The following is a 144,179-nucleotide window of genomic DNA, read 5'->3' on the forward strand; positions in this document are numbered from 1 at the left end:
GACCCGCATACAATTCCAAAAACTTCGTGACGATCCGATCAAAATTGCGACCTGTAGCGTGATTACAAAAAAAAAAAAAAAAATCGGAAAATGGGATGCATTACCGACTATTGCGATATCTCTGTTGTTTGAACAGCTACGACAACCTACTTTACATCATTGTAAAGGTGATATTACCTACTTTCCTTGCCAGGTTTTGCTTTTGATACACCTCTTAAAGAAACAGAGATATTGGCTTTGAGATCAAACGTTGACCATTCTCCAAATAAGTTTTGCCCATCCCGACCCCTTAATATTATCCGACCATCATTAAAATCAGTAGGCTTCTTCCTCTGTGGGACCCCCATTAACCCCCAAAATTTCGTGACGATCCGATCAAAATTGCGACCTGTAGCGTGATTACAAACAAATCAGAAAATGGGATGCATTATCGACTATTGCCATATCTCTGCTATTTGACCACCTACGACAACCTACTTTACATGCTTGTAAAGGTGATATTTTCTACTTTCCTTGCCAGGTTTTGCTTTTGATATACCTCTTAAAGAAACAGAGATATTGGCTTTGAAATAAAACGTTGACTTTCTCCAAATAAGTGTTTGCCCATTCCGACCCCTGAACATTATCCGACCATCATCAAAATCGATAGGCTTCTTTCTCTTTGCGACCCCCGTTAACCCCCAAAATTTCGTGACGATCCGATCAAAATTGCGACCTGTAGCGTGATTACAAAAAAATCGGAAAATGGGATGCATTATCGACTATTGCCATATCTCTGCTATTTGACCACCTACGACAACCTGCTTTACATGGTTGTAAAGGTGATATTTTCTATTTTCCTTGTCAGGTTTTGCTTTTGATATACCTCTTAAAGAAAAAGAGATATTGGCTTTGAAATAAAATGTTGACTTTTCTCCAAAAAACTTTTTTGCCCATTCCGACCCCTAAATATTATCCGACCATCACCAAAATCAATAGGCTTCTTCCTCTGTGAGACCCCCATTAACCCTCAAAATTTCGTGACGATTCGATCAAAATTGGGACCTGTAGCGTGATTTCCAAAAAAATGGATAAATGGGATGTATTGCCGACTATTGCGATATCTCCGTTATTTGGTTACCTACGCCGATCTAGTTTACATCATTGTAAAGACGGGATCTTCTACTTTCATAGTCAGGCTTTGCTTTTGGAAAGTTTCTAACCAAAGCTGTAATATTCGTCAATATAATTAAAATCGCAAAAATTAAAATTGGGGTTTTATTTGCTAGTATTGTGATATCTTTGTTGTTTGATCACCTACGAGCACCAACTTTACATCATTAGCAAGGTTATATTTTCTACTTTCATTGTCAGGTTTTGCTTTTCGTATACCCCATATAGAAGCTGAGATATTCGCTTTGGAAAAAAACTTTGTCTTTTTATCCACCTAAGTTTTTTGCCCTTTCCGACCCCTAAATATTATCCGACCATCACCAAAATCAATAGGCTTCTTCCCCTCCGGGACCCCCATCAATATCCAAAATTTCGTGACGATCCGATCAAAACTGCGACCTGTAGCGTGATTACAAGGTTTAGATGGACAGACGGACAGACGGACAGACGGACGGACGGACGGACTGACGGACGGACACACACAGCCAGATCGACTCAGCTCGTCGAGACATTCATTTTGGTATATATAAGTATGGGTCTACGACCATTATTTCGATGCGTTACAAACTTTTTGGCCAAAACCAACTTATAATACCCTCCCCACATAGTGGTGTAGGGTATAATAATACCCTCCCCACATAGTGGTGTAGGGTATAATCATCAACATCTACCTCGAAAGGGACGAAGGAATGCAGGTCTCACAAGAATATCTAAGTGCTCCAAAATATAATATTAACAGTGAGAGGAAATTTTGTTTTTAAAAGCTAAGTTAGCCCAAAGTAGTGTATGGATTAGGGCTACGACTTTTCGAAATTAAAAAAAAAGAAAAAAATCCTGTATCACGGATGAATGAACTTTTGCCTATTAATCACTAATATAACGTTTACTCCATTGAAATATAAATAAAAGTTCACCCACAAATCGATTTAAAGAAATTCTTTTTTTAAAAAATGTATGAAATGACAAAAAATTTTGTTCTAAAAAATTATTTCCTGTTGCACGAATGAATAAACTTAAGCTTACTAATAACTAAAATAACAAATATTGAAAAAGGCCACACACAAACCGCTTTGAAAAAAATGTTTATATTCTTTTTTATATCTTTGAAAAAAAAAACGTTCACGACATTTTTGTGATTCTCAGAATTAAAGAAAATTAGTGAGAAGCAAATTTTATATCATGTGGCTCTTTTTTCAATTATATATCTCTAGTGCGATTCTGTAACTTTTTTAATAACGAACCGACATCGGTAGTTAACGAAAATATTCGGTTGAGTTAACGAATGTGCTTCGGTTGTGGTTACCCCTGCGCCGATTTAATTGATGCTACATAAAGATCGTCCAAGGAAAAGTTACGAGTTAATCGAAGATCCACAACTTTCTCCTTTATGCAGCTTTAATAAAATCGGCGCCGGGGTAACCACAACTGTGGCGAAGCTGCCCCATGTTATCTTACATAGTTAACACTTATGTAAATTCCTTAAGAAGATTTTTTCTCAAAAGGGCGGAATTTACCTTGAGTGCCCTCTTTGTTATCTTTATATATGTTCATATAAAAACGCCGTTTTTTTAAAGAAATCAGCAAAATATTGCAATAATGTACTGTCGTTAAGACTTAACGACAACTTTTTTGTCGTTGTTAACTTAACAATAATTTTCGGTAATTAACGACAAAATTTACCGACAAAAATCGTTAAAACTGCTATACAGAATAGCACTCACCGAAAATTATCGTTAACTACCGACATTCGTCGTTAATTCTGTCGTTACGGAGTTACAGAATCGCACTACTGCAATTAAAATTTTGAAACAAGTAAGAACGGTGTTATGTTCGGCCTTTACATACACTCCACCATGAGTTGTATTGAAATGAAATGGAAACAAGTAGAAAAGTATCAGTCGACTTTGCCCACAGAGATATACCCTCAGCTTTTGATACACCTCTTAAAGAAACAGAGATATTGGCTTTGAGATCAAACGTTGACCATTCTCCAAATAAGTTTTGCCCATCCCGACCCCTTAATATTATCCGACCATCATTAAAATCAGTAGGCTTCTTCCTCTGTGGGACCCCCATTAACCCCCAAAATTTCGTGACGATCCGATCAAAATTGCGACCTGTAGCGTGATTACAAACAAATCAGAAAATGGGATGCATTATCGACTATTGCCATATCTCTGCTATTTGACCACCTACGACAACCTACTTTACATGCTTGTAAAGGTGATATTTTCTACTTTCCTTGCCAGGTTTTGCTTTTGATATACCTCTTAAAGAAACAGAGATATTGGCTTTGAAATAAAACGTTGACTTTCTCCAAATAAGTGTTTGCCCATTCCGACCCCTGAACATTATCCGACCATCATCAAAATCGATAGGCTTCTTTCTCTTTGCGACCCCCGTTAACCCCCAAAATTTCGTGACGATCCGATCAAAATTGCGACCTGTAGCGTGATTACAAAAAAATCGGAAAATGGGATGCATTATCGACTATTGCCATATCTCTGCTATTTGACCACCTACGACAACCTGCTTTACATGGTTGTAAAGGTGATATTTTCTATTTTCCTTGTCAGGTTTTGCTTTTGATATACCTCTTAAAGAAAAAGAGATATTGGCTTTGAAATAAAATGTTGACTTTTCTCCAAAAAACTTTTTTGCCCATTCCGACCCCTAAATATTATCCGACCATCACCAAAATCAATAGGCTTCTTCCTCTGTGAGACCCCCATTAACCCTCAAAATTTCGTGACGATTCGATCAAAATTGGGACCTGTAGCGTGATTTCCAAAAAAATGGATAAATGGGATGTATTGCCGACTATTGCGATATCTCCGTTATTTGGTTACCTACGCCGATCTAGTTTACATCATTGTAAAGACGGGATCTTCTACTTTCATAGTCAGGCTTTGCTTTTGGAAAGTTTCTAACCAAAGCTGTAATATTCGTCAATATAATTAAAATCGCAAAAATTAAAATTGGGGTTTTATTTGCTAGTATTGTGATATCTTTGTTGTTTGATCACCTACGAGCACCAACTTTACATCATTAGCAAGGTTATATTTTCTACTTTCATTGTCAGGTTTTGCTTTTCGTATACCCCATATAGAAGCTGAGATATTCGCTTTGGAAAAAAACTTTGTCTTTTTATCCACCTAAGTTTTTTGCCCTTTCCGACCCCTAAATATTATCCGACCATCACCAAAATCAATAGGCTTCTTCCCCTCCGGGACCCCCATCAATATCCAAAATTTCGTGACGATCCGATCAAAACTGCGACCTGTAGCGTGATTACAAGGTTTAGATGGACAGACGGACAGACGGACAGACGGACGGACGGACGGACTGACGGACGGACACACACAGCCAGATCGACTCAGCTCGTCGAGACATTCATTTTGGTATATATAAGTATGGGTCTACGACCATTATTTCGATGCGTTACAAACTTTTTGGCCAAAACCAACTTATAATACCCTCCCCACATAGTGGTGTAGGGTATAATAATAACCTCCCCACATAGTGGTGTAGGGTATAATCATCAACATCTACCTCGAAAGGGACGAAGGAATGCAGGTCTCACAAGAATATCTAAGTGCTCCAAAATATAATATTAACAGTGAGAGGAAATTTTGTTTTTAAAAGCTAAGTTAGCCCAAAGTAGTGTATGGATTAGGGCTACGACTTTTCGAAATTAAAAAAAAAGAAAAAAATCCTGTATCACGGATGAATGAACTTTTGCCTATTAATCACTAATATAACGTTTACTCCATTGAAATATAAATAAAAGTTCACCCACAAATCGATTTAAAGAAATTCTTTTTTTAAAAAATGTATGAAATGACAAAAAATTTTGTTCTAAAAAATTATTTCCTGTTGCACGAATGAATAAACTTAAGCTTACTAATAACTAAAATAACAAATATTGAAAAAGGCCACACACAAACCGCTTTGAAAAAAATGTTTATATTCTTTTTTATATCTTTGAAAAAAAAAACGTTCACGACATTTTTGTGATTCTCAGAATTAAAGAAAATTAGTGAGAAGCAAATTTTATATCATGTGGCTCTTTTTTCAATTATATATCTCTAGTGCGATTCTGTAACTTTTTTAATAACGAACCGACATCGGTAGTTAACGAAAATATTCGGTTGAGTTAACGAATGTGCTTCGGTTGTGGTTACCCCTGCGCCGATTTAATTGATGCTACATAAAGATCGTCCAAGGAAAAGTTACGAGTTAATCGAAGATCCACAACTTTCTCCTTTATGCAGCTTTAATAAAATCGGCGCCGGGGTAACCACAACTGTGGCGAAGCTGCCCCATGTTATCTTACATAGTTAACACTTATGTAAATTCCTTAAGAAGATTTTTTCTCAAAAGGGCGGAATTTACCTTGAGTGCCCTCTTTGTTATCTTTATATATGTTCATATAAAAACGCCGTTTTTTTAAAGAAATCAGCAAAATATTGCAATAATGTACTGTCGTTAAGACTTAACGACAACTTTTTTGTCGTTGTTAACTTAACAATAATTTTCGGTAATTAACGACAAAATTTACCGACAAAAATCGTTAAAACTGCTATACAGAATAGCACTCACCGAAAATTATCGTTAACTACCGACATTCGTCGTTAATTCTGTCGTTACGGAGTTACAGAATCGCACTACTGCAATTAAAATTTTGAAACAAGTAAGAACGGTGTTATGTTCGGCCTTTACATACACTCCACCATGAGTTGTATTGAAATGAAATGGAAACAAGTAGAAAAGTATCAGTCGACTTTGCCCACAGAGATATACCCTCAGCCTATGTGAACTGAAAATTCCATCCATGGTCAGATCGAATGTCTTTAGTGTCTTTTCAGTATTTTGTGGCCTTTTTGGACATTTTAACTCGCCGACGAAAATGTGGATTAGGATTAAAGTTCAAAAGTGTTGCAGAGGAGGTACCCAAAGGAATGGACCGCCATAGTCCATTATGGAAGTGAATCTTATTTCTTATTTTGGGAGTCATATCTTTTCGATAGATATCGCGCCGTGTAGTCATTTCAGTGGGTCATCGTATAACTTTTGGGCCAGTATGCCAGGAAGCATGGACCACCACAACGAACAGCATCGGTATACATTTCCAAAGGATCTTCGAACAGACTCTAAACCGCACTTAGACACAAATGTTGAATTTTTGTGGAGGAGGTACCCTAAAGTACCTCCATTTTAGAAGTTAAACTAAATTTGGACAAAACATTAGGAGATCCAAAGTTTTGACCAAATTTCTTCAAGAGATAACGTGCTTACCATTTGAGTGACTTTTTATACCCTACACCACTATGTGGGGAGGGTATTATAAGTTGGTTTTGGCCAAAAAGTTTGTAACGCATCGAAATAATGGTCGTAGACCCATACTTATATATACCAAAATGAATGTCTCGACGAGCTGAGTCGATCTGGCTATGTGTGTCCGTCCGTCAGTCCGTCCGTCCGTCCGTCTGTCCGTCTGTCCGTCTGTCCATCTAAACCTTGTAATCACGCTACAGGTCGCAATTTTGATCGGATCGTCACGAAATTTTGGATGTTGATGGGGGTCCCGGAGGGGAAGAAGCCTATTGATTTTGGTGATGGTCGGATAATATTTAGGGGTCGGAATGGGCAAAAAACTTATGTGGATAAAAATACAACGTTTTTTTCCAAAGCGAATATCTCAGCTTCAATATGGGGTATACCAAAAGCTGAACCTGGCCATGAAAGTAGAAAATATCGCCTTTCTAATGATGTAAAGTAGGTTCTCGTAGGTGATCAAACAACGAATATATCGCAATAGCCGCTAATAGAACCCAACTTTTTATTTTTGCGATTTTAATAATAATGACGAATATCACAGCTTCGGTTGGGGATCTTCCAAAAACAAAGTCTGACTATGAAAGTAGAAAATCCCATCTTTACAGTGATGCAAAGTAGGTTGGCGTAGATGGCCACATAACGGAGATATCACAATAGTCGGCAATACATCCAATTTTTTCATTTTTTTGTAATCACGCTACAGGTCGCAATTTTAATCGGATCGTCACGAAATGTTGGGGGCTAATGGGGATCCTACAGAGAAAGAAGCCTATTGATTTTGGTCATGGTCGGATAATATTCAGAGGTCGGAATGGGCAAAAAACTTATTTGGAGAAAAAGTCAACGTTTTATTTCAATGCGAATATCTCTGCTTCTAAAAGGGGTATATCAAAAGCAAAACCTGCTGATGAAAGTAGAAAATATCACCTTTGCAACGATGTTACGTAGGTTGTCGTAGGTGGTCAAACAACGAAGATATCGCAAAAGCCGCTAATAGAACACAACTTTTCATTTTTGCGATTTTAATAATAATGACGAATATCACAGCTTTTGTTCCGGACCTTCCAAAAGCAAAGTCTGACAATGAAAGTAAAAAATCCCATCACTACAATGATGTAAAGCAGGTTGGCGTAGGTATCCAAATAACGGAGATATCGCAATAGTCGGTAATACATCCCATTTTTCCACTTTTTTGGAAATCACGCTACAGGTCGCAATTTTATTTGGATCGTCACGAAATTTTGGGTGTTATTGGGGGTCCCACAGAGAAAACAAACCTTTTGATTTTTGATAATGGTCGGATATTATTCAGGGGTCGGAATGTGACAAAAAAAAAAAAAAAATATTTGGAAAAAAGGCCAACTTTTTATTTCAAAGTTAATATCTCCCTTCTGTAGGAGGTATATCGAAAGCAAAACCTGGCAAGGAAAGTAGAAAATATCACCTTTACAACGATGTGAAGTAGGTTGTCATAGGTGGTCAAAAAACAGAGATATCGCAATAGTCGGTAATGCATCCCTTTTTCCATTTTTGTGCAATCACACAACGAAATTTTGATCGGATCCTCACGAAATTTTGGGGGTTGATGGGGGTCTAACACAGAAAGAAGCCTATTGATGGTTGGCATACATCCCACTTTTCCATTTTTTATTTGGACCTGTGTTAATGAAGACATTCAGAGCAAAGGCGCTAAGCTATCGCAATTTTAATATTTTGAATTTTATTAGTCAAAAGCTTATGAACAGGGGTAGTGGTGTAGGGTATCACATAGTCGGCCCCGACCCGACTATAGCCTTGGCTCACTTGTTTAAATATTCGGGGGAAGTAATGGAAGTTGAGGACCGGTATTTCCTATCATCGAACTGAAACTATGACAAAATATGACGAAGTCCAAATGTTGGACCAAATCGGTTGGTCAGTTCGAGAGTTATCGTGCTCTCCTGCCACTACATATGGTGCCATAGTGGGTTTTTTATATCTTTCGGGCTGTTTTATCAAGAAGTATGGATTGGCCCTGAAAAAATTGTTACAGTCGTAATTGAGGCAGCGAATTCAAGTTGCTTCAACAAAAATCAAAGTGATTCGAAAGCAGGCCTTAAAGTGAACTTATCCGAAATTTTGTGTGGTACCGATCACATCGAAGGAGTGGACAAATATAATCCATATCTGATCTATATCTGGTAGACATATTAGGATATGTAAAGTATGGACGGTCACTCCTTTCAAGAGCTATCGTGCGAACAATTGTTGCGAACATTTTTGAACTTTTGTGGGAGGTAACTGACAGGGTGGACCGATACGGCTTATTTTCGAACTTAAACAAGTTTGGACAAAATATTACGAACTCCAAATTTTGGACTGAATCGGCACATCCGTTCAAAAGTTATCTTGCGCTCCGAACACTACACACTGTGTCATAAGGGGTTTTTTGTACCTTTTACGCGATTCGAGAACAGGTCCTAAAGTGAACTTTTCCGACATTTTGTGTAGCAGGTACCCGAAGGTGTGGAGCGATTGAGTCCATACTAGAACCTCAACTAAGTTAAGTAAAAATTTCACAATGTGCAAAGTATGGACCAAATCGGTTACTCCCTTCAAGATTTATCGTACGCACAAATTTTCCAAACATTTTCGAACTTTTGTGGAGGAGTACCGGAAGGTGTGGACCGATATAACCCATCTTCGAACTTGAACTAAGTTTGTACAAAATATTACTAAAGCCAAATTTTGGACTTAATTTGGTCATCCGTTCGAGAGTTATGATGCGAACCAGCCAGACAGACAGACGGACGGACATTACTAAATCGACTCCAAATTGTCTGAAATGGATTTCGTCCAAACCTACTTGGGGTCTAATGCCAAGTTTACACTTGCGCTCCAAAATCCACTGGATTTCACGAAATCCTGAAATTCACCCCGGTGTTTACACTTATTTTTTGTTGATTTCAAACATATCACAATGATCAAGGTAGATGCAAATGCGCAGCTGATCGAACATGAATTTTCAAAACAAGTTGTTGTAAATTGAATTAATCATCAAAAATATACGACAATATAGAACTTTACAACTTTATTTGGAAAATTATCTTTATATCGTATTAATTGTGTATAGTACTAACAAATGAAAAAATAAAAAAATGATTTTATCGTTGAGATGTCTTAATAATAAATTTTGATAGATAAAAGTTGTGCTCACAGAGCCTGCACAATGTTAGTACTTGCAGTAGTTTTCCCATTTAGTGCTAAAAATGCGTTCCCGTACTCCGAAATCTTGCAAGACTTGCACTTGGTCTTTAAACAAAAATAGCGCCGAATAACACCCTCTTCTCCTGTTTTCTGCAATGCAATTTTGGCCTAGTAGAAACTAGCAGCAAGCATGTTCATTGGCATCTAATATGATATCTGATACGTTGATTTTGATATTTATGCTGGAGTTTTTGCCATTTCCGTCATTTTTCCGTTTCCGTATTTTTTTAGAAATTTGTATGGGGAAGCAATTTTTGACAATTCGCTCTTTTTTCTAACATTACCATTAAAAAAGTACGGGAACACAATGAAAAATAGCATTGTAACAAAGTAATATAATAATTTTTTCACATTGTTTACAAATTTTGATACTAAAATTTTTGTTGCAGCAATTGACCATCTACCTTGTTTATCGTGAAAAGTTTTGCAACTTTTGGTACTTTTTTAGGCAAAAACAGGGTTGTATATCATGTGTACTGTGATTTCGATGTTGATTTTGCTGAAATCACCAAATGAGATGATTTTATTTTTGTATGCGAAATCATGATATATTTTGCTTGATTCCGCGCGAAATCACGAAACGCCTTCGAAATCACGAAACAACGCCGAATGTAAACCAAGCATAAAACCATTATTTCGATGAAGCAAATATTGCCCGTATGAAAAAGTATACACCCTCGTTAGCATAAATGCTGAGGGTATAAAAACTATATTCCTTTCGTTTATGAAAGTACTAAATTCTGCGCCACGTCAAGGCTTATCCCACAAGAAGTGGAATATGCCAACTTTCTTTTTAATAACGTTTAATACCAATAAGACATCGATGTTTTATACACATTTAAAACCGGAAATGCTATGTTACAGTCATTCCAATTCGACGATGCGTGCACAAACTTAAAATATGTAAACTCAGCAGGTACCTGCGTACATACCTGACATAATTATTTTGACAAAATCTACATTTGTCTTATAAGGCATATAATTATTGTCAGCATTCATAAAACGTGATATTAACAGATTATGGATTTTCTTTGACCTCTCAGCTAATCAAAATGAATCGATCAAAGAAATTCCAGCTTCATTACTGATTAGATAGGCGAATGTTAAAAAAGGGAGGCAAAAGTAGAACGGCATAAGTATTTTGACACGTCATAATTATGTTACTTTTGGTACTTAATCGTACCTTTTGATACCAAAATTAATTGCTTTAGCTAAATTATTAAAATTTAAGTAAAAATGTACTTGACAGTCATAGATTTTAAATTAGAATAGGAACTGTTGGTGTCAAAAGTTGTAACGAAATTTAAAATGACAGTTTCGGTGAAAAGTATAGCTAATGGTTAGATATTGCTGCAGTTATCTATTTATTTTGTAACGAATTAATATCAAAATACTGAAAACGCTGTAAATATGCACGATCTAGGCAGAAAATGTGAAATTACAGAAGTTGGTCTCCTGTAAATAGAACAGAATTACAAATCTTATCTTACTTATGCACACAAATAGTCATCTGCTGAGCAATTTCGATGTGAAAGCAAGTTCTCTATTAAGACTAGACCCTCTAGACATTAGAAAAAATTATTTGAAGTCATATTTTGCTATTCCACTCGGTTGATAAGGCATAGCTAAAAAAATTTTCAATTAGATTTTTAATAAAAATCATTTGCACCCCACAATCATTGTGGCAGAGCATATTGTGGACTGATAAAAATATAGTTGAACATAATTCATATTAAAATACAAATTTCAGTTAGCTTGAGTAAAAAAAGGCAAAAAGTTGTGTATCTTTGTGAAATAAATGTCCTTCTGATGCTATTTCCATGCCCAAACGCTCCCAGGAATCAGAATAGTCGGATCCACCATTTACAATACTGCGATATTTAATTTTTATCGTTAATGCAGTGGACTATAATGAATATTTTGGCGCTTTGAACGATCTTTCATAACATCATGGTAGCAAACTGATCAAAGTGGGTCCATATTGGTACAGGTGTGTGTGAAATATATTATTTTAACCGTAACTGACAATAATCAAAAATATAAATAAGACATTTTTATTTGTTGAGGTCTAAAAATCGTATATTTGAATTGATAAAATTTATTATAAAGGATTATCCAGAATATTTTTTCATATTGTTGTAGAAGACTAATCCGGTAAAAATCCAAACACATTAATTTTTCAAACTTGTCAAAATAATTATGCCAGGCACTGTATTAACCTATACTGATTATTTTCTGAGTGGAGGTTTCCTACCCATTTCTAAGAACCCTAAATATCTCAGATATATCAAAACGTGCATCTTTACCCAAAATTCTATATATGCATGTTTTATACCCATGTCGAATACTATGTGCCGAATTTCATACATTTTGGTTAGATATTAAGGCCAAAACCTTCAAAATACCGAAAATTTGGAAGTACCGCTCTATGGGGCTATATGAAGACGTTGACCTACATCGAAAATTTTCAGATGGAAAGTTTATTACCCTCAACGAGGACCAAATTCGAATTTTCAGCCATTTCTGGGTGGGGAGGGGGGTGATATTGAGGCCACAGTTTTCGAAAATCGGAAAGTACCGGTACCATTAAACTACGAAAATCGGGAGGGGCTATATGAAGACGTTGAACTATACCGAGTAACATCAGATGAATATTTTACTACCCTAACGAAGACTAAATTCAAAATTTCTGCCATTTCGGTGGGATATTGAGGCCACAACCTTCAAAATACCTAAAATCGGGAGATGCCGCTCTACGGGGGTTATATGAAGGCTTGGACCTCTACTGACAAAAATTTCAGGTGGATTCTAAATACCAAAGTCCAGTCATTTCAGTTGTATATTGAGGGTAAAACCTTGAAAATACCGCAAATGGGGAGGTACCGTTCTATTTGGGCAATATGAAGACGTGAACCAAAATTTGAGGTGGAACGTTTAATATATCCCCAACGTAAACGTTGGATATTGAGGCCACAACCTTCAAAATAGCGGAAAGGGGGGTACCGTTCTATGGGGGCTATATAAAGACGTGGACCTATAGAGATAAAATTCAGGTGGAAAGTTTTATACCCACAACGAATACTAAAAATCAAATTTCTGCCATTTCGGTTGGATGTTGAGTACCGTTCCATGGGGGGGCTATATTAAGGCGTGGACCTTTACAGACAAATTTCCGGTAGAAAGTTTAATACCCCCAACGAAAACTAAATACATTATTATTTTAGGCATTTCGCTGAGATATTGAGGCCGCTACCTTCAGAATACCAAAAATCGGGAGGTACCTTTCTATGGGGGCTATATGAAGGTGTGGACCTATACCAAGAACTTTCAGATTGAGTGTTCTATACCCTCCAGGAAGACTAACTACCAATTTTCAGCCAGTTCGGTGGGATATGGAGGTCCCAACCTTATATTCACCGAAAATCGGAGGTATTGTTCTATGGGGGCTATATAAAGCGTGTACCGACAAATTTAAGGTGAAAAGTTTTATACCTCCAACGAAGACTAAAACCAAATTTTAGCCATTTCGGTGTGATAATAAGGCTAAAACCTCTAAAATACCGAGGTACCGTTCCATGGGGGCAATATCAAAACTTGGACCGATATAGCTTATTTTCAATACCAAAGATCCTAGGAGTAATAGAAACTTCCATACGAAATTATAAAGCTCTATTTTAAAAATTGCGAGCTGTATCTTGGTTTCAACAGATGGACGAACGAAAAGACGAACATAGTTAAATCGCCTTAGAATTTTATGCTGACCAAGAATATAAATACAGTTGAACCTCGATTATCCGTGAATCGATTATCCGGGAACCTCCATTATCCGTGACAGAAAAGAAATTTTGGACTTTTTTCCATTTCTTCTATTTTTCGTTATAAACTTCACTACCCGGGAGCAAAAACACACTTTCCAATTAATTTGATTAAGCAAACAAAAGGTAAACAAACGAAATCTGGAAATTCTTCCCGTATTACACAATTTGTGTATTTATGGTATCACCAAAACCATGGGACAAAGCCAATTAAGATGAATCTGATGATGATAATATTATGCATCGTTCTAAAATTTGGTGGATTACCGTAATAAATTTAATAAAAATTGCAGATTTTCATATTTTACAATATTATGCCATTTTTACTTAAAAATATGTTCAATAACTGCATAAAAGCATTGCCTCCATTGTCCGGGAAAATCGATTATCCGTAATGCGTCCGGTCCCGACCATCACGGATAATCGAGGTCCGACTGTACTTTATAGGCTCTCCGATGAATATTTCGATGTGTTACAAACTTAATAACAAATTTAATTATACCCTCCATATTATGATGGAGGGTATAATAAACGGCAAGCGTTTTATTTGAGAGATTCATCATGATAAGGAATATGCTTATTGAGGCTAAAAGAAAAATTATTTTCTAGTTTTTAGTGCATTTATAAATTAAACACTGTAACTTATTTTTTTAAATATTTTTCAAATCAAATATCATAAAACTTTGTGCTAGTTTTTTTAATCATATAAAATTCTTTGTCTATTTAGATGATAGTGAGTCACTTATGGCAGCAGTAAATTGTGGTAATCATCAGAGTTCAATTTTGGCGCCGTACTTCTATAATATTTACATTTTTTTATCAATTCACAATTTACGATTTTTCATCAATTCCGCGAATGCCAGGGCATTCTATATGCAGAAGTAGTATTACTTTATACACATGATGAGTCACATATCAAAGCCTTGATCACTATAAATGTTCGGAAATGTCAGGCAATTTTTCTAAGGAATGCATCCGGTAAGTGCAAGTACTTTGTAGTTCCCCTGATTTAGAATCTATATTTATTCTTGAATGGTCAGGATATTCTATTCACAGATAGTTTTAAGTATTTGGTTAGTATGGGTAGTAAGTATTTTGGTATTAACTTTTCAAAACTGATGAAGTTTAACCAACACGCTCGGCTTGTTCTCGGAAAAGCCTGTGGTGTTAAAGCTGCATTTCATGTCTATTTAATAATAAGTATCTTCCAGCAGAGACAAAACTTTTGGTATAAAAAGTAAGCATTCGTCCTCTCTTATTGTATGCTTTTCCGATTTAGTTTGGAATTTCTCCAATAGTTATTAACGAATTTCCAGAAAATACTTCGTTTGTGCATCAATCGTAATTTCCAACCTTTTAATAATAGTTATTCCAATCGCTACATTTACGACAAAGCGAACCTTGTGCCTCTGGCTTCTTATGCTATGAACGGAGTGAGTGCATTTACTTCGCGTTTATCTCATTCACCTAATCCCCTAATACAAAGGCTCTGTTAAGTCAATCCTCGTATAATTATATCTCACCACTCGGCTTTAATGAAAATTAAAGCAGCTTGTAAGCGTAGCTGATATGGCTTCATACGAAAGAACAACACAAGATTTCTTTTGAATGAATACTTTTACTCTTTGTTTAGTGTTTATTTCTAGCTTATGAATCTATATCCATCAACTTGGGCAAGCGTGGTAGATTATAAACTTTCAATGTTGGCTAAACAAGTTAGAGTGACTTTATTGAAATTTGGGATCGTTTAAGTACTCAACGTGAGAAGCGAGTAAGTCAACTAGTATTGGTTGTATACAAGAGGTATTAGGATCAAAGATGTAAATTAATAGTAATGTTTACAAAATATGTACATGGTTGTATTTTAACTGTTAAATTCTAATATTTAAATCAGGGTTGTATTCTTAATAGGTAAATGCTAAATGAAAAAGTAAGTGTTTAGACTATCATAAATAAAATATGTACATAAGTGGAATTCAGTGAAAAGTAAACATATGAAATAAGGTAAAAATAAAATAGTTCATGGTATTTTAAGGTTGGTATTTTAAGTGGAATTCAGTGAAAAGTAAACATATGAAATAAGGTAAAAATAAAATAGTTCATGGTATTTTAAGGTTGATCCGCTTCAGTCTCCCCCTTCTGATGCTCCAATCGTCCCGATTAAGCATCAGATTACTTCTTCTTCGGCCGTCCTCTACGTCTTAGAATTCGTACTGGTTGGGCTTCTTCGTTAGTTTCTCCAACGACTGGTGTAAGAGCAGATGCATGGTAAGTTCCCAACGGCAATGTGAGGTCATCTTCATGGGCTATAACATAAGATGTTGTACCCTTACGTTCAATGATAGTGTATGGGCCATCACGTTTGGGAACAAATTTCGATGTTAGTCCTTTATCGCTGTTGCTTAGCACGTGTGTGGTGACAAACACTTTATCACCGACATCTAGTTCAGGTTGTGGTCTTCTATGGATGTTGATGTTTCTTTTATTATTGTCTTGCTGTCGGTGTACGTCCTCCTTAACTTCCTTAAAGACATTGGCTAAATTTTGGAGATGTGGTGTAACTTCCGGGATAAAGTTTTCCGACTGCACGACGGATTTTAAGTCATGCTGTACATCATCAACAGTTCGGAGTTCTCGGCCAAACGTTAAGTAAGCTGGCGTATACTCAGTACTTTGACAAAACGCTGTGTTCATTGCAAAACGTATACTAGGGAGTTTCTCGTCCCAAGACTGGTGCTCATTTCCAACTAAAATAGATAGCTGTGCTTTCAGGTCTCGATTCTTTCGCTCAACTGGGTTAGCTTCTGGATGGTAAACAGGCGTCAGAATATGTTGAATGTTTAGGCAGAAGACAACCTGTTGCATGACGGCGGAAACAAACTGGACTCCGTTACCGCTAATTACCTTCCGCGGTATACCATACCTTAAGAACACTTCGTCAATTAATGTTTTGGCACAGTTTTGGGCTGTAGCAACTCGTAATGGGAATAGTTCAACCCATCTGCTTGCAAGATCTTCAGTGATAAAGACCCATTGGAATCCATTAGGTGTGACGGGTAGTGGGTCAAACAGGTCAATTGCAACTACTTCGAATCGTTGATTGCTGGCAACAGTCTGGTAAAATCCAGCTGGTTTCAGATTGGTGGCTTTGTACCTTTGACATTCGATGCATTCCCTAACAAATTTGGCAATATCCCGACGTAATCCAGGCCATTAATAGCGGTTCGCAATTTTCTGGGTTGTTCTTTGGATCCCATAATGACCTCCAGTGTCACTGCTGTGGTAAAATTTTAAGATTTCCGTTCGCTCCTCTTTTGGTACTACTAGCTGCGGTTCTTCCGTTTCACCATCATTATAGCAGTATAATACACCTTCGTTGATAAAATAACCTCTCTTGGACCAATGTGATTCGTCTTCTTCCTTTTTATCCAAACACTCGATGATGGTTTTGAGTTTTGCGTCACTTAGTTGACTTTCTCTAATCTCTTTAGAATTTCTCCTGGGCATATCAATGGAGAAGGCACATACTTCGCATGGTTCTTTTTCTTCATGGATATCTGGACATGGAGGGCGAGACAAAGTATCTGCGACTACGTTTGTCCTTCCAGGCTTATACTCGATTTGAATATTAAACGGTTGCAGGAGAAGTGCCCATCTGGCCAGACGTCCTGTTGGTGACTTAATGGACATTAACCATTTTAAGGGCTGATGGTCAGTTATCAATTTTACTTGAGAGCCTTCAACATAACCTCGGAATTTTTGCATTGCCCTTACAATGGCCAGGGCTTCTCTTTCAATTGTTGAATAGTTCCGTTCTGCATTTGTAAGTAATCTGCTTGCGTATTCGATTGGATGCTCATCAGGACCCTCCCCCTGGAGTAAAACTGCACCAAGAGCATAGCCACTAGCATCAGTTTTCAGCACAAACATTTCATTATCCACAGCTTGCTTGAGAATGGGAGCTGTCGTTAATACTTCTTAAGTTGATCAAACGCATTCTGTTGTTCCGACGTCCATTTCCATGTGGCATTTTTCTTTGTAAGTGACGATAGTGGTTTTGATATGTCAGCAAAAGATGGTATGAAGCGGCGGTACCAGGAACATGCTTGTAGAAATGACATCAGCTCTTTAACATTGCGGGGTTCTCTTCGCTGAGTAATAGCTTCCACTTTACTAGGGTTTGTCATTATGCCTTTTGGGGTTAAAACGTGTCCCAGGTAGTGAACTTCAGCACACGCAAAACGACATTTCTCCAAGTTAGCCTTCAGACCGAATTCCCGAAGTCGCTGAAATAGTTGACGTAAATCATCCAAATGCTGCTGAAACGTGGGTGAACAAACAATAATGTCATCAAGGCATGCTAACAATATTATTTCACTGAGCGTTGTCTTCAAACGATCGATCAAGCGCTGGAACGTTGCAGGAGCGTTTCGTAACCCAAATGGCATGCGGACAAACTTATACATACCAAATGGAGTTATGAAAGCTGTCTTCTCTTGATCATCTCGGTGAACGCCAATTTGCCAATATCCGCTTTGAAGATCAATGGTGGACATAAAACTTGTTGCTTTTGCTTCATGAAGAATATCATCCATCCTCGGTAGAGGATAACGGTCGGGAATGGTAATGGCATTCAATTCTCTGTAGTCAATACATACACGAATATCCCCCCTTTTCTTTGGAACCATTACAACTGGAGCAGCCCAAGCTGACTGTCACTCTACAATGACTCCCAATTTTAACATTCGATCTACTTCTGCTTTGAGGACGTTTTTTCTGGACGGCGACAGACGATATGGAGGGCTCGCAATAGGATCACTTTCCTTAGTGTAAATACGATGAACTGCAAATGGTGTGGTACTTGTAGGTTCGGAAAAAATGTCATCGTTATTTACCAACAACCTGTTGAGATCTTCCCTTTGTTCTTCACTGAGCAAAACTCCATCATTTTCTTTCAGCATGCTTATTTCAATACTGTATAGTGGCATGAATATGCTATCTAAGTACTCATCGTCTTCTTTTTGCCTTGCTTTACCGGTGGTCCAAACAGCCTTGACGTATCACCTGGAGTTGTTTGATCAGCTGGGATGGCACCACGAAATATGTTTTGGATGGAATGAGGCGAGTATTCATTGTTTTGCTGCATAATGGCCATTGATGATACTGCAGCAGCAGGAGCATTGCCTGCGAGAGGAGAAGGGTGAAGATTCTGAGTTTCTCGCAATACTCTTGGTGTTGGTGGTATTGGAGAAATCTTCTTCTGCCCTTCCACGAACTCGATGAATTTCGAAATGCCAGCAACGGCTTTAGTTGTTGGTGAGTCTTCATGGCCCTGGACATCCAATGAAAAGACTTGCATCTCCAATGGATTGGTAAACGAATATCTTGTCTTCGGCTCATCTTCGAAATACCAATATCGTTGCGCCATATTCAGTGTGATGCCGGATTGCTCCATAAAATCTGCACCAAGGAGTGTTCTGTTTTTTGTGGCATTGGGTAAACAGACAAATCTAATTCTTCGTGTCCTCTTTCCAATACGTATGTCGCATATTGTAGATTCGACGTTTTCAGTTGTTGATGAACCTTTTGGAAATTGCAACCATTTTCTCTCAGTATATTTCTTAAATTCATGCTGGCAACACTAATTTTTGCGCCGGTGTCGAAAACAGCTTCTCCCAATAAACCAAACACCTCGACATGAGTTGTAGGAAGAGCGCGACCAATAGTACCAGCGGCAATGGTGTTGAATGAAAGTGGCTGAGGGCTGTCCTTGTTGTTGTTGCTACATGTAGTGCAATTCGCTCTGTATACACCAGGCGCACCACATCCATAACAAGCAACTGTTGGTTTTCTCTGCTACACACTTTGAGCTGACGTCTGCGGACGTTGTTGCTGATCTTGCTGCGAGTACTGTTGTTGTTGTTTCTGCTCTTGCCGTTTCTTCAATTTCACACAAGCATTCACTGTATGGCCTTTTTCTCGACAGAAATTGCAACGGGTAGATTTTGTTTCGCTTTTCTGCTTCTCTTCTTTCGTGTGCGCTTCTAATAACATTAATTCTGCTTCTCTGCAGGCAGACAACAATTCTTCAAATGTTTTCACATTTTCTCGACGCACACGCTCTCGCATATTCGTGTTGAGCAAACCAAACACGATATTCAATTGGACTTCTTCGGCGATAGACACTTTCAATTGCGAAAACAACAACCTTTTCTTGCAAATGAATGTGTCTGTGTGCTCTTTTGCTTGTTGTCTGGTCTCATAAATCGACGAAAATATGCGCCAGTCAGGTAGTGGCGGAGAAAATGTGTTTTTTATGAGTTTTATTGCTTCGCTAAATGTGGTCACTGTGTTTTTCACTCCTATCCACCAGTTAGCAGCATAATCCTCAAAAAGCAACTGCAACCCTTTTACTGCGTCAGCGTCAGAGATCGATTCAATTTCTTTGTAAACCGATATGGCTGTTATAAACTCCTCAACTGCGGCGGCATCTCTCTGCCCCCGAAAACGCGAAATACAATGCGAAAACGAACCCGTCCGGTTATTGTTTTGCATTGCCTGGATCAGTTGTTTGAATTGGCTGTCTGTAAACTGCGCCATCTCTGCTTCTTCGCCTGACACGTACTCGTCGCTATCTGCTTTGGTTTTTTCTTCGTCTTCAATCTTTGTGTCGTTGTTCGTGGTCACTTAGTTGGGCGTCAATAAAGCAGCTTGTGAGCGTAGCTGATATGGCTTCATACGAAAGAACAACACAAGATTTCTTTTGAATGAATACTTTTACTCTTTGTTTAGTGTTTATTTCCAGCTTATGAATCTATATCCATCAACTTGGGCAAGCGTGGTAGATTATAAACTTTCAATGTTGGCTAAACAAGTTAGAGTGACTTTATTGAAATTTGGGATCGTTTAAGTACTCAACGTGAGAAGCGAGTAAGTCAACAAGTATTGATTGTATACAAAAGGTATTAGGATCAAAGATGTAAATTAATAGTAATGTTTACAAAATATGTACATTGTTGTATTTTAACTGTTAAATTCTAATATTTAAATCAGGGTTGTATTCTTAATAGGTAAATGCTAAATGAAAACGTAAGTGTTTAGACTATCATAAATAAAATATGTACATAAGTGGAATTCAGTGAAAAGTAAACATATGAAATAAGGTAAAAATAAAATAGTTCATGATATTTTAAGGTTGATCCGCTTCAAAATTAAATAGATGCAAATTTCCTTTCATTTATTCCAAATTTGTACACAAGCACTTTGGCTGGCACACAATTGTTTTATTAAATTTGGATATATGTAAGTTTTAGTTTGAAGGTTTTAGTTTTAAGATACATTTTTTGGAGAACAACCCTCCATGGTATGTTAAACCCGGGAGCAAGCGTGTCTTCTTTAACATAACACATACATACGTTTGTATACTTTTTATCTACGTATAATATAAACAAAAGCTGTGTCTTTTTACGTGATAATTAGTAATAATTATTACTAATGTTGCAGATTTTGACAGTTGTATAAAGGAAAAGTTGCTGAAAAAATGTTTCAGCAACATTTAGTAACAACATTTAGTAAGTAAAAAGACACACCTAATAAGTGTTGATGACAGCATATGGGTAGGTTGCCAAACACAAGACAACAATGTTTATCAACAGTTACATATCGAGTCGCACACATAACAAAGAAATAAAAACGGGAAAGGTACATAACAGAAACATCAAGAAACTCCACAAAAAACTGTTTTTTGCCACTATCGTAGAAACTATCGTCGTTCATTCGCTAATAATATTTTTGCCGATATTCGAAATCGAAGGTTTTCCTGCCACTAACTGAGCGGCGAATGAATCGTTTTCAATTCATTCTCGTGTGTCGTTCTCGAACAAAATATCCGCAAGACTATCAAGAAACATTCGAAAACGATATCGTTTTTGATAGCAATGGTATGGTGGGAAACTTGAATTGATAACTATTTACTGTTATTGAAATAATAGTTTTAAGTTCTTCATTGTAAGGTTTTTAATTCTTTAATCGTTATACAAGTCTAAATAAAACTTGAACTTAATTTTCTAGTAAATAGATGTTATTATTCCGTACATTCTCCTCCTCCTCCGAACCTCCTCCGAACTTCCCCCTCTCAACTTGCCCTTTCCACCTTCAACGGAACAACATAACCAAATTACAGCCACTATAGGCCGAAAATGTAGATAAAAACTTCAAAATACCTGAAATCGGGTGGTACCGCCGAACTTTTTATTCCCCACACCACGAACTGTATTGAACTGAATAGGTACAATTAGTTTAATTTCGTGTATGAAAGTACTAAACTCTTCTATTTATTGCAGGAGTAGTACATATATCTCAACTGATAATACTCCCTTTCCAAAACGTGGACCAATATTTACAATTTTCCGATTTGAGCGAAATATTCTGTAATATTTTATACACACATGGCCGTTTAAATACTAAATTTCAGTCATATCGGTGGTATATTGAGGCCACAACTTTCAAAATACCGTCTGGAGGCACGGTCCTATGGGCGCTATTTGAGGACGTCAACCGGCACATTTCGGGTGGAATGTTTCATACCCCTATCAAAAACTTAATACCAAATATCAGCTATTTCGGTGGGGAACGAAGACTAACTACCAAATGACAGTCATTTCGATGGGATATTAAGCAGAAACCTTCAGCATACCGCAAATCGGCAAGTACTTATGAGGGCTACATGTAGACATGGACCTATACCGACAATTTCAGGTGGAACATTTTGCACCCCCACCTAACACTGAATACCAAATTTCACAAACTTCGATGGGATATTGAGGACACGACCTTCAAAATAGTGAAAATTGGGAGGTACCGTTCTATGGGGGCTATATGAAGACATGGACCTATACAGACAGATTTCAGGTGGAAAGTTTTATACCCTCAACGAAGACTAAATACCAACTTGCAGCAATTTCGGTGTTATAATGAGGCTAAAACCTTCAATATACCGAAAATTGGGATATGGGAAGTACATCAAAACATGGACGTATACCGAAAAATTTCTGAGGGAAATTTTTGTAACCCAGAACAAGATAGAATACCAAATTTCAGCCACTTCGGTGAAATAATGAGGCTAAACCTTTTAAAACACAGATAATCGGGAGGTGTTTTATCAAAACGTTGACCTATACCAACAAATTTCTGAGAGAAATTTGTGTTGCCCAGAAAAAGACTAAATACCAAATTTTAGCCATTTCGGTGTTATAATGAGGCTAAACCCTTCAAAATACTGAAAATTGGACCTATACCGACAAATTTTAGGTGGAAAGTTGTATACCCTTAACGAAGACAAACTACTAACTACAATTTCAGGTGGAAAGTTGTATACACCCAACGACGACTAACTACCGAATTTCAGTCATTTCGGTGGGATTTTTAGATCACAATCTTCTAAATAGCGAAAATCGGGAGGTACAGCTTTATGGGGGCTATGTGAAGACGTGACCTGTACCGACACATTTCATATGCGTTTAATACCCCAAATTGATACCAAATACGAAATTTCAGCCATTTCGGTGGAATATTAAGGCCACAACCTTCAAAATACCGAAAATAGGGAACTACCTTTCTATGGGGGCTATACTAAGGCGTGGACCTGTACCAAAAAGTTTCTGGGGGAGTTTTATACCCACAACGAAGACTAAATACCAAATTTCAGCCATTTCGGTCTGATAATGAGGCTAAAACCTTCAAAATACCGAAAATCGGGAGATATCGTCCTATGGGGGCTATATCAAAACGTGGACCTATACAAACATTTTATGGTAGAAGTGATTCTTAGCCTCTGGAAACACAAAATACAAAGTTACAACCGATTCTGTGGTCAAATGGGACTAATATATTCAAAATATCTTAAAGTGAAGCGTACTATATATGTGGCGTTATATGGGGGCTCTACCAAAACGTGGACCTTTATAAACAAACATTGGCAGAAATATTTTATAGCCTCTGGAGACACAAAATACCAAATTACAAGCAATTCGGTGGTAAAATTGGACAAATATCTTCAAAATTCCTTAAAACGACAACGCGTCAGGCGTCACTTTGTATGGGGCTATACGAAAACGTGGGCCTACATAGCCCGCTTTCAATACCAAAAGTTGTATGTACATATAATAGATTTTACCAAAATTTCATCCACCTACATTAATCCGTTCGGACGCTAGAGTGATTTCCACAGACGGACAGACGAACGGGCATGGCTATATCGATGTAGAATATATATATAGTTTGTGGGGTCTACAATTATTACTTCGAGTAGTTACAAACGGAATTACAAATGGATAAAAATGGACTCATATTGGTTTTGGTTTAATATTCATGTATTGTCATCTAAATCTGAAAAGTGTTCAAAGTTAGAGTTCGATTGGTCAAGTTAAAGTTAAATATTGTAATTTTTTATTTATTTCTAACGGTACAATTCTAAATGTCACAGCTGTCTACTTTATATACATACCTTTACGATATACTCCTTTGTGTACCTCCCACACAAAAATTGGAATTGCTCGCATCAAATTTTTCTTGCGGATCCTGTTAAAGTGTCACATTATTTTTTCGGGAGCAAATCCATACTTCCTGAGATAGTGGCCCAAAAGCTCTAAAAATGCCTGCAGATACCAGCTAATCTGAGAACATCGGACCATTCTTTTGGGTACATCGAATACAAAGTTTGGAAGGAATGCAGTATAAGGACTCATCAGGGACAGTTTTTAAATTTTTGACAACATGTTGTTTATGCAGCCCTAGTTACGTATTGTGCAGCCCTAGAAGTATTGTGCTTACATAAATACTTTCTGTAGGTTCGAGACTGAGAGTATAACTCTGTCGGCACAGTTGACTGACTCTTTCTAACTTGTTTTACTTTCCATTTAATAGACTTCTTATTGGGAATTTAAACAAGTAAACCCGATTTTTGTAATGGATGAAAATTTAAAACTAACACAGCAAAACGTGAACCTGTCGTTACATTGGCTGCTGCAATATTTTATAACCCAGAGAAGACCAAATTTCAGCTCTTTCGGTTGAATAATGTGGATAAAACTTTCATAATTCTAAAATGGGGAAGTGCCGTTCTATAAGGGCTTTATACGTGGACATACACTGGCAATAATTCACAGGAATATTAATATTTTTTGCCCTCAAAGGATACCAAATACAGCATTTTCGTCATTTCGAACCGAAAATCCGCCGGTGGCGTTCTAAGAGTCTATATAAACACATGGACCTGCACCGACAATTTTCATACGAAAAACGAACGCAGACAAAACACTAATTACCAGCCCATTTCGGTGGGACAATGAGGATAAAACCACAAAATTCAAGTACTTTGACTTTTACATTTTCCGACCGAATTAGTAAGAAATTGGCATTTGGGGTTACCAGGGATCAAAAAATTCTCCACCAAAATTATGGACATAAGTTCACGTTTTGTAGTAGGCGACATTTTTTGGTAAGCGATTTAAAAAAAATGCTTGTTCAAAACATATTATTTGCACTTTTAACGAAATAAGGAATAATAGGAATCCGTTGAGGGAAAAGAAAGTTTTACCCAGTTTTTCAGTACATTTACCGTTATAAATTCAAAAAATTAAGTACCCCAAAGAAGCCTATCCAAAAAACAAAACGGCAAAAGCCTATGGTCAATGAAATAATTGGGCAATATAAATTCCACTTTAGACCGGGCAAATGCACCATTGCTCAGATCTTCAATATACGGTTCATTTGTGGAAAAGACTCTTGAAATGCATCGACACCTATCATTATATAGTCGATTAGAAGGCATCCTTAGAACACACTATACATTCAAATGCTCATAAGGGTTTTGCAGATGGCATTAACTGGCAAAACCCTTATGAGCCTATGAAGAACACAATTATAGTGTTGTAATAGAGACTGCACTTTTGTGGCGCTTGGGAAATATTGCATATTGGAATTTTAATTTTAACGTGATGCGATGTTGTTTTTCGGAGTCTTGTTCTAGGTTTCGGGGTCACTCCTTTCGATAGCTACAGTGGCCACCAGGAATTTTATAATTGTTGGGAACCGTAAAATGTTTTACAACTTTTGTGTCGTTATCTTAGGTAGTACAAACTTGTCCACGAAAAACAAGTAAAAACGACGCTAACTTCGACCGAGACGAACTTTTTATATCCATAAATTATATTGAAACCACAGTTCAGCCATTTCGGTTGAATAATTTTGCTATAATCTTAAAAATACCGAAAATCAGGAAGTACCGTTCCATGGTATCCGTGGACCCGTACTAAAAAAGTTTCTAAGGGAATGTTGTGTAACCCCACAACAAAGTCGGTATACAAAATTTTAGTCATTTCGGTTTAATAATGTGGCTATAAATTTCAAAATACCGAAAATCATGAGGAACCTATCTATATGAAAACGTGGACCTATATCTCCAATTCCCAAAATCAGTAGGTACCGTTTGGCGGGGACAATTCTCTGTTGAAATATTTCATACTCTCAACGAGGACTATATGCTACTTTAAACCATATCGTTAGGATAGTGCGGCTAGACTACAAGAACTACTTTCGGCGGAAACTACAAAGTCATCCTCGAATAGCCTTTAAACAGAAAATAAACAAACATTTTCGAAGGGAAGGTACGTGAAAGAGAATTTCAAGAAATATTGTAATGAACAAAGTTTCGCTAATACTCTACGAAAGTTATCGGTTTAAGCAGACAGACAACAAATGGTCTCAAACGGATTTTGTCTTGATATAAGTGAGTTCTAAACCATCATTTCAATGAGGCACATGCCTGATCCTGACAAACTGTATCCAAAAGACTGAGGGTATAAACATCTTCTCATATTTTCATTGATTAATCTTAACCCACTCTAAGGTTCATTCATATTCAATCTGTGATATTAATTCAAAATTTTGTATCAAATACGATTATTTAATGCACTGTGTATGAATATTATTTTCATTGACACATATTTTTTCTGAAAAACAAAAAACATCCTTTTAAACAAATTGTTTTTCCTTTTCAGCAAATTATTTCAAAACTGACCACAACATATCTATCACTTCTTTGTTTTCCGAGACTAAAGAATTTCTATTGACATAGATTTTCAGCATCATAAAGGCGTTGAACAAATTCAAAATAGTTTGAGCATCTGGTTTCAAAACAATTAAAAGCATATTCATCTGAAGATGTGCCCTATGGCATTCATGTGTGTCAATTAAATGTCAGAGTCCATTGTCTTAATATTTACTTGTGTCTCAAATAGTAGTTTCTGATCTCTAAATACATATGTATGAATGTATGTATGTACATAAATTCTTTCGGTAAACTAAACTGCAACGTTTCAAATAAATAGGTCATCATACTAAGATGTGTGTAAGTGTTTATGGTTGGTATACGTACATTTATCTGCATATTTGTCATTCTAACGTAGGCCCAATTAAAAATGGGGGTGCAAAAGACATACTTCCGTGCGTAAACATGTTTCTATGTCCTTTTCCTGCAATGTCCAAAATGCATTTATTTTAAATCTAAAAGAGAATTTTTTAAAATGTTGCATGTATATAATTTGCGAATGCAATAAATAAACGAATTTAAGTTTAAAAACACATACATTTACTTAACTGCAATGAAAAAATTTATTTTATAAATCCTCGCTTATTGCTCCGATTTTCCTTCAAAAATATAATTTTATAAATCCTCGCTAATTGGCCCGATGGTCCTTAAAAAATATAAATAACAAAAATATAAAAAAAAATAAATAAATAAAATCCGGATTTATTGGCAAATTGTCCTCAAAAATATTATTTTATAAATCCTCTTAAAAATACTTGTTTATTGGCCCGATGGTCGTTAAAATTTTATTTTAGAAATCCCTGCTCGTTGCCCCGCTGATCCTTGGAAATACTATTTTTAAAATTCACGCTTTGGTCCAATGGTCCTTGACAAATATTTAAAAAGCCACGTTTATTTTCCCAATGGTTCTTGCAGAATATTATTTTAAAACCCATGTCTATTGGCCCGATGGCCGTTGAAAAATATTATTTTAGAAATCCGTGCTTATTGGCCCGATGGCCAATATATTTTAAACATTACTTTAAAAATCCTGACTTATTGGCCAAAAAATCCAAGCCTAGCGGTCAAATGGTGCTTGAAAAATATTATCTTAAAAATCCACGCTTATTGGTATAATGGTATTTAAAGAATATTATCTTAAAAATCCACGCTATTGGTTCGGTGGTTCTTGAAAATTTTTATTTAAAAAAATATTTTTTCAAAATCCATGCTTGTTTGCCCAATGGTCTTTGCAGAATATTATTTTAAAAATCGACGCTTATTGGTCCAATGGTTCTTGAAAAATATTATTTAAAGTATCCAAGCTTATTAGCCCAATGGTCCTTGAAAACTATTATTTTAATAATCCACGCTTCCAATTGTGTTACCGGATATAAATAAAGTATCAAGATCTACTTCCTGGCAATAATTGCCCGAAATTAATGGCATGTTTCACTAAGACGATTCGAATTCAAATTTGTTCGAACTACTACAAAACTTTTGTTGGTTTGAAAAATATTTCGTTCATTTGTTGTTTTCAATTAAACAAATATACAAACAAGTGAGCCAAGGCTATAGTCGGGTCTGAGCCGACTATGTGATACCCTACACCACATCCCCTGTGCATAAGCTTTTGACTGGTAAAATTCACAATATTAAAATTGGGATAACTTAGCGCCTTTTCTCTGAATGTCTTCATTAATACAGGTCAATTTTATTGAAACGCGTTTAAGTGCATCGTCAGAATAACTCAAATAAAACAAGTGAGCCAAGGCTATAGTCGGGTCTGAGCCGACTATGTGATACCCTACACCACATCCCCTGTGCATAAGCTTTTGACTGGTAAAATTCACAATATTAAAATTGGGATAACTTAGCGCCTTTTCTCTGAATGTCTTCATTAATACAGGTCAATTTTATTGAAACGCGTTTAAGTGCATCGTCAGAATAACTCAAATAAAAAAATAGAAAAGTGGGATGTATGCCAACCATCAACCATCACATTCCGACCCCTGAATAATATGCGACCATTACCAAAATCACTAGGTTTATTCCTTTGTGGGACCCCCATTAACACCCAAAATTTCGTGACGACCCAATCAAAACTACGACGTGTAGCGTGATTACAAAAAATTAAAAAATAGGACGTATTATCCTATATCTCCGTTATTTGGCCACATACGCCAACATGCTTTACATCATTGTAAAGATGGGATTTTCTACTTTCATAGTCGGACTTTGCTTTTGGACGGTCCCCAGCCAATGCTGTGCTATTCGTCATTATTATTAAAATCGCAAAAATGAGAAGTTGTGGTTTAATAGCGGCTATTGCGATATCTTCATTGTTTTACCACCTACGACAACCTACGTTACATCGTTGCAAAGGTGATATTTTCTACTTCAGCAGGTTTTGCTTTTGATATATCCCTTATAGAAGCGGAGATATTCGCTTTGAAATAAAACGTTGACTTTTTCTCCAAATAAGTTGTTTGCCCATTCCGACCCCTGAATATTATCCGACCATCACTAAAATCAATAGGCTTCGTCCTCTGCAGGACTCCCATTAACCTCCAAAATTTCGTGACTATCCGACCAAATTGGACCTGAAGCGTGATTACAAAGAAATGGAAAAATGGGATGTATTAACGACTAATGCGATATCTCCGTTATTTGGTCACCTACGCCAACCTACTTTGCATCATTGTAAAGATGAGATTTTCTACTTTCATCGCCAGACTTTGTTTTTGGAAGGTCCCCAACCAAAGCTGTCATATTCGTCATTATTATTAAAATCGCAAAAATGAAAAGTTGTGTTTTATTAGCGGCTATTGCGATATCTTCGTTGTTTGACCACCTACAACAACCTACTTTACATCGTTGCAAAGGCGATATTTTCTACTTTCATTAGCAGGTTTTGCTTTTGGCATACTCCCTATAGAAGCTGAGATATTCGGTTTGGAAAAAACATTGTCTTTTTCTCCAAAAAAGTTTTTTGCCTATTCCGACCCCTAAATATTATCCTACCATCACCAAAATAAATAGGCTTTTTCCCCTGCGGGACCCCCATCAACACCCAAAATTGGGTGACGATCCGATCAAAATTACGACCTGTAGCGTGATTTCTTTAAAAGTGGAAAAATGGGATGTATTACCGACTATTGTGATATCTCCGTTATTTGGCCACCTACGCCAACCTACTTTGCATCATTGTAAAGACAGGATTTTCTACTTTCATAGCCAGATTTTGTTTTTGGAAAGTATCCAACAAAAGCCGTGTTATTCGTCATTAGAATTAAAATCGAATAAATGAAAAGTTGGGTTCTATAAGCGACTATTGCGATATCTTCGTTGTTTGAACACCTACGACAACCTACCATACATCGCTGTAAAGGCGATATTTTCTGCTTTCATTAACAGGCTTTGCCTTTAATATACCCCTTATAGATACGGAGATATTCGCTTTGAAATAAAACGTTGATTTTTTCCGCAAATAAGTTTTTTGCCCATTCCGACCCCTAAATATTATCGGACCATCACCAAAATCAATAGGCTTCTTCCCCTCCGGGACCCTCATCAACTTCCAAATTTTGGTGACGATCCGATCAAAATTGCGACCTGTAGCGTGATTACAAGGTTTAGATGGACAGACGGACAGACGGACAGACGGACGGACGGACGGACTGACGGACGGACACACATAGCCAGATCGACTCAGCTCGTCGAGACATTCATTTTGGTATATATAAGTATGGGTCTACGACCATTATTTCGATGCGTTACAAACTTTTTGGCCAAAACCAACTTATAATACCCTCCCCACATAGTGGTGTAGGGTATAAAAATAGAAAAGTGGGATGTATGCCAACCATCAACCATCACATTCCGACCCCTGAATAATATGCGACCATTACCAAAATCACTAGGTTTATTCCTTTGTGGGACCCCCATTAACACCCAAAATTTCGTGACGACCCAATCAAAACTACGACGTGTAGCGTGATTACAAAAAATTAAAAAATAGGACGTATTATCCTATATCTCCGTTATTTGGCCACATACGCCAACATGCTTTACATCATTGTAAAGATGGGATTTTCTACTTTCATAGTCGGACTTTGCTTTTGGACGGTCCCCAGCCAATGCTGTGCTATTCGTCATTATTATTAAAATCGCAAAAATGAGAAGTTGTGGTTTAATAGCGGCTATTGCGATATCTTCATTGTTTTACCACCTACGACAACCTACGTTACATCGTTGCAAAGGTGATATTTTCTACTTCAGCAGGTTTTGCTTTTGATATATCCCTTATAGAAGCGGAGATATTCGCTTTGAAATAAAACGTTGACTTTTTCTCCAAATAAGTTGTTTGCCCATTCCGACCCCTGAATATTATCCGACCATCACTAAAATCAATAGGCTTCGTCCTCTGCAGGACTCCCATTAACCCCCAAAATTTCGTGACTATCCGACCAAATTGGACCTGAAGCGTGATTACAAAGAAATGGAAAAATGGGATGTATTAACGACTAATGCGATATCTCCGTTATTTGGTCACCTACGCCAACCTACTTTGCATCATTGTAAAGATGAGATTTTCTACTTTCATCGCCAGACTTTGTTTTTGGAAGGTCCCCAACCAAAGCTGTCATATTCGTCATTATTATTAAAATCGCAAAAATGAAAAGTTGTGTTTTATTAGCGGCTATTGCGATATCTTCGTTGTTTGACCACCTACAACAACCTACTTTACATCGTTGCAAAGGCGATATTTTCTACTTTCATTAGCAGGTTTTGCTTTTGGCATACTCCCTATAGAAGCTGAGATATTCGGTTTGGAAAAAACATTGTCTTTTTCTCCAAAAAAGTTTTTTGCCTATTCCGACCCCTAAATATTATCCTACCATCACCAAAATAAATAGGCTTTTTCCCCTGCGGGACCCCCATCAACACCCAAAATTGGGTGACGATCCGATCAAAATTACGACCTGTAGCGTGATTTCTTTAAAAGTGGAAAAATGGGATGTATTACCGACTATTGTGATATCTCCGTTATTTGGCCACCTACGCCAACCTACTTTGCATCATTGTAAAGACAGGATTTTCTACTTTCATAGCCAGATTTTGTTTTTGGAAAGTATCCAACAAAAGCCGTGTTATTCGTCATTAGAATTAAAATCGAATAAATGAAAAGTTGGGTTCTATAAGCGACTATTGCGATATCTTCGTTGTTTGAACACCTACGACAACCTACCATACATCGCTGTAAAGGCGATACGGAGATATTCGCTTTGAAATAAAACGTTGATTTTTTCCGCAAATAAGTTTTTTGCCCATTCCGACCCCTAAATATTATCGGACCATCACCAAAATCAATAGGCTTCTTCCCCTCCGGGACCCTCATCAACTTCCAAATTTTGGTGACGATCCGATCAAAATTGCGACCTGTAGCGTGATTACAAGGTTTAGATGGACAGACGGACAGACGGACAGACGGACGGACGGACGGACTGACGGACGGACACACATAGCCAGATCGACTCAGCTCGTCGAGACATTCATTTTGGTATATATAAGTATGGGTCTACGACCATTATTTCGATGCGTTACAAACTTTTTGGCCAAAACCAACTTATAATACCCTCCCCACATAGTGGTGTAGGGTATAAAAAATATTATATGTACAAATTATATATCGTCTGCTCCGTCGGAAAAGGTCGTAAGTCCCTCTCAATAAATTTTTCAGGAGGAAGAAAAAACATTCCAGCGCTTTCTGTATTAAAGATTTTATTATGGTGGTAAAGGCAGCATTTTTCGTTCATTTATTCCGCTTCAATACCTGTACTTTATTTGATAAAATTCCGTCGCGTTTGGGAGATAATTGGTTGTCGTTGGACTTACGACCTTTTCCTTGTACAGTTTTGTATTTTTGTAGGGACTTACGACATTTTCCTACCATTTACGGACGTTTTTAAAATAAAATATTTATACTTTACAAAACAATGTGAAAAGGGTATTATAAGTTTGTTTTGTCCAATGTTCGTGTAACAACGCGAAGTATTCATCGTAGACCTCCTCCCCTTGCCATTTTTTCATATCTTGAGAGATAAAGCGATTTAGCTATGTGTGTCTGTCCATCCATTAACAATTGTAATAAAACTCCAGGCCTCAATTTTCCACCGATCGTCACGAAATTTTGTGGAGAGGTCGGGTTCCGACATTAGCTGTTGGTTATGATCGAAAGCTGTGAAATGGACCAAACCAACAATTTGTACCCGACTTTGTAGTTGTCCTGTAGATCGCAGTAATATTCCGATCGGAGCGAAATTTTAAGAATGATTTGAGTTTAAGACAATGAATAAGCTTGCAATTTAACATGGTGATGAGATAATTATTAGCGGGTTTAATGGACCAAAAATTTTGTGTGAAATCTTATATATGAAATACAATGTGTGTATGTTTGTATGTTCCGCATAGAATCAAAAACGGCTGAACCGATTTTTTTGAACATTTCAGAGAAAATAGGCTATATATTTTGTTGAATTTCGGAGGCGAGGTGTAACCTGTGCCCTATTTTTTAAAAAACTTACGAACGATTCCGTTTCCCTAATCCTGGGTAAAATTCTAAGTAGGTAAAACAATGACCGTCTGTCCGTCTTTTGAAATTAAGATACAGCTCGCAATTTTTAAGATAGATCTTCGTAATTTGGTATAGAAGTTTATATTACTTCTAGGATGTTTGGTATTGACGCCTTCGTATAGCGCCCATAGGACGGTACCTCCCGATTTCCGGTATTTTGAAGGTGTGGCCTCAATATTCCTCCGAAATGGCTAAAATTTGGTATTTATTCTTCGTTTCGGGTATAAAACTTTCTCCCATAAATTTGTCTATATAGGTCCACGCCTTCATATAGCCCCGTAGAACGGTGCCTCTCGAATTTCGGTATTTTGAAGGTTAGCAACATTGTGGAGGGTATAACAAGTTTGGCCTGGCCCAATTTAAGGACGTTCTTACTTGTTATTGATATTCACTTGCATATCCCAACTAATTTGCAATGCAAAAAAATTTAAATGACATAAGAAAAGGTAACATAAACTGTTTCAAGGGTCAGCAACGTGGACCGGTTCCGCTAATATTTAATATAAAACATGACACTTTGTACTTACGACCTTGTACTTTTGCCTTACGACCTTTTCCTTCAATTAAATTTCATGATTAATTCCCTTAATTTACGTGGTTTCTTAGCTACATTGTAATCCCAAATAGTGTCCTTTTTTGTCTTAGCGAGTATTTCTGCCCCAGCTTCCTGCATCTTTTGTTTTTGTCTGCAAACCATGTAGAATCTTCAGCATGTAATGTCTTCCTGTGTTTAGGAAGTTTATCATCAGAGCTTTCAGAATCGCTATGAACCATAGGGAATTCGACCCATGACACCGACGTCTAATTCCATTCCAAATTCATACTGCTCTCTGTTAGCAAAAACCATGATAACATTTAATAACATTTCAGTCAATTATTATTTTAGAATCATTTAATAACATAAACATTGAACTTACACGTCCGTTAGAAGGTATTACATTATTTAATTCAGAATACAAACTTATTTCGTTATGTGAATACATGTCCCTAGAGAAACCATAAATTACCAGTTGATAAAGTTAAGTAAGATATACGACAGTAAAACCAGTAAAAATTTTGATTTTTTTACAAATTTTTCAATATATGAGGTATTTGAACACATACAGCATCCCAAGTTGTATCAATGAAAAGGCCAGAAGTCCATCTTTCATAATCAGTTCGCTTATAGGGAAATAGATTTCAAATGTAAATTTTCGTTGTAATATAGAAATTATCACATTTTTGTTCAAAAGTTTGGTCCAAAGGCTCCGCCAAATATCATCCGATTATCATCCAAAGGTGTAGGCTAGTTCTTTACATTGTACCCCAACCATGGAAGACATTAAACATTATATCTGAACTACATTAGATGTAGCATTCTTTAAAGTATACATTTTCCTGTGGACTTACGACCTTTTCGTACTCAAATTTGTACGTTTTGTGGACTTACGACCTTTTCCGACAAGGGCAAAACATATAGAAAAACGCGACATACTACCATTTTCTTTGTATCATACGACGTGTTTTGACTTGTACTATCATCCTGTAACAAAAACGCGGTTTCCAAAAAAAAGTGGACTTACGACCTTTTCCGACGGAGCAGACGATATATGTATATATACATATGTGTTAATTGTACAATATTTTTCTTGAATCATGCATATTCAGCCATTGTTGTAATTGTTACATGTTGTTCTGTCAATCTCTAATCTCTGACTTAGCCATAACAACGAACAAATCCTCAAAGACCATGTCGTTGTGGTTCCTGTGACAAGTAATCCTTCTGAGTGTAACATAGCATTTAGTGATGGATGATTGTGGTTTTTACAAATATAAGAATGCATGTATTTATGTAAGTAGATGTTTGTTGTCACCAAAATGTAAATCATTCCAAAATAGAAAAATATTATCTTGTATTTTAACCGCAAGTTCTTTTTAAAATGGGAAAATAAAAACAATTTCTTTTTTGGCACATAAATGCGTAATATATCAAATGGATTTATATTTTCATGTTGTCGTAGAAATTGCAGCATCTTTTGTGGATATGTCCATGTGTAAACTAGAATTAAACTGAAATATATTATTTTTTTGTGCAACATTACATAGATGTAGAATATATTTTATTCACCATAATATTTATAAAATTCGAAAATAATGTTTATACCCTACACCACTATGTGGGGAGGGTATTATAAGTTGGTTTTGGCCAAAAAGTTTGTAACGCATCGAAATAATGGTCGTAGACCCATACTTATATATACCAAAATGAATGTCTCGACGAGCTGAGTCGATCTGGCTATGTGTGTCCGTCCGTCAGTCCGTCCGTCCGTCCGTCTGTCCGTCTGTCCGTCTGTCCATCTAAACCTTGTAATCACGCTACAGGTCGCAATTTTGATCGGATCGTCACCAAAATTTGGAAGTTGATGAGGGTCCCGGAGGGGAAGAAGCCTATTGATTTTGGTGATGGTCCGATAATATTTAGGGGTCGGAATGGGCAAAAAACTTATTTGCGGAAAAAATCAACGTTTTATTTCAAAGCGAATATCTCCGTATCTATAAGGGGTATATTAAAGGCAAAGCCTGTTAATGAAAGCAGAAAATATCGCCTTTACAGCGATGTATGGTAGGTTGTCGTAGGTGTTCAAACAACGAAGATATCGCAATAGTCGCTTATAGAACCCAACTTTTCATTTATTCGATTTTAATTCTAATGACGAATAACACGGCTTTTGTTGGATACTTTCCAAAAACAAAATCTGGCTATGAAAGTAGAAAATCCTGTCTTTACAATGATGCAAAGTAGGTTGGCGTAGGTGGCCAAATAACGGAGATATCACAATAGTCGGTAATACATCCCATTTTTCCACTTTTAAAGAAATCACGCTACAGGTCGTAATTTTGATCGGATCGTCACCCAATTTTGGGTGTTGATGGGGGTCCCGCAGGGGAAAAAGCCTATTTATTTTGGTGATGGTAGGATAATATTTAGGGGTCGGAATAGGCAAAAAACTTTTTTGGAGAAAAAGACAATGTTTTTTCCAAACCGAATATCTCAGCTTCTATAGGGAGTATGCCAAAAGCAAAACCTGCTAATGAAAGTAGAAAATATCGCCTTTGCAACGATGTAAAGTAGGTTGTTGTAGGTGGTCAAACAACGAAGATATCGCAATAGCCGCTAATAAAACACAACTTTTCATTTTTGCGATTTTAATAATAATGACGAATATGACAGCTTTGGTTGGGGACCTTCCAAAAACAAAGTCTGGCGATGAAAGTAGAAAATCTCATCTTTACAATGATGCAAAGTAGGTTGGCGTAGGTGACCAAATAACGGAGATATCGCATTAGTCGTTAATACATCCCATTTTTCCATTTCTTTGTAATCACGCTTCAGGTCCAATTTGGTCGGATAGTCACGAAATTTTGGGGGTTAATGGGAGTCCTGCAGAGGACGAAGCCTATTGATTTTAGTGATGGTCGGATAATATTCAGGGGTCGGAATGGGCAAACAACTTATTTGGAGAAAAAGTCAACGTTTTATTTCAAAGCGAATATCTCCGCTTCTATAAGGGATATATCAAAAGCAAAACCTGCTGAAGTAGAAAATATCACCTTTGCAACGATGTAACGTAGGTTGTCGTAGGTGGTAAAACAATGAAGATATCGCAATAGCCGCTATTAAACCACAACTTCTCATTTTTGCGATTTTAATAATAATGACGAATAGCACAGCATTGGCTGGGGACCGTCCAAAAGCAAAGTCCGACTATGAAAGTAGAAAATCCCATCTTTACAATGATGTAAAGCATGTTGGCGTATGTGGCCAAATAACGGAGATATAGGATAATACGTCCTATTTTTTAATTTTTTGTAATCACGCTACACGTCGTAGTTTTGATTGGGTCGTCACGAAATTTTGGGTGTTAATGGGGGTCCCACAAAGGAATAAACCTAGTGATTTTGGTAATGGTCGCATATTATTCAGGGGTCGGAATGTGATGGTTGATGGTTGGCATACATCCCACTTTTCTATTTTTATACCCTACACCACTATGTGGGGAGGGTATTATAAGTTGGTTTTGGCCAAAAAGTTTGTAACGCATCGAAATAATGGTCGTAGACCCATACTTATATATACCAAAATGAATGTCTCGACGAGCTGAGTCGATCTGGCTATGTGTGTCCGTCCGTCAGTCCGTCCGTCCGTCCGTCTGTCCGTCTGTCCGTCTGTCCATCTAAACCTTGTAATCACGCTACAGGTCGCAATTTTGATCGGATCGTCACCAAAATTTGGAAGTTGATGAGGGTCCCGGAGGGGAAGAAGCCTATTGATTTTGGTGATGGTCCGATAATATTTAGGGGTCGGAATGGGCAAAAAACTTATTTGCGGAAAAAATCAACGTTTTATTTCAAAGCGAATATCTCCGTATCTATAAGGGGTATATTAAAGGCAAAGCCTGTTAATGAAAGCAGAAAATATCGCCTTTACAGCGATGTATGGTAGGTTGTCGTAGGTGTTCAAACAACGAAGATATCGCAATAGTCGCTTATAGAACCCAACTTTTCATTTATTCGATTTTAATTCTAATGACGAATAACACGGCTTTTGTTGGATACTTTCCAAAAACAAAATCTGGCTATGAAAGTAGAAAATCCTGTCTTTACAATGATGCAAAGTAGGTTGGCGTAGGTGGCCAAATAACGGAGATATCACAATAGTCGGTAATACATCCCATTTTTCCACTTTTAAAGAAATCACGCTACAGGTCGTAATTTTGATCGGATCGTCACCCAATTTTGGGTGTTGATGGGGGTCCCGCAGGGGAAAAAGCCTATTTATTTTGGTGATGGTAGGATAATATTTAGGGGTCGGAATAGGCAAAAAACTTTTTTGGAGAAAAAGACAATGTTTTTTCCAAACCGAATATCTCAGCTTCTATAGGGAGTATGCCAAAAGCAAAACCTGCTAATGAAAGTAGAAAATATCGCCTTTGCAACGATGTAAAGTAGGTTGTTGTAGGTGGTCAAACAACGAAGATATCGCAATAGCCGCTAATAAAACACAACTTTTCATTTTTGCGATTTTAATAATAATGACGAATATGACAGCTTTGGTTGGGGACCTTCCAAAAACAAAGTCTGGCGATGAAAGTAGAAAATCTCATCTTTACAATGATGCAAAGTAGGTTGGCGTAGGTGACCAAATAACGGAGATATCGCATTAGTCGTTAATACATCCCATTTTTCCATTTCTTTGTAATCACGCTTCAGGTCCAATTTGGTCGGATAGTCACGAAATTTTGGGGGTTAATGGGAGTCCTGCAGAGGACGAAGCCTATTGATTTTAGTGATGGTCGGATAATATTCAGGGGTCGGAATGGGCAAACAACTTATTTGGAGAAAAGTCAACGTTTTATTTCAAAGCGAATATCTCCGCTTCTATAAGGGATATATCAAAAGCAAACCTGCTGAAGTAGAAAATATCACCTTTGCAACGATGTAACGTAGGTTGTCGTAGGTGGTAAAACAATGAAGATATCGCAATAGCCGCTATTAAACCACAACTTCTCATTTTTGCGATTTTAATAATAATGACGAATAGCACAGCATTGGCTGGGGACCGTCCAAAAGCAAAGTCCGACTATGAAAGTAGAAAATCCCATCTTTACAATGATGTAAAGCATGTTGGCGTATGTGGCCAAATAACGGAGATATAGGATAATACGTCCTATTTTTTAATTTTTTGTAATCACGCTACACGTCGTAGTTTTGATTGGGTCGTCACGAAATTTTGGGTGTTAATGGGGGTCCCACAAAGGAATAAACCTAGTGATTTTGGTAATGGTCGCATATTATTCAGGGGTCGGAATGTGATGGTTGATGGTTGGCATACATCCCACTTTTCTATTTTTTTATTTGAGTTATTCTGACGATGCACTTAAACGCGTTTCAATAAAATTGACCTGTATTAATGAAGACATTCAGAGAAAAGGCGCTAAGTTATCCCAATTTTAATATTGTGAATTTTACCAGTCAAAAGCTTATGCACAGGGGATGTGGTGTAGGGTATCACATAGTCGGCTCAGACCCGACTATAGCCTTGGCTCACTTGTTTTATTTTGCTTTAGTTGTTAAGCATTGATTTTAATGTTTTTTATAGATAATAACTGTAGATACTTGAAGTAGGAAACCGCTCATTTGGTTAGGTTCTTCGACTAGATGCCACCTGATTAAGGTTTTCCTATCACGAATCTCTCATTTTTGCAATATTAGTGTGTCATAGGATGTATAGAATTCATCTTCTATTATTAAACAAGTAAGAAAAGCGTTAAGTTCGGTCGGGCCGAACTTTTTATACCCTCCACCACAAATTTCAGCCATTTCGGTGGATTAATGTGGCCACAACCTTCAAAATACCGAAATTCGGAAGGTACCGTTCTATGGGGGCTATATGATGGTGCGGACCTATACCTACAAATTTCTGGGGGAAAGTTTTATACGCCTAAAGAAGACTAAATACCAAATTTCAGCCATCTCGGTGTGATAATGAGGCTAAAACGTTAAAAATATCGAAAATCGGGAGATATTGTATTATGGGGGCTATATCAACACGTGGACCTATATAAACATTTTATGGTAGAAATGTTTCTTAGCCTCTGGAAACACAAAATACACAGTTACAACCGATTCTGTGGTCAAATGGGTCTAATACATTCAAAATATATTAAAATGACGCGTACTTTATAAGGGGCCTTATGTGGGGGCTATACCAAAACGTGGACCTATATAACCCAACTTTGGTACGAATGTTTTCTAGCCTCTGAAGACACAAAATACCAAATTACAACCAATTCTGTGGTCAAATAGGTCTAATACATTCAAAATATATTAAAATGACGCGTACTTTATATGGGGCCTTATATGGGGGCTATACCAAAACGTGGACCTATATAACCCAACTTTGGTAGGAATATTTTTTGGCCTTTGGAGACACAAAGTACCAAATTACAACCAATTCGGTGGTAAAATGGGCCAAATATCTTAAAAATTCCTTAAAACGACGACGCGTCACGCGTCATTTTGTATGGGGGCTATACGAAAGCGTGGACCTACATAGCCCGCTTTCAATACCAAAAGTCCTACGTAAATAAAACATATTTTCCCAAAATTTCATCAACCTACGTCAATCCGTTCGGACGCTAGAGTGATTTCCACAGACGGACTGACGGACAGACGGACAGACGGACGGACATGGCTATATCGATGTAGAATTGCACGCTGATCAAGAATATATATACTTTGTGGGGTCTACAATGATTATTTCGAGTAGTTACAAACGTAGTGACAAACTTAATATACCCCCATCCTATGGTGGAGGGTATAAAAATGACAAGAGGAATTTGATCCAGAGTAATTTAGGCGAAGTTTGTGGTAGGAATTACTCTAGTGTCAATACATTTTCAGTGGCATTCTCACATCCCTCAGTCACATGTGGTACAAACAGTGTTGGGAAGATTAACTAGCGAATATATCCATATTTCTCTAGCAGACGAAAACAGTATGACGAATTTCTGTTAATATTAGAATTTGAATGTAATGCAAATTTCCATTAATCAGTTAGTTCATTTAAATCAAATTTACAACAACAATTACTTTATATAATTCCAATCACTACTTTTCTTTGTTTTGCTATTGTTCTAGTTGTACATTTTCAGTTCTCTATTTCCCTCTTTCTATTTTGCAACAAAAACTGCACGCAGAAAAATATATGTTACAAATATGTTTGGATCCAAACATAATTTGTTTGTGTCCAAACAAATATATGTTTGCAACATTTTGTAACATATCTCAATTTTATTTGCTTGGGTACCAACATATTTTTTATCTTAGAACATATTTTTTATGGGTGGAGATAGGATTTTTGTCAAAGAGAGTAACAACAGGGCTCTCGCGGCTGCGGTACCGAAAATCGGGAGGTACCGTTCTATGGGGGCTATATGAAGGTGTGGACCGATACCGACAAAATTCTGGGAGAAAGTTTTATACCCCTAATGAAGATTAGGTACCAAATTTCAGCCATTTTGGTAGGATAATAAAGCTAAAACCTTAAAAATACCGAAAATCGGGAGGTACCGTTCTATGGGGGCTATATGAAGGTGTGGACCGATACCGACAAAATTCTGGGGGAAAGTTTTATACCCCTAAAGAAGACTACGTACCAAATTTCAGCCATTCTGGTAGGATAATGAAGCTAAAATCTAAAAAATACCGAAAATCGGGAGGTACCGTTCTATGGGGGCTATATCAAAACGTGGACCGATATATCCCATTTTCAATACCAACCATCCTGCAAGTAGTAAAAAATTCTGTACCAAATTTTGACTCTCTATCTTTAAAATTGCGAGCTGTATCTTGATTTCAACAGACAGACAGACGGACGGACTGACGGACGGACGGACAGACGGACATGATCAAATCGACATAGAATTTTATATACATATATACTTTATAGGGTCTCCGACGAATATTTCGATGTGTTACAAACGGAATGACAAATTTAATTATACCCTCCATATGGTGGAGGGTATAATTACAAAGAAATTCAAGACAGACTTTAATAAAAGAAAAACAGAATGAAATAATTTATAAAAATTCGAACTTTTAAAAAAGAAAAAATTATATAGAAACTTCGTTGAAGGCTTCTCCTTAGTTGTGAAATAAAACACATTTTCCTAAAAGTTGAAATCATCAGCGGGAAATCGGCATCTGGAATCAAATGATTATATAATGTAACAAGTAGGTACATCCATATTTCAAATATACATACCTATGTATGTATGTATGTATATGAAAAATGTATTGATGTAATTACCAATATGAAATGCGATTTTTCCTTGTCCATTAAAATATTTCCATTCACCTTTTTGATTTAATTATAAAATGAAAGACAAGAAAAGACAAAACACTGATTTATTCACTCACTTTACCGTCTTTACCCAGCGATTGTATTTAGACAACTGAAGAAAAAATAACAAAATAATTAATGTCATGTTTTCTTTTTCTCTTCGCTTGCTACGTTGGTTAACAGCAACAAAGCACGAAACACACGTGATTTACCACATACACACTACCAAAGCTTCTGCGTCTCCTATTGCACCATACACTCAGCTCTTTATTATACACCACCCAGTGGGAAAATTGGGAACATATTACATTGAAAATATATATATTAACGCATTATAAGCAATACGTTCCAAAACGTATCCGAAAGAATCGAGAAAAGAATATAATTGGACAAAAAGTTAAATAATTAAATATAGTATAAAAGATACGTTATATAATATACCGTGAAGAATCGAACGAGTAATTCCACTTGACAAAAAATTCATATTAATTACCTCTTACATTCCCACTGAATACGACAAGGGAATGCAATGTTTCTTTTTGTATTATTTTTTTTAATCCCGTTATCTGCCGACGCATTTAAGTGCAGCCAAAATTTGCCAGTTTTGTTTGTGTCGTGTAACAATAAAGACGTAATTTTGTAAAAAAAATGTAATAAACTATTTGAATTTCTGTTTTTAATGAATGAATATTCTTTTTTTGTATTCTATGAATACGATTTTAACTAAATAAAATCCTTATATTTCTAAATATAATGTCCAATTAACATTAGCAACTTTTTCGTCATTTAGAGCTGTTTCGTCATTTATTTGCTAAAACAGGCAATATTTTGCGTCATTTACCATACAAAAATAAATGACGATAGCTACGTCATTTATTCTAAACAACGCACGAAAACACCATACTTTTATACGCAACCCTGCTTTTTCGTCATAAGCTACCAAAAAATTCAACTGTTTTATGATGTCTTTTTTTGTTTGTGTGTGTTGTAGAAAAACAAAAATACTCAAACGATGACAAAAGTGAAAATAAATGGTTAAAAAAACTTGCAAAAATTATGTTTTTTTTGTTTTTTGGAATTAATTTAAGTTATTTGATACACATTTGTGTTGTGAAATTCCTATTTTTCTGAATAAATATATTGAGTGCGTGTGTTATTGTATAAGTGTGTATGTGCGATTGTGTGCGTAAGCAAATGACGCAAAAAGCAGATGTAAATATACTTCATTTGATTCTAGGATTTCGTAAAACGAAATCATTTAATATGCATATGTAAATTGGACTTAAATAAAAAATGAATTAAAATTAATGGTTTTTTATTTTAATCCAATATATTACTTAAGGCATACGGGGGAATAAATTATTTATAACAAGTAAAAAAGCATTAAGTTCGGCCTGGCCGAACTTTTCATACCCTCCACCATAAAATATTCATTCCTGTCCCCAACTTTAAGTGAGTACGTTAAAATGTCAGTTAATGTACATAAAATGCTTCATTCGGGAGGTCCTTTTTTATGGTGCCTATATCTAACTGTTGACAATTTTTGGTGGGCTAGAAATTGGGAGGTACTGTTATATAGGGGTTATAATAAAACATGGGCCTATGTTGACAGTTTTTGATGGGAGCCTTTAATGTCAAATAGCTCCTAATTCGGTTTAAAAATTTAGCTAGAATCCTCAAAATATCGAAAATCGGTACATAACGTGGGAACTTCAAATGTCATTAACAGCTAGTTCGGAGGTATCTGGGCTATACGAAAATATGAACTTAAATGAACAAATTACAGAAAGTTCGTCCAAAAAATAAAGCTAAGGTACGGAAAATCGGGCGGTTTGTTTTGTGGCTATACAAAAACATGGACCTACGTTCGGTTAAAAATTTTAGGTAAAATCCTCAAAGTACCGAAAATCGGGAAGTATCGTTATATTGGGGCTATGTTGAAAATTTTTGATGCAGATGTGTGGTGACCACTACGAATGTCAAATTACAGTTAGTTCTGTTAAAAATTGTAGCTAAAATTGCCAAATTACTGAAAATTGGGAGGTACCGTTACATGGGAGCTATATCCGAACATGGACCTATGTTGACAATTTTTGATGGAGAGGTGTTGTGACCACTAAGAACTTCAAATGCCAAATTACTGCTAGTTCGGTTTTATATTGTAGGTAAAATCATCAAATTACTGAAAATCGGAAGGTACCGTTATATGGGGGCTTTCTTGACAATTTTTAGTGGAGAGGTGTGGTGACCACTAAGAATTTCAAATGTCAAATGTTCGAATTACAGATAATTCGGTTAAAACTTGTAGGTAAAATTCTCAAAATACCTGAAATCGGGCGGTAACGTTATATGGGGGCTATTCCAAAACATGGACCACTAGTTATAAATGTTTATTGGCATTTAAGAACTCTAAATGTCAATTGATAGCTAAATCGGTCTGAAAATGTAGCTAAAAACGTCAAACTACCGTAAATCGGGGGGTACCGTTATATGGGGCTATACCAAAACGTGGACCTATGTCCACAAGTTTTGTCACAGAAGTTTATTGACATTTAAGAACTTCAAATGTCAAATTATAGCTTCATCGGTCTGAAAATGTAGCTAAAAACGTCAAAATACCGTAAATCGGGGGGTACCATTACATGGGGGCTATACCAAAACGTGGACCTATGTCCACAACTTTAGTTGTATAAGTTTATTGACATTTAAGAACCCTAAATGTCAAATTATAGCTACATCGGTCTGAAAATACAGCTAAAAACGTCAAAATACCGTAAATCGGGGGCTATACCAAAACGTGGACCTATGTCCACAACTTTGGTTATATAAGTTTATTGACATTTAAGAACCCTAAATGTCAAATTATAGCTAAATCAGTCTGAAAATGTAGCTACAAACATCAAAATACCGCAAATCGGGGGGTACCGTTATATGGGGGCTATACCAAAACGTGGACCTATGTCTACAAGTTTTGTTAAATAAGTTTATTGACACTTAAGAACCCCAAATGTCAAAATATAGCTAAATCGGTCTGAAAATGTAGCTAAAACCGTCAAAATACCGTAAATCGGGGGGTACCGTTATATGGGGGCTATACCAAAACGTGGACCTATGTCCACAACTTTTGTTATATAAGTTTATTGATACTTAAGAACCCTAAATGTCAAATTATAGCTAAATCGGTCTAAAAATGTAGCTAAAAACGTCAAAATACCGCAAATCGGGGGGTACCGTTATATGGGGGCTATACCAAAACGTGGACCTATGTCCACAAGTTTTGTTATATATGTTTATTGACACTTAAGAACCCTAAATGTCAAATTATAGCTAAATCGGTCTGAAAATGTAGCTACAAACGTCAAAATACCGCAAATCGGGGGGTACCGTTATATGGGGGCTATACCAAAACGTGGACCGATATAGCCCATCATCGAACTTGACCTGCCTGCAAACAAAAGACGCATTTTTCCAAAATTTCAGCGTCCTATCTCCATTTTTGTGGATGCTAGAGTGATTACCACAGACGGACGGACGGACGTGCTCAGATCGACTTAGAATTTTACCCTGATCAAGAATATATATACTTTATAGGGTCGCAAATGAGTATTTCAATGCGTTACAAACGGAAAAACAAACTTAATATACCCTCCATATTATGGTGGAGGGTATAAAAAGAGAATACATACATAATACGATACATTCCAGTATATGAATTCCATTATATATTACTAAAGAACTAAAAGAATATACCCATTGATTACACGGTGCTTTCTATGGATACTATAAAGGAATATATTATTTCCCTAGGACATGCACCGTGTTACGAATAATGTATTCGGTAATCAATAAAACATAGTGGCTCTGTATTACCCGTTCGATTCCCATCGATTACGTTTTCCCACTGGGTCTGTATTACCCGTTCGATTCCCATCGATTACATTTTCCCACTGGGCAGCATTCCGCAGCCGCGAGAGCCCTGTTGTTACTCTCTTTGACAAAAATCCTATCTCCACCCATAAAAAATATGTTCTAAGATAAAAAATATGTTGGTACCCAAGCAAATAAAATTGATTTATTATAAATAAATAATTTATTCCCCCGTATGCCTTAAGTAATATATTGGATTAAATAGAAAACCATTAATTTTAATTCATTTTTATACCCTCCACCATAGGATGGGGGTATATTAAGTTTGTCACTACGTTTGTAACTACTCGAAATAATCATTGTAGACCCCACAAAGTATATATATTCTTGATCAGCGTGCAATTCTACATCGATATAGCCATGTCCGTCCGTCTGTCCGTCTGTCCGTCTGTCCGTCTGTGGAAATCACTCTAGCGTCCGAACGGATTGACGTAGGTTGATGAAATTTTGGGAAAATATATTATTTGTACGTAGGACTTTTGGTATTGAAAGCGGGCTATGTAGGTCCACGCTTTCGTATAGCCCCCATACAAAATGACGCGTGACGCGTCGTCGTTTTAAGGAATTTTTAAGATATTTGTCCCATTCTACCACCGAATTGGTTGTAGTTTGGTACTTTGTGTCTCCAGAGGCCAAAAAACATTCCTACCAAAGTTGAGTTATATAGGTCCACGTTTTGGTATAGCCCCCATATAAGGCCCCATATAAAGTACGCGTCATTTTAAATTATTTTGAATGTATCAGACCCATTTGACCACAGAATTGGTTGTAATTTGGTATTTTGTGTAGCCAGAGGCCAAAAAACATGCCTACCGAAGTTGGTTTATATAGGTCCACGTTTTGGTATAGCCCCCATATAACGCCCCATATAAAGTACGCGTCATTTTAATATATTTTGAATGTATTAGACCCACTTGACCAAAGAATCGGTTGTAACTTTGTATTTTGTGTTTCCAGAGGCTAAGAAACATTTCTACCATAAAATGTTTGTATAGGTCCACGTGTTGATATAGCACCCATAATACGATATCTCCCGATTTTCGATATTTTGAAGGTTTTAGCCTCATTATCACACCGAAATGGCTGAAATTTGGTATTTAGTCTTCTTTAGGCTTATAAAACTTTCCCCCAGAAATTTGTAGGTATAGGTCCACGCCATCATATAGCCCCCATAGAACGGTACCTTCCGAATTTCGTTTTTTTAAGGTTGTGGTCACATTAATCCACCGAAATGGCTGAAATTTGTGGTGGAGGGTATAAAAAGTTCGGCCCGGCCGAACTTAACGCTTTTCTTACTTGTTTATTTATATTTAGAAACATAAGGATTTTATTTAGTTAAAAAAGTATTCATAGAATACAAAAAAAGAATATTCATTCATTAAAAACATGAATTCAAATAGTTCATTACATTTTTTTTACAAAATTACGTCTTTATTGTTACACGACTAACAAAACTGGCAAATTTAGGCTGCACTTAAATGCGTCGGCAGATAACGGGATTAAAAAAAAATAATACAAAAAGAAACATTGCATTCCCTTGTCGTATTCAGTGGGAATGTAAGAGGTAATTAATATGAATTTTTTGTCAAGTGGAATTACTCGTTCGATTCTTTACGGTATATTATATAACGTATCTTCTATACTATATTTAATAATTTAACTTTTTGTCCAATTATATTCTTTTCTCGATTCTTACGGATACGTTTTGGAACGTATTGCTTATAATGCGTTAATAAATATATTTTCAATGTAATATGTTCCCAATTTTCCCACTGGGTGGTTTATAATAAAGAGCTGAGTGCATGGTGCAATAGGAGACGCAGGAGCTTTGGTAGTGTGTATGTGGTAAATCACGTGTGTTTCGTGCTTTGTTGCTGTTAACCAACGTAGCAAGCGAAGAGAAAAAGAAAACATGACATTAATTATTTTTTTATTTTTTTCTTCAGTTGTCTAAATACAATCGCTGGGTAAAGACGGTAAAGTGAGTCTTTTCTTGTCTTTCATTTTATAATTAAATCAAAAAGGTGAATGGAAATATTTTAATGGACAAGGAAAAATCGCATTTCATATTGGTAATTACATCAATACATTTTTCATATACATACATACATACATACATACATACATAGGTATGTATATTTGAAATATGGATGTACCTACCCAGTTGTTCGGGTAACTAGGGAATAACTAGCAATTTTGCTGGCTACTGGTAAACACCCCTAGTTACCACCCAATCTACTCGCTATGTTATAGACTGGTGAATTTAACATGGGGATGTCATAGGAAGGGGTCTATTGTCCCCTCACTGCATTACCAGTAACCACCCAATTCGACAGTCATGTGAAAGGCAATTGTCCCCTCACTGCATTACCAGTAACCACCCAATTCGATAGTCGTCTGAAAGGCAATTGTCTCCTCAGTGCATTACGAGTAACCAGTCAGTTCGGTAGTCAGAAATGATAGCCAAAAATACTAGTAACTTGAAGTCAGATAAATGGGTTAATGCCTTTATGCATTAGCCACACTTTATTTTAATACAGGGAGTGCAAATATTTTACAAAGGACAATATAATCTTGTATAGATATAGATCTTGATCCTTGATTCTGGAACCAGTGTATGACTACTTGATACAGCGTCTTATGTTTATTTGGTCCTTGGAAAGTTTTTCTCGTGGGTCCTTCAGAACATTCAAAAGTTCCTGAAGTAAAATGTATAGAAGTTTAATGAAATGACGCGATAATGAATTGTGACAAGATATGTATCAATACTTACCACATATATATTATACATATTCTTCTTAAATTATTCATCCTTCTTATGATTTAGCTGGTACCACGTTCTTTGCATCTTAAATTTTTTCACAACAAACACATCAATAAGTTTTTTTTTTTTAATTATGAATAAACAAACAAAATGACAGAATATTTTTTCTATTTTGTTAAAAAAAAGAAATTATGTTGAAAAGAGATTACAAGAGAGAAACATTGTCTATTACACTATCCATCGGTAGTCTATAAAATAGTCAATATATTACACGCCGCATTACCTGTAACTAGTGAATTGACACGATAGGCAAGGAAGCCCATTTCCAGTGACAAAAGTGGGCTATGGGCTATTTTGTGTGCCATTTTTGGGTGTAAAGTAACTAGGATCAATGAGTAACTAGTTACATGCCCATGTCGAAGTAGACAATTGCTATTTATTGAACAACTGGGTACTTATTACATTATATAATCATTTGATTCCAGATGCCGATTTCCCGCTGATGATTTCAACTTTTAGGAAAATGTGTTTTATTTCACAACTAAGGAGAAGCCTTCAACGAAGTTTCTATATAATTTTTTCTTTTTTAAAAGTTCGAATTTTTATAAATTACTAGCTGACCCGGTCCGCGTTGCTGCCCCGTTTTTGAGGTCCCGGTATAAACATTTACAACTACAACTTTTTTCTACAACGGATTTCTACTACCAACACAACAACTAATGATGTAGACCACAATACCAATGTCATGTTTACCAATGGTCAAAACAGCTGTGGGGGAGGTCACCCGAGACCACTTCTTCCCGTTATACTATGAGAATTTGCATTGAAAGCTGTTATTTCGATATTTTGAAGAACTTTGGCTGATTTCCCAATCGATTGTTTTGGAATTTTGGTCAAGTGCCATTTCAAATTATCGGAATTTTACTGTGAAAATTGTGAAGTTGACCGCAATGTCTAACTTATTGAAGCCAGTGTTTATAGCGCTTTTAAAGACACGTGTACTAACATTAAGGATATTATCTGCAATTATACATTTTTGAAAAAAAAATTGTGGACCGCGATATTTCACTTCCGCGATGACCATTCAGGGTCAGGGCAATAATTACCATAGCATTGCAAACAATTTTTAAACAATAGGTTGAAAAATATCTTCGATTTCACGTTTTATTAAAAAAATTTGTGTGGGAGGTACTCTGGTCACTCCACTGACCACCATAAAAAGTAGTTAAAAACCTATTCTCAGACCTACAAATTCCATATACAAAATTTCATCAAATTCGGTCCAGCCGTTTCGGAGGAGTTCAAAGCCGAACACCGTGACAGGAGAATTTTATATATGTATATATAGATTTCATTCTGTTTTTCTTTTATTAAAGTCTGTCTTGAATTTCTTTGTAATTATACCCTCCACCATATGGAGGGTATAATTAAATTTGTCATTCCGTTTGTAACACATCGAAATATTCGTCGGAGACCCTATAAAGTATATATATTATTTATCAGCATAAAATTCTATGTCGATTTGATCATGTCCGTCTGTCCGTCAGTCTGTCCGTCTGTCTGTTGAAATCAAGATACAGCTCGCAATTTTAAAGATAGAGAGTCAAAATTTGGTACAGAATTTTTTACTACTTGCAGGATGGTTGGTATTGAAAATGGGATATATCGGTCCACGTTTTGATATAGCCCCCATAGAACGGTACCTCAAGATTTTCGGTATTTTTTAGGTTTTAGCTTCATTATCCTACCAGAATGGCTGAAATTTGGTACGTAGTCTTCCTTAGGGGTATTAAACTTTCCCCCAGAATTTTGTCGGTATCGGTCCACACCTTCATATAGCCCCCATAGAACGGTACCTCCCGATTTTCGATATTTTTAAGGTTTTAGCTTTATTATCCTACCAAAATGGCTGAAATTTGGTACCTAATCTTCATTAGGGGTATAAAACTTTCTCCCAGAATTTTGTCGGTATCGGTCCACACCTTCATATAGCCCCCATAGAACGGTACCTCCCGATTTTCGGTATTTTGAAGGTTTTAGCTTCATTATCTTACCAAAATGGCTGAAATTTGATACGTAGTCTTCTCTAGGGGTACAAAACTTTCTCCCAGGATTTTGTCGGTATCGGTCCACACCTTCATATAGCCCCCATAGAACGGTACCTCCCGATTTTCGGTATTTTGAAGGTTTTCGCTTCATTATCACGCCGAAATGGCTGAAACTTGGTACTTAGTCTACGTTGGTGGTATAAAACTTTCCCTCAGAACTTTGTCGGTATCGGTCCACGCCTTCATATAGCCCCCATAGAACGGTACCTCCCGATTTTCGGTATTTTGAACGTTGTGGCCTCAATATTCCACCGAAATGGCTGAAATTTGGTATTTAGACTTCGTTGGGGGTACTCAAACTTCCCCTTTAAATTTGTCGGTATAGGTTCACGCCTTCATATAGCCTCCATGGAAAGGCACCTCCCGATTTTTCGTATTTTGAAGGTTGTGTCTTCAATATTCCACCAAAATGGCTAAAATTTGGTATTTAGTCTTCACTGTGATATAAAACTGTTCGACAGAAATATGTCTGTACAGGTCCACGCTTTCATATAGCCCCCATAGAACGGTACCTCCCGATTTTCGTAATACTGAAGATTGCGACGTCAATTTCCAACCGAAATGGCTGAAATCCTTTATTTCGTCTTCCAAGAGTTATAAAATATTCCAGAAGAGTATTATCAGTATAGGTCCACGTCTTACTATATCCCCATAGAAGCGTACTTCTTGATTTTCGGTATTTTTTAAGTTTTAGCCACATTCTCTTACCGAAATATAGGAAATTTGGTATTTAGTCTTTTTTGAGCCTACAAACTTTCCGTAAGAAATTTGTCGGTATAGATCGACGTTTTGAAATAGCCTCCATAGAATGGTGCCTCACATTGTTTTACCGAAATTGCTGAAATTTAGTATTAAGTCTTCTTCATACACGAAAGGAAACAAATTATTCCATTTTACTTCAATACAACTTGTGGTGGAGGGTATAACAAGTTCGGCCCGGCCGAACTTAACTCCGTTCTTACTTGTTTTTAATGTACCTATGTGTTTGTTGTTGCTTTTCAATAAACCACCACAGTTTATAAATGTGTGTATATGATAAAGGTAACCAGTGAGCGCTTACTGAGAGCAAGTGAACATATATTTCAATGTGTTTTGCATTGAAATTTACGCTCCCTGGCTCTCAGAAAGCACCCACTGGTGCATGTGTTTGTTTTTTTAGTGGCTTTAAGGTTTGTATTTGTTTGCACCCAAACATATAATTTGTTTGCACCCAAACATATAATTTGTTTGCACCCAAACATATATTTGTTTGCAGGACCCAAACATATGTTATTTTATTTATTTTTATTTTATTTATTCATTTATACCAAATTATAATACAATTATAAATGATATATAGGGAAGAAGCTATGACAACTAAGGTCTTAAGCTTCCACATATGTTATATTTGGGACTGATTGCAAACAAATATATGTTTGCTGCAAAATGTGTTTGGGACATATGTTAGAGAGGCGTTTTTTTTCTGCGTGTGTACGGAGTTTACTACAATTATGAATTTATCGCTTGGTCTTAATTTGCAATCCAAAAATACCATCTTTTGCTCCAAACATAAAAGACAAAAACAACTTTCGAACTATCATAATCTAGAATTTAAAAAATATATATATTGTCATTTAAAAAAATTGCTTTTGTTGTAGTTTTGTATATGTATTGTTATTGTTATTGTTTTTTTTTTTTTTGTCAGTTTATACACAATTTTTGATTGAAAATATCTATTATTAGTTCAAAAATACATTTTTGACTATAGTCTCTCCTCTTAACTTGTTGAGTATTTGCTCTGGATTCTAATAGGTGCATTCTTGTTTTGCTCTCTTTAGTTTATGTGTGGCAGCCGATGAAGTTATTTGTGTTTGTGCATTCTTTGTCCCTAATTAGTTTTTGTTTGACAGTCAAAGAAGGTGTATCAAAAGAAGTAAAACATGAGTGACTATAAACTAGGCCTTCTCATACACATACAAATACATTTTGTTATTGTGTTGGTTTTGAAATACACAAATTTCAATGTTTTCATTTTGCCTCTGTAGACTGTGAGAAATATTGTACAAGTTGCAGCCTTGCTATAAACTTATAAAGACAACATTCCAAGACAAAAATGCAAGAAATCTAATAGTAAAAGTGTCATATATTATTACATCTATTGAATTCTTTATTATTTTAAAACTGTCAGTATTTTCTCTTGTTTGTATGGCCTTATGTACTATCAAAATAGAATGCTTTTGTTTTTCTCATGTGTTTTTTGTGAAGCGCTAAATATAAAAGTGATGGTTGAAGCAGACTTGGCGTTGCAAGGAGATATTAAAGAAGAATTCCGATAATTCATACATCTTTGACACAATAAATTAAATTTTCTTGGAAACGCCGATACCTTTCGGGTTCTTATTATACTGAATAATTTTTACAACACGTGTTTGTCGTTTTGACCAAAACTATTGTAAATTTAGTTAATTTAACCCCAACTATTCTGAATTCTAACAATATATATGGTCCATTTGAACAAAACTATTATAAATTGTTACATCTGACCAAAACTCTTATTTTTATTTATTGTCCATTTTTTGTTTGAAACCACCTCATTTGAATATCTTCTTCTACTAACGTGTGTAACTTGTTAATTGTGTGCGTGTTTTTGTTTTGAGCTAAAAACAAAAAAGATGGCTGAAACTTATTATACGAAGAGAAAATAGAAATAGTTTTTTTTTCAAATTTGTGTTTTTGTGCACGAATTGTCGGAATTCTATTTTATTTTAAAATATAAAGAGCGCGTTGCCACAGCCTAATAATTATTGCAAGGCATGCTCAATGAGAACCAAAGAAACGATTACTGCTGACCCTTGGATTTTATTCCGTAGTTTTGTGTTTCCTCTTGTGTGTCTGTTTTTAACTAACTGATACTCTTTTGTAATTAATCGGGTTAAGGACTGTTTGGCTGCAGGCTTTTTAAATTTGTTAACAAAACATAAAACTAATCACTGACAGCTGAAGTGGAAATTTATAATAAGAATTCTCTCTAAAACCAATTATATTCAGTAATTTGGTACAACAATACATTTCTTCAACCGATTTTGTTTTGGTCATAAAATTAATTAGTAAGTATCATATTTTTCTATTTTTACTAAGCGATATTTCTCACACATTTTCTTTTTCTAATTTAGCTTCAAATTCTTCTAATGACTTGAAATCACAATTTTCCTGGCCGAATAAATCACAAGAAATGCTTTATTTACACATCAAAAGACGACTCTTTGTTAAACTAAATAAAATTAGCTTCAGTTGAAATTAAAATTATTTTACAGGTATTAAATCAGTGTTATTTTTATATGAAATAAATAATAAAATGAATTTTTTTATATATAATAATTTTTTAATGTAACACATTAAAAAGGTTGGTATACAAATTGTTCATTTTGACCAAAACTATTGTGAATTGCAACAATAAATTTTGCTACTTCGGACCAAAACTATTGTAGTTTCTAACAATATTTATTGTCATTTTGACCAAAACTATTGTAAATTGCAAAAATAAATATTGTTACTTCTGACCAAAAGTGTTGTAAGTTCTAACAATATTTATTGTCATTTTGACCAAAACTATTGTGAATTGCAACAATAAATATTGCTACTTCGGACCAAAACTATTGTAGTTTCTAACAATATTTATTATCATTTTGACCAAAACTATTGTAAATCGCAAAAATAAATATTGTTACTTCTGACCAAAACGATTGTAAGTTCTAAAAATATTGTCCATTTTGACCAAAACTTTTGTGAATGGCAAAAAGAAATAATGTTACTTCTGAACAAAACTACGGGGCCGACTATATGTTGGGTTTAATTTGCGGCTATTGCGATATGTTCGTTGTTTGACCACCTACCAACCTTAACATCGTTAGAAAGGTGATATTTTCTACTTTAATTAACAGGTTTTGCTTTTGGTACACCTCTTATGGATGCTGAGATATTTGCTTTGGAAAAAAACGTTGACTTTTTCTCTAAATAAGTTTTTTGCCCATTCCGACCCCTAAATATTATCCGACCATCTCAAAATCAATAGGCTTCTTCCCCTTCGGGACCCTCATCGAGACAATAATTTTGGTATACATAAGTATGGGTCTACGACCATTATTTTCACTCGTTCTTAAGCTGTTGAACTGTGCACATCTAGTGATAGTGAAATAAAAAGCTAAAAGTGTGAAAGTGATAGCAATACTAAAGTGCTTATATTATTGACATTTTGAATTTCGTGCTCGAAGTGATTAGCCAATCATAAGAGAGTAAATTCTTTTCACAATTTGGGCCTGGCATTTTGCCAAGGTACCTAAAAACTTTGAGAAGCGCATAGTAGTCGCTAAACTACAATAATGGAAAATAAAGAGACTTTAAGTGATGGTAGCACAACCGCTACGGATGTGCGTAAACGAAATAAAAAGAAAAGGAAATCTAAAAATAATGCAAGTGGCACTGATTCAGATTACAAAGATGAAATCTTAAAATTAAAGAATATGATACAAGAACTTGTCAATGATCGGGAAAAATGCTATGCCCGAATAAATGAACTTGAAAATGAACTTACAATTTTTAAAACCCAAAACTGTGACAACACTAAACAAACAAGTGATACAAATAAAACAACTGATAGGGCTGCCGAAGCAAGCAGGGGCTTCGGTACGGCGGTACCCAAAACTATTCCAAAAGCGAGACGTAGAGTAAAAGTGTGCATGGTCACCAATACAAACGAAGACAACATGGAAGTCCAAAGTGGAGAATTACCAGAAAACCAAAATGCTGATAAGCTTATATCGCCTGTGGTTCCAGAAATGATCGAAACTACTGCAGCACCTGAAAAACAAATAAATTTGAAAAATGCTAAGGTCAGCCCACCACCTATTTTTAAAGTATATAATATTGATTCTAAGGAAATTTACAATAAAGTTAGAGGTTTGTTAGGTCATACTCTATTTACTACTAATATTATCAACAAAAATATGGACATTCTGAAGCTTGAAAAAAATGAAGACCACATTAAAGTAAAAACGATGTTCAATGAATTAAAATATTCTTTCTACACTTACTCTCCTAAACATGAAAAACTTATTACTATGTACGTTAGAAATTTGTCAAGTGCATACGAGGAAGATGAAATCAAAGCTTACTACTACTAATATTATCAACAAAAACATGGACATTCTGAAGCTTGAAAAAAATGAAGACCACATTAAAGTAAAAACGATGTTCAATGAATTAAAATATTCTTTCTACACTTACTCTCCTAAACATGAAAAACTTATTACTATGTACGTTAGAAATTTGTCAAGTGCATACGAGGAAGATGAAATCAAAGCTTACTTTGATGGAACAGACTTGAACGTTGTTATTCAAAAAGCTATAAAATTAAAAAAGAACAGATGGATTTTACGACTTTCAAATGATTCAGATGTTAGAGCTTTAATAAGACAAAAATATATATACGGTGGTAGAGTATATATAGAATATTATCGTAGAGATGACATTATTCAATGCAAAAAATGCCAAAGATTTGGGCATGTTGCTATTAATTGCAACATGCCTTATAGGTGTGTAAAGTATGGCAAATCTCATGAGCCAAAAACTTGCACAATTCCCCAAGGGAGGAGAATACAATGGAAAACATGACCACTGACTCAGTCACAGGTAAAGTCGTTAGACAAATTGGTCTACCAGTATACTGTGCTAACTGTAATGTCGATGGGCATGTAGCTAGCGACAAAAAATGTCCAACAAGAGCAAGGCTAGTTGAAAGACTTACAAAAAAAAATGAACCAGTTTCATATTTAATTACTGATATGGCACCCGTTGTTAATGCTATTGTATCATATGCAGGAGCATCTAGACGAAACCAAGTTACATTACCAAGTCAAAAAAAACATATAATGGAGTTACATTAACAAAGCAAAACACATCAAACAATGGTGTTAAAGCTTTTGAAATATTCAATAATGATTGCAAGAAATATATGGGGAAGGACATGTTGACCACCCTACAAAAGATAGACGAGTATGCCAAAACTCGCAAAAATCTAGTAAGCGACGAAGAAAGAGACCAGGCTATTTTATGTTTATTATTAGAACTAAGATTAAATGACTAATTTAAAAATTATTTTCATCAATATTAATTCTGCTGTCTCTCGTCAGAAGAGACATTACTTAAATTTGTTTATTCAAAAATATAATCCTGACGTAATGCTATTAGCTGAGCATAAGCTATCTAATAGACACAAACTCCAAATAAAACATTACACCATATTTAGGCAAAATAGGATGGATGGTCGCGGAGGGGGAACAGCGGTGTTGGTAAGGGACTGGATTATGGCCGAACGTATCGAAGCCAACATAGGAGAGATAGAGGTAACCGTAGTTGAACTTTGGGGGGGAATCAAATACAATGCAAGTGGCAGGGTATTGGCTGAATGGCTCGACACATCACCCCATATCTTAATAAGACCTACAAATCAACCAACTAGATGTACATTTAATACTCAATCATTTATAGATATATTCATGACAACAACTAATATAGGAATATCGGCTAATGACCCAACGAGATGTGTCGAGACGCTGGAATATAATTCGGATCATAAGGCCATAATGATAAATGTTGTATCTAGTACACTAGAAAGGAGAATAAAAGAAGAATTCTTTGACTTTAAAAGCTTTAATAAAAATTTATTCAATAATTCAATGGACGAACATAAGCATAGACAATGTCTTCCTACAAATAGAAATGCAACTTTGGAAGAAATTGATAATGATGTAGATATATTGTCAGAAATAATAATGGGTGTTATGACATGGTATGTTTGCAGAATTACCTCAAGACATATTGGAATTAATTCTGCAAGCAGAAAAAAAAACTTTGAGAAGAAGAAGATATAGAGTCCTTGACATAAATGAATACAACACTCTTAATACTATTTTAAGGTGTTTGGATAAAATAATACAGGCAAATATCAGTATTTTCGAAGAAAGATATTATACAGACAAGTTGGTCAGTATTCGATGCAATGGTGACATGTATAAAAAGGTAAAACAATGTTGCAGTTCAGAAAGAAGAAAGATGCATGATTTAGTGTATGAACATGGTGTCAATAAAACAAATAATTTAGACAAGGCCTGCCTAATAGCTGATGAATTTTCCAAGGTACAAGCGAATTGTAACTTACCTGAAATAGAAATCAACTCAGAACAGCAAACGCCGATCTATAATTTTAGTGACTACATTTTAGCTGATGGTAGTTCGTCATACATCCAAAGAGAAGGTACCAAATTAATAACAAGTAATGATATAGGTTCAGCCTTAAAGAATCTAAAAAATAAAAAAAATAGTGGTGGCGATGGCATACCAAATTTTATTCTCAAGAAAATTAATAGCAATTTTTGGAATAGGATTGCTATTATTTTTAACCAGTGTATCAACATAGGTTATTTTCCAAGAAAATGGAAGCATGCTAGGGTTGTACCCGTGCTAAAACCTGGAAAGATCCTACGAATCCAAATAGCTACAGACCAATATCACTGTTAGCAAATTTAGGCAAATTATTAGAAATATTTATCTTAGAAAAAAAAAGAACATACATATAATAATAATGTATTAAGAGAATGTTAGTTTGGTCTCCACAAGGGACATTCAACGACGCATGCACTTATTGCATTATCCAATAAAATTTCAAATGGTTTTAATAATAGAAGCGCCACCATTGCGGTAAGCCTGGATTTTCAAAAGGCTTTTGACACCGTATGGCAAGCCGGCATAATAACAAAAATGACTGACAAATTTGGATTCAATCCAACTATAGTTAGACTAATAAAGAATTATTTATGTAACAGAACATTTTCAGTTTCCATAGAAAATGCAAATTCTAGTATACATAATATATGTTCAGGAGTTCCGCATGGCTCGGTACTTGGACCGGTCCTTTATAACCTTTACTTAGCTGACATCCCTCAGCCAGAAAATGACATATTACTATTGATATTTGCTGATGATATATTAATAGCGGCCACCCATCCTAAGGCAAAACTTGCACAAACTAAATTAAATAATTACTTAGAAGAACTTAATGTATATTTTATGACGTGGAAGCTTAATCTAAATATAAATAAATGTAAAACAATAATAATTAAAGGTAAAAAATCTAGTTTATATAATAATGGTAGAAAATTTGCTCCAAAAGTTAAAATTAATAATAACCAAAATGAAAACGTAAAAGAACTAAAATATTTGGGGGTAACATTTGATGAAAAATATTCATTTATCACACATGTAGATAACACATTAAGAAAAGCAAAAGTGGCATGCAAGTTTTAAGTCGTAAAAGAGGCTTGAGCACTAAAATAAAGCTGTGTCTATATGAACAATTAATACGACCGATAATGGCTTACTACTACTACTTACATTCCCTATCTGGTATGGCATATCTTCCCGACAAATGGAAAGATTTAGAGTGTTCGAACGAAGAATGCTTGGGTATTGTCTAAACATGAGAACTAAAACGACAGAGGACGGAAGATTTAAATCGCCATTCAGAAGAGCATTATATCTTGCCAGTAAACTTGAACGGATAGACAAGTTCATGATGAATTTAGCACTTAAATTCATAGAAAGTTGTACAACTCATATCAATACATTAGTTGAAAGCTGTAAAATTGAAGAAACAGACTTTGTGCGTTATATACAAAATGATGGACATCTTTCTCCTATGTGCTTGATGCATTTATAAAATAATGAAATGATTTTTAATAATAATGGAAAAATTGTCTTCTATAACCGAAGATATGGAACAATAAATATGGATGAAAATAATTTAGTATATAGTACTGAACAATATTAATGTAGTAAAAATGACTTTATTTAAAACCTTGGTAAATATGTATATATGTACATAGTAGACTGTAAGATTATATTTGAATTCTTTTAGTTTTCTTAGTTTGTAAGATCCATAACCAAAACAGCATAGAAAGTTTTTATTCCCTTTTCTTTCTAAATTAAAACGAAAATGAATGACAGAGTCAAATTTGAATTGATTAAATATATGGGCTGACCTACCTTAAATTTCAAGTAATATTCCTAGAAAAAGATTAAATCTGTTAGGAGCAAATATTATAATAAGATAGTCTTAAGTTACTAAACTTTGTAAAGAATTATATGGGAAATAAAATCTTGAAACCATTATTTCGATGCAATACTTTTTGGGCAAAACCAACAACTATTGTGAATTGCAACAACAAATATTGTTACCTCGGACCAAAACTATAGTAATTACATGTTTGGTCCAAAACGTTATAGTGTCAAAGTGACAATGCCTTTTTTTATATATAGAACACATAATATAGTTCAGTGTGACAATAATGATTGTTGGATTGACAATACTACATAAGGAATGCAACAATATGTTAACAATATATATTTCGCTCTTGAAATATGGTTGGATCAAACATATTTTTTTCTCTGCGTGTACTCGTCGTGCAACACGTAACGAACGAAAGCGATGAACTCGAAACTCTTGGTTTTGTATACGAACACACGCACTCTGTGTCGCCATTAGTAATTACATAGTAATGAGTAACAAAAGTGGTTTTGAGTACATATTATAATTTTAAAGACATTTTTGCAACACCTGCAATGCATACAAAAGTTTGCTTACATTACTTTGTAATGCGGTTTTCGGTGTCTTTATTGGAAAAATCATTAAGATACCTACATTTTAATATTTTGAATTGTTTATTGTAATGACAAAAATATTTTGAAATCAAGGCCCAGCTCGCAATATTAAGTTAAGTTTTATTAAAAGTTTCTATTACTCCTAGGTTGTTTTGAAGGTTTTGGTATCAATTTCCAACTAAAAGGGCTGAAATTTGGCATTTAGTCTTCATTGGTGACTAAACTTTCTTTCCACCTGAAATTTGTCGGTATAAGTCCACGCCTTTATGTAGCCAAATAACGGCATCTCTTCTAGTTTCGGTATTTTAAAGGTGGTGGCGTCAATATCACAAGGAAATAGTTTAAATTTGTTGTTTTGTTTTCGTTGGAAGTATGCATACAACTTTCCACCAGATATTTGTTGGTATATTTCACGTCTTCATATAGCGCGCATTAGCCACATTATTCCACCGGAATAACTGAAATTGGGTATTTAGTCTTCGCTAAAGGCACAGAACATTTATGCAGGTAAAAAACGTCCTTGCAAAAAATCAGACAGTATAGTCCACGTTTTGGTACAACACTCATATAAGCGTGGCCACCACTTAAGGCTTTTTGACGATTTTTGCCACCTTTTTCTACCGAATTGGCTGTAAATTCGAATTTTTAAATATAGGTCCATGTTTTGGAAAGAACAACGATGACACCCCATGATACTCTTTTAAAGGGAGTATTTATTATCAGTTGAGATATTCTGTTCCTTTCCTTTCATAAACGAAAAGAAACTATTACTTACTTCAATACACTTCTTGATGGAGTGTATAAATATTTCGGCCCGGACGAACTCAACGCCGTTATTACTTGTTATTTATGTCAATTTTTGTATGTGTCTCTAAACAAAAACAAAACATCACTTGCAAAGAAAGGGTTAACATCGTCATACTGATAGGCGCATGCCTCTTATGTTAATACTTTTTACCCAATCCTACTTCTATAGAATTTTAAAATCGAATAAACCAAACACAAAAGTACTCTCAAGCTATTCACGTTTTTCCCTACTGATCAACTTAGACGTAAATGATACTAAAACAGCACAGAATTCTATCAAGAATTTTGCGAACTTTGTTAACCACTAATTCCTATTTTGTGCGTGTGTGTATGTTTGCTTCCTATCATCAGCCATTCAGCCATAATCCTCTCATGGATACTTTATAATTTAAGTTCAAACGAAAACCTCTAAATGTATTACCCTTCCGACTAATCTCATTTGCTTGTGAAAATTCAATTAGACCAGATCAAACATGCATTGTGTTCATTTAAATACTAATTTACGGTTTCATTTCAATCTCTTTCTGTTTCCATGTTTTCGATTTTGTTTTTGTGAAAAATACAAACACGTTTTGCTCATGTCATTGTTTTCAAAAGCTTATGTTCGTTCTTTCGCCTAACATCAGTTGAGCGGTATTAAAATTACAGCATATTTGCGATTCGCACTACAGTGGCGGCGTTGCACAGTGTTGCCGCTTCCATACAAAAGTGGACAAAAATAGAAGGCGTTTACCTAAGCTGATGAATTTTGCACACGTACTTATGAGGGCACAAGAATGTAAACTATCGACTTTGGTCTATATCGGTTCAGATTAAGATATAGCCCCCATATATATCTTTCCCCGATTTTGCTATAAATCGGTCAATTTTAATTGAATAGCCTTCAAATTTTATCTGTGGTATTTTCTTAGGCCCCTGAGTGGTCAATTTTTGATGAATAACCTTTAAATTTAACATGGGATGTTTCCTCAGGCCCCTATTCAGTTTTACCTATTTTAATTTGATTTCGCAAAAATCGGTACAGATTTGGATATAACCTACATATATATCGTTCACCGATTTTGCTATAAATCGGCCAATTTTTGAAAAATAGCCTTCAAATTTAACAATAGATGTTTTCTTAGGCCCTTTTTCAGTTTCACCGATTTTGACAAAAATCGCTTTAGATTTGAATATAGCTCTCATATATATTTTCGACCGATTTGTTCACGTAATGTATGTGAAATATTGATTCAATTAGGAAAATATGACGTAATTATTCGTAATTGAGTGAAATCTGGCGAAATTATATATGGAAGCTATATTCAAACCTGAACCGATATGGACCAAAGTGGATATTTTTCATTCCTATGCCCTCGTAAGTACGTTTGCAAAAATTCATCAACCTAGGTCAGCGGTAAAACTGAACAGGGGCCCATGTTAAATTTGAAGGCTATTCATCAAATATTGCGCGAATTATAGCAAATCGGGGAAAGATATATATGGGGGCTATATCCAAATCTGAACCGATATATCTCAGAAGGTTGCAGGGATGAGCAGAAAGTTCAGATGGGATGTCCAATTAACGCAAATCAAGAGCCAAGGTGGCTATAGGTGGCAATCAAAAGATATACTCTACGAAATATTTATATATTTACTAGCTGACCCGGTCCGCGTTGCTGGCCCGTTTTTAGTTTTCCGTGTAAACATTCCCAGTAAGTCGTGAAGGATCCGATCTTTTCATAAACATTTGAACCCATTCCATCGATCCAATAAAGATGAATTTTGTGTTTTTATTTATACACATTTTTAAAATATATAAGATTAATTATTTACAATAGGTTTGATGTTGTCGGAGACTCGAAATCACAACCAACGTTGTTAAAACTCTCGTCTTAATCATTGCCATTGCAAAGGGTTGGTGGAAATGACATGCCAAAGCATTGGTGAAAATGACATGTCAAAGCATGGGTGCAAATGACATGCTTTGAATCCAAAATTGAATAGCATCTTTTGGGGTCCACGCTCATATAAAATTCATCGATGAAGATGCTAAAAAGATGACATGCCAGATCACTTTCACCCATAATTGAATAGCATCTTTGGCATCGAACATTTTGCTGGGTTTATAACCCATCTACATATTTATATATCTACACCTTTTCAGATTCAATTCGAATCATTTTAGTTGTAATCCGAGAATTGCATTTGTAATTCGAAACATTTCAATTGTAGTTCGAATTATTCCATTTGTAATTCGAATTTATCTGTTTGTAATTTGAATTATTATATTTGTAATTCGAATTATTCCATTCGAATTTACTTGTAATTCGAACTATTTTATTTGTAATCCGAATTATTCCATTTGTTCCTTTCCTTTTTATAAATGGAATAATTCAAATTACAAATGGAATAATTTAAATTACAAATAGAATAGTCGAATTACAAATGGAATAAATTGAATTACAAATAAAATAATCGAATTACGAATGAAATGTTGCGATTTTCGAACCGAATTGACGTAACTATGCATTTTTCTTGAAACTTCATAAAATAAAATTGTTAGCAGATTTAAAATAGAAAATTCTTTTAATTATACCCTCCACCATAAGATGAAGGGTATAGCTAACTTTTTGTTTCCGTTTGTAACACTTCGATTTTTTTTTTTTTTTTTTTTTTTTTTTTTTTTTTTTGATCGGAATAAGAATGAGTTAATGTAGCGATGTTCTTCAGCTGAAATCAAGATGCAGCCCACAAACATTGAACTTTCTCCTAGGATGTTTGGTATTGAAAATGGACTATACCGGTCCACGTTTTGATATAATCCCCATGGAACTGTACCACCCGATTTTCGGTATGCGCCATTAAATGGGATTTATTCTTAGTCCGATGTTTGGTATTTTCAATTTTTGAGCCAAATTATTAAACTGGTTTGGTTTGTTGGTGTCCGTTGGGGGTCGTAAATACTCCTGCAGAGAATTTTCGCTACAGGTCCACTTTTTGATAAAATTCCCATAGAACGGTACCTCATGATTTTCTATAGTAAAGAGGTTTTGCCTAATTTTCCCACCGAAATGGTTGTTGTTGGTCTCCGTCGGGCGTCGTAAACATACCTGCAGATTCTTGTCGGTATAAGTTCACGTTCTGATATAGCTACCATGGAACAGTTTGGAGATTTCCCACCGTCATGGCTACAGTTTGGTATTTAGTCTTCGTTGCGGATAGAAGACATTCCCACATAGACTATTCGGTACATGTTTAGGTTTTTATATAGACTACATAGAACGGTACCTCCCGATTTTCAGTATATGCCAGGTTTTAGCCGCATTATTCAACCGATATGGCTATATTTGGTAATTAGTCGCCCTTGGAGGTTTCAACCACATTATCCAACCGAAATGGCTAAAATCTGGTTTCAATATAAATTGTGGTGAGTGGTAAAAAATTGGCGCGGTCGAACTTAACGCAGTTTTTACTTCTTGTTAACAAAGTGCTGATTCACTGAATACGTTATTATTTTAAGCTCCTAAACATGAAAACATCAGTGACTCATGAAAAATGAATTCAAAATGCTAGTTGAATTTATTTAGACTTTGCTGTATAAAAAACGTGATCTTGATCGATTTATTCCAAGCACTGATGTCAACGTTCATGGCGTGTTTGGAATAAGAATAAAGTTTTCAAAAATTGGACGTAATCACGGCATTCAGCTTTCAAAACACCCATTAATGGCAGAGGCCACCATTACTGATGTATTGAATACTAATATGTCTAATAATCTCTGAGATTTCGCGATTTCGGTATTCTCCCACCTTATGAACCTACACACAAAATTTCATCAAATTCGGTCCAGCCGATTCGGAAGTTTAAAGAACTTGACATACTTTTCGATTGTTTGAGTGGAGTATTCCCCCATTGGCTCAACTTCATTTATTACCCTCTATTACAGAGAGTAATGTTTTTCAAAACGAACTGACACAGTGTTGCAAAATTTTACTGATCGCTACCAATATCATGATTTCATCCCGGCGAAGGGAATTATCAATTGGCTTCTCAGTTTTTGAAATGATGCCTTTTTAGCGAAAAACCGAACTCTTTAAGTGTCTAGTATTCTCATATGAATGAGAATCACACTCACTTTTCGGCTTTTCCAAAGAAACACCAAAATCAAAATATTTTGCAACATGTCAGCACGTATCAACTAAGAATTCTTCGAATTCTGTGAGTTGAAAAGAACACCACCGAAAAACCGAACTCTTTAAGTGTCTAGTATTCTCATATGAATGAGAATCACACTCACTTTTCGGCTTTTCCAAAGAAACACCAAAATCAAAATATTTTGCAACATGTCAGCACGTATCAACTAAGAATTCTTCGAATTCTGTGAGTTGAAAAGAACACCAACACAGTTGCCTGTGAGGTTGTTATTGGAATTTTGTTTTTATGTTTTTAACAAAGCTCCATTCATTCGCCCGTGCCTCGGCTGTTTTTTGTTTGTTTTGTTTATTGCTGAAGTTCAATCTCATTTTCGATTGTTTGAATACTCCACTCAAACAATCGAAAATGAGATTGAACTTCAACAATAAACAAAACAAACTTGACATACATTTAGATAGGTTATAGATACACCGCAGTATTGGCCCGTCGTTTCAGTGACCAATGCTAATTTTTTAGACGTTCTAGTTATTTAACCATCTTTAAAATTAGGTTTTGTTTGATTTCTCAATCGATTTTTTTGGAACTTCGGTGAAGCGACATTTAACATTATCGGGGTTGTACTGTATACCAAAATGTGGGGTTGATCGCGCATTCCCACTTATTGAAGCCAGTGTTTATTGCATTTTTGTTGTCACGCTTACTAAAATTAGGTATATTATCTACAATTATACAATTTTGAAAAATTGGGCTGACCGCGATATTCCCCTTCCGAGATGACCATTCAGGATCAAGACAATTATTACCGTAGTATTGCAAGCAATTTTTAAACAATACGTTCAAAAATATCTTTGATTTCACGTTTTCTTAAAAAAATTTGTGGGGAAGGTACCCTGGTCACTCAACTGACCAGTATAAAAAATAGCTAAAAACCTATTCTCAGACCTAAAAACTCCACATCCAGCCGTTTCGGAGGAGTTTAATTTCGAACATCATGGCAAACTCGAAGAATTTTATATATATATATATATATATATATATATATATATATATATATATAGATATATAGATAGATAGATATTTTTTATCAAAATTATATTTTTAATTCTTAGTAACGGTACTTTGCCCACGTCCAGTTGATGTCAACTTTTTCTACTAACATTTTTTATTTATAGCCCACCCATCCAAAACTTTTAATATTATCAACAAAATTTTCAGAAATTAGTGGTCGTCTAGTTTTTAAATGATTATCGCTTTAGATTACCTGAGAAATATTTTTCATATTTAAAGAGCTATAACTTCGTTATGGATGTACATATCGACAAAATTCTTTTAGATTCGTCGTATCTGATGCGTTTACTGTAAGACAGAAACGTAAAAATATATAAAAGTTAACATCACATTTGTCGAGTATTGTTCACTGCGGCAACACTGTGCGGTGTGTTGAGAGGTTAGGTGTAGAATACTGAACACAAATAAAACTTCAACATGAGTAATAATCATTTGAATATTCCGTTTTTAGAAAACATACGAATAACTTTTTACCAACATCGCTACACATGTACGAAAGTTCTGCTGTTTTAACGAGAATAGCATCAACTAAATACAAATATGTATGTAAATGGTGAGAAATATTTGTTAAATGTTATATTTAGCAAAAACAGAATTATGGTAATATGTAATTCATTAATTTTAAATTATTTTTGGAAAAATTTTCTATTTTATAAAATTTTTATTTTATAGTTGTAGAAGACAAGCTAACCGGTTTTTTCTTTTCTTCCAATAAACAATTTCATTTTAATACAGTGTAGTAAAAATTATAAAGCGATCACAGGCCAGGCCTTAAAATACGTATAAGCCCAAGCTTTAAACGCATTGAACTTACCAAAACAAGTGTTGAGAATATGAATATATAGTTATTTGTTGCATCATGCACTCTGTTTGGAATTAATCCCTTTTGTAGACGGTAGTGTCTGTAACTATGGGAATGATGAAATACAGCTTCCAGTTAATTCATAATAATAAATGTTTTAGAAAAATATTTTCTGATCTTGTATCCAACAACAGAACTACCACTTAACCCTCCATTGGACAACTGAGTCTGGCCAGGCCTTTTTATACCCTCCACCATAGGATGGGGGGTATATTAAGTTTGTCACTCCGTTTGTAACTAGTCGAAATAATCATTGTAGACCCCACAAACTAAATACATTCTTGATCAGCGTGCAATTCTACATCGATATAGCCATGTCCGTCCGTCTGTCCGTCTGTGGAAATCACTCTAGCTTCCGAACGGATTGAAGTAGGTGGATGCAATTTTGGTAAAATCTATAATATGTATGTAGGACTTTTGGTATTGAAAGCGGGCTATGTAGATCCACGTTTTCGTATAGCCCCCATACAAAGTGACGCGTCGTCGTTTTAAGGGAATTTTAGGATATTTGTCCCATTTGACCACCGAATTGGTTGCAATTTGGCATTTTGTGTCTTTAGAGGCTAAAAAATATTTCTACCAAATTTTGTTTATATAGGTCCACGTTTTGGTATAGCCCCCATATAAGGCCCCATATATAGTACGCATCATTTTAAGATATTTTGTATGTATTAGTCCCATTTGAGCACCGAATCGGTTGTAAGGTTGTATTTTGTGTTTTCACAGGCTTAGAAATATTTCTACCATAAAATGTTTATATAGGTCCAGGTTTTGATATAGACCCCATAGGACGATATCTCCCGATTTTCGGTATTTTGAAGGTTGTGGCCTCATTATCGCAGCGAAATGACTGCAATTTGGTATTTAGTCTTCGTTGTATACAACTTTCCCCCGGAAATTTGTAGGTATAGGTCCACGCCTTCATATAGCCCCCATAGGACGGTACCTCCCGATTTTCGGTATTTTGAAGGTTGTGGCCTCAATATTCCACCGAGATGGCTGAAATTTGGTGGTTACTCTTCATTTGGGGTATAAAATATTCCATATGAAATTTTTCGGTATAGGTCTACGCCTTCGGAAAATTGTAAATATTGGCCCATGTTTTAGAAACAACAAAAATTTCGCCCCATATTAGCTGTTTTGAAGGGAGTATTATCATTTCAGATATATGTACTACTCCTGCAATAAAAGGAAAGTTTAGTACTTTCATAAACGAAATAAAACTAATTTTTCCTATTCACTTCAATACAGTTCGTGGTGGAGGGTATAAAAAGTTCGGCCCGGCCGAACTTAACGCTTTTCTTACTTGTTTTTAAATATGTTATATCCACAAAACTACTGAACCTATGTTCCTGAAATTTGCAGAAAATACGTAAGGCTTGCCGTGGTAATGTATATTTCATGAATTTCGGAGGAGGTGGGGTACCTTTTCCACGCCTTTCTTTTAGACGCTATATGTATATGCCAAACTTATGATCATATCGGTTTCTGCATTAATTTTGCCCTAGGCACATATTTGAAGCCAAAATTCCGGACCACGTCCACTTTTTAAATAATTTTCGAGACAATGGTGGTTGCTATCATGTGTTCTTACTTGGGGCCCGAAGTCCCGACAACGGCAACTTTTTATACCCTACACCAATATGTGGAGGTTTGTTTTGGCAAAAATTCATGTAACACCGCGAAATATCGGTCCTAGACCCCCAATGTGGTATACCAATCTTCATGTCTCGACGAGATAAAACGAGTTGGAGATGTGTGTCGGTCCGTCTGTCCATTATAAATTGTAATCAAACTCCAGGCCGCAATTATGGACCGATCGTCACGAAATTTTGCATGGAGATCGGGTTCAGGCCAGAATAGACACCTATTGTTATATATGATGATCGTGAAATATTTAGCGGGTGAAATGGACCAAAAACTTAATTTTTATAAATTTTTGTAGCTGCTCTGTAGGTCGCAATAATAGTTCGATCGCCTCAAAATTTTAAATAAGGTAGGGGTATATGACAAAGTAGAAGCCTGCAATTTGAGATGATGATCAGATAATATTTAGAGGGTTAAATGGACCACAACTTTTGTGTGAAAATTGTGAAAAGTAAGCTATACTTGGAAAATAAAGTTTTGACATTTCTATTGATGCCAATTGTGTTGGTGTACATGATATCAGAGATACAGCCTTATATATCCAATTATTTGTTTGTAGTGTAATAATAAACACGCTAGAGGTCGCAATTATAACTCAATAGTCATGAAATTTTGCACGAGGTAAGAACTTTAGGTCGAAGAAGATGCCTACAATTTTGGATGATGATCTTATATTATTTAGCGGGTGAAATGGACCATTACGTTTGTATGGAAAACATAAACATTTTATATTTGGTCCATATTTTAAATCCTGCAGGCATATACAGCCAAAGTAGCCTACATATGAAAAAAGAACGACTGACCTTTCCACTGATACAAATTGCAATAATGAGTTTGGTAGATAACGGCGCTACTGCCTAATATAAAATGGGATTTCAGTAGAGAACAACATTTTCCTCCGATGCTATAAATTGTCTTTATCATGACAGAGAAATTCCCAGTTTGTGCATTATTGCAAATTACGTGGAGCCCAAGCGTCCGTTTAAACGGACGTTTTTATTTCTTACGCCAATTTCTTTATTTAGGTCGATGCTTTGTGTAAAACTATTTGTGATGACTTAAAACACGTCACAATTTATTGGGTATGTTCTGCGACACACTTCACCTCTCACTTCACGCATAAAGCATTTTGTTCACCGAATTTACTCCTATTTTTTGCGAATTTCTTGGGGCTAAGATTTATTAAGGTATTTAAAAAGAAGAGTACACCCTAGTCCGTTCATAAAATTCTCGAAAACTAAGCATAATTTGGGGAACAAAATGCTTGAGGCGTGAAGTGAGAGGTGAAGTGTGCCTCAGAACATACCCGTTAATGTTGAAGTGATTCACTCCAATTTTTAAGTTTATAGTGCTTGTTTGTGCAAAAAATGAAAAAATATTCAAAATTAAGAAAGAAAAGAAAGAATATCGAATATTAAAAAATCGCGTTAGGATAAAGATAAGGGGCAGGGACGATAATAAATCGTAATCATTGGGCTAAAAAATTCGGCAAAGTCCGTTAGAGAAAAGAAAGGTTACAGACAAAAGCTGTTGATAAATTTAAAATCCTCAATAAACAACTCGGTTTGATTATAAAGCAGAAAGTCCAAAAAGTTGTCATTAAAAATCAATGCGGCAACGCGGACCCGAGTTTGCTAGTTTAAGAAATTAAAATGTCACTTAAGCGTATTTGTAATTTAAGGAAATCTTTCCACATGACAATACAACGTTTTGTTGTTTCAACTACAACGTTTCCTATAAAATGAGCGTAAAGAGCACAAATGGCAATAAAACCAAAACGTTTTATTATATTCTTTGTTCTCATGGAAACATGTTGAATAAAAAGAATACAAAAAGAAACCTTGTAATGCAATATTTAGACACAATTGTGCACAATAGAATGAATGTTAAGCTGTTATGAAAACCTGCAACGACGATGGCGACAAATATTTTAACAACCCTCTGTGTAAATAACTTTTGTGAATGTAAAATTATACATACAACTATAATGTTGGTATGACATGTATTGTTTTAAATTTTTCTTGTTATTTGATATGGAAATACATAATTATAGCGGTTATTAAAACGGTTTGCATTAACTTAAAAACAAAGTGATTTTAGTTAAGTCCGTCGTTACTCTGTTGGTTGAGGGTAGCACAATAATTGGTATTGTTTAAGTTGCGGAGATTGCAGTTGTTATATTTAGGGGAAAAGAACCAGTTTAAACTTCTACAAACTCTTTAATTTTCGTTATTATCTATTTGAACAAATTCAAGCTTATAAGAGGCCGGTCTCATAGCTATCTGAAACTACAGTTTTCTCTGCTATATTTGTACATAATCAGTTTGGTCATGTACCTCTTTAAACAGCTTGTTATATTTGTTTAGATCCTCCTCCAACAGAATATTCTGCAGATTGGTCGAAACTACCCTGGAGTACTTTACATTTATCTGCACAGCTTTAAGCATCGTCGATCAACTTTTTGACTACATCAGTTTTCTGGTCTTCATCAATCAGAGCCTGATAACTCCACGGTGTCCGGTTCTATGCACAGAACTGATTCGGTGGAATCTTCGACCATATGCCATGACCTCAATGGTGAGATGTAATGAATGTAGTTATTGGGTGCACTTCAAGTTCAGAAAGGACGCCACCTGGATATGATTAGTCCAAAGTGAGAGTGGAGTTAAGTGAGTTGGGTTGGCTGGACAGTTAAAAAGGTGCAGCGTAGTATGCTTGCCATCAATCTTAGCCCAGTAAAAATCTTGTTCTTTAGCTGCCACGGATGGTGGATGATCTTCGAGGACGACGTTCACACTATAGGCTCCTAAAGCCTCAGCGACTGCATCAGTGTGAATATCTCTCAAACCTGCCTGGTAAGATTGTTGATAAATGGCTTCCCCTTTGTATCTCTGGACCTCCCTCTCCAGATTACGAAAATCCTCCCTGACTCGCCTGGCCGGCCGAGACCTATGCATTAGGTTGTGATTTGGATGGTCTTGCCTATAACATCCAAGCAAATATTGCATCGACAGCATCCTGTTATGCCGACACCCCAGAACATGCAAATGGTCCATTGAAGACATGAGAAGACACCCTGCTGCTCTTCTCAGGGCTGCATTCTGGGAGATTTGCAAGTTATCCCATTGCGTATCACTTACGTTGACAAACCACGCGGACGCCACATATCTTACCACAGATGGACCTATGGCGTTGTATGTGGTTAATAAGGTTTCTTAATCCGCACCCCAAGTGCTGCCGACTAGGAACATAGGATCTTGTTCCGGTTTCCCATTTTATCGCACATAGCTGCAGCATGCTCGAACGACTTATACATGCTATCGAATGTAACCCCTAGGACTTTGGGGTAGTTTGTGGTCGGAATTGTTGAATTGAGCTTCATTTGGGCCGTCCATGTGGTGAACAGTGTTGCTGTTGACTTAGTGGTGTATATTTATACCCTACACCACTATGTGGGGAGGGTATTATAAGTTGGTTTTGCCCAAATAGTTTGTAACGCATCGAAATAATAGTCGTGGACCCATACTTATATATACCAAAATGAATGTCTCGACGAGCTGAGTCGATCTGGCTATGTGTGTCCGTCCGTCAGTCCGTCCGTCCGTCTGTCCGTCTGTCCATCTAAACCTTGTAATCACGCTACAGGTCGCAATTTTGATCGGATCGTCACGAAATTTTGGGTGTTGGTGGGGGTCCCAGAGGGGAAGAAGCCTATTGATTTTGGTAATGGTCGGATAATATTTAGGGGTCGGAATGGGTAAAAAACTTATGTGGATAAAAAGACAACGTTTTTTTCCAAAGCGAATATCTCAGCTTATATATGGGCTGTACCAAAAGCAAAACTTGAAAATGAAAGTAGAAAATATCACCTTTCTAATGATGTAAAGTAGGTTCTTGTAGGTGATCAAACAGCGAAGATATCACAATAGTCGCAAATAAACCCCAAATTTTCATGTTTGCGATTTTAGTTATAATGACGAATATCACAGCTTTGGCTGGGGACTTTCCAAAAGCAAAGTCTGACTATGATAGTAGAAGATTCCACCTTTACAATAATGCAAACTAGGTCGGCGTAGGTGACCAAATAACGGAGATATCGCAATATTCGATAATACATCCCATTTTCCCATTTTTTGGAAATCACGCTACTGGGCGCAATTTTGATCAGATCGTCACGAAATTTCGAGGGTTAATGAGGGTGTCACAGAGGAAGAAGTCTATTGATTTTGCTGATGGTCGGATAATATTTAGGGGTCGGAATGAGCAAAAACTTTATTTGGAGAAAAAGTCAATATATATAAAATATCACCTTTACAACAATGTAACGTAGGTTGTCGTAGGTGGTCTAACAACGAAGATACGCAATAGTCGCTAATAAAACCCAACTTCTCATTTTTGCGATTTTAATAATAATGACGGATATCACACCTTTGATTGGGGACCTTGTAAAAGCAAAGCCTGACTATGAAAGTAGAAAATCCCATCTTTGAAATTATGCAAAATAGGTTGGCGTAGGTAGTCAAATAATAGAGATATCGCAATAGTCGTTAATGCATCCCTGTTTTCCACTTTTTCTGCAATCACACTATAGGTCGGAATTTTGATCGGATCATCACGAAATTTTCTCACAGAGATAGAAGCCTATTGATGTTGGTGATGTCGACAGTAGTCAAATATAAAATTAAATATTAATTATTTTGGTTCAGTTCGCCTTAAGTCATTTGGTATAAAAGCCAGATAGGTGAAAACTTTCGTATCTCCATAAAAGAAATGTTTTCGAGTGAAAAGATTATTCACAGAGGTGGTGGTGTAGGGTATCACATAGTCGGCCCCGTACCGACTATAGCCTTTTCTCACTTGTTTTATATTCCTTGCGTGGAAGATCTCAACAAGATCAATGAGACAGGCGTCACCAACATTAGACTGAGGGGAATTTTGCCACCTTTTTAGTACAAGGCAGGTGTACATACCATTGCACTACGGTGTATATATCGCCGATGAATAGCTGTACCTTGCGTTATATGCTCAACATTATTTCGCTTTTGGAGAGCAATAACCGTCTGGTGTTAGGGGACTTCAATGCCCATTATCAGCTTTGGCATTCCGTCCATGGGTTACAGCGCTGGCCATGCAAATGCATAGCTTCACATTTTGGACGGCGAATGATGACGCTAATATTGCCACAGCTTCCTATCATCGTCCCTGTAAACGGACGATCCGACTTTATAACCTCTGACCGCCTTATTTTTCTGAAACATGGAAAAGCTGATCGGCAAGGATTCAAAGAATTTAACTAGCACCGCTTCAGGGAGCTGAGAGATTTTTCCGGGACCTGCTGGTTGAATACCCGAAATCAGACCAAATGTTCCAGCAGAGGCGACGGGACTAGCGAAGGAGCACGATGAGCTTCGTCGTACGAACCCTGAGGAACCAAGATTTAGTGAAATTACTCTTGAAGTCAACAGGCTAGTAGTCGAACAGAAGAAAAGGCGTGACATTAACAGATCCAAAGAGGTTTGAGTGTTATTATATCCGGCAGTTTATAGAGCACCCCAAGAGTAATAGGGCAAAGAGGAGTGTGTTACGTCGTGTTAGAAGCTGATCGGAACAAGAAGCTTTGTTGACCTGTTATCACGCAATAAACCGGTCTGTGGAATATTTTATACCCCAAATGAAAAGTAACCACCAAATTTCAGGCATATCGGTGGAATATTGAGGCCACAACCTTCAAAATACCGAAAATCGGGAGGTACTGTCCTATGGGGGCTATATGAAGACGTGGACCTATACCTACAAATTTCCGAGGGAAAGTTATATACAACGAAGACTAAATACCAAATTGCAGTCATTTCGCTGTGATAATGAGGCTAAAACCTTCAAAATACCGAAAATCGGGAGATATCGTCCTATGGGGTCTATATCAAAACCTGGACCTTTATAAACATTTTATGGTAGAAATATTTCTAAGCCTGTGAAAACACAAAATACAACCTTACAACCGATTCTGTTGTCAAATGGGACTAATACATTCAAAATATCTTAAAGTGACGCGTACTATATATGGGGCGTTATATGGGGGCTCTACCAAAACGTGGACCTATATAAACAAATTTTCTTAGAAATGTTTTTTAGCCTTTGAAGACACAAAATATCAAATTACAGCCAATTCGGTGCTCAAATGGGACTAATACATTCAAAATATCTTAAAACAAGTAAGCAAAGGCTATAGTCGGACAGGGCCGACCATACGATACCCTACACCACTACCCTGCGAGTTAGCTTTCAGCAAATCAAAGTTTCTTTTGGACAAATAAGCTCATTGCAAGAATTAAATTTTTGGAGTCTGCAACCTTATCACATTAAGTTTAAATAACAATAAAATAATTGTTCCACAAACATCACAGAAGGGACAGGGCGTGCATCATGATTCATATTACAGCAATAGTATGGGGCCTACTGTTTATCGCCGAGTCCGAAAGGCATGTCTTAAAACACCACCTGTAGAGAAGTTGTACATGGTTGAAATACTCAGGAAATGTCGCCAATTTTACTGAGGGGTATTTTGCCATCGTTGGAAATTTGATGTTTGCTGGCCGGTAATCGAACGCCCGACCTTCAGCGTGCAAGGCGGGTGTGCAAACTTAATTTTTTGCATATTTTGACATATTTGCTAAACCACATGCAAGACTTTGTGCCCTAAATATCCCATCGAATTGGCTGAAAGTTTGTATTAAGTATTCGTTCATCACAATTTTAGACCTGAAATTTATCGGTATAGGTCCAGGTCTTCATATAGCTCCCATAGAACCGTACCTACCGATACCCGGTATTTTTAAGGTTGTGGCCTCAATATCAAACTGAAATGGCTGACATTTTGTATTCAGTCTTCGATGGAGGTAAAAAAAACTTTCCACCTGAAATTTGTCGTTATATGTCCACTTCTTCATATAGCTCCCATAACCAGAACCTACTGATTTTCTGTACTTTGAAGGTTATGGCCTCAATATCCCTCCGAATTGGCTAAAATTTGGTATTAAGTCTTCATTGGGGGTATTAAACTTTCCATCTGAAATTTGTCGGTATAGGTCTAGAAAATTGGCGTCGTTTAGCAATTTCTGCTACATCTTTAAATTTTGAACAATTGGACAGGTAATATGATAGGGTTCCACACAATTTGTAAGAACTGGGAATTTGTCTGTCATGACAGAGAAAATTTGTAGCATGGGAGGAAGATGTGGTTCTCTTCACAAAACTCATTATATCTTATATAGTAGGTCCGTTACTAAGCACACATATTGCAGTTTTCATTAGAGGAAAGATCGGTAGTTAATTTTTCATATATAGGCGACTTTGCCGGTATATGGCCTCCAGGGATTCAAATATGGACCAAAAATAAAATGTTTTTATTTAGCATACAAAAGTAATGGTCCATTGCACCCGCTAAATAATATCAGATCATCACCAAACATTGTAGGCATCTTCTTCGACCTAAACCCCTACCTCGTGCAAAATTTCGTGACTATTGATCTATAATTGCGAACTCTAGTATGCTTTTGATTACATTACAAGCAAAACACTTTCTGCTACATCTTTAAATTTTGAACAATTGGACAGGTAATATGATAGGGTTCCACACAATTTGTAAGAACTGGGAATTTGTCTGTCATGATAGAGAAAATTTGTAGCATGGGAGGAAGATGTGGTTCTCTTCACAAAACTCATTATATCTTATATAGTAGGTCCGTTACTAAGCACACATATTGCAGTTTTCATTAGAGGAAAGATCGGTAGTTAATTTTTCATATATAGGCGACTTTGCCGGTATATGGCCTCCAGGGATTCAAATATGGACCAAAAATAAAATGTTTTTATTTAGCATACAAAAGTAATGGTCCATTGCACCCGCTAAATAATATCAGATCATCACCAAACATTGTAGGCATCTTCTTCGACCTAAACCCCTACCTCGTGCAAAATTTCGTGACTATTGATCTATAATTGCGAACTCTAGTATGCTTTTGATTACATTACAAGCAAAACACTCGATATATTAGGCTGTAACTCTGTTATCTGACCACATAAATCAACATAATTGGCATTAATTGAAAGGGCAAGAGTTGAACTTCCAAATATTATTTATCTGGGTGGAATGTGTGGTCCATGAATCAAGATATTACCGGTATATTAAAAATTTTCACAATTTTCACACAAAAGTTGTGGTCCATTTAACCCTCTTAACATCATCCGATCACCATCTCAAATTGCAAGCTTCTTCTTTGTCATATAATCTTACATTATTTAAAACTTCGAGGCGATCGGACTATAATTGCGACATACAGAGCCGCTACAAAATCGGATAAAAATTTTGTTTTTAGTCCATTTCACCCGCTTAATATTTCTCGATCATCACCAATAAGAATAGGGATCTATTCTGATCTGAACCCGACCTCCATACAAAATTTCGTGACGATCGGTCCATAATTGCGGCCTGGAGCGTGTTTACAATTTATAATGGACAGACGGACGGACGGACGGACGGACGGACAGACACACATCTCAAAATCGCTTTATCTCGTCGAGATATGAAGATTGGTATACCACATTGGGGGTGTCCGACGAATATTTCGCGGTGTTACATGAATTTTTACCAAAACAAACTTATAATACCCTTTTCCACATTGTGGTATAGGGTATAATGACGCGTACTATATATGGGGCGTTATATGGGGTCTATACCAAAACGTGGACCTATGTAAACATTTTATGGTATATATGTTTCTTAGCCTCTTGAAACGCAAAATGCAAAGTTACAACCGATTCTGTGGTCAAATAGGACTAATACATTCAAAATATCTTAAAATGACGCGTACTATATATGGGGGCTATACCAAAACGTGGACCTATATAAACAAAATTTGGTAGAAATATTTTTTAGCCTCTAAAGACACAAAATGCCAAATTGCAACCAATTCGGTGGTCAAATGGGACAAATATCCTAAAATTTCTTTAAAACGACGACGCGTAACGCTTCACTTTGTATGGGGGCTATACGAAAACGTGGACCTACATAGCCCGCTTTCAATACCAAAAGTCCTACATACATATTATAGATTTTACCAAAATTTCATCCACCTACTTCAATCCGTTCGGAAGCTAGAGTGATTTCCACAGACGGACAGACGGACGGACATGGCTATATCGATGTAGAATTGCACGCTGATCAAGAATGTATATAGTTTGTGGGGTCTACAATGATTATTTCCCTCCTATGGTGGAGGGTATAAAATAACTAGACGTGGTCAATGTTTCTTTCCATAAAAAACCTAAGTTGGGCTATGACGAACATTTAAAAAAATTACCCAAATCGGACCAGCCGTTCTCAACCAATGCAATAACCAATGAACGAACTTTTATTTTTATTTATAAAGATATAGCATTTTTTAAATATGGCATAGGGGTGTTACCCCGCTCTCTTCGAAATTTTACAGAATATTCATCCTATTTTCACCGGAGGCCATCCCTGTACATAAATGGGCCATTGGTTTTGCGTTTAGCACTTGAAAATTTCACATGTAATTCGAAGTTTCCTATTTGCAATTGTAGTTAAATTCATAATAGAATAAAACACCAAAATAACAGACACATAATATATCAAATATTCGCCCTACCCACGCTAAATCCTAGAGAGCATCCATAAAAATCAGATTGAAAAAATTCACCCTTTCATGGACTGTAATTTGGCCACGCTATGTGTGTGTTTGGCACTTCAGCAAAATTGAAGTAATATAGATTAGGTTTAGGGTTCTGCAACTGCCGTTCTAATAGAACAGGTTCGAATATGGACTATATCGGTCCAATCCTTCGGGTACCTCCCAAACAAATGTCGGAAAAGTGCAGTTTAAGAAATGCTGTCGAATCGCTTTATTTTATTTTGCAACAACTTGTATTCACTGCCCCCATTACGACGATGCAAGTTTTTTAAGGGGCTACACAGAAAAAAATATGTAACCATTTGATAAAAAAAATCAAAAATCTGATTACTTTTTAATTGATTTTTGCCGATAAAAGTAATGTTCATATTGACAATCGTCGATAAAAAAATTTGTTGTTTTCATTAGAAATTATTTTGATAAAGCAATTCTCATATTAACTAAGAATTTTGTTGAATTTTATTTTTTTGTTTCAAGCGATAAAATATATTTCATATTATCAAACTGGTTTATCGATTTTTTAATTTTTCTTTGATAAAAAAATTGTCGCATATACAATAAGGTTTGTTAAATATCGATAAAAATATGTTCATATTTACAATTATTTTGTTGATTTTTTTTGTTAAATACAAACCCAAAAGCCACAAAATGATAGATACATACACACATTTATAAATGGTGGTTATTGTTTTTTTTTTATTGAAATGAATGGAATGCCAATTGCAAAACAACAACAGACGCAAAACAACTACATACACAATTATAAATCATACAATAAATAAATGAAAGAAAAACGTAATGAAAAAATTTATAACAAAAGTAATAATTTAGCGTCACGCTTGAATTTAAATGAAAGAAAACAAATAAAACACTTTTATATATAAAATACAGGAATCTCGTTGAACGCTTCTCGTTAGTTGTGAAATAAAAAATAAATTATCTGTTAAATTAGAAATCATCAGCGGAAAATCGGCATCTGGAATAAAATGTAATAAATAGGTGCATCATATTTCAAATATATAAAATAGTATTACCGTGCAATTGCTTCTTCGTCCAATAAAATATTTCGATTCTCCTTTTTTCCGTTTTTTGCATTACATTACAAAATTTGGTTCCTCATATAATGTATAAGCCAGGATTTTGGAGTCGAGGTATTTTTGGCTCGACTCCGACTCCGACTCCAGGCGAGTTTTTTTCACGACTCCGGCTCCGATTCCGACTCCGGGTCGACTCCGAGAGTGAATTCCTATACCACTAAACATTTATAAGATGTGCACAAATTTAACTTTTTCCTATATTTTGGCCTATATAGGCTAAGACCATGTTTATATTATAGCCTTTTGCAGGGTTAACCATTTTTATGAGGATTTATTTGAGGAATTTCCCGAAATACATAAATATACGGTATTTTTTGAGAAAGTAACGGGTAAACTGATAAAGGACAATGAAAACGTCACAGTGTCGATTTCTTGGATATGGGAAACCTACATATTATTTTCGGTGGAACATTTTTGTAGAAAATTTAATTTTGTTTTAATTTTTGAGTTCAAGAACAAAAAGGACATGAAAGAACTGAGCTAGAAGGACAGCATATTTGACAGAAAGGTTCCTCATTCCATTTAACTGAAAACATGTCATCTAAAAATGATGAAACAATATCTCCAAACAGAGATATAAAACTATCTTCTCAATGATTGATGGGGGTCAATCAAAAAATTTATTATGTCATATCTCAGAAATTTCAGCTATGGGGTCCTTTGGAGTTCTCAATTGGGGCTTTCATTCCCAAAAGGAATTTTCCTCCCCCAGATCATAACTTCCATTTTGTGTCACAGGGTACTCAGTAAGGTTTCCCATAGAGACCACAATGTCTTTAATAGAAGTTAAGGATGGCTTCTCATATTTGCAAAAATGTAACGAATCAATCGGATCAACAAAATAGGGATGAATAGACTACACTTCAAGGATAATAAATATCCTGTGAATTGTCCTTTAACTTAGTATAATATATAATTTTCATTATATAGTTTCTTATAGATTTCTTTTAAAATAAATAATGATTTAAAAAAAGTTATTGTTCCATATTTAAAGTTATATTTCTATAACGTGAAAAAAAATTTGGCCGGAGTCGGAGTCGAGTTATTTTTCGACTCAGACTCCGACTCCAGCAAAATTGCTCGACTCCGACTCGTAGACTCCGACTCCGAAACCCTGGTATAAGCACCATTATTTACACATAAACACTGATTTTTTCCACACTTTTCGATCTGATCACAGCAAAAGTCTTTAACAAACTGCCACCAAACTGTTGGTTAAAAAAATAAATGCTTCTTGCGAACACAACATTTTTTTCTTCCCCTCTTCTTTTGTTAGGTTCATAAAAACAACAAACCAAAGTTTTAGTATATATGCAAGCATTCGCCGTGGCAACAAGAAGATACCCTGTAGGAAATGTCAATAGTGAATCTATACTGACTTACTACTGACATTGTCAACAGTACTACTGACAAACTGTAGACAACTAATGTAATTTCCTATAGACATTTTGTATGAACGTGTCATTCGAAAGTCAGTACTGACATTGGAACTAGTATGTCAGTAAGTAGTTCCTGAGAAACCATGTGTTGACATTGGAGGTAGTGAGTCAGTATAGACATTGGAGGTAGTAAGTCAGTAGAGACATTGGAAGTAGTGAGTCAATAGAAAGGGTCATATGGACACATTGGTACCAAATTTTTCACTATTAAGTTTTTTGGCCTATTTGGAACCTTTTATAAATTAAAAAGCTATATAGTGTGTTTAATAAGAGGATGAACTGAAATTGTATATTTTATATAAAAAAAAACATTTAATTATAAAAATATTAAAAAGTACAAATTGCATATTATAGTCTTTTTTATCTTTATAAAGGACTAAGACCAAGATTCCACATAAGCACAAAATTAGTAAATAAAACCAATTTTTTCAAGGCTGGCTAAGCAATAATAAAAAATCGTTTTCATTGTCGGAAATATCATCGCCTTTTCATTTTCATGGCCATAAGAATTGTTGTGATTTATCAGCTTAAGATATTTCTTCTTCTGCTGAACTTAACGTTTTATCAGGCGATTCGTTGAATATTGATATAACATCTAGGAATTGAAAATAATAAACATGTATAAATAAGCATAAATAAACAAAATGTCCTTAAATTTGCTTACATATTACAGCTGTATAAACATTGGAAAAACACATTATTATGCCGTGTCCAAATATCAGATGTAAGTTGCGTTCATCATTTCCAGCGAGACGGGACAATTTATTCGTCAGGGTCCACAATATTCTCTAAAGATTCCATAAAATGTCTAATTGTCGAAGTTTCACCACAAATGCCCCCTCAGAATTTGTAGTTTGATATATGTAGATTTGTCTATTTTTTCACTTGTCTGTTATTTTCCTTTCCTAATTTCCTTTGCCCATACTTGTTGTTATTAAAATTATATATTTTATTTGTTTTTCACAAAAACACTTTTTTTAACGAACCGCCAAAATTATTTTACGCCAAACAATTAAGAAAATGAAGAAAAAATAAGAAGAGGCTTCGTTGGGCAATGCTTCTTCTTATTAAGATAAAAGTATCAATTCTTGACATCCTGTTGACAAAGTGTTGACTTTGTCACCATAATAGTAGACAAAGTGGTGACATGTCGACACATGTACCCATGCTTCCTACAGGGTAGATAAACTAAACGCCACACAAACATAGCAACGACACACACAAACGCAGTACATTGTTGTAGCAGAAAGCCTCTCTGTGCCATAAAAAGTTATTTTTTCTCGCTCTTGAGAGCGAGAACATGTGACAAACGTTGAAAACCATTATAACAACAAATATTGGTTAAAAAACTTAAACAAATTTCAATGAATTATTTGTATGAACTCGTTTATCGGTCGCTTTTTGGTAACATTTTCATGTTTGATAAATATTTTCCCAATATATTTGAAATATTTTATCGACATTCAACAAAAATATGGTGATGAAGCTTTTAATCAAAATTTTCGGGGTGTCTGTGCAGTCCATACTTTTTGAGAAAATCTCGAATGCTTAAAAACCCCCTACGGCCACCATATGTAATGCGGATGACAATTTCCTAACTGGATACCGGGATCGTAATATTTCTGCAAATCATGGAGAAAGTTCGAAGGTGGTACTTATCGGTCCACTCTTTCCCCAACTAAGGTTCAAAAATATTCGCGAACATGGTACGCGCGATATCTAATAAACGGACTATTCGTCGACAAATTTCACCTATTCGGGGACTATAATGTATCCAAGCCATGTCGGATTTTTTACCACTTCACTCGGAGACCAGCGGTCCATTGTGCTCATCCCGAAAATAGTAAAGAAGCATAGAAGGGGGAAAGGAAAGGAAGGGAGAAAGACAAGAAAGATGTAGGAGGAGAGTAAATAAATCATAGTGGTATGGAAGAGAAAGAGGTATTAATTGAGCTGTACGAGTCTAAATTAACAGGGCTATAGGGTCTACGGAGGAAAATGTAGAGAGTGTTACCATCTTGTGCACACCAAAGCAGTCTATGTCTTTCGACAGGCAGTCCAGGCCACCGGCAGAGTAGTTGCTCATTTGCTTCCGTCTCTTCCATATCCTCACATAGCCTGTAATTCTCAATATGGTTGTCCTCCCACTTACTTGTCATAGATCTCACATTAGATCTATCCACACAGCTATTCTGATTTCTGACTTACGTAGTGAGAGAAGGGACGCAGTCCTATGTCCTGAGATGGCCGGCCAGATTGACTACGATACCTTGCCGAATCCTTACGGTTGCATCTGCATAGAGTTTACCGAGTTTACTGAGGATGAATCAAAGCGAATCAGCTATTGATTAACAATCTCACATCTCTCAATATTGCATTGCTCTGGTATCCACCAAACAAACTTAACGGCTATTACAAGTTTTTAAGGTAAAGGATCATAACGCTTTAGAGCAGCATGATTATCCATTTTTGCAGTGACTATCATATCTGCAGTGTCTGTCATTGCCATAGTTCTAAGACTTTCAGTACTGACACAACTTCTGCCTGAAAGAAACGTTCCAGTTGCTATTAAGTTTGTACGATCGCTGAATGTTCAGTACTTCACAATGCACCCAAGCTCCCATGCCTTCTTGCATCATCGACCCATCAGTTAAGATGGATAGGCTGCGCCCTCAGGGCTTATTACAGCAGAATTAAATTCCAGAATTGGCGAAATGTAGTCAATTTCTGCCGCCCTGTCACACAATATGGCTACCAATACCCTGTAGAACTTTATTGGCTCCGTCAACGCTGTTTTTGGGTTGGTGACTGCCACCGGATTGGGTATGAAATCTGTTAGATAACACTGTGCAACATTTTTAAGGTAATCTTGTGCAAACAATTCGAGCTGAGGATTTTTTTGAAAGTACAGACCCAAACGACAAAAACCCTATTTGGGTTTTGTTGTGTCAGATCCAGCTTGGATTTTATGCTCCCCAGAGCAACTGAGGAAGACACCTCTCTGTTTGAATAAGTGTCCATCACATCGTCCGACAGTGGGATGTATTCCCCGCTGCTCACAGGAGAACTTTCCCGACTTAGACTTAGGGACACACTTTCCCTGAGCTATTCTCTGCTCTGCGTCTGAATTGAGTCACCAACAGCGTTTGTAGTCGGCGTGGAGTCCTCGTCCCAGCCAAATTTGTGTCTTTTGCACCAGGTGCAGCATTGTCCGTACTTTATTATACACTAAGCCTTTGGGCTAACGAGGGTATATACACTTTCACTTGCCTCATCGAAATAATGGTTTTAGACCCCAAGGATGTTTAAACGAAACCCGCTTAAGACAATTTGGAGCCGACTTAGCCATGTCCGTTCGTCTGTCTGGCTGGAGCGCACGATAACTCTCGAATTGACCAACCAATTCCCTCCAAAATTTGGCCTTTGTAATGTTTTGCCCAAACTTTAAGTTCGAAAATGGTCCATATCGGTCCACTCCTTCGGGTACCTCCCTCACAAAAGTTCAAAACTTTTCGCTAAATGTATCCGCACGATAACCATTTTGGTCCACACTTTGCATACCGTAATATTTCTACCAGGCATAAATAAGCTTCGAACATGGACTATATCGGTCCACTCCTTCGGTTAAATCCCACACAAAATGTCAAACAAATGCAGTTTAAGACCTGCTTTCGAATCACTTTGATTTAGTTGCGACAACTGTATTCGCTGCCCCCATTCCGACGGTGTATGTTTTTTAGGGGCAAGTCCATACTTTTTGATAAAATGAATGGAAAGCTTTAAAAACCCCTACTGTCACCATATGTAGTGTCTTGTGCGCAAGACAATTTTTGAACTGCATACTGGGTTGTTCCAAACATTGAATATCGTAATATTTCTGCAAATCTGGGACAAAGATCGAAGGTGATATTTATCGGTCCACTCTTTCCGATACCTTCCGCACTAAACATGGTACGCCCGATATCTCAAAATCGGAACAACTTATTTGGTGTAAACTTTGGATCTAGTAATATCTTTTCCAAATCGAAAAGTGGTCCACTTCTTAGGTCCACAACAGTTTAAATTTTTTTTTTTTTTTAAGTGCAGTTGAAGCTCTTCAAGGATCTAAGGTACTCCTTGTGGTCCTGTTTACACCCATTTTATGTATTTTGTAAGCAGGTCCAGGCTTCCTGAAACAAGGGTCCAAAATTTCAAGATTTGTCGCAAAAGTGCAATTTAAGGACATGTCTGTGATTGTTTTGAATTTTTTTCGGTGCAAGTCCATGTTTTCTGAGATAGTGGACAAATACTTCCAAAGAACCACGTCAACCGACGAGCTGAGTATCCGATTTGTCAGACACATTGCACATTGTAAATTTTCTTCCAAACGTAAATCAAGTTCAAGAGGGTGTATATCGGACAACACTCACAAAATTTGAATATTTTCCTTAAGTGCAAGGTACTCCGATGGTTCTCCTTTTTTACCGAAGGTACTCCTTGTGGTCCCGTTTACAGCGATATTATGTTTGTCGTGGGCAAGGTCACACTTCCTGACAAACTGAAATAATTGGTAGGAGCGATATCTATCCATCGAAAAGAATGTCTCCTATATAGTTTAACCGTCCAAAATTCTGAAAATACCCTAAATACATAATTTTTTAGGAAAAAAAAAGAGTTTACATCCGCACAGGCTGAGGGCATACCTCTATCGGCAAAGCCGACAGATACCTTTTTACTGATTTTAATTTATTTAATTTAAAGCCCCGGTGTTAGGGGATCTCAATTTAGGTAGGAAGTCAGTACCTGATTTATGTCGCTCGCCCCAAAGATGTACTGTGAGATATTCCTCCTTTCTCAATCGAGCTTGGGACCGGCTTTGACGGTGTAGGATAGAATCTCTCTTTTAAGTGAAATAGTTGTATACAAAGACTCATAAGTAAATAAGTATGACTTATTTCTAGGGAATTATTCGGGCTAGTTGCTGCCAATTTGAAGTCTCTTCCGACAACTATACCACATATTTTATTTCTCATACCAAATCTACGTAAACATTTATGTAATGAAATGCTCTCAATTTTCTATATTGACTATGAAAATCTTTTTGAAAAATATTTACAAAAGTTGATCTTTGTTGTGTTATTGAAAACATAAATTATTTTAATAACATCGGCTCTACTGTATGATTTTGCATAATTAAATGAAAACTATGTTACGTGTGAATATTTGCGTTGATTTATTAAATCCATGTTGTATTACAGAACATTTTAATGATTTACAAGTTAATTGCAAATATTTATTATTGTAAAATGTGAAACGATAAGCCTGTTGTGTTGATATCATATTTCACATGTATGTACATATGTATGTAACTCGTATGTATGTATATATGTATATGGATATAACCGAAAACCAAACAGTTCGTGTATTCTTAACGCAGAAGTATTGCCTTTTGCGGGAACAAATGCATGCTTGTCAGTATCTTGCCTGAAATTATGTAAAGTAGGTCATTATAAAATTAAGCACATGCAAATATACAGATTAAAACACATCAAATTTATGATACGGGATATGTCTGAGAGTTCTGCATATATTAATTGTATGTATGTGCCAACATACACATAGTTTATCGCAAAAGTAGTATGCAGTCTTACCCAGCCAGCATTTGGAAGATTGTTTTTTGTTTTTTTTTTTAAATCCATTCCGGAGTTTTTTAAGAGTCCTTTTGATGATCAACAAGTGAGTTATTCAATTCACTTGTACGTACCGAACGGGGTTCGAAGGTGACTCACTCTAATGATTAAAAAGTGTCCAATTTAAAATACAATAACAATATGTATAGCAATTGAAAATAAATCATTGAAGCCTATAAAATGTGACTATCAGGCATGTCACAGAAACCAATTCCGATCGAAAGTGAAATTGATTCCATATTTAGCTTCTTCAGAAACCGAAAAATGAAAAATTCTTTCGGAATGAAACAACTTTTAGTTTATCAAGTGGAATTTTATTTTTTTTGGTAACATGTCACTTTAAAACACTCCTAAATCACTTAAAAATAATAAAAACATTGTTTTATTAACAAAATCAAATTTAATTTCATATTTTTTATTACTTTATTGAAATAATTCGCAAATTTCCATTATTTCTCAATCAATATAATGCCACATAATTTTTTTCGTGAAAATCACGAACAAAGATTTATCGTTTCTAAAAACTAAACAATCTGGCATTACGAATGATAACATAAAGCAAACATAAAAAAGAACAAAATAAGAAAGAACTCAAACACGGTATTTTTCAATGTTATGTCGATTTTTTGCGTCTCAATTACAGTAAAACTGAAAATCCAATAAAAATAAACATTCTTTTCGCACAAAAAAAAAAAACTTTCTTTAAACACAATATCTTCAGAATTCCCACTTCTACAGTGTTTTCTGCAAAGGCATATGTGTTTGTTTTGTTTCCTCTAATGTTGCCATATTAAAACTAAGAAATAAGATTTTCGGAATACACCAAATCGATCGAAATCTGGAGAAGATAAAACAAAAAACGATCGAAATGAAATTATGGAATTGAAACCGTTCCGATCGGAATCTGTGACATGCCTGTATTTTTTCGTTATTTATTGTCACATCTTGATCATCTGAAGATAGAAAAATGCTTAATCAAAAACAGATCATGCAGTTGTTTGAAAAGTGATTAGAATTATGCGTTTTCTGAACAGATTTTGAACAAATAGGTGATTAAACACTGAATGTTTTGTTTGGTTGTATATAATTCTCATATACACTTCCTAACAAACTTTTATATAAATGACACGTTTACTATTAATAGTTTTGAAAAAAACATGTCCAGGTTTTGCCAAAAGAAAACGAAGAAACAGTATACTTACCACCGCAACGTAAAGGGATAATTAACAAGTAAAAAATTATCTGTCGGCTATATGGGGATATATTTATGTTAAAAAATGGGTTGAAGCCACCATGTCTTTTTTTGTTTTCTCTCGATTCGTGAGTAAACCACACTTCTCTCCATTTTCCTGCCAAAGTAAAAGTAAAAGCAAACTAAATAAGGATCATCTCACTAATGTATTACTTTTCAATATTTGAACTGTTTCTACCATTAAATGATGCTGACATTTTGAAGCCAGATTTACAGTGTTTTTGAAATTTTCTTCTAATTTCATTCCGCAAACAGGTTTTTCAAAAAACCATATATAGAATTGTAGTTCTTGCGATTCTGAGTTATTTGATACGTATATTGTGAATGTAGTCTGCACAGCTTCACAGAAATCTGCATCCAAATTCGGAAATTTTGTGCGAACATTTTTCTAAAAATCATATTTTTCGGGTCTAATATTTTCAATTGTCTCTAAAATACCCCGTACTCCATTGCTCATTTTAGTTTTTTACGTTCTGGGTCCAATAAATCATTCCTCGTGAAAATCCATCTACTAAAACGCGAGTTACCAGAAATTCCAAAGTAGAAAAATCACCTAAAATAGTTTCTGAAAATATCGCGTATTTTATCGCGTTTTCTGCGGATCGTTTCCACTGCAATGAAAAAACTAGCGCAGCATCTTCGTTTTAACGGAAACTGAGATATGAAAACTTCACAGATAAGGGAGCTACATTAATTTTATCCCAAAAAATAGTGTGTGATGCTACATCCACGGTCCTTGCTTGATCGCCTTCAAATAGATATATATCGATGTAGACTTTCATGGTGGACACTGAAATCGGATGCGGACAAAAATTGTATGGACTTTGCGCAAATTAACGATATTTTATAGGTTTTTTAATGCTAAGATGCAGCCGATGCTACATCTTAGAGTCCAAATTATATTTCGATATCTATTAAGTTGTATATATTTTTCGAAATATAATTTGGACTCTAAGATGTAGCATCGGCTGCATCTTAGCATTAAAAAACCTATAAAATATCGTTAATTTGCGCAAAGTCCATACAATTTTTGTCCGCATCCGATTTCAGTGATAATTACGCGATTTACGCGTATTTTAAAATTCATATAAATTAAAATGGGTTATTTGACCTCTATTTCCATTTCAGAAGCTTTGAGATATATCCTCATCAACCCAATTACCTTCCCTAATGGGAATGCTTTAATATGAATGTCAATAAAGCAAAATTGGGAGATTTAAACAAAATGAAGGAAGTATTCCTATAGATTTTTACAATATTTTCTACTACATAATGCACGTGAAAAAATATTTTTTCAAACAAAAAATTATTTTTTTGACCAAAATATGTGCTTATTTTGGCTGTAACATCGAAACTATAACACCAATCTGTATGATTATAGTCTCATTTGATTCGCCGTAAAGTTTTGATCCACAACAAATTTTTATGTAATTTTATGACCACTAAATGGGCCTTAATTGTGAAAAAAGTTGACTTATATTCAATAATTTATCAATTTTATGTACATTCCGCGAATTCTGTGTAACATTTTGATGGTACATATTATTCAATCTACTCGCTGAAGTCACTTCGATAGAACTTTTTTGTAGGAATTGTGCTCATTAAAATAATTAGCGTTTTTATAATATTTTCTTCCTTAAAAAGCGAAATAAAAGCGCCATAACTTTTGTATGCAACAACCAAAAATTGGCTCGCGAACAGATTCGTACTGGGAATTTTTTTCTTAACCTACATACCCAAAATCGCTGATGTAGCGCGAAAAAAATTATAATTTTTTCTGAAATGGAATATGAAATAATTGACAATATTCGTGATATACCGAAATTCATGTCCCGACGAGCTGAATCAATCTATGTGTGTCTGTCCCTCCGTCTGATCTGATTTGAATCTGATCACCTATGGTGTCAATATGAGCACATGCGTGCTCAATTTTTAATATTTGGACCGTTGACACCTTCTCGTTGTCAAATTGACTACGGGGTGCTCATTTCGACCACAAACGGTGTTGATACACTGTCGACAACGGACCACGTATGGTGTCATTATACCCTACACCACACAGTGGTAAGGGGTATTATGTCTTTGTGCATTTTTATGTAACTTACAAAAGGAAACGAAATAGACCCACAGTTCCTTTTGGGGATATACATATAATCACTTTCTGAGTCGATTTATGCGTGTCCGTCCGTCTGTCCATGTATTTTTGTTCGCAACATACAGGTCGCATTTTTTGTCCGATTCAGCTGAAAATTGGGGACTACAACTTTTTAAGCCATAGGAAGAACGCTATTGCTTTTGGTGAAAATCGGTTCAGATTTGGATATAGCTCCCATATATATTTTCGCCCGATTTCACGTATTTGCTGCACCAAACACGCTATATAAGTCCAATTTTGATGAAATTTTGAATGTGTGATTGAATTTGGTCTACTAATAAGTGCGCAAAATTATATTGAAATCGGTCCGGATTTGGATAAAGCTCCCATATATATTTTCGGCCGATTTCACGTATTTCCTGTACCACACACGCTATATATGTCCGATTTCGATGAAATTTGGAATTTCTGACTAAATTCAGTCTAGAAATAAATGAGCCAAATTATATCGAAATCGGTGCAGATTTGGATATAGTTCCCATATATACATATGTTCGCCCGATTTCACGTATTTCCTGCACAAAACACGCTATATACGTACGATTTTGATGAAATTTGGAATGTTTGACTGAATTCGGTCTTGAAATAAGTGTGCCATATTATATTGGATATAGCTCCCATATATATTTTCGGCCGATTTCACGTGTTTTCTGTACCAAACATGCTATATATTTCCGATTTCGATGAAATTTGGAATGTCTGACCGAATTCAGTCTAGAAATAAATATACCAAATTATATCGAAATCGGTTCAGATTTGGATATAGCACCCATATATATTTTCCGCCGATTTCGTGTATTTTCTGCTCCAAACACGATATATAAGTCCGATTTCAATGATATTTGGAATGTGTGACTGAATTCGGTCTGGAAATAAATGTGCCAAATTATATCAAAATCGGTTAACATCTGGATATAGCTCCGATTTATATTTTACATATTCACAGTGGTGTAGGGTATCATATAGTCGGCCCCGCCCGACTTTGATCCTTTCCTTACTGGTTTTATTTCGCTTTTTGCTGGATTTGAACACACGAACTTGTGCTTTGTAGCCGAACACAGTACACACTATGCCATGCGTATAAACATTAAGGGTTGTTTAAGCGAACCAAAATAATTAATATTTAATTTCATATTGGACTACTGTCGACATCTACTGATTAAAAGCTTCCCTGGTCTTCTTGATTAGCATTTTACATGTCTTTAATACACCAAATATAAGTAAAGGTATTTGTTAAAGTAAAAACTTCAAAATATTAAAATTGTCATAGCATAGCGCCTTTTGCGATAACTCTGATATTTTATCATAAACTAGAGAACCCGGCGAACTTCGTCTCGCAGTCTGTTAGGTATTGAACTTGATGACTTTTGTTCAGACATATAATACAATTATTGCTATCACGTTGCAGAGTATCCGAGACCAAGTGCAAATATTTTTTTGCTTTGAACAAATTAGGGCGATTTAGAATCTTTACATTGAGCAATTTTATTTGTGTGAATTGTCAGTCTGTCGGAGAGAAAGGGCATTAAAAGGTAAAGTGTTTCCGTTTTCCTCGACTCTCTCCTGTAAACTGACAATTACCGCTAGGGAAGGTGCCTAATGTAAATTAAGGTTAAGATACATTTTTTGAGTAAATAATGCATTTAGATGTAAATTAAAAATGTTGAAACAAAGTTATATCAGGTAATGCCGTGATTCAAGTGTTCAGTTTGGAACTTTTTTAGAAAAGTTAGTCCGGGTTGAAAAGATAAGTCCGATCGTTTTGTGGTGACCACCTTCATTATTCGTCTAAATTTCTTCCTGACTTTGTGGTGTACAAAAATGACACTCTTCTCGTGTAAATTCCCTGTTATATCCGATCTCCTGAATTCTACATGCAATTTGTGACATAAAATCAAACGTTATTAATACTACTATCAAGCTAGGTTGAAAGACGATTTAGAATCTGTGATGTAGTAAGAGATATTTTCCAAGTAAATAGAAAATTGAAATTGTATTTAATTTTTGCCCAATAATGACGAAGTTATTATTTATCAGATTTTAATTAATGTACTTAATTGAGCCATATGAACTAAATAGTTTTTATCAAAAAATGGTATCTAGCTAAGAGATGTATATCACACATCAACCTCTTAGAGACGATCGTTTTGGTAACTGGTTAGGTTTATCGCATCAGACATGTTAGATGTGGTTAGACAATTTTCTATATTCGGAAACTTGTATTTATACGGACAGTCTTGCTACTTATTCGCATGTACAATTTAAATTCGTTAACAGTTGATGCAAATTAATATCACCGTTCGATAGAGTCCATTTATCCGCTTAAAGCAAGCTCAAGCAATTGTTGCTAATATGGGTAGCTATTGGGTCCGGGATTTCATAAAAGGGGTGGGTCCCTTCTCGTTGAGATTAAATTATGAATATTTTTCGAAAACTTAATGTATCCATTTTCTATATCGAAATGAGTAAATGCTGAGATTTTCAATGGTTTAATTTTATATCGAACATGTGCTTTAATTTTAAAAACGCGTGAGTGAATTGGTGATATTCAAGATGGGTGGTCGCTATTTTAGATGAAGCAACTTCTACGGTAATTTGTTTTGGACGAAATCTTTAGAATCAACGATTTTGTATAATGAAACATGAGAATGTTATGAGTCTTATTTTTTATTGGCATAGGCAATTGTCATAATTAAATTGTCCACCGAAGCTGTATAATCCAGTAGTTGACCCAATAAGCTGGCAGTATTAAAAGAGAAGAGTGTGAGAAATAAGTAGCCAGTTGTGCAAACGTAAAAAAGCTCCATTCAAACCGCCATTTGGAGCATTTCTTCAAGAGCTTTGGTGTAGATTTGTACGTTGAAGTTCTGACTCCCGGCATTGTGATTGCGACCGGACCCGACCCGCTCCGCGTTCTGCCAAGATATTCATTTTACAAACACATGAGATTCTGCCTAATTTTCATAACGTACGGTTAAAAACTATTTCACGACAAAACAATGAGCAGCGAAATCTCTTTGCTTTTTGAAATCGATTAAATAATGGTTACACCGTGAAAACACTAACATCCGTTTGGACTAAAGTCACCTTTAATTTTCGCTGTTAATTTACATAAAGAATAGTTTGGATACAACAGAAAGCAAATTGTTTTTTAATTGATTTATTTAAATAGATTGTAAATAAAAATATCTCCAGAAAAAAATTACATAATAGAAGCACAAAAATGTCATTCGCTGTTGGTGCATGTACAATTTTCGCCAAAATCTGATCAAAAAAGTGTCACGGTATACTCCAAACGCAAAAGCTCGATTAAAATGTGTAGAAAATTTGACTTTATTCAAAAAATATTTTTGCAATTTTTTCGCATATTTTCGCGGTTTTTTAGGTTTTATCCTTTTCTGCCATGAGACCATTCCTAATTGGTGTGAATTGTCAAAATCTGTTCAGTCGTTCTTGAGTTATAAGCGTAGTAACTAACATCATCCTTTTGTATATATATAGATGCCACATTTTGTATTAATTTAAAGCTAAGATGGTTTAGTTTCATTATCAAGCTCCCTCTGTGAAATATTTCCAACAGAAGCAGAAATATCTGACATGGACAAAAATTCCATAAATTGGGATTACAACATCACAAGCATTTCACCAATTTTTGTAACGCTTTTGAAAAGTCTCCAACCAAAGCTGCGATATTCGGTATTATAATTAAAATCGCAAAAATAAAAAGTTGGGTTTTGTTTGCGGCTATTGTGATATCTTCGTTGTTTGACAACCTACGTTACATCGTTCGAAAGGTGATATTTTCCGTTTTCATTGTCAGGTTTTGCTTCTAGTATACAGAAGCTGAGATATTCGCTTTGGAAAAAAACGTTGACCGACCATGTTTTTAATGTAGCCTGTGGTGTCGTTCTTGTGTTCTTAGGAGTATAAATTTCGGTATCGGGTCGCATTCGCGTAAATATTATCTGATGAAAGGTGATAACGTCGGCTAACAGGTTTTTAGAAGAAAATCTGCAACTTTTAAAAAATACATGTTCAAATTGCGTGAAATAATTTTGATATTTTTAATTTTTGGTTGGAAAACCATCGAAAGCATATACATGTTTATAGACTGAATTTATGGAAAATTTAAGGGAGGAGTCAACGAAAAATATATGACGGCAACAGAAAGAAAACATATTAATAATATTTGTGCACGCGTTAACCAAATTAATAACTTCTGTGCGCAGGAAAAGACCAGAATCGGACTTGGTAGACTCTACGATACCCAAAACCACAATAATGAAATTAACATTAAATCGAATAAAAATATATATGGGATCTATATTTTGATCTGAACTGACTATAACAACAATTAAAAGACTATTCTCTTGCCTGAATTCGGCCAGAAGTTCCGAATTTCATATGGATTGGAATTATTTTACAAATTTGGTGCACAATAAACATCAAATCGGATGGAAAATGTGTATGGGGGACATATCCAAATCTGAACCGATATAACTTGGCAAACTTACTTTTAGTCCGAATTCCGTAACATTTTTCGAATGTGATCAATATTGGCCATACTTTTTGTTTTAGGCCCATCAATTACATGAACATACCCAAATCTGAACCGATTTCGATATGATAAATAAATTTCATCAAAATTGGACATACATAGCGGGCTTGATGCATCAAATACCTAAAATCTGGCGAAAATATATGTATGTGGAAAATATATCCAATTTCAATATAGTGTATGATTTCTTGATATATCCACTGCATCCACCTAAAATTGATGCTGACATTTTGAAGCCGGCATTTCGGGATTTTTGAATTTTTTTAATAATCCGGATGCCCAACAATGTAAAATTCAAAACTCATAATATGACTATAGAACTCGTGATTTTACATCGTTTGATATAGTCTCGATAATCCGGACACCACATGTTTCGGCGATGTCCGGATTATCGAATTGTCCGGATTACCGAGTAGTAATAAAAACATATAATTTTGAAGTTAAAATCATTAATAAGGGGTGTTTACTATATAATAATCTGACATCTAAGGCAAACGAATTCATATTAAGCAAATATCACGGGTTGCGACCATTTTAAGACTGAGATCTGCTTTCCTGACTACCAAATTTACTTCTTATATTCCTCTATCGAACCATTTATTTTTATACCCTATACCACAATGTGGAAAAGGGTATTATAAGTTTGTTTTGGTAAAAATTCATGTAACACCGCGAAATATTCGTCGGAGGCCCCCAATGTGGTATACCAATCTTCATATCTCGACGAGATAAAGCGATTTTGAGATGTGTGTCCGTCCGTCCGTCTGTCCATTATAAATTGTAAACACGCTCCAGGTTGAAATTATGGACCGATCTTCACGAAATTTTGTATGGAGGTCGGGTTCAGATCAGAATAGATCCCTCTTCTTATTGGTGATGATCGTGAAATATTTAGCGGGTGAAGTTTGGCGCGAGTAGACGTGTTTTGCTACACCTCCACAAAAAGATAAAAATACTTGGTTTACATTCGTTTGTTCTGAAAACTAGCCTGGCAATCCTTACAAAAAGCATATCCTGCGTATTAATTTCATAAAATAATAAGTGTGCCAAGCTTTATAGCTTAATTATTTAAATACTCGCAATAGACTTTGGCAAAAATAAAAACGAAAAAGTAATACCAAAACAATAGAAAACAATTGAGAGAATAACCATAAAAGTGAGAGTGAGTGTCAAACAGTCTCTCCCTTTCAAGTGTCAAACGCAACTAAAAACGATATTAACAAAACAAAAGCGATCCCAACAAAGCATAAATATCACGTTTAACAGACTCAGAGAGCTTTTTAACATTTTATACGTTGAAATAACACTGAAAAGCTTTTCAATACCGCCTAAAAGTATGCAGTAACATACACTGGTAATACTTATTAGTGTATCTGTGTACCTGTATAACAAGGAAGACTCTGACCGTTATTTTAAAAGTTTTGAATTACTCATTTTAAAACCAACATACATATAAACAACATGGCTGAACAGAATGAACTTGACTTTACTCAGGTTAACATTGATGACCAAAATGAACGCGTGGTAAGTGATACAAGGGCACCCAAACCCCTCAGGGACAGTCTCTTTCGAAGTTCACTTGGGAATTTATCAAAAACACCACGTTCATCTGATAGAGGGTTAAATGGACCAAAACTTTTGTGTGAAAATTGTGAAAATTGTTAATATACAGCTTATATCTTAATTCCTGGAAGTGATACTCCGGACAAGTGAGATATACTTGAAAGTGGAACGCTTGACCTTTCAATTGATGCCAATTATTTTGGTGTACATGATCAGATAACAGAGTTACAGCCTAATATATTCCGTTATTTGTTTGTAGTGTAATAAAAAACTCGCTAGAAGTCGCAATTATACATCAATAGTCACGAAATTTTGCACCGGGTAAGAGTAGAGGTCGAAAAAGATGCCTACAATTCTGAATGATGATCTGATATTCTTTAGCGGGTGAAATGGACCATTACTTTTGTATGAAAAATATAAAAATTTTATTTTTGGTCGATATTTTAATTCCTTGAGGACATATATATTTCGCAAAGTAGCCTACATATGGGAAAAAACTACTGACCTATCCTCTGATGTAAATTGCAATAAAGTGTTTGCTAGATAACGGGCCTACTGCCTAATATATAATGGGTTCTGTGTATAGAACCACATTTTTTATTGTCTCTCCAAAAGTTTATGTAACACCACGAAATATTCGTCCTAGACCCCTTATTTGGTATGCAAAAATTCATATCTCGACGAGATAAAGTGATTTAGCGATGTTTGTTCGTCCATTAAAAATTGTAAACAAGCTTAAGGCCGCAATTATGGACCGATTGTAACGAATTTTTTAAGGAGGTTGGGTTCGGGCCAGAATAGAAACGATTAGTTTTTGATGGTGATCGTGAAATGTTCAGGGGATGAAATGGACCAAAAACAAAATAATAACCCGCAAAATTTTAAACAAAGTTTGAGTTTATGATAAAGAAGAAGCGTACAAACCAACGTGAAGATCATATAATACTTAGCGGGTTAAATGGACTGAAACTTTTGTGTGAAATTGGTAAAAATTTCAATAAAGTAGCGGTTAAACAACGGAAGTATCAGTATTACATAAGTGGGTTTCATTACATTTTAGTTTGTGTGAACTAAATTTTCCTTTCCTGCTACATAAATGTCTTTGTCATGCTAGATAACTTTTTGGTTTTGGTCATAAGTATTATACATTACATCTTCGATATTTGATAAATAAATTTTCACAATCATTGAAAAGAAGTTCCGTGGAGAGTGATTGTCCAGGGATAGTGGTATAGGGTATCCCATGGTCAGCTCCGTCCGACTATAGACTTTTCTTACTTGTTTTTTTTTATACACGTGAAATTATTGTATTGCATTATAATTTACTCCTTGCTTAAAAAAATGAATAAAGGAAAAAAAAACTTCCTTACAACTGGTGTATATTAATTAAAAGTTATTTTAAGGATATAAACTTTGTAGTCCATGTACATATAATGATTTCCCTATTCCATGGGACACGAGCCTTTCTTGGCTCGCTATAGAACTACAGAATTCATATGCACTCATCTCATTATGGTGAATATTTAGCGATTTCTATGAACATCACCAAATGACTTCATCTCGTCGACGAACCAAAAAGAGATGTTTTTATATAAATATTTTAGCTTGTGAATAAGACAAAATGGAATTCAATTCTTTTGGTTGCATAATTACGAGAATGCAATACAACAATCCTTAGTCTTCAGTGATTTTGAATGTCAAAGAAAGAAAATAAAAGGGGCCAAAGGATTTTTTTAGTTTATTGAATCTATGGTATCCACTCGTTTCCTCGTTTAGTTATAAATCCCAATAAAAAGTAATCTATTAATCCCGACGCTTTAAATGATTTAAACATTTCTAGATAAAATGTCCTTGGAATACATTACATGGCCCAAGGGACTTTCTCACTATCCGGAGGGCGAATGAACTAATTCCTTCAGAGGAAAAGAACACGCAACATTGATCTTTCTGGGAACTAGGCTACCCAACATTAGGTTTTAAATACTGTTGCTTATCATATCCAGGCATCAATAGTTGAGTGATGAGAAAATCATTTGACAGATTCAGATAGTTAATTTCATATTGGCTGTATAATTGAATCAACACTGGCTAGCCAGAAAGCCGAGATTTGAACCGAAAACTTTGAAAAGCTTAATTTTTCTCATTTATATACCAATTGCTATTGCTAAAAACGAAAACGTCAATGAAATAAATAAGAATCTAATACTCAAAATAGGAAAAAAATTTTGGTGTCCGGATTATCGAGGTAAGAAAAATGTGTGATGTCCGGATTACAGTGTCCGGATTACCGCGTTGTCCGGATTAACGAATGTCCGGATTATCGAGACTATACTGTATATCTATAATGTATATTAATAGTAACTGGAGTCTAAAATTTGACGCGTGAATTTTCTTAAAAATGCATGAATTTCCTTTAAAAAAAATGCGTGTAAAATTTACAAGTGTCATTTAATTTCCTTTGAACCCCGCGTGAATTTAGTTCTTTCACGCTACGGATATAATGAGCCCTTCCGCATTCGGTGGATATAGATACCTTGAAAATAGAAAAATCTGCAAAAATATATTTTGACAAATCAGCGTAATAAGACGCGATTTTCTTTGAAAAATTTTACATATATTGAATCCTTTAAGTGCGATTAAAATATTGGCGAAAAAGCATGTCATAAATTACAAAGATACGCGAGTAATATGGGTTTTTTTACCAAAAATAGAATGGAGAGGCACATCCGCGGTTCTTAAAGAATCTATTTAAAATGGGTGTATATTAACGTATTTTTGATGGGTGCTACTGAAATCGGATGCGCATCAAATTCCAATGCACATTGCGCTTCTTTGAATGCGCGATATTTGAATGATTGTAATTTCAATATTACTCTTAATTTCCTATCCTTATACATTACACTATTGTGATTGTAAATGATATTTAGTGATGAAGTTTTAGCAGAATACATTCATTATTGTGTGGGATTATAGCGAAATAGTTGTAGAACTCCCAAATATTGTTTTTTCTAATTTTTCTAATCAAACCAAAAAATATATTTGGAACAACATCCAACAATAAGTTTTTCTTATTTGTTGTTTCTATAATATGCAATTTATATACACAATCTCTATAAATTTGGTTTCATATTTTTCTACGCATTGCACATTTTTTTTGCACAGAATAATAAAAAACACCCCAAGTCATCTGAAAATAATTAGTTTTTGCAAATAACGTTAGTATTCGTTGATTGGCGCAGTACCAAAGTTGACACTTTTTATGTAAAAATAAAACAGACTTTGTGCTGTAAAATATACAATTTTTGTTGTATTGCGCCGCTGCATAAGTATACAGAAGTGAGACAAAAGTTATTATGAATCGGGAAGCTGTTAATGAGTACTTTCATAATATTTACAAAAAGGTAGATCAAATTTGTAAAATTAGCGTAATAAAATCAATGTTTTTGTATACATTGAAAATTATTTTTTACAAATAGTTTTTAAATATACTTAAACTTTTAAAAAAATTTCCAAATATGTCCACCTCCAAATCAAATTTGAAAGATAGCAGGGGGTCTGTACTAATAAATTCAGAAGTCAAATCGTGCTCAAATTTGCCACAGTTAAATTAAAGTGGATTTTTCTATTTTAAGATGGGAGAATTTTTTGTAAATACCTGTTGTGACTGTACGTAGTATTCAATTGAAATAGAACGGTACTACCCACATCTATCAACCGATTTTCCTTAAAATTCATATTTAAGAGTTTCAGAGTGTAGAAAACAAGTATGTATTATTTTTTTTGAAAATAGGTCCATTTTTTGTCGCAGCCCCCACATAAAAGTACCGTCCGATTTTAGATATTTTGTGGATTTTAGCGACACTTTATGACTGATTCGGCTGAAATTTGGTATTTTGACCTCTTGGAAAATATGAATCCCTCGTACCAAATTTTATTAACATAGGTCAATGTTTTGGTTTAGACCCCACACAACGGGACCACACTGTTCAACAAATTTTGGCAGTTTTTGGTCATTTTGGTCAATAAAACGTAAGAATTGCTGTTTGTACACATTTAGTATAAATAATAATTAATTTCAATACAAAATGGACGTTGAAATAGTTTTGGCCAGAAAATTTGGATTTGGGACCATTGTGCATTGTCTAGATTCTGAATATATTATTAACACTTTCGCGGACGTGAATGCTATAGCAATCTTTAGTCATTTCCCTCGCCAGGGGTAACAATCTTGACGCGATGTGAGGGCTTAAGGCCACAATCCCCCCCACCCAATCTTCTGGAAGCTTGGGCCGAGGAGATTGTGGTCGACCAAAGGTTACCCACGTAGTGATCTCCTACGTAACAGAGATCCCCTAACGCCGGGGTGTCAGGCGAATCCGTGCCTATCGGTGTTCCAAGGTTTGCAGTTAGGGTACCAACTGTATTAGAACGGAGCCTCATTGAACACCTGGGCGCATCAATGTAGTATAGACTTAGTTGACAAGTCCTTGCCATGGTACAGGAGGGCTATGCCATGGTCGTCCTCCATTCCCCCATTAATCAATGACACATGGATCCGAACAATTTTAAAAACAAAAACAAAACAAAAACCCCCCAAAATCCAAAACGCAATGATGACAACAAAACCGCAACGCCCATGGACTATGATACTACCACGACCATATCTGACGAGTTTCAACCTACGGTTGATAGGAAAAGATCTTCGGGAGGGGACGGACTAGTTCTACTCGTTGAGGACAGTCTTGCCGAGCAAAGTAGGCAGCTCCTGGCCATGCTGGAGCGGATGGTTTCCCCGAGCCCTAGTCGGAGATGTGTTTCTGACGAGGCCGAGGACAGTTTATCCGACGACGAACTCAACAACACAGTTGTTCCAGCAGCTGAAGTTGCGGATAAACTGTCCTCGAACTCAGCGGAAACTACAAAACCTGCGGACACGGGATCACCATTAACCCGGGGTATCGGTACATCGGCCGTAGCCGATAGGCCAAACCTGCAGAGACAGATTGCCACTGTAGAGGAAACCACGACCAAAACCTTGGACGACAAAGTTCCCTCCACCTCAAGCACAACTGCAGATCGGTTGGCAAAAGACAAGGGGGGCTACCGAAGGTCCTTGCACTACCTCAAGAAGTGCATCGGCAGGGAACCTTCGACTATCTCGGTGAGGGATTGCAAATTAATCAAAATCAATCTCAAGGCGGTGAGTAAATACGAGAAAAAGTATCCTCACCTGCCCAAGAGAAATCCTGAGATTGATAGGCTCTCCCTCATCCAGATGGTCGATAGGATCTTGCTGTCGTCAGAGCCATCATCTACTCCCACTACATGTAAAGGTCAAACAACGAGGGATGGTGACCTGACCCAGCTCCCAGGGAAGCCATCATCGTCTGGTAAGAGACCCCAAAACTCAGAGGAGGGGAGAACTGGGATGCCTGTATCGGCTACGGTCCCTACACTTGGGTGCGTGGCACCTTCCAACCCCTCTTCAGCGAAGAACCCGGTGAAGAGGGTTAGATCCACGGAGGAACCACACCCTAAGGCCAAGAGACCCATCCCGAGACAGGACTCAAAGCCATCCACCTCCTCTGCCCGCTGCCAAACGAACGAGAGCGAGAAGTCAACCGCTACTAAGGCAGCCTCCCAGGCCGACTTAAGTCACAAGGTGACTCCTCGCTCTCCTCCCAAGAGTAGCGGGAGGGGTAAAAAGAAGACGGACAGACCGTTGGTGCCTGATGAACTGCGCATAGCGGTCATCGACAAGTCTGATCCCGAAGGCAAGATCAGTGACAAACACTGGCAGCTGATTGAAAATCAACTGCGGGAGATAGTGTTTGCAGGTGAAGGGGAACCTCCCAAACATACTCACTTCGGCAGTGCAGCTCCTTTCAGAGGCATCAAGATCATCTGCTGTGAGAACAAGGAATCTTTTAACTTCCTTGTTAGCACAATAGATGGACTTGGTGAACTCTGGGAGGGCTGCCAATTGGCGGCTGTGGGTGTGAATGAGATTCCCAGCAGAAGAGTATTGTCGGCATGGGTGCCGCCGCCCGCGGTTGACCCAACAAGGATACTGACAATACTCGGTAGACAGAACCCTAACCTCCAGACTAGCGCATGGAAGCTCGTCAGCCACAGTCCGGAGGGGGAGGGTATGGCTATAAGGGTGTCAATTGACATACAAGGGCAGGAATACCTGCGGGCTCGTGAGGGTAAACTGCACTTTGGCCTAGGATGGATAAGGTTCCGTCTAGGTCAAAGACAGTAAAGGAACGACAGCAGCAGCCGCTTCGCATTATGCAGATCAATCTGCATCACTGCAAAGCGGCTGCTGCTGAACTTTTACTCTCCCTCTCGAAGTCTGAAGTTGATATCGCTCTAGTCCAGGAACCTTATTTATATAAAAATAAAGTTGCTGGGCTAAGCGATAGCAACTATACCATCTTTGCAACATCCAGCGATGACAAGGTAAGAACCTGTATAGTTGCCAAGAAGAATTTAAATCTAATGTATCTCTCCAATTTCAGCTCGGGAGATATAACGGCTGTAAAAATGCAAGATAGGTCACAAAAATCTACCATCTTTGCGTCAATTTACATGCCATATGAGAGCCCTGACCCACCTGGCCAACACGTAGTGAGACTCGTTGAAGAGATGGGCAGCACCTGCCTCATCATCCTGGGGTGCGATGCCAACGCCCATCACTTCCACTGGGGAAGCAGTGACACGAATGCCCGGGGTGAGTCCGTTTTCGAATTTATACTAAAATATAATATGAGAATATGCAACAGGGGAAATGAAAGTACTTTTAAAAACAGCATCAGGGAGGAAGTTATCGACATAACCCTCATTAATAAAGACGAATCCCATATCACTGACTGGAAGGTATCCGAAGAGTGCTCCTTTTCCGACCACCGGAAGATACTCTTCAAGGTCTCTGTTGAAGGAATTCGGCAACCGCCACACAGGAATCCACGGAAGGCCGACTGGTGCAAGTTTACTGAATTAACAACCTCAATGCTGGGGGTTCCTTACTATCCCACAACAGCCGAAGAGGTCGATAATGCAGTGAAACATGTAACAGAGGTTATGGTGGATAGCTACGAGGCCTCCTGCCCACTAACCCACCCTGGCAGGAGAAGCCAACCGGTCTGGTGGTCGAAAGATCTCGCCAATCTAAGAAAGATTAGCAGAAGGCTTTACAATAAAGCCAACAAATCAAAGTTGTCAAGCGATTGGGAGAACTACAAAGTATCTTTCAATAAATACAACAGTGAGATTAAGAAGGCTAAGCGCAAATCCTGGATTTGCTTTAGTGAAACGATTGAAGGAGTAAAAGACGTGGCCAGATTCCGTAGGGTACTATCAAAGGACCCGAAAACCATTGGTAGTATCAAACGGGCCGACGGCACATGGACTAACTCCGGCCTAGAGACTCTTGATCTCCTTGCTAATACTCACTTCCCTAATTGTGTGGATGTATCAGAACACCCTGATGTTCCAAGGATACACGACCACACCACCATAGATGCGAGAGTTATAGAGGAAATCATTAGTCAACCAAAAATAAAATGGGCCATAAACACATTCAAGCCCTTTAAGTCACCTGGACCAGATAGAATCATACCTGCAATGCTACACAACGCACTGGAGTCACTGATTCCACACCTGGAACTTATTTTTAGGGCTTGTCTATGCTTATCATACATACCGGCTCTTTGGAGGGAAGTAACTGTGGTATACATCCCTAAAGCGGGGAAGTCAAGTCACACACTTCCAAAAGACTACAGACCAATTAGCCTCTCCTCCTTTTTATTGAAAACTTTAGAAAGGCTGCTGGATCTTGGCATCAGAGCCAAGCTTTCAGCCACAGACCTAAGTTCCGCCCAACATGCCTACCAAAAAGGCAAATCGGTAGATACAGCGTTAAACGAGGTAGTAGGATATATTGAGAGAAATATGGAGGGCTCGGACTATACGCTAGCTGCATTCCTTGATATAGAGGGTGCCTTTAATAACGTTAGGCTCGAGTCCATACATAAGTCTCTGATAAACCTAGGTGTCTCGTCCACGCTGGTCAATTGGATTGACAATATGCTTAGCAGTCGTATAATCAATTCAAGTATCGGTGGAAGTTCCATCCGGAAGCATGTCACCAGAGGCACACCCCAAGGTGGTGTTATATCACCACTACTGTGGCTTCTGGTGATAAATGAAATACTTAAGGATTTTGATAGGCTGCGTATAAAGACAATCGCATATGCTGATGACGTTGTCATCATGTTTAGCGGGAAGTTTCCGCAGACACTATCAGAACTTATGCAAGGAGCTCTGGTCAAGTTATCAAGATGGGCACTCAACAATGGCCTCGGAGTGAACCCATCAAAGACTGAGCTAGTTTTATTTACAAACAAAAGGAAGGTCAGACCATTTACCCTACCAGTGCTGGACGGAGTTATTCTTGAACTTTCTTCGGAAGCCAAATACCTCGGCATTATCCTAGACCAGCAACTCTCGTGGAAAAGGAATGTCGAGGAGCGCACCAAGAAAGGTCTAATAGCTCTATACTCCTGCAAAAATTCCATTGGCAAGAGCTGGGGTCTGAGACCAACGGTAATCCACTGGATATATACGACCATTGTACGCCCAATTCTTACATATGGCTCTCTGGTATGGTGGAATGCTCTAAATAAGACGACATATTTAAACAAAATGAACAGCGTCCAAAGAGCGGCATCAGTCCTAATCACTGGTGCCATGAGGAGCACTCAACAAGCTGCCCTGAATGTGCTACTGGATCTACATCCGCTAGACCTAGTAGTACAGGAACTGGCAGCAATGAGTGCACTTCGTCTTAAGGAGCTAGGTTCATGGCGCAGTTCCGAACACGGAAGAACTGCAATTCTACGTCGATTCGGACTATCAACGGCCTCGGGGAACATCAGTGATTATATATCACCACAAATGTGCTTCGAGGCAACGAAGGTGCACATACCCCACAGGGATGAATGGACACACAGTAGCCAACCTCTAGACGGTATAGAGATCTATACTGATGGCTCTAAGATGGAAACAGGCACAGGGGCAGGTGTCTACAGCAAATCCCTTGGTCTACGACAATCATACAAGCTGAACGAATATTGTAGTGTCTTCCAAGCCGAAGTTTTTGCGATAAGAAAGGCCGCGGAACTGATAAACAACTTGAGAGGGGAAATAGTTGGACCGGTGACTATCTACGTTGATAGTCAAGCGGCCCTAAAATCACTCAAATCCCAATACATCAAGTCCGCGGCTGTTCTAGACTGCAAACACGCTTTGGAGCCACTAAAATCAACCGTCACCTTGTGTTGGGTCCCAGGGCATTGCCATATCGAAGGCAACGAGGCAGCCGACGAACTGGCACGCTGTGGATCGGAGTCACAAACCATTGAAATCGACTACTCCATCAAGCCACCACTGTGCCATTTCAGGAAAATAATAGAGAAAAAATGTCGGGAGAAATTCTGCCAACAATGGCAAAACACGCCAAACTGCAGCATATCAAGGGCAATCTGGCCAATCCCGTCCAAGTCGAGAACCGCCTCACTGCTCTCAATGAGGAAATCAGACCTCAAACTAGCAGTGGGGATCATCACGGGTCACTGTAGAATAGGATCCATGATGAGCAAATGGGAAGCAGACTACACGGCTGACTACTGCAGGCTATGCAAGGATGAGGAAGAAACAGAAACGATGAGCACCTTTTATGTCGCTGTCCTATGCTCCTTTCTAGAAGACAACGCACCATGGGTGTGCACACCATCCATGCTCTTACAGCATTCTGCCAAGCAGAGCCGTCGGATCTTTTACACATGGCAAAAGGCCTAAAATGGCTCCAAAGAGCTGAGAACAGGACAAGCGCTATCCCTACATAGTAGCATTGTCAACCACGCCCGAGCTACAACTTACTTCTATTAACAAAACTACAACTTCACTACTTCTATTTTTAACCTCCATATCTACACTCTCATCTACAATCTCTTTCTACTCCTATAGTTGCATCCGAAATTCACACCCAATCTGCAGACATCGCCTATACACCACTACATCTCACCCGTCATCACCTTCAATACCATCACCACCACACCTGAACTATTGGATTCTAAGCTTCTACAATCCACATCACTCGCAAGCTCCGTCTACCCACAGCGACTATCACACATCCACATCTCCTATATATCACAATCACAACCACAATCCGTTTCAACCCTCAGGATGATCACAATGGACCCCAAGGTCTCCGAGTGGAGTGGCTGCTATCACAGCAGCTACGCATCCTAAAACCTAACCTAACCTAATCTTTAGTCATTTACTTGTATACACTCGCAGGTTTTCGTGGTTTATGTACATAATACGACTCATTTCATATATATCCATAATATAATAAATAAACAATTAAAATAATATTAATAATAAATTAATAAAAACACAAAAATTAATTTGAAAAAAATTGGGTGTCATTTTTTGCACCTCTCCGAGATTTTTGCGTCCACGAACGTGTTAATTTATTTTTTAAAGATTGTGCGGACTCTGGGGAGCTGTGCAATTTGGATTTACATCAAGTTTTTTTTATTAAATGCTGATTTTCCGCGAAAATTAAAATAAATTTATTAAATATTTAAATAAATACGAATAAATATGGAATGATGTTTATGCATAAATTTTCTCAAAAAAACAAATAAGATATTTTTAAATACATATTTTTTCTTTATATGAGAATAAAAACCGCTATACCTTTTGCGCTCATCGGCCAATTTTGTGAACGCGAACGGATTTGAAACCAACGTTTTTCCTTAACCTCTATACAAAAAATCGTAAATGTGCTCGCACAATAATTTATTTCAATTGGAATTGCAAAAGAAATTTGGTTTTTACCATATAAAATATTGTTTAAAATTTTGTTTATACATTTTTCACTTCAATCATTACACTCATTTAGTTCACTTCAAAATTCAAGGCTACGCGTGTCTTTCATCAAGAATGTTTTTGTTTTTTCGTTTTTTATAACCGCGAATCCAACTATGCCCTCACTTTCCTTCGTGGTAGATTTGCCTCAATTCTTTTTGGCTTTAATAAATAATGAAAGTCATTGATAGGATTAATCGTCAAACGCTCCACGTGTTATGGTGGTACAAATGCAGTTGCATTGCTTGGTAGCGATGATGGTATCGTATCGCAACAACCAACATCATTTTTAGAATTTTCTTCTTTTAATCGTAAAACTATTGAAGCGTTATTAAAACAGCAACTCTAGTTCTGGGTACTGTTTGTTCTTATTGGTTTTTAATTAAAAGTCTCAAAAGGATAAGCCATGAAATCCTTTAGAAACCTATTGATGTCCTTGTTCAATATTTGTTTTCCACGTTTCTAATTACTCTTCTACTTAAAGAGTTGCATGAGAGGAATGTTCAAAAGTTCATGGTTTAAGCTTTTATGGAATATCGATTAAGTCTATTAAAGGAATTGCGGGTGTAATCATTAAGCGAAAGGCTAATAAAAGTATTTGAAAAGGAAAGGATAGCTTATATAAACGGCATCGTAACTCTAAGTAATGATTAAATTATTTGACGTATGTTTCAATTGAGAGCAAGCAATCCAATCTTTGAGTTGACAATTTTTTGTGGGGAACCACACAACCATGTCAATTTTGAATGTCAAAATACAAATCTAATTTGATAATTTTTGTAAGGAAGGTGTCTGACCAACGAAACCAGGGGGGGGCCGAAATTGTTTGGTCGACTACAATTTTTTGAGCTACTTTAACAAATTATTACGTTTTTCTCTAAAATAATTTTTATTTTTGGAATTTTGAAAAGAAAAGTTAGATTGCTCTGAAGGTTATGTACTAAATATGTACTTTATGAACAAGTTGTCTATGAAATATTTAAACATTTTTTTGTTCGAATACTCCTGTTAGAAAAACTTCCAGTAAAATCTGAATTACTTCTATATCTAATGTAATTTCATAATCAAATAATAAAGGCTCGAGGAATTCTGTAATGAATATAAAGGTCTTGAGGCTTTAAACTCATTATAAATGTTTTAATTCTGTCGTAAACCTATGTTTTTGGGTGGGTTTAAGACGTTTCTGACGTATGTATTATACGTCGGAAATGTATGGCTGACTGTAAGTGTTACTGAGTTCAGAACAAGAAGTTTTTTTGTATTTATTGAACGTTTGTAGCATACTACCTCCAATACTTTGCTTAATTTGGCTTATAAACAACATCTAGAAAAAAAACATTCTTCATCTTTTGTTTTTGCAACTTTTGATAAGAGCAATAAGTATATAGTCTCTAACACGTTTTTGTAATGAACTATTTTGAACATCATAACAATTACAAATTCTTTATTATGTTTGAAATTTGCCACAAAAAAACTATATCAACCATTTTTTATGATATAATTTCTATTCCACAGCAGTGTCGTCCGTTAAGATTATTTGAAACTTGTCTCTTCCTACAAATTAGTAAATGTCTATTGTACAAAAAATACTTTTTCTGTAGTATTTTTATGTTTTGTTCGATCTTTCGAATGTTTATAAAATCAAGATTATTGAGATTGAGGTGAATGCTTATATTTTATTTATTGCATATTATTTCAAATATTTCGAAATTACATTGAGTTTAATCTTCAGGGATATTTTTGTAGATTACTCTTTGAATTGTATTTTGGGAAGTACTTTCAATGGATGCACATTTCTAGAAAAAACTGATCGGAAACAGATTCAGATTCGTCAAAATCTCAATCAGTCGGCTTTGCGAATAGGAATATACCCTGAGCCTGTGTGAACTGAAACTTTAATCTATGGACAGATCGAATAGCTGCTACACAGCCAAAATCCTTTAAACCAAAGCTATGTATTAGGAGATTTTCAGAATTGTGGAGCCATTTGGGACGTATAAACTCACAAATGTTACGGAAGAGGTAACTGAAGAAATGGACCGGACTAACGTAGTTCATTTTGGAAGTACATATATCTTATTCTGGGAGTCACAGTATAATTTTCAGTTTTTTTCAGGAAAAAAATATAGACTTGCCCACGAAAAACATAATACCGACCTTAAACTGCATTAAACAACTATTTTGGTTTGTTGGGATATACCCATTTTCGAGCAAAAACTAAGTTTGGACAAAATATTAATAAAACCAAAGTTTGGAACAAATCTGTAGCTACGTCCAAAAAAATCGCACTTACCACGGTAGCTAAAATTCTTGAATTTTTGGGGGGGGAAATACCAGAAGGTGTAGACCGAAAATCTCCATCTACGAACTTTATATAAGGCTATAAACAATGTTTGGACCACCGCAGTATCCGGTTCGAAAGTTGTCGTGCGCACCATCCACTACACATGATGGCCGTAGGTGTTCCTTACAGCTTTCGGGCCATTTTCTCTGGAAGTATGGACATATTCCTGAAAAAAACTTGTATTGTAGTAATAGGAGCCCCGAGAACAATTGTTGCAAAAAAGCAAACCGTTTCCAGAGAGGTCTTTTTTATTAATTTATTTATTTCATATTTTTACTTATAACTAAATTATTAGCATAAATGAAGTTAAGCCATGACTAATGAGGTCTTAAGCTTACACTGGTATATTTACTAATTATCCAGAGGGGTCTTTAACTGTACTTCTCTTAAAAATTTTCAAATACTCTGTGGAAGGTAATCGAAATAGAGGATCGAATCGGTTGATCTGTTCGAGAATTATCGTGTTCTCCAGGCAGTCACCCAGACGGACGAACATAGCTAAGTCGACTCCAAATTTTCTGAAACAGATTTCTTCCAAACACACTTTGGGCCATAAACCATTATTTCGATGAGGAACATTTTGATTAAAGGCTGAGAGTATAAAAAATATAGATTGGGTAAAATTGTGTTCATGGATTTTTGCTAAAATTCTGGGAGCCAGAATTTCATTTTAAAAGTATTCAAGACTGACAAGACAAGCGTTTCTTGGTTCATGATCAATTTATGAGAAAATCCACGATAGGAAACAAGAATTTCTATAAGAGAAGTCCGACGATTGGACGCCAAAATAGTCTATTGACAGATGCCCGATTGGGAGACAGTATTTGTCATTACATACCCACGATTGGGTGCTAGATTTTCATCATGGATATGACTCACTATTGTTCTATCAAAAAACCACTATCGGCCTTCAGAAATTCTTTGTGATAAGATCTACGATTGGACACCAAAATATCTTTAGGGAATAACTTCAATGACAGTAACAACTATTGGCCACCTGAATTTCCGAAATTGAAAAACTGACCATATTCTGACACCGCAGCGTGATAAAAGACAAAAAAGGAGACACGTGTCTCGGCATTTTTTTTTTTCCTTTATTTATACAAGGTGGCGCAAAAGTAATCCTCCTATCAGAAAATGCTATAATTTTTGCGATTGGCCCCTAATGTCAGTTCTGTTTTGACATTTGTGTAGTAAACACGTGCGAAATACACGTTAATAAACAATGCTTCGCTACACTGCACCAGAACGCGGAATATTTGACTATTTATTTGACCGATAATCGGTCGGTGACTTTGGCACAACGTGAATTTCGTCGCAGACGTTTAGCCGCTCGCTTCGAAGAGACTGGCACAACACGAGATGCTGCCAGGCATGGCAGACCCCGGAGTATCCGTTCTGCAGAGAATATTACTGCTGTAGCCAAGGATGTCACGGAAGCGCCGTTGACATAGACCAGACGACGTGTCACGCAAATGGGTATCAGTTGACGGTCTTTACAGCGAATTTTGGTACAATATCCGTACAAAGTCCAGACGGTGCATCAGCTGTTAAACGCTGACCGCCAATGGCGTCTAACATACGATCAATCCATCCTTAATAACCACCAAGAGGAAGATTATTTTTCATCAAAAATAATCATGAGTGATGAGACGCTCCAGACTTCTTTTTGTGGTGGCTTTTTAAAGCCGCAGGTTTATGTCAACAAGCCTCATACTCTTTCAGCTCTTAAAGACAATATCCGCCAAGAATGTTAGGACCTATCGCCGGATGTTTTGGCCAAAGTGATGTAAAATGCCATAAAAAGGGCTCAAATGACAATAAACTGTGGCGGCGGCCATTTAAAAAGACCAAATAAAAATAATTCACAAGAAAAATCAAAGTTTTTAATTTTTACAGTCAAAAAACTTCGGAAGATTACTTTTGCGCCACCTTGTATAACTCCTAAATCTACCTGCAAATATAAAAAATACTAGTGGATAACGCCATGATATCCGAACGTCCCTCTGCATAAATCAATTCTGTACTAATCCCATTTTCCTTCCAGAAAATTACTCAATAAAATTGGAGTGCAAAATTGAAATTGAAGCCATGATTTTGAACTTTTGTGAAGTAGGAAACAAAGGAAAGGTTAAGACATATCTAAGGTTTTCCGATTTTATACTCTTTCTTTTGGTCTTACCGAAGTGATATCACTGAATTACATAACATTCACTGTAGTTGTGAGTTATTTGATAAATGATACACCCGAATGTATATGCGACTATTAATATATCTATTGTTTGAACATATATTAACTCTGATATGTTGTCAAAAAAGTTCTTACGTCATTTTAATTAAAAAATAGTAATGAAAATTATTTCATCAGTAATATAAGTATAAAATAAGGTTTACATCATTGCTAAATAAGACATTTTTGCTAACATGAACTTTCAAAATTTTGCTCAGGTGGGCATTTTTTTAAGAGTAAAATATTATAATAATTTTGTAAAATATTAAGAAAAATAAATCATGGAATACTGACTTACCATTTGTCCGCGCCACGCTATTTTTTTAATGAATCGAAATTATATTTCTTAGAAAAAAAAAATATGAAACAAAAGTGCAACTTTAAGTGCATTTTTAAGTCGTTTCGCGGAGTAAATCGCCAAACTGAGTATGGGTCATTTGGAGTGGAGTACTTAGCTAACGAATTCAATTAAAATTTAATTAATTTTATGTTAAAGTTCCACTAAACTCCCCATATTTCGCACTATGCATAGGAAGGAATAGTACTTCTAGAAGCTTCGTTACTGGCGACAAGAGGAAGATCCTTGCTTGTACGAGGGCTGAACGATAACTATCTGGCTTAACAATGAAAACGCGAATATTTACCATCAAAAATAGTTTTATTGCTTATTGTCTTAAGTAGTCTCCAGCATGATTTACACGCTTTTTCATGGCCTCAAACCAATTGTTGAATCCCTTGCTGCACTCCGATTTAGACACCTCCAAAAAATGGTTTTTGAACGCTTTTACAGCATCTTTTGGCGACGAAAATCATTGACCACGCTTTTTTTTCTTGATGTGCTGGAATCAGATGAAGCCAGTGAATCCCCAGTCAGAGTTGTACGGCGGAAGACCCATCAAGTCAAATTTTGTCCGGTCAAACAGTCGCTGGTTTGAATCGATGTGTGAGAGCTCGCATCGTCATGATGCAAAATGATTCGCCTTCTCTTGTTCGTTTTTCGAATTTCTCAGAATTAGCCGTCCTACATTTCTCAAGGCGTATAGTCGACACACGGTCAGTTTTGCCGAAGAAACAGGCATCCATTTACTTCGAAGTGCTTCTTATGCCAAAATCCACTGGATTTCACGAAATCCTGAAATACACCCCGGTGTTTACACTTATTTTTTGTTGATTTCAAACATATCACAATAATCAAGGTAGATGCACATGCGCAGCTGATCGAACATGAATTTTATAAACAAGTTGTTGTAAATTGCATTAGTCATCAAAAATAATCGATAATATGGAACTTCACAACTTTATTTCGAAAATTATCGTAAAATTATCTATATATTTTATTAATTGTATATAGTACTAACAAATAAAAGAATAACGAATGATTTTATCGTTGAGACATCATAATGATTAATTTTGATAGATTAAAGGTGTGTTCAGAACATGCAAAATATTACCACTTGCTTTCCTGTATTTTCCCCGTTTAGTGCTAAAAATGCGTTCCCGTACTCCGAAATATAGCAAGACTTGCACTTCTCTTTAAAAAATGGTTTCGAATAACACCCTCTTCTCCTGTTTTCTGCCGTACAATTTTGGCCTAGTAGAAACTAGCAGCATGTTCATTGGCATCTAAATACGATAGCTGATACGTTGACTTTTAAGTTTCTGCTGGAGTTTTTGCAATTTCCGCAGTTTTTCCGCTCCTGTATTTTTTAAGAAATTTGTATGGGGAAGCAATTTTTGAAAATTCGCTCCTTTTTTAACATTACCATTAAAAAAGCACGGGAACACAATGAAAAATAGCATTGTGACAGAGTAATTTAATGTTTTTTTCACATTGTTTACAAATTTTTATACAAAACTTTTTTTGTTGCAGCAATGGACCATCTACCTTGTTTATTGCAATACGTGAAAAGTGTTGCAACTTTTGGTACTTTTTTAGGCAAAAACAGGGTTGTATATCATGTGTACTGTGATTTCGATGTTGATTTCGCTGAAATCACAAAATGAGATGATTTCATTTTTGTATGCGAAATCATGATAAATTTTGCTTGATTCCGAGCGAAATCACGAAACGCCTTCGAAATCGCGAAACGACGCTGAATGTAAACCAAACATTATATGAACAACTAAGCATAAATTCAAGATTCGTCGTATGTGACGATCTTATAAACGTCGTTTGAAGCACAATGATCGTTTTTATTCACTCTTGCAGTGATTATCCACGTCGAAAGTTGTGAAAAATGATCGGATGTTACATAAAACTGCACAAAGATATAATACCCCTTAACACAGTGTAGCGTAGGGTATAACAAACCCCACAGTTTACTGGTACAGTTTGCCCACTGGCGGGTGTACTTGGTAAAAGCAAAGCTGACATTATCGCCCAATCGGGAGTGCGATGAAATCTTCACTCCACGTCAAATCGTAGAGAAGACCCATGAAAAACAGATCGACAAATACCGCCTATTTTATCGATTGAAAAGTTGTGAAAAATGTGTTTTTGTAACAACTACAAAACAAACAAATGAAATTGTTGTAAAATAAACAATGAGTAAAGTTGTAAAAAGTTACTGAATAGGTCCTTTGTTTGTTCTAAATCAATTTTTCGGTGCTTTATACAATTTTTAATTTTCTTTTGTGCCTTGTTTTCTATTCATTTGCTTTTGTAATTATCACACTAAAATTTGTCGGTATACAGTGGCGGCCATATAATTAAGAACGACATCGTATTGAATAATATTTGCTTTGCTACATTCCAAATATTTGATAATTTATATGGAACAAAATGTGTATATAAAGTACACAGTATAAAGTACACAGTTTCAAATAAAGCCAAAACATGTTTTAATTCGCCCTCGTTTATACGAAAGAAACGACGACTTATTAAAATAGTTTTAAATCGACCTGGCGACATAAGTAAGAACGATATAAGTAAAGGTTACCTAAAGGTAATTTTCATGCACAATATGTGAATATATCGTTATGTATTTTAGAAATCGGTTACTTTGATATATTTCTAGTATCAAATGTCCTTCAATGGTACATATTATTGAGTCTAAGTTTGATAATTAGGGCATACCTAACGTTTTTCAAAATTTGCCCATAATTTGCCGAATTTATTTTATTTTTGGGATCTAAAGCGTCTAAAGTTTTGGCTTCCTCTCATTCCTTTGATGACGCTCTGAACGATACCCTGTGATTTTCGTTCCATAATCGGCGCTTATTTACCCTTAAATTGGTTTTCACCCTACTTCTTTGATTTACGAGGGAATTGTCTGGGAAATATTTTCGTATTTTCTGCAGGTAGTAGGCAGTAAATGAAACAATAATATAACGTCTATACAAAAATTGGAAGAATTCCACACCGAATATAACATTTATTAACATAATGTTTTGAATGCTCGAATTCCACAATAATTTTGTGTCTGTACATCAGACATTAGTTTATATAAACATTTTATTTTCATCCATAAAAATGATTGATTTGACTGTTTTTGATATTAATATGAGCTTCGTTGATTAAAAAGTCTTACATAATTATGCCTACCTCAACCACAAAGACATTGTGCAATGAAGGCTTTCAAAATATTAAACCATTCATTTTTGTTCGGTGTACCGTTAGGCCAATTTTTTGTGCAAAACGAAATTATTTTTTTATTTCCTGTCTACTACCTGCAGACAACAATCCTAGCGATTTATAAGGTGGAAATGGTTCAGTCGAAATTATTTTCCAGACAATTGCCTCGTAAAGGACTCAAAGAAGTGGGGTAAAAACCAATTTAAGGGTAAATAAGCGCCGACTATGGAACGACAATCACAGGGTATCGTCATCGAGGGGATGAGAGGAAGCCAAATCTGTGGCTTTAGATCCCAAAAATAAAATAAATTCGTTAAATTATGGGCAAATTTTTGAAAACGTTATGTATGCCCTTATTATCAAACTTAGACTCAATAGTACGTACCATTGAAGTACATTTGATACCAAAAATGAATCAAAGCAACCGATTTCTAAAATACATAACGATATATTCACATATTGTGTATGAAAATTACCTTTAAATAACCTTTACTTATATCGTTCTTAATTATGTGGCCAGGTCGATTTATAACTATTTTAATAAATCGTGGTTTCTTTCGTATAAACGAAGGGGAATTAAAACATGTATTGGCTTTATCTTAAAGTGCTTACCGTGTACTTTATTAACAAAATTTATTCCATATAAATATTCAAATGTTTGGGACGTAGCAAGTCAAATGCTTTTTAATACGTTGTCGTTCTTCATTATATGGCCGCCACTGTAGGTCCACGCCTTCGCATAGCCCCATAGAACGGTACCTCCTGATTTTCGAAATTCTGAAGGTTGTAAAGTCAATATCCTACCGAAAGACTAAAATATGTTATCTAGTCTTCCATGGGGTTATAAAATATTCCAGAAGAGAATTATCAGTATAGGTACGCAGGATCTTATATCCCCCATAAAAGCGTACCTCTTGATTTTCGGTATTTTGAAGGTTAGCCACATTGTTTTATCGAACTTGCTGAAATTTGGTATTTCGTCTTCTTCATAAGCGAAAGGAAACTAATTGTTCCATTTTACTTCAATACAACTCGTGGTGGAGGGCATAACAAGTTCGCCTTGTCGAACTTAACGAATCGAATTTTAAAATTCTGATTCGCTTAAAGACAAGATTATATGGTTCTTAAAACGCTCAGAAAAATATTCGAAGATAAGCCCATTCGTTTTCGAGCTATCGTTGGTACCGCAAAACGCTTTTACAAAAAAGGGGTTTCGCAGGTAGCCATTTACCACAAGACTATGCTATAGTTTTCAACAACAAAAAATCCAAAAGTAGTAAAAGATGTGCTCTTTCAGATGAAGGAAAGAACTACTTTAAATTATTGGTAGCTTCGTTGAAAAAAAAATGAAAAATTCGTTTTTTGGCCTGCACAACTAGGGATAACCCCTTTAAGAATATATAAAAAATTAATATTCTAAGATGGATTGTCCCTAGGAAATATGTAACATTAAAGATAATGATAAATTGTGTGTTTCCTGCTGCTTTTACCTTGGCCAGTGGGACGTTAACTGTGCACGTATTAGCGCAAAAGTGGTAGATACAATAAATCAAAATGTTGGTGTTCGTTGGTGCTGTGTAAATTGTAGAAAACTTTCTGCTTATTTTTATAAAGGTTTGCAAAACGAATTAAAATCGATAAAAGGAAAATTCTCTCCGGTATCATTGCGTTTTGAAACAGTTTCTAATTTATATACTGTGATTTGTCGCCGTATCGATCGTATCGTCGCCGTTCGGATATGGGCAGAAACGTACGAGAACAACGAAGGCACCTGATAAATCTATGCCTAGTCAAAAAGCGCTGTTACCTGCTGGAAACACTAGATCGCAATCAGCTTCAACGCCTGTAAAATTGAGGCGGCGTGTGGTCAATCATATGCCGGCATTGCGGCACAGCCAGTTTTGGAGGTTGGCAAACGTGTAGTTGAGAGGGTGGTGGCTCCTGAGTCAATGAGTAGTATAGCCCTGGAAAAGACTTTACAGCCTTCTCAAAGTATTCTGGAGTCACAGGTTCCCACAACTGCTGCTGCTTTCGGAGCTGGTTTCTGCAACCACCGGCAAATCCATTTCTTGCAGGATCTGACAATTTGGCTTTATTACTGATAGCTTTGGATTTGATTATAACATAATGCTATTCTCCGAAACGTGGTTAAAACCATCTGTATGAAGTAGTGAAATTTTATGTTCAAATTATCTAATATTGAGAAAAGATCGCTTTCATAAAAAAGGTGGTGTAGTCCTCATTGCAGTTGATTCCAAATATTCTTCTAACTTAATTGAAGTAAATTATTCTGACATTGAATTTATTGTCACATCCACTGAATTGGGTAATTTTAATTTATTTGTCAATTGCTCTTACATATGATATTTATAAAAAACATTTATGGTAATAAAAACTAAATTTCCTTTGAAATTCCATTTGAAAAAATTTAAAATTTTTTTTGCGAGCACATCTACAATTTTTGGTATAGAGGTTAAGAAAAAAATTGTAGTTTCAAATTTGTTCGCGTTCACAAAATTGGACTATGCGCGCAAAAGTTATAGCGGTTTTTATTCCCATATAAAGAAAAAATATTTAAAAATATCTTATTTGTTGTTATGAGGAATTTTATGCATAAATCGTTAACAGCGTTCCATATCTATTCGTACATGTTTAAATATTTATTAAATTTATTATTATTTTCGCAGAAAACCAAGAAATAATAGGAAATTTTGAAGTAAATCCAAATTATCCTGTCCCAGAGTCCGTACAAACCCTCAAAAATAAATTAAAATATATATGCGGAATCTAGACAATGCACTATAGGTAATTTGGAAAGGTTTTTAGGCAAAAAGTCGATTTTTGCACTTCTAATAATGCGAGTTTTCTAATTTGATTCGAAGAAAGAACATGTCAAATGATATGGATGTGCAATTTGTTTTCAAAAATATTCTAAACTCGAGGCATAATTCGAAGTTAAAATCAAAATTTCGAAAACAAAATAAAAAGATATCAACACTCTGAGCAGAATTTAAACGCTATTTGTAAAAGTTTGGTAATATCCAAATTACATAGATATGATATTCAGCGGAATGGTTGCGATGTGTATTTCTGTTTTAAGAAATATTTTTCTTCAGAATGATTGTTACAGCGGAAAAAATCGTTATATAGTATGCAACCTAATAAAAACAAACTTATAGTTTTTTATTATAGACTTTTACAAAATTGTCCAACTTTGTCTGAAATTCCGACACCGGGAATATCTTCAGAAAAGGGTTCTGAATCAACTACATAATATACCAAGGTGCGATTTTTTGAGTTATATGACTTTTTTGAAGGTGCCCTCCTTGCAGAAAAAATATTTTTTTGTTAATTTTTGATTTGGTGAAGAAAATATTAACCACAAAAGAGCATCATTTTGTTTAAAGATATATCCACCATGTGTTGTAAAAATGTACAGAGGTGTCGTGGTCAACATTTTTGTTAGTTATATCTGTGATACGATCTACCTAGGGATCATGATTGCGCGGCTTACGTGGTGCTTTTAAAAAATTATATTTATAAAGATCTCTTCGCGAATAAATATTTTAAACATATCAATGTTTATAAATTTTTTTTAGCGGATCAATATTTTAGTTCACTGTAACCTTCTTATGGTATTAACCGCGTTCATTGGGATGGAATGAATAAAATAGGTAAAATAAGAATAGGGGGTAGGAACAACAAAATTTGTTAGTTATATCCGCCGTTCGTTAAAACCGTGTTCGTCTGTAGTATTCTTATTAAAGCTTACTTTTAAATATTATATATTAAAATATTTAAAAAAATGCTTAAATTCGTCGCTATCCGATTGTATTTAAAAACGGGTCTGTAAATCCTAACAAATTGTAAGAAATTCTACTCGCGGGGTGACAATTTCTGTTCGTTATAATCTTGGCCATTTTAAGAAGTTGAATGTGTGTACAAATATTAAGAAAAAGTCTTTGGGAACACAAAACTTTGTTCGTTATAAACGTAGTTTCTTATAACTGATTTTCGCTATATCCGAATTCTACTGTGTAATTCTTTGTTTTAGCTTACTTTTGCATGTAAAGCATTAAAAATTTATAAAAACCCATAAGTCCACCTCTATTAATTTTTGCCTTAAAAACAGGCCAAATTACCTATAGTGCAATGCGTAGAAAAATATGAAACCAAACTTATAGAGATAGGGTACATAAATTATATATTATAGCAACAACTAAAAAGAAAAGCTTATTGTTGGAAAATGTTGTTGCAAATATATTTTTTGGTTTGATTCGAAAAATTAGAAAAAATTTGGGAGTTCTCCAACTATTTCGCTAAAATCCCATACAATAATGAATGTGTACTGCTGAAACTTCATCAAGAAATATGGATTACCATCGTGAAAGCTTATTTGCTTACTGTGATAACTAATAAGGATAGGAAATTAATAGTAATATTAATATTACAATCATTAAAAAAATGTGAAAATTAAAAAGCCTATTATTCGCGAATTAGTTAAAAGCAGTTGATGCGCATCCGTTTTTGGATACAGAGAACCACTTTCGATATTTATGCATATTTCAATGTTTCACTCAGCGGCCAAAGTGTGCCGCCAGTTGCATCAAACAATGCAAAAAATCTTAAAGTGGGTAAAAGTCACGCAATGTTCGTATGCACATCCGTCTCATTACCACCCATCAAAAATACGTCAATATACACATATTTCAAATAGATTCTTATAGAACCGCGTATGTGCCTTCACATTCTATTTTGCGTAAGATACCCATTTTACTCGCGTATCTCTGTAATTTATGACACGCGTTTTCGCAAATATTATAATCGCGTATAAAGGATTACATTTACGTAAAAAATTTTAAAGAAAATCGCGGTTTAGTACGCGTATTTGTCAAAATATATTTTCTGATATTTCCTATTTACAAGGTATATATCGGCGGTTTTAGTGGATGGATTCGATCGCGTAAGGGCTCATTAGATCCGTCGCGCAAAAAAAACTAAATTCACGCGGGGTTCAAACGAAATTCAAACACCCAAAAAATAGGGTTTTTAAGAAAATTCACGCATCCAATTTTCGTCTTTAGACTCCAATTACTAGGATGCTGTATGGAGCATGCTCATGAGATATACATTAAACGATGTAAAATCACGAGTTCTATAATCCCATCATGCCATAAAAAAATTGTTGGCTTCAACCCATTTTTACCCATTTTTCTATATTGATGCCAACACAGCTTCTACAAAAATGAATTTTAATGGACGACATTATGGGATCGCTCCAAAAACACATTATTTTAAAGAATTACAGTCATACTATATAGAATACGTTAATAGTTCGCGAATTCTGTAAGAGTGAAACTCGGATTCATCTATTGCACAACATTTTTGGTTTTTACCATATAAGCAATAAGCTCAATACACTAATACCTCGATTTGCGTTGCCTCGATTTGCGATGTTTCGATTTGCGTTATTAAAAACTACTATTTTTGGCTTTGGATTTTGTGAAGAAGTTATTCATAACACGTGAAAACACTTTTTTTGATTTGCGTTGTTTCACATTGCGTTGAAGTTCTCCAGTAATCATTAACGCAAATCGAGGTATTAGAGTAATTAGAAAAATGAGTTATTCTGATAGGTAGTTAATTGATTCTGTGACCTTAATATTCAACAAATAAATATTATATCAAATAGCTATGATAGAATTCTTGATCTAGCTTTTGTAAATTTAACATAATATTTCGAAATAATCAGAATTTTCCCAAGTTCTACCCCTGAAGACAATCATCACCCTACATTATGCATACCCATGATTAATAATAATAATAATAATAATAATAATAATAATAATAATAATAATAATAATAATAATAATAATAATAATAATAATAATAATAATAATAATAATAATAATAATAATAATAATAATAATAATAATAATAATAATAATAATAATAATAATAATAATAATAACAATAATAATAATAATAATAATAATAATAATAATAATAATAATAATAATAATAATAATAATAATAATAATAATAATAATAATAATAATAATAATAATAATAATAATAATAATAATAATAATAATAATAATAATAATAATAATAATAATAATAATAATAATAATAATAATAATAATAATAATAATAATAATAATAATAATAATAATAATAATAATAATAATAATAATAATAATAATAATAATAATAATAATAATAATAATAATAATAATAATAATAATAATAATAATAATAATAATAATAATAATAATAATAATAATAATAATAATAATAATAATAATAATAATAATAATAATAATAATAATAATAATAATAATAATAATAATAATAATAATAATAATAATAATAATAATAATAATAATAATAATAATAATAATAATAATAATAATAATAATAATAATAATAATAATAATAATAATAATAATAATAATAATAATAATAATAATAATAATAATAATAATAATAATAATAATAATAATAATAATAATAATAATAATAATAATAATAATAATAATAATAATAATAATAATAATAATAATAATAATAATAATAATAATAATAATAATAATAATAATAATAATAATAATAATAATAATAATAATAATAATAATAATAATAATAATAATAATAATAATAATAATAATAATAATAATAATAATAATAATAATAATAATAATAATAATAATAATAATAATAATAATAATAATAATAATAATAATAATAATAATAATAATAATAATAATAATAATAATAATAATAATAATAATAATAATAATAATAATAATAATAATAATAATAATAATAATAATAATAATAATAATAATAATAATAATAATAATAATAATAATAATAATAATAATAATAATAATAATAATAATAATAATAATAATAATAATAATAATAATAATAATAATAATAATAATAATAATAATAATAATAATAATAATAATAATAATAATAATAATAATAATAATAATAATAATAATAATAATAATAATAATAATAATAATAATAATAATAATAATAATAATAATAATAATAATAATAATAATAATAATAATAATAATAATAATAATAATAATAATAATAATAATAATAATAATAATAATAATAATAATAATAATAATAATAATAATAATAATAATAATAATAATAATAATAATAATAATAATAATAATAATAATAATAATAATAATAATAATAATAATAATAATAATAATAATAATAATAATAATAATAATAATAATAATAATAATAATAATAATAATAATAATAATAATAATAATAATAATAATAATAATAATAATAATAATAATAATAATAATAATAATAATAATAATAATAATAATAATAATAATAATAATAATAATAATAATAATAATAATAATAATAATAGCCCGCATGGGGCATTACACACAAGGAATGACGGGCCTAACGACCCCGCGGACCCCAAGTGAATCCTGAGAGCGCCTGTCTCGCAGCGAGCGGCTTTCGGGTCAGCGTCTGTTTTCCATGTCAGGAACGGCTGCCCACCATACGTCTTTCGGGTAGGCAGACGTCAACAAAAATACCCACAAAAACCCCCATAAACAAATAATGGAGTCACAAAGCAATAATGATAACACAAACATAACAAATCAACAAATTAACATAACTGGAGAAAGGACAACTCACACCAGAAGTCCACCTATCACTCGCGCTTCGTCTGTCCCTCGTGAGCAGACGACCGCCGAGATAGGGCTGCCGCGGCGCAGAATCAAATGGACACATGACATGAACGTGTCAGTCCTAAAGGCTTATTTCAAAGCTACTCGCGCACAAAACCCAATTGGTTATAGACAGCGGATGTACACTATCTTCCTATCCGAATACCCCGAATTATCGCATCTCACTCAGCAAAATATAGCGGATAGAAGAGCTGCGATAATTAGAAACAACCTAATTCCTATAGCTATACAGGAAGAAATACGACGAAACGTCGAACACGAGCTACAGCAAAATACCAGCAATCCAATTATACAAAATATAACAGAAACCAGGCAAAGCACACTTAATAACATACCAGAAACTCATGAACCCACAGGAGAAACCATACACATACCACACCCAGCACAGCCCACAGACCCAGTCACTGATATCCCCTCAGCAACCATAGCTGCATTCAATGAGGCAAAGATTAAATTCTCAGAAATCAGCCCCGAAAACAGACCATATATCCCGAAACCAACATCCTCAAAAATATTAACCAAAATCACTTCAATAGTAAACAATCATATCCTACCTCAAGAAATAGCTGGACAAGTTATCACTTACAATCAACTCATCGAATTAATGTACTGTAGCGCAAACACAATAACCACCCTGGCGAACCAAATACATAAGTCCAATATAACAAAACGAAATAGTCCGACAAATAGTCATAATAATGGAAACACAAGACAAGTCAGTAACACAACGTCAAAACAGCAAACCACCCAAAAACCCCGTTGGCAATCAAGAATAGAGGGAAAGATAGACGAATATAGACGAGACTTAGGCGTAATCACAAGCCACATCAATGGAAAAACTGGAAAAAGATGCAAGAACAAGCTAAACAACATAAAACGTAAATATACTATCCACACGCAATTCGACCCAATAAATAATTCAATAGAACAGATCCGCGACACCATTAAACAAAGGCTTCTGAAATATACAAACCGACTACGAACATACATGAAAAGCTACCAAAGATCTACGCAAAATAAACAGTTTCACACAAACCAAAAACGATTCTATAACTCCATAACTGCACCCTCCACATGTAATCCAACCACCCAAAACAGTATTGATATTGATGAAATAGAATATTTCTGGAAAGCAATATGGAGCCACGAGGTCAAACACAATACACAATCAACATGGATAAGCACCCTACTTGAGGATATCTCAACAAACCCCGGTATGACCAACCACTTAATAACAGAGCCCATGTTCAAGAAAATAACACGGAAACTCCATAACTGGAAACAACCAGGACCAGATAAAATACAAAATTTCTACTACAAATATCTCACCACACTACACCTAATAATTATTAACATATTTAACAATATGATAACACAACCAGAAACCATACCACCTAGTATGAGCGCTGGCATCACATACCTAAAGCCCAAACCGGACAGCCCAGAATCCCCGGTCCAATACCGACCAATAACATGCCTAAATACGGCATATAAAATACTCACGGCATGTATAAGCCAACAAATTTCCGAACACTGCGAGTCACAAGATATAATGGCCGAAGAACAAAAGGGATGTAGGAAAGGAACAAAAGGATGCAAAGACCAACTTATCATTGACAGCACTATCACAAGACAAGCTATAAAGAATAAAAAAAACATGTACGCTGCCTTCATAGATTACCAAAAGGCCTTCGACTCTGTACCCCACTCCTGGATAATTGAAGTACTAACACTATACAAAATTAACCCTGTGCTAATAAAGTGTATAAGTCAACTAATGACGCACTGGAAAACTACTCTCCACATAGGAAATGGAAAGGACAGTGTTACATCAAACCCAATCAAAATACTAAGGGGTATATACCAGGGCGATTCCCTAAGCCCACTACTTTTCTGTTTATCTCTTAACCCGCTCTCCACACTCCTAAAAAATAGCCAATACGGATATAAACTTAAAACATCCGACAACCTCAGGATCTCACATTGTTTTTATATGGACGATCTAAAAATATACGCAGGGACCAAGCCCAATCTAAGTCAATTACTCAAAATCGTCGAAGTATTTTCCAATGATATAAAAATGGCATTTGGGATTGACAAATGTAAAACACAGAACATAACGAAGGGCAAATACAATCCAGGAGAACTGTTCTGTACGTCCGCAGGAGAGCAAATAACCCCACTCTTAAGAGAGGAGCAATACAAATATCTGGGTATCCGACAAAACATAACCATAGACCATACTGTGCATAAAGCAAAGATAAAACAAGAATTCATATATCGCGTCCAAAATATTGGTAAAACCAAACTTAACGGAAAAAATCTAATCAAAGCAATAAACACATACTCAATACCCCTCCTAACATATACATTTGGCATAATATCATGGTCTCCCACAGACCTTACTGACCTGGATAGAACGGTCAGGAGAATACTAACCAAGTACAACCAACATCACCCCAAGTCATGTATGGAGAGACTATATATTCCAAGAAAACTTGGAGGTAGAGGACTACTCAACATCCAGAGCCTACATGATAGACAAATAAAAACACTAACGGATTACTTCAAAGCAAAAGCAACAACCTCCACACTCTACAACGCGATTGTAAATTCAGACGATAACCTAACGTCACTAAACCTGAAAAATAATAGTCAAAGAATCCCGGAAACCACACAACTGCTACTGCAAAAATAGAAATCCAAACCATTACATGGAAAATATCCCAATCAAATAAATCAAACATATGTCGACATAGAAAAAACAACTAACTGGCTCAAGTACAGCAACATATATGCCGAAACCGAAGGCTTCATAATGGCAATACAGGACGGTGTAATACAAACAAGAAATTACAGGAAATATATCATGCATGATAACACGATCGCCGATGACAGATGCAGAAGATGTGGAGGAGCCTCAGAAACTATAGCACACTTGCTAAATAGTTGTACCCCCCTGACCAACAACCACTACACAACAAGACACAACAACATAGGAAAAATAATATATATAAACATAATCAAATTACTGAAAATTAACGAATACACATCATATTACTATAAATTCCACCCAAAACCCGTAATAGAGACAGAATACTACACAATATATTGGGATAGATCAATCCTGGTAAACAATCCATCAGATATAAATATACCAAATAGACCGGACATGGTCATAATAGACAAAAAAGCACATACTGCAAAAATCATAGACTTCGCTGTCCCATTAGATATCAATATAACGGAAACAATCAACACCAAAAAATCGAAATACCAACCGCTAGCGAAATACCTAAAAAACTCACTATCCTTGCAGAAAATAGAAGTACTACCGATTGTAATAAGCTCGTTAGGAACAATACCCAAGGAAACCACAAAAAGCCTGGAACAGCTGAATCTAAGCCACAAAACTCTCACAGAAATGCAGAAAATTATTTTAATTAAAGCTACTTCTATAATAAGAGAAACTATTGGATGAGGAAGAATAATGGATATGTAATATCCCAACTGAGCGCAACCTTTGGTCATAGACCCGGTGCGTAAATTCCAGCTTTCGCTGAGAATGTCACAACTCAGATAATAATAATAATAATAATAATAATAATAATAATAATAATAAAAATAATAATAATAATAATATTAATAATAATAATAATAATAATAATAATAATAATAATAATAATAATAATAATAATAATAATAATAATAATAATAATAATAATAATAATAATAATAATAATAATAATAATAATAATAATAATAATAATAATAATAATAATAATAATAATAATAATAATAATAATAATAATAATAATAATAATAATAATAATAATAATAATAATAATAATAATAATAATAATAATAATAATTATAATTATAATAATAATAATAATTATTATAATAATAATAATAATAATAATAATAATAATAATAACAATAATAATAATACCATTGTAGAAAACACTGTGCAACAAGGTTTCTGTGCGGTGGAAAATTCCTTTAGGAGATGAAAGCCCTTAGTGAGTATATTAAGAACCCATAGGTCAAGTTTCTGAGATATCGCGCGATGAATTTTTTTAATTTTCACCTATGATGATTGAGAAAATAGCTTTATATCTTTTTTGCCGTTATTGTAGCTTCGTTTTGAGATTGCATGTCTTCAGTCAAATCGAATGGCGAATCTTTTTGTAGAACATTTCATTCTTTAACTCAATTCCTTTCTTTTCTTTTTCGTCCACAAGATGAGATTTTACAGCATAAAAATATTCCACAAAAATATTGCTCGGAGAATTTTAGGTACGGTTCTCATTGACAACTAATCGATATTGTCACGTTTTCATTGTCCTTTTTAACATTTACCCGGTTTTTGTTCAGAAAAAAACTATGTTTTGTTTTTCTGTATATTCATTATTTGTTATGTATTGTTAGGTAGACATACCATTGGTTATTGCTTATATTGACATCTGGGATGTATCTGAAATATTTGCCACATATAGCTCCCGATATGCTGAACACGTTAATGACAAATTTTCATGGAGAATAGATCCGGTTATCTAATATTTTGAACCGGATATAGCGATATAAAACCCGGATTTTGTACCGATTTTAAGTAACCGATTAAGCTTATATGTATACCATTAAAAATCTTATAAAATTGCCAATCAGGGAAAATAATTTTTTGACAACATCTTACCTGAGTTCGGTGCTAAAACAAAAAAAACCGTATTCTTGAACCGTTTTTAAGGAAAAATATCACTGCGCGTAAATATGAAGATCAAAGCTTGGTGGGTGAAATATTCTTTTTGCCGATGAAAGTCGATGAAGTTAATATTATGAACCCGGAAGGACAGTTATGCCGTAGGTCAAACTTCTGAGTCATGCTGACCTTTTCATTAGATAAATGTTATAATATCCTAAATCGATTTGTCTCAGAATATGTTCCAACTGCTAGAATCAAGAACTCCGGTAAATATCCATGGATAACATCTGAGCTCTCATCAATAAAAAATCCAGAAATTGGCTTTTTCGAAAATATAAAAAACCGGTTCTTCTTGCTCGATCTAAGTATACTTTATAGTTCTCTTTACCTCAACAAGATCAAGGATAGTTTTAAATCAAATCCAAAATCCTTCTATGAATTTGTTAATTTGAGAGGAAAACTTTCTTCTAAACCTACTATTTTGAAATTCAACGATCATGAGTCTGTAAAAGACTCTGATATCGCTGAAGCTTTTAAAAATTGTGTCGCTAAAACCCATTCAATTAAAGATACATATTCTCACAAGTTATCTAAGATAGACCAAATTTGTATGCCTTATGTACAAATTCAAGACATTTCTAGAAGTCTACGAACTTTAAAGTCAATTAAAAGTTCAGGCCCTCATGGGATTCCCAATATAATTCGTAAGTTTTGTTCGTCTACATTATCAACTCCTTTAACACAATTGTTTAATTGTTCCCCTAAATTTGGTAGTTTTTTGGTTGCATGATGAGAGACAAAAATGAACGTCGATTATTTGAGCAAAGCGGTCAGTCAAAACTAACAATGTGTGCCCAGCTTTTATCCACAAAACCAAACTTAATTAAGGTATTTGGAACAAGTCAAGTTTAAGACTGGTATTTTTTTTTTAATTTTAATTTGTTTCTAAGTCCGGCGATTTAAGACTTTCTCCTAGGGACAGGTGCAAATGTAGGGCACGGGGACAACAATTTTTAATTTAAATTTTTTTCTCTTATAGCTGGCCTTTAACAAGGGAATTTTTGGAACTTCAGAGCCCATATCTCAGGAAGTATGGACTTCCGCAACACAAAATGTATATCGTTATAATCAGGACCCCATGGGCTACCACCAGTATATATGACAAGGTAATCCGCGATGAGTCCATAAACTTTTCTTAAGCCCGGTATTTTAATATGGCAATACTGTAAGTGAAAGCCCATATTCATGTCTCTTAATGCAAATTAACGCTGCCATCTGTCTAGGTATTGTTGATGTTGTAAAGTTTTTCGGCATTTTATAACCTAACATTTTCTTAGAAATATATAAAATCTGAAAGAAATATTTCAGTTCCAAATGTTTTGAGCTGCAAGGATATACACACATGTGTATGTAATCACAGTATATGCCGTTTTCTGCCGTTGACGGACACTATTTCCATGAAATTGTATTTAAGTTGAAAGTTATATTTTTCTATTTTTAATTAAATAAATGAAAAGATATTCGCTTGTATTTACATGTTCGTATGCATGTTCGTTCGAGTTTATTTTGCTCAGTAACTGCAAGTAAAAGTGTTTATGAAAATATTGCATGGCATTGAAACTGTTGGTTGGTTGACTGTTCTCATTTGATATTTCTTTCACACATTTCTTTACATTTCGTTTAGACAATTGATGCATAGTGCCAATTCAGCATTTTTAAAATGAAGCTTTACGTGTGTGTTTTTTGAAAACAAGCCGACATATAAAGAGTATGAAAAAAAAACTAACTAGATGTTATTCTATTTTGTTTACTTATCCCTTCAAAAGTGAAGTAAATATCCCAAAGATACCCAACACACACACAACCCAAAGAGAAAGAAGTGCAGATGCATATTCGCATGGAACCAACAAAACTGAACAAAAAAGGAAAAATATACACACACAAATGTGAAACATATGAAAGCAAAACACGTCTTAATTGAATCCGTACTCTTTTCAAAAGTGGAAAACTTGATGGAAGGGAATTGAGTTCATGGTTGCGCTGGTTGCCACAAATGATGTTAATAAAAAATATATACAAGAACAAAAACAAAAGAAACTACATATTTTTTATGAAGTTATGAGTCATGAAAAACTGTGAGGTTTACTGAAAAAATGCAAGTTTTCATTTCAACAATTTAGCTGGAAAATATCCATCGTTGGAAAACGTGCTCAAAATGTTTACATCGATGTTCTGGCATCAATTCGATTTTTAAAAGAAAGCAATATAAATTTATACGAGGAATATTTATCAAAGTATTTTTAGCGTGCATGTGGTGGTATAGTGTAGACACAATAGTTTAGTGACAGGTTGAAGGAGACGGTATACACCCAATGACGATTTTGAATGTCCATAAAATAAAATATTCTCATCCTGTGCATTCATTGTGGATTTAGATTTGACACTTATATATGGTTAGGTCTATACAAAGAATGGACTATGCCGTTTTTTCATATTTTGTGTAATAATCATCGGGAATTCAAAATCCTACTGTCTGTTGAATTTTGAAATCCCGACGATCTTCTTATCTATATATATAAAAGAGCTTAGTGATGAGTGAGTGACTGACTGACATATCATCGCCCAGACGAAACGGCTGAAGCTAGAAAGTTGAAATTTTTACTGTAGGTTGCTGTTGGTGTGTAGGGGTGAGATAAGGCTGGGATTTTGGAAATTCGACCTAGAAGGGTACGAAAAGTACTAAAAGGTACTAAATATGGTACCCTTTGTATTAGGCAAACGGGAAGAGCTAGAATTCTGAAATTTGGAATGAGTGTAACTGATGGAGAGTTAGAAAGATGTACTAAAGTGTTTTTGGAAATTCAAGCTCTAAGTGTACGAAAAGTACTAAAATTTACAAAATTTAGTACCAATTATATATTTTGAACGGATGGAGAGTTAGAAAGATGTACTAAAGTGTTTTTGGAAATTCAAGCTCTAAGTGTACGAAAAGTACTAAAATTTACAAAATTTAGTACCAATTATATATTTTGAACGGATATAGCTAGAATCATGGAATTTGGTATGGAAATCAAGGTTGGGAAGTGGTGCTTCTAAAAGGAAATTTGGAAGATTCGTAATCATGTGTAAGAAAAGTACTAAATGGTAATAAATTTAGTACAATTTGGATTTGGGTGAACGTATAGAGCTGGAATCTCGAAATTCAGAATTGAGATTACTGGTGGAGTGTAGGATTGAGGTAGTTTTAAAAGTTCATACTTATGGGTACGAAAATTTCTAAATGGTACTAATTTTAGTACAGTTTGGATTTGGGTGAACGTACAGAGCTGGAAACCTGAAATTTGGAATTAAGATTACTGTTGAAGTGTAGGATTGAGATATGGGGGAGGTTTTGGAAATTCGTACTTATTTGTACGAAAAGTACTAGTACTAAATTTGGTACAATAGGGATTTGGGTGAACGGACAGAGCTGGAATCATGAAATTTGGAATTGAGATTACTGTTGGAGTGTAGGATTGGGGAAGTTTTGGAATTTCGTACTTATGTGTATGAAAAGTACTAAATTTTGTACAATGGGGATTTGGGTGAACGGATAGAGCTGGAATCTCGAAATGTGGAATTGAAATTACAGGTGGAGTTTAGGATTGTGGAAGTTTTGGAAATTCATACTTATGAGTACCAAAAGTACTAAATAGTACTAAATATAGTACAGTTTAGTTTTGGGTGAACAGACAGAGCTTGATTCCTCAAATTTGGACTGATGGTCACTGGTGAAGAGTAAGAAACATGTAACAAAGGGGTTTTGGAAACTCATAGTACGAAAGTACTAAATTGTACTAAATTTAGTACAATTTGGATTTGGGTGGACGGATAGAGCTGGAATCCTGAAATTAGAAATTGATATTACTATTGGAGTGTAAGACTAAGATAGTTTTGGAAATTCATACTTATGGACATGAAAAGTACTAAATGTGATACAATTTGGATTTGGGCGACGGATAGCCTTGAGTCCTGAAATTTGAAATTAGGATTACTGTTGGAGTGTAGGACTGAGGTAGTTTTGGAAATTCGTAGTTATGTACGAAAAGTACTAAAAGTTTCTAAATTTGGTACTAATTGTTCATTTTAAACGTATATAGCTACAATCTTCAAATTTGGTATGGGAATCAAAGTTGGGAAGTGGCGTTGAAATAAGGAAATGGTTTTAGAAGTTCGTATTTATGAGTACGAGCAGTACTACAAGTGTAGAATTTAGGTAGATTTGGAAATTCGTGCTTATGGGTACGGAAAACACTATATTTGGTACAATTTGGATTTTAGTTAACGGATAGAGTTGGAATTATGAATTAAGATTACTTTTGTAGTGACGGATTGAGGAAAAGTCGTACGTATGGATACGAGAAGTTCTAAATGTTACTAAATATGGTACAATATGGATTTGGGTGAACGAATAGAGCTGGAATCCTGAAATTTGGAATTAATATTACTGTATAAGTGTAGGATTCAGGTAGTATCGGAAATTCGTACTTATGGGTACGAAAAGTACTGAAATTGTGTGCAATTTGGATTTGGATGAATTACTGAAGCTGGAATCCTGTCGAAAAGCAGGATTCCGTTAGTTTTGAAAAATCATACTTATAGGTACGAAAAGTATTAAATGATACTAAATTTAGTACAATTTGGATCTAGGTGAACGGATAGCGGGTAAATTTGGTACCAATTGTATATTTTGAATGGATATAGCTGAAATCTTGACATTTGATATGGAAAAAAAGGTTGGGAAGTTATGCTGATATAAGGAAACGGTTTTGGAAATTCGTACTTATGTGTACAAAAAGTACTAAAGGGTACTAAACTTGGATTTGGCTGAACGGATAGCGCTGGAAACATGAAATTTGCAATTATGATTACTGTTGGAGTATAGGTTTAAGGTAGTTTTGGAAATTCATACTTATGTGTACGAAAATTACCAAATGGTACTAAATTTGGTACAATTTGGATTAGGGTGAAAGGATAGAGCTGGAAACCTGAAATTTGGAATTTAAATTACTATTGAAGTGTAGGATTGATATATGGGGGTAATTTTGGCAATTCGTACTTATGTGTACGAAAAGTATTAAATTTGGTACATTTTGTATTTGGTTGCACGGATAGTGATGCAATGATGAAATTAGGAATTAAGATTACTGTTAGAGTATAGGACTAAATTAGTTTTAGAAATTCGTACTTACATATGTGCACGAAAAGTACTAAATTGTACTAAATTTGGTACAATTTGGATTTGGTTGCACTTATAGTGTTGCAAACATAAAGTTTGGGGTTATAGGATTGAGGAAGTTTAGAAATTCTTACTTAAGTGCACGAAAAGTACTAAATGGAACTAAATTTGATATAATTTGGATTTGGGAGAACGGATAGAGCTGGACTCCCGAAATTTATAGTTATGATTACTGTTGGAATATAGGATTGAGTTAGTTTTCGAAATTCGTATTTATGTGTACGAAAAGTACTAAATTTGGTACAATTTGGATTTGGTTACACGGATAATAATGCAATGATGAAATACTGTTGGAAAGTAGGATTGAGGTAGTTTGGTAAAGTCGTACTTATGCGTACGTAAAGTACTAAATGATACTAAATTTCGTACAATTTGGATTTTGGAGAACGGATGGAGCAGGAATCCTATAATTTGGTATAAAGACTACTGTTGGGTTGTCGGACTGAAATCTGGAGGTAGTTTTAAAACTTCATACTTATGTGTACAAAAAGTACTAAATTTGGTAGAATATGGATTTGGTTGTACGCATAGACATGTAATGATGAAATCTGCAATTAAAATTACTGTTGGAGTATATGATTAAGGTAGTTTTAGAAATTCGTAATAATGTGCGCGAAAAGTACTAAATGGTACTAAATTTGATACAATTTGTATTTGTGAAAACGGATACAGCTGGAATCCTGAAATATAGACTTAAGATTACTGTTGGAATATAGGATTGAGGTAGTTTCCGAAATTCGTACTTATGTGCACGAAAAGTACTAAATTTGATACAAATTTGATTTGTGAGAACGGATAGAGTGAGAAACTTGAAATTTGGAATTAAAATTACTGTTGAAGAGTAGGATTGAGATATGAGGGTGGTTTTGGAAGTTTGTACTTCGGCAGGGCCGAACTTTTTATACCCTCCACCATGAAATACTCTGAGCTAATACGAAATTCTAAGTTTTCTTTCTGTTGCCAAAGACACTATACCCACAATTTTAGGTACAGATGTTGCTTGACCACTAGAAACCCTAAATGCCAAATTATAGCTAATTCGGTCAGAAAATGTAGCTAAAACCGTAAAAATACCTGAAATCGGGAGGTACCGTTATATGGGGGCTATGTTCATAACTTATGGTGGAGAAGTTTCTTGGTCACTGGGAACCCTTAATTTCAAATTATAGCTAATTCGGTCTGAAAACTTCAAAGTAGAAGAAATCGGGCGGTACCGCCATATGGGGGCTGTACCAAACCGTAGACCTATGACCATAATTTTTGTGGAGAAGTTTCTTGATCACTAAGAACCCTAAATGCCAAATTGGAAATTAGTGCCAAATCGAGCATGTAGCTAAAACACCAAAATACTGGAAATCTGGGCGAAACCGTTATATGGGGGCTATAAGAAAACATAGACCTAGATATGTCCATAATTTTTGCTGGAGAAATTTCATGGTCACTAGGAACTCTAAACGTCAAATTATAGCTAATTTGGTGTGAAAATGTGGCTAAAAACGTCAAAATATCTCAAAATATAACGGTACCGTTATATGGGGGACATACCAAGCGTGGGGGACATACGTGAACCGATATAGCCCATATTTAAACTTGATTTAAGATCAGACCAAAAACACAAAATTTCAGCCTTTACAACAGACAGACGGACAGACAAACGGACATACGGACATCACTAAATCGACATAGAATTTTACGCAAATGATTATTTCGATGAGTTACTAACGGAATGACAAACTTAATATATCCTCCATATTATGGTGCAGGGTAAAATAAAATGTGGTACAATTTGGACAGAGTTGGAATGATAAAATTTGGAATTAAGGTTATTCTTGGTGTGTCGTATTGAGATATGGAGGAAGTTTTGGAAATTCGTTTAGGGGTGGTACAATTTGCATTAGGGTGAGCCAGAATCCTGAAATTGGGAATTAAGATTACTGTTGGAGCGAAGGATTGAGATATGGAGGTTGTTTTGGAATCGGGGCCACCGTGGTGCAATGGTTAGCACGTCCGCCTTGTACTCAGAAGGTCTGCGGTTCGAATCCCAGGCCAAGCAACATCAAATTTCCAACAGTGGCAAAATTCCCCCTCAGTAATGCTGGCGACATTTCCTGAGTATTTAAGCCATGAAAAACTTCTCTACAAGTGGTGTCGTAAGACACGCCGTTCGGACTCGGCAATAAAAAGTAGGTCCCATATCATTGAGGCAATATGAATCGGCGTGCACTCATTGATATGAGAGAAGTCTCCCTTGTCCCATCTGGGATGTTTGTGGAACAATTATATTATTATTATTTGGAATCGTACCTTTGTGAACTAGATGGTACATGGTACTAAATTTGGTACATTTTGGATTTGGGTGAACGAATAGCGCTGGAATTATGAAATTTTTACCTAAAAATTACGGTTGGAGGGTAGTATATAGATATGAATGTAGTTTGGGAAACTCATCTTGTGTGTACGAAAAGTAATAAATGGTACTAAATGTGGGTACAATTATAATTTGGGTGAAACGATAGAGCTCAAATCATGCAATTTGGAATTAGGATTACTTTTGCAATGTAGGATGTTTACTAAATTTGGTACATTTTGTATTTGTGGAATTATGCGTGGGTTTAGTATATGGAGGTATTTTTGGAAATTCGTAATTATGTGTATGAAAAGTTATAAGTGGAACTAAATTTGGAACCGTTTGGTACTTGCTAAAATAAGGAACATGAATTTTAGTATTAGGATCAGTGTTTGTGTGTAGAATGGAGATAAGAAAGACATTTCGGAAATTAGTGGTTATGTGTACTAAAAGTACTAAATGGTACTAACTTTGATGTTGTGTCAAGGAATAGGCTTGGGATTCGAAGTTTACCATAAGTTTACGAAAAGTGCTAAATGGTACTTAATTTATTATTGGATGTAGGGACAAAGCTGAAGTGTAGCGGTGGTATATGGAGGTGGTTTAGGAAATATGTATGTACCCTAAATATACGAAAAGTAGTAAAGTAAATTTGGTATTTGGTGTTCGGACAGAACTGGAATTTTAAAATGTTGTATTCGAGTCCCTATTCGTGTGTGGGGTTTTGATATCGGGGAGGTAGAAGTGTAGGGTTGCGATATGGAGGTTTTGGAAATACAATAAGTACTAAATGAGTTGAGCTAGAAATGTGGTATAGCAGTTGGTGTATAGGATGAAGGTAAGGAGGAGAATTTGTAAATTCGTACGTATGAGAACTAAATGGTACCAAATTTGGTACAGTTTGGATTAGTGAGAACGGAAAGAGCTGGAATCCTGAAATGTGGACTTAGTATACGAGGGCGGTTCGGAAACTTCTTAGTCTATCAATGAAAGAGAATAGTTAGTTTTTCAAAAATATTTTTATTTTTCAATATAATCTCCTGAAACTTCAATACACTTAGTCCAACGCTTTTCTAGCAATTCTATCCCTTGATTAAAATAGTTTTCCTCAAGGTTTTCAAAATAGTGGTTTACAACTGTAATTGCACCTTCATTTGTGGTAAAAAGGTTGTCAGCAAGGAATTTTTTTAGATTTGGGAACAAGTAAAAGTCACTGGGAGCTAAATCAGGAGAATAAGGTGGGTGGTCAAGCAACTCGTACTTTAATTCGTTGATTTTAGCCATAGTTAAAACACTCTTGTGCGCTGGTGCGTTGTGTTGATGAAAAATTATTTTTTTGTGTTGTAAGCCAGGACGTTTTTCTCGAATTTGTACATTTAATTGATCCAAAAGTTTGCAATAGTACTCTGAATTTATTGTTTTACCCTTTTGCAGATAGTCAATCAATAAAATACCTTTGAAGTCCCAAAAAACCGTTGCCATAACCTTACTAGCCGATTGAATTGTTTTTGTCTTCTTTGGGGCACTTCCTCCAGCTTCAGTCCATTGTTTGGATTGTTCTTTTGTCTCTGGAGTATAGTGGTGGATCCATGTCTCATCAACAGTTATGAAACGACGTTTAAAAACCATTTTATTTCGCTTAAAACGATTCAAACAAGCTTGAGAAATGTTCATTCTTATGCGTTTTTAATCGACTGTTAACAAACGCGGCACCCATCTTGCAGAAAGCTTTTTCATCTGTAGTTCTTCATGCAAAATTAAATGGACTCGATCATTTGAGATGGCCATGATATTAGCAATTTCACGCAATTTTATTAGTCGATCATTTAATACCATATCATGCACTTTGGCTACAATTTCTGTTGTTGTTGCTGTTTTTGGACGTCCACTACTTGCTTCATCTTCAATGCTTGTACGACCACGTTTAAATTCAGCAACCCAATTTTTTACTGTTGCATATGAAGGAGCACTTTCACCTAACACATTCACCATATCATTATGAATTTCTTGTCCCGATAAACCTTATTTATGTAAATATTTAATGACAGCACGCATTTCTAATTTTTCCATTGTAAAAAAATTGCGGATGCGTCTTTTTTGAACACCTGTTTCTATATGAAGGAGTTGCCAGATCGAAACAAAATTTAACATGTGTTCATAACAGAGATTGAAATTTCCAAAACACTTAACTTTTTTCTGTTTATACCGCGCTTTTTGTGCTAGGCTAAGAAGTTTCCGAACTGCCCTCGTAGTTGGTTATTGTGTAAAGGAAATGAGATAGAATTTTGAAATGTTAGGAGGAGATTTTTGAAATTCGTACCTATGTATATGGAAATTGTTTCTGGGGAAACAGATAGAGCTGGAAACGAGAGTCCCGGTTGGTATATACATACATACATATGTTCCCACAATATCCCCGAAGGGACAAGGGAGACTTCTCTCGGTTGGTATATAGGGTTGATATAAGGAGGTATTTTTTGAAGGTTATACTTATGCGTACCATTGTGGTATTGCGTGTGCGAATAAAGCTGAAATTATGTAATTTGGAATTATACTATTAGTGTATTAAAAGTTCTAAAGGGTAATAAACACTAAGTGTTCTAGAAGTACTAAATATTACTTAACATTGAAGCACTAATATTGAGTGAATGGCTAAATCCAGCGCTTTGACATTTGGTGTTAGATCAAAATCGTTATGAAAATTCGAACTTAAAACGCATGACATGCTTCTACATGTAATTCTATAGGCCTTAGGTGAACAAGGAGTGAAAAAACTGTTAAGTTTTAGATAAGGTCCAGGGTATGAAATGTTGTATTATATATTGTACCATTGGTTTTACTGAAATCAAGTAATTAAACGTGAAGAATCTTTTCAAAACAACTGTTTTTTTTTCTGAACCTTATAGTAAGTTTATTTGAAAATGTAGACACATGTGAATATTTTTTAACAAGAAGGTTTTTATCCCTTAATTGAAATACTTTAAATAAATTGACGGCTGTTGCTGTTTTGAGGTGAGATAGACCGATTTTTTGGAAATTCGGACTAAATGGGTGCGAAGTGACATTAAATATCAATTAACAAACAAAATTTTCATACCTCACCACTTCCATATCAAAGAATGTTTTTCCCTTTCCGCATACGAAGTAGCGGGCATATTGCTAGTTATTATATAAAAAATTTTAAAGAATTGCATAATATGTCTTTTGCATAGATCTAACCCGATATAGGTGGTAAATCTAACTAAAAACAACTAAGAACGCAGTTCAGTTCGGCCATGCCGAGCTTGAAGTAAAATGCAACAATTACTTTTCCTTTGTGAAAGTACTAAGCTCTTCTGCAATGTCAAGGCATATTATTAGAATATGTGGAATATGCAATTTTTAATCGTTTTATGAAATTTATTATGTTTAAGATAAGCACGGTGCGCTTGAACCAACTTTAAATGGAAGGTGTTTACACCTGGGAAGTTTTTGCAGATTCTGTAAGTACAATGTTCAAAGATGATAAAAATAAAAAATAAAAAAAAAATTGCCGTTTTAAATAAATCGCCGTCAAAGTTAACATTTTTATGGTGGTTTCTGAGCAAGACCCAGGTGTAAGCGGTTTTTATTTAAAGTTAGTTAAGGCGCTCTGTCCCAATTTGAACTTCTGTATCTCAAAAATGGTGAAACCTACGAAAGTATCGTAAAGGAAACTCGTAGAGAATTTTCACATTTCCATTTGTTATATTTTCATAGGACAGTTTCCCAGCAAATCGTGAAAATGAAAAGCACTCCGGCGATTTATTGTTTTTTGATTTTTCCCATCTATGAACACTGTAGTTTCAGAATCCGCAAAAACTTCACACGCGTAAGCACCTATCATTTAAAGTTGGTTCAAGAGCACCGTGTAAGTGGTCACTAGACTCTATAATGGCTATTATGGCGCTGAGGCAAAACATTTATTGGAATAAATAAAAGAAATAAGAGGACCAAAACAATAAATCAACCTGAAAACGTTGTAATAGGTGGAAGACATTTATCGAGCATGTTGGTAGTTCGACATAGACTCGGACCATAACCATGTTGCAAGAAAAGGGACCTGATTAAACGTAGCAAATAAAGTACGAACGGACACAACACGGAAGTTGGACATCGATAAGGTGCAATCACAACAGATAGCCACAGCCTATTCCACTCAACTGGACTAATTGATTAATCAAAGCACTCCTCGTCACGATAACATACCAGCACAATGCCAAAGTATTGCCCACTACATGTAAACAGCCGCAAAATCCATACTTGGATACCAGAAACCTCCACTAAGGAACCCATGCTGCTACCGAAGATAAAAATGCAGCATATGGGGAGAGGAGAAAGGTCTTTTCGGCAGAAAAATGAGAGAAATGGAAAAGGAGCCAGAATAAAGTCCGAAAATGCTAGCAAAGAGTGAAACATCAAACTGATGGCTTTGTTACAGGCGCATCCTCCTGCAGAGACCAGCAATTTAATTTGTTAACGGTACATATAATGTGCTACGGATATTGAAAGAACATTTTTCCAAATTATTGGTATCCAATACTAGCGAAGACGACGTAGATACCACAGATCCAATCGCAGGATATGCTATTGAATGTATACCGACCGGCCAAGGTTAGGTAAAGAGAGATATAAACCGGTTGAAGAATAATAAGGCAGCTAAAGGTGATAACCTACCAGCCGAGCTGTCCAAAAGCGGAGGCGACATGCTGATAAGGTGTATGCATCAGCTAGTTAGCACCATCTGGCACGAGGAACGCGTACCTGAAGATTAGAATCTGAGCATCATGTGTCCCGTACACAATAAGGAAGATAAGACTGTGTGCTCTAACTAAGTCTGTTCTCTATTGCTTATAAGACGGTATCGGGGATATTTTGCGAGCGACTAAAGCCTATGGTCAACGAAATACTTGGGCCATAACAATGCGGCTTTAGACCTGGCAAATCCACAAATGACCAGATATTTACCCTGCGTCAATGCCTGGAGAAGACCCAAGAGACGCAGATCGACACCTAACATATTTTCGTCGATTATAAAGCAGTCTTCGAAAGCTCCCTACGTTCAAAGGTATTCCAAGCCATGTCTGAATTTGGTATCTCCGCAAAGCACATTCGGCTTTGTAAGAACCGAGGTGTCGCCAGGCGTCGTTTGACATTTTTTTTTTGGAAAATTTGACAGTTTTTAGCCTATGCGTACTCAGGACAGTTTGACATACGACCATATGTTGCGTTGTGTACAGTGGCTTGATTGAGACACTTCCAAAACATGGTTTCTGAACGCTTTTGCAGCATCTTCTGGCGATTGCTGCTATTGCTATTTTCGGGTTCATACGCATAGTTCCATGATTCCAAGGTTGCCTCTATCACATGCGATCTAGCATTCTCCGTTCACGCACGGACGTTATTGGACGACACTTACGATCTTTGTTGTTAGCGAGTATCGGCGACGATTGATGGGCCCTTATCGACATACCAATATTTAATTTGATCGATGCACTCTTGCCGTGATTATCCACTTCGAAAGATGTGAAAAATTATGGGATGAAAATGTTCACAATTAAATTCCATTTTTTTGCAAAGTGATTTTTTAAGACCCTTTAAACAACACAACACATTATCGGATTTCAAACTGTCCTGAGAATGTTTAGGCTAAAAACTGTTAAACTCAAAAAAAAAGTCAAATGGCGTCTAGGCCAGAAACTTTTTTAGTTCCCCTCGTACTATTGTGGAGGATATAATAATGTGACTAAATGCTTCTACAGGGGTACAACGTACAATTCTCTGTTGACATGTTTTGTACCCATATCGAATACTAAACACCAAATTTCAGTCATCTTGATAGGTTAATCAAAATACCGAAAATCGGGAGGAACGTCCTATGGGCGCTATTTCAATGAGACTGTTTTGTATCCACAACGAAGACTAAATACTTATTATCAGCCAATTCGATTAGAGGTACCTTCTAAGGGGGCTATATAAAAATGTGTTCAGAAATTCTATATACACCCATACCATTGCTACCGAAAACGATATCGCTTTCGAAAGTTTCTCAATAGTTTTCCAGATATTTTGTTCGGGAACGACACACATGAATGAATTGAAAACGATTCATTCGTCGCTCAGTTTGTGGCAGGAAAACCTTAGAATTCAAATATCGGCAATAATATAATTAGCGAATGAATGACGATAGTTTCTACGATAGTGGAGAAAAACATTTTTGTGGAGTTTCTTGATGTTTCTGTTATATACCTTTTCCGTTTGTATTTCTTTGTTATGTTTGCGACTCGATATGTAACTTTTGATAAACATTGTTGTGTTGTGTTTGGCAACCTACCCATATGTTGTCTTTATCAACACTTATTGTTTATATTATACGTAGTATTTATATCGGAATTATTTGAAAAAAAAAAACAAATGGGAATTTTATACAAAAAACATAAAATATTTTTTGAAACAAACAAATTTTCAAAGCAAAAATGTTTCTCGAAACAGTTTTTCAAAGTAAAAAAAGTTTCTCGAAACAATTTTTCTTGTAAAGAAAAAATATTCGACGAACAAAATAACGACGGGTTTGTGTACACACGAAAAACATTTGCCAAACATTCGACAGTGATAGTCGTTTTCAAAAGTTGTGCCGAACATTCGAATAATATCAGCAGGGGGTAAAATTGTGTAGCCCCAATGAAGACTAAATACTAAATTTCATCCATTTCGGTAAAATCCTCAAAATACCGAAAATCGGGAGGTACTGTTCTCAACTGACTATACCGCAAACGTGGACCTACATGAAAATTTTTTGTAGAAATGGTTTTAGTCTCTGGAAATACGAAATACCAAATTACAATCAATTCGGAGGCAAATTTCATAAAGCACGGAGTGTAACTCGTCAATTCGTATGGGGGCTATACCAAAACCAGGTCCGATATAGCCCATTTTCAATACAAAAACTTCTACGGACGTACAATACAATCGACTATCATTCGACCCAGTTTTATCCAACTTGTTCAATCCGTTCGGAGGCTAGAGTGATTTCCACAGACGGACATCTAGAATTGCTGGTCAAGGAAATACATATATGTATACCTAGTGGGACCTAAAATGATCAGGGTTTAAAATGCTAACGCCATATTAGCAAAAGCACAGAATTTTTGCAGCTTTGCCTGCTAAAATTTCTTCGAAATATGTTTAGCAACAATGAACAACGGCAACATTTAGCAACAAATTTCACAAAAATATTGCTAGCGATGCTGATGCTATTTGATATTGTTGCTATAATAAAAAATGCATCGGACACGCATACTCATATTTTGCAGCACACAAGATCAACACATATCAGAAAAAAGAATAAGCAACAAAGTTTCAACGGCATAGCCATGTTTTCAGCAAACAATTGTTTTTGAGAGCAGGGTTACCAGTGTAATGCATTAAAAATCACGATATAATTAATTTCATTTTCTCGTTCAAAGGACATGTCAAAGGACAGCCGTTCAAAGTATATTTTCTTTATTTTTAACAATAATAATTAGTATTCTTTAGGTTCTACCATATGATGGGGGCATTTTGACATTAAAGACACCTTTTTATACCCTACACCACTATGTGGGGAGGGTATTATAAGTTGGTTTTGGCCAAAAAGTTTGTAACGCATCGAAATAATGGTCGTAGACCCATACTTATATATACCAAAATTAATGTCTCGACGAGCTCAGTCGATCTGGCTATGTGTGTCCGTCCGTCCGTCCGTCCGCCCGTCCGTCTGTCCATCTAAACCTTGTAATCACGCTACAGGTCGCAATTTTGATCGGATCGTCACCAAACTTTGGGTGTTGATGAGGGTTCCGGAGGGGAAGAAGCCTATTGATTTTGGTGATGATCGGTAATATTTAGGGGGTCGGAGTGGGGAAAAAACTTATGTGGATAAAAAGAAAACGTTTTTTTTTCAAAGCGAATATCTCAGCTTCTGTACGAGGTATACCAAAAGGAAAACCTGTCCATGAAAGTAGAAAATATCGCCTTTCTAATGATGAATGTTCTCGTAGGTGATCAAACAACGAATATATCGCAATAGCCGCTAATGGAACCCAACTTTTTATTTTTGCGATTTTAATAATAATGACGAATATCACAGCTTCGGTTGGGGATCTTCCAAAAACAAAGTCTGACTATGAAAGTAGAAAATCCCATCTTTACAGTGATGCAAAGTAGGTTGGCGTAGGTGGCCACATAACGGAGATATCACAATTTTTTTGTAATCACGCTACAGGTCGCAATTTTAATCGGATCGTCACGAAATTTTGGGGCTGATGGGGATCCTACAGAGAAAGAAGCCTTTTGGTGATGGTCGGATAATATTCAGAGGTCGGAATGGGCAAAA

The sequence above is a fragment of the Musca autumnalis genome, unplaced genomic scaffold (assembly GCF_047663935.1).
Source record: "Musca autumnalis isolate F117 unplaced genomic scaffold, ASM4766393v1 scaffold_3, whole genome shotgun sequence".
In the NCBI taxonomy this organism is placed as follows: Eukaryota; Metazoa; Arthropoda; class Insecta; order Diptera; family Muscidae; genus Musca; species Musca autumnalis.